At 36.5% G+C, this 134,088-nt stretch overlaps 2 protein-coding genes across 2 annotated transcripts; both read left to right on the plus strand.

Moving 5' to 3' along the window:
- The first annotated feature begins 24,310 nt into the window (after nucleotides 1-24,310).
- Nucleotides 24,311-37,200, plus strand: LOC116410907 (protein FAM135A-like). The gene is made up of 20 exons (XM_031902519.1): nucleotides 24,311-24,404; nucleotides 25,741-25,820; nucleotides 26,553-26,689; nucleotides 26,790-26,860; nucleotides 28,104-28,283; nucleotides 29,108-29,228; nucleotides 29,891-30,044; nucleotides 30,918-30,967; nucleotides 31,271-31,423; nucleotides 32,358-32,431; nucleotides 32,959-33,116; nucleotides 33,559-33,985; nucleotides 34,135-34,214; nucleotides 34,322-34,413; nucleotides 34,962-35,059; nucleotides 35,280-35,431; nucleotides 35,545-35,649; nucleotides 36,134-36,247; nucleotides 36,455-36,781; nucleotides 37,136-37,200. The coding sequence occupies exons 1-19, from the start codon at nucleotides 24,328-24,330 to the stop codon at nucleotides 36,658-36,660; spliced, it is 2,529 nt and encodes an 842-aa protein (XP_031758379.1). The 5' UTR covers nucleotides 24,311-24,327; the 3' UTR covers nucleotides 36,661-36,781; nucleotides 37,136-37,200.
- An 8,706-nt stretch (nucleotides 37,201-45,906) lies between these two features.
- Nucleotides 45,907-108,649, plus strand: prep (prolyl endopeptidase). The gene is given in 15 exon segments (NM_203858.1): nucleotides 45,907-46,099; nucleotides 47,011-47,085; nucleotides 52,282-52,415; nucleotides 52,879-53,009; nucleotides 54,987-55,196; nucleotides 57,044-57,165; nucleotides 61,777-61,879; nucleotides 66,886-67,077; nucleotides 69,942-70,139; nucleotides 78,042-78,145; nucleotides 90,762-90,898; nucleotides 96,256-96,350; nucleotides 103,221-103,352; nucleotides 104,972-105,128; nucleotides 108,086-108,649. Coding segments are annotated over 15 exon segments (2,139 nt in total). The 5' UTR covers nucleotides 45,907-46,045; the 3' UTR covers nucleotides 108,381-108,649.
- The last annotated feature ends 25,439 nt before the right edge of the window (nucleotides 108,650-134,088 follow it).

Here is a 134,088-nt window from a genome sequence, read left to right on the forward strand (position 1 = left end):
TCTTAAATCATCTCTCAGTACAAGAAGTTAATTTTTCCCTTTTACACCATCTGACATAGTTAGCTAGCACTAGTGAGTGGGGAGCTCCTGTCTGAGAACAGAATAAAACTAGAGGGAAACAGAGGGGCAAAGTGAGGCTAAAACCAAGGGATAGGGATGTGGGAAAGTGCTGCAAAGGCAACCCTTTGATCTGCTTTCATTTTATTGTATGATAATATGATTATTGTATCATATTGTATGATGGGCATTATTAAGTCTATACAATGAAGGAGAAGTAAAAAATCACATCCAAAATCAATACTGGCAAAAATTAATTGCATTAAAAGAAATATTTTAAAACTTAATTCACTATATAGTTTATATAGGGAATAATTTACCCCTATTAGTAAATGTTTTTCATAATTCATCTAGGAGTTCCATGACTATATAAAGGGCACAAGGCCAGCCAAAAGTCAGGCATGGTACTCTGAAATTACTTTTTATATCCTCATATTTTACAACAGGAGGTACATTATTCTTTAAAATTCTTAGTCATGTGACACAAATGACATCACTGAGCACCGATTATAACTGATGACATCACTAAGCGTAATTTATAAGGATAAGCCATTACAAGACATTCATGGCTCATTTGTATTATTAGTATAGTTCATGGAACTCCTAGATGACTTTTGGTAACTTCATATTTTACAACATAGGTACATTATTAATTATAAAACACAAATGTCAATGAGTGTGCGACAGAGATTACATCACTAAGCGCTTATAATAATGGCAGGATATTTACACATTTAGAATGTAAGATGTCCAATAGGCAAAAAAAGCTTACTCAGTGAACTTTTTCTACAATGTTAATCTATAGCATTTTCAATAATCCTTTAATGGCACTGTCACCTTCGCCTCCCAAGTCAACAAACAAGGGGATTTATGAGTCTAACTCTGCTGATACCTTAACTAATCTGCTACAAATGAATCCCTCACCTTATGACTCAGAAGATGAAATCTTATCCAAACACATTGGAAAAAGGAAAGATATGCCAGTGTTCAATAGTATTCAGTTTTAAAAAGAAAAAAATGATAATTTCAGTAATTAAAATGATAGGAACAAACTGCTAAGATATGGGTATGCAGCCAATTAATACTAAACCCAGATACAACTTCCAGCATAGTGTATGGTTACAATTTAAGTATGTAAGTTAAATATTAGTATGTTATAGAATGACCCATTCTTAGCACGTTTTCGACTGGTCTTCATTTTTATAGTTTTTGTATTATTTCCCTTCCTTTTCTGCCAGCTCTCCGATTGGTGTCGCTGAACCCAGCAGACAAAAAACGATTGCTCTATGAGGCAACAGTTTAATTTTTATATTTACATTTTATTACTTATCTTTTCATTTGATCCCACCCATATTTATATTCCAGTCTCTTATTTAAACCACTGCAATAGAAAACTGGACATTAGCAACTAAATACCTGCTGAAATTCCACACTGGAGAGCTGCTTATATAAAAGTAATATTACTCAAAAAACAAAAAATATTTAAAAAATTAAAAAATAAAGAAAAGTTGCAAATTGTTTCATTAAAAGTTTTTTTTTTTTAATGCAAAACTACATAAAAAATTAAGATACCGCATATAAACTTCCATTACATATTATGGCGCCACTTTGACAGTAGATACCACTGACACTAATGGTTTATATGCATGAATTACCTTGACACAAAAAAGGCAAACAGCAGTCATGGATTCCAGTTTGTCTTTTTGTGCCATTATTAAGCAAAAGAACAATACTGATTAGGGAAAGATGGACTAAAAGGAGCCAAAGAGCCCATATCAAGACATAAGGCTGATGCCACACCAGGCGTAGGGCTGATTTTTTCGGCAAGCGTTTTTCCGCTTGCCGAAAAAATCAGCCCTACGCCTGGTGTGGCATCAGCCTAAACCAAAAGCCTTCTTAAAAAATAACTTATTCACGTATTCATGGTGTATACATAGCACTGCCATTGTTACACATGGTTCTGCTCGATCACCTGATCCAATGCGGAGCCCATGCATATCATACACACAAACTCTGCAGGCAATTAAGTGAATTATCAGGGTAATGTAATCCTCTGTAATCTCTATTTTCTGGTTCTGAAGGCCCTGTCAGTGGCACAACTACTGGGGGTGCGGGAGTACACCCCCTCAGGGCCCACCGAAGCAGCTGAATAGAGGAAATTTCTGCACACGTGCTGTGAGCAATAAGACAATGTGCATCTGGGGATGGGGGGGGGGTGCTGGTTGCACATCCTGCACCCGGGCCCGGCCAGGTATCGTTACTGGGCCTTTTGACTCTGACACCTGGCTCCTTTGCTTTCATTGCTAAAGCATCCAATTTTGTTGAGGTAAAATGTGTATAAGAATCAATTACTGGTATCTGCCTTTTGGTTTTATCCTACTAACAAATTAAAGAATGCAATGATACAAGAATACAAAGAATGCATGAATGAATCCTTGGGTTTACAAACACTCTTTGCAACTTCAGAATTACTTTACAACATGAAATGAAGGGCTCTTATGATGTCAGCTGCAATTAAGATTAAATACAGCCCCCAATGAGCGTCTTAATTGCATAATATGATGATCTGTCTCCTCCTTGCAGTAAACCTACTTTTGCTCATAACTATTATTATTTATTATGATCTGCTGGTCAACAGGAGGCTGTAGATCATTCGATTGTACTCTTATAAGCCAATTTATTTATTGCTATGTGCTACCAAGGAACATTTTAACATACATTTCTGCTCAGGAACACCCAGAAGCAATAGGCTGACCAAAACCAGTAAGTAAAAGTTATGTCTAGACAAAGAGCAGTTAGTTGCAGAGTATCAGGCAGAACAGAATAAAATAAACACTCTCCCAGTGTGCTTCATCAGTAGCCTCTGCAAGGAAAGTTACAAAGGTCAATGTATTTATTAGACTTAACTGTTCATGTCTTGGAAAAATACATCCCTAGGATGGGAAGCACTGAGTCACAATGTCAGCACCACACAGCAGAAAAAGCATTGAAATGTGTTTAATGTGATTGTAATAGGTGATAGAAAGGGCAGAAAACCACTTATATCAATATATGCAAAGTTTTTAAAAAAAACAATAGTTTTTTTCACTATATTATGTAATTAGTATTATTCATAATGAATAATAAGGCTAGTAATAGGTGATATAAGCTATAGCTGCAGGTTTCATGATAAAATTAGATGCTTCAGACCTAAGGCTCACCAAAAGGCTTTCTTATTGCCCATAAAGGTCAGAAACATTGTCGCCCTTTGATTGTGTTGATGTGTTAATATCCGTGGCCATGACAGTTGCTTAAATAGGTTTTTAGTTCAGTACTAGACAATGGCAGCCCTAACTAAAGTTAGAATAGAATAACATAGGGAGCTTGGCAGGGACAGGACTGTTTGTCAGCTTTTCATTTTTCCAGTGAAACCAACTCTTTACCCTTTGCACGCCTCGCTGTTATTACACTCACTTTCTGTTTGTGATAACTACAAAATTCCCATGGTTGTCTTGACTTGCATAGACCACACACGATGCTCACATCTAGTTCTCTTATGCCTTAATCCATCACTCTACTGTATTGTCACTTGACCTCCATGGTTTCATCAGCTACTGTAATAGTTACTATGAACATAAATATATATATATATAAATAGAACAAAGTTTCAGGATTACTAAATTATCGGGAGATGTGGGTGGGGAGTTACCACATTTCTTTTGCATCTCAGATAACAAATTTGGTTTGAAAAACAATGGAGAAAATGAGCAAGAATGTGCATTACGGCACTTTTTGACTAAATTGCATTTTACCTATGTTAAAGGGAACTGCTCCTATGGTATTTGAAATATGAATATCATTTATATGTGTATAAATATTCCAAAATATAGATTTAAGTGTTTTTCAGAAGTATCTAAGATTGTACAGTTCTTGAGGCAGAGTAAATTTCCTATTTTACTATAATGATTCTCACTTTTGCAGAACAGGAAATTGTGCTTGGGATCCTATTGTATGGCTCCTGTAAAAACCAAAGGTTTTCCCTAAGAGGTCATATGCTCATCACTGAAGAAACAACTTTTCCAATAAGTGAAAATTAGTTTGGAAACAATATTTAATATTATAAGAAAACAAATGCAAACATAATGCCGCCAATTTTTGCCTTCTCCATGTTGCAATAACGCCTGATTCCTGCAGTAAACGTTACATTCTGTTTAAAATTCATACCTGCAATACTTGATATTGGGTGATGGTTTGCTTTCATTTGGAAAGAAAGGGTTTGTTTAGTAAAACAGAAAATGGATATTGCCGACATACTTTCATTAAATTAACAGTTTCCTGGGACATACCCTTAAATTACCTCTGAGTGTCTTAATTAGTTTAGAATTATACAAAGACCCCTTTTTTTTTGCAACAGGCAAAATGAGAAAAGATAAGAAAGAAAGCATAATACTTTGAAACTGAGGGGTTTGGAGAAGACACTGCTGGCCATTGAAGGAGGGCACACAGAGTCCTGACAGAGAGGACATTGAGGTCTTTGTGATGATAACAGGAACAACGCTGTAAAAAAATCTAGAAAGAGAAGTGGTGAGGGACACATGCCAGAAAGGGAATGACGGGTTAGACAAGTGCAGGGAATGGGGAAAGAATGAAGAAGATGAAGGAGTCCTGGAAGTGATTGTTGTTTCAAGAGATGGCACTGATATGCTCAATACAGAGCGTGGCCAATGACCTTTAAAGTTACATGGAGTCATCTTACAGCACCTGTCACTCTTAAAATGTGAAGTAAATGTCCCACTTCTACTTGCAACATAAATCAGCCAAGGAACCCGTGTGTGTGTGTGTGTATGTATACATAAATACATGTATTCAAGTCACTATCATCACTTACCCAATAAAAAATCATGACTCAGACACTCCAATAAGTCTTATATACAAAAGAGATCAAGAATATTTAAGGGCATACCTATGTCTGCAAGTGCAGTGAGCAAAGTGCAATTTTGAATTTTTGCCATGTTTTTTCCAACAACTTTTTTTTCTATCTTCTGCTTAGCCTGCCCTTTTGAAAAATTTAGATTTTTCTCTATCATTACATTCCCGGCCTTTTGCACACATTAGGGTTGATTCACTAAAGTGCGATAACGCTTATACCATGCTTTTTTAAAATTGACACGCAAAAAAAGGCGCGATTTGCTAAAATATTATCACATTCGTTGTCGCATATCGCGTGCATTAAATAGCATGCAACCGAATGCATTACTTTGACCGCATTGCGCTAATTCACAAACACTTAGGGGCTGATTTACTAATCCACGAATCTGAATGGGAAAAATTCCGATTTGAAAACGAACATTTTGCGACTTTTTCGTATTTTTTGCGATTTTTTCGTCGCCGTTACGACTTTTTCGTAGCCGTTACGATTTGCTTGTATATTGTTGCAACTTTTTCGTATTGAGCGCTCGTAAACGGCGGGCAAAACTTTCAGACTTTGCATGATTTTGGAAGCCTCCCATAGGACTCAATGGCACTCTGCAGCTCCAACCTGGCCCAAGGAAAGTCACGATACTGAAGCTTGAATGAATCCGAAACTTTCGTACTCGGCGCGACGCCTACGAAAAAGTCGCGACAATTTCGCGCAAATCGTAATGGCTACGAAAAAGTCGCAACAATTTACGAAAAAGTTGTAACGGCTACGAAAAAGTCGCGACAATTTACGAAAAAATCGCAAAATACCGTTCATTACGAAAAAAACGCATTCGGACGCTTTCGGAGCGTTCGTGGATTAGTAAATGTGCCCCTTAGACACGCTAAATATCGCATTAGTCTGTGCGAAAATTAACTCCTACTTGGGGCAGGCGGTAATTAGAGAAAAGTACCGTTCATGAGCTTTTGGCAACACACTTATTAGTACAAGTATGTGTTGGCCCTAGAGTGATGCAGCCTCCAGTTTGCAGGGAAATGGTCAATTGCAGAACAGTAGTTTTACGAAAGTAATGGCGTGTATGGCTAATATGGCGTGCGTTGCGTCAAATACCGCACGAAAATAGTCTTCGCGACTTAAATAACGCAAACAGCATCGCGTCTAAATTAACGCAAGTATCCTTTTAGTGAATTGCACGTTAAGATGCAAAAATTATACGCGATTAAATTTTTAACGCATGCTATAAATAGCGCTCGTTTTAACGCACCTTAGTGAATCAGCCCTATTTAACTTTACAACAAATGTCACTAACTGGAAAACAAAAATACCAAATTATAAGAGCAATGTTTCAGCTCCACTATTATTACTATTACTGTCACGTGTTGATGACTTGCCTTTCCATAGCAAATTTGTATGACATTTGAAAGCAGCATAGTTTCTTTCACTATAAGTAATTATTATCACACATGAATAAATGATAATAAGAGTAGTAATGAGGTGAAATGAGTCATAGCTACAGGCTTCATGACAAAAATAGATGTTTCAGATCTAAGGCTGACAAAAAGCAGATTAGAAGGAAGTGAAATACACAAATTCATGGAGATGAATAGCATTTTATTGAAATGAATAGGAATATATATTATATATTACAGTATACTGCAGCTGTCTGCCTTCTTTACAGTCACATTTGTTTTATAAAAATTATATATACAGTGTCAAAAATCCGAAAACCTCTAATGTTTTGAAGCAAAGAAGGGAAGGGACATCTGCAATTGACTTCTGCATGATCTCGGCAAGTCTTAGCTGCCGAATTGTCGGATTCAGACTTAGCTGCCGAATTGCCGGATTCAGATTCTTAGCCGTTATATCGCACAGCAAATCTTGATAAAGTTGCAACTTTTTTTTTCTCTGACTTTTAGCTCGAAAAAATCTGAATTGGAAAAAAAATCAGGCCGTTAGTAAATGGCCCCCATAAAATATAACATAGTCAAAAAGTGTTGCAACTTCACAGGAGGTTATGTTGGAGGTTCAAGACATGTCCAGTAGGTATTTTTTGTATAGAAAATTCTTGACAAATTGAGAATAAATTGAAAAGAATCAGGTGTCTTAGAAAATTACAGATAAGGGAAAGACGCATCGCTCACAGAAAAATAGATGAGTCCTTTTAACCTTTTCTTGTGTGTGGGCCATAACATAACCTTTACCATTTTCTCTTTTTGTCCTGTGGACTTCATCTTAATAGAAGGAAATGCAAATGAATAAGTATTTGTTTGTACCAGTAACAGTATTTATCTTAATATTAACCTGTATATATATATATATATATTCTCAAAACACTATCCAGCGCTCACAGGACATAGTGAAAAAATGAAGTAGCTTCATTCAACATCTGAGCCAAAATGATTGCTGGATGGTGTTTTGATTATCTATTCTCAATATTCTGTGCACCCAGACATTTGCTATTTGTGTTGTCTGAAGTGCACCTCATTATTAGTTTTATATATAAATCAAATAATCCAAAATTTTCAAACATACCTGTATTCCCCTTTTCACTGTAATTATAATCAGCACCCTGTACTTGATCCCAGTTAAGACAAAATTATATATTATATACTATATATATATATATATATATATATATATACACTGTATATGAAGAACAGAGTGCAGCACACACAGGGACTTTAAAAAATAACAAAAATCTTTATTAATCCAACGTTTTGAACACTAAGGGGGATATTTATTAAGACACGAATGCTCGGAGCGTTCATTCGAACACAGATTTTTTCGCTTGAGTGACTTTTTCGTACGCCCGCGCAACTTTTTTGTACGTCCGCATGACTTTTTCGTACGCTTGCATGACTTTTTCATACGCTGCCGCAAATAATTCGTAAAGGTTCTGCCGTTGTTTACAACCGTTCGGTACGAAAATTCCGTGACTTTCGGATCGCCAATACGATATTATTGTGACTACTATGATTTTTTCGTAAGCATTATCGTGATATTTGTGATTCAGAAATTATTGTATCCAATCCTAATTTTTCCCATTCGGGATTCAAACTCGTGTTTTAATGAATCGGTCCCTGAAGAAGAACAAGGGGCACATTTACTAATCCACGAATCCGAATCACGAATGGGAAAAAATTGTATTGGAAACGAACATTTCGGAAGATCGCAAATATCACGAAAATGCTTACGAAAAAATCGTATTAGTCACGATAATATCGTATTGGCGATCAGAAAGTCACAAAATTTTCGTACCGAACAATTGTAAACAGCGGTAAAACCTTTCCGATTATTTCGTGCAAACGTCCGAAAAAGTTGTGCGCCGTCCGAAATAGTCGTGTGGACGTCCGAAAAAAATCGGCAAAAATACGCTCGAAGCGTTCGTGCTTTTGTAAATGTGCCCCTAAGTGTTCTAAACGTTGGATTAATAAAGGTTTTTTGTTCTTTTTTAAAGTCCGTGTGTGTGCGGCACTCTGTTTTTCATATACAGTATACAGTATATATATATATAATATATAATTTTGTCTTAGCTGGGATCAAGTAGAGGGCACTGATTATAATTACAGTGAAAAGGGGAATACAGGTATGTTTGAAAATTTTGGATCATTTGATTTGGAGCTTTCTGGATAATGGGTTTCTGGATAACAGATCCCATACCTAAATAATACTAACCACAAACCAAGAATGAGTGGGGAGCTAAAAATTCTGGTACATAGATTTAGCATATATCTGGTATGTATAAATACATATATATGCTTATGGGTTAAATGGTTTTATTTTTATTGTGGCAATTTTACCCTAGCATTCACTATGAGAACAGCTACTAGCATTGATGATCCCCATTTCATGAAACAGTTATACCAAATAAGCCATACAGAACGTTTTGAAATACCACTCCTACCAACCTTTGCCAGGTAGTGACAAAACCATTAATAGCATTCAGAGTCATTACAAATTTATTATACTACAAAAACCTTTTACTGCTCCACTTCATTGCCAATGATTTAAAACATGTGGCCCTTTTTCTTAAGAGCCCTGATTTCCTAAGGATCCCACATGCTCTAGCTTATTTGCAGCAAAGAAAATGTATTCATTCTATTTGTGGTGGCTAATTTAATTTGCTTTGATCATCCTTGTGCACCGGAACAGCTTTCCCAGGTATGCAGAAAGACATGGCCCCGCAGTAACCTCTGGTTTGTGAGAGTAAGACAGCTTAATTAGGCTTGACGATACCGATGACCCTTTCAAGTTCTGTAAATGGAGCTGTTGCATCTTATCACAGGTACATAGCTATTAATATGATGTGCACAACAAAATAGGAGAGAAAGGGTCCTGTTTATTTGATGTGTTTTTCAAGGTAGCTAACTTCTAAACCCTCAGGGTGGAGCCAGGGAACAATGAATGGGCTGAACAATTTAGCCCAGCGAATTTAAATGGAGTAAAGTAAAACAAAAAGGCACATTGATGTGTGGAGAAGAAAGAGGTGCGCAATAATAGAAATCAGTAGTAATGAGATTCCAAACAAACAGTGAAGTATTTTAAAAAATATGTACCTCCACACTAAAAATCCTTCAGTAAAACAATAGAGGAGAAAGTCCTTCTTTGAAACAAGAAGATTCTGACCTTTGATTAAAAATACCTTTGTCACTTGAAATATTTGAAATTTTGGGGTTTTTTTTTTGCAGAATCTAACGGCTATTCAGTTTGAAGCAAGGCCCTGACAGAATGGCTGCATTCACAGATGCCGACTGATAATCTTTAAAGGAAGACAAGTAAAATGCAGGTTGCAAGTACAAGAATAACTAGCATAGTTTCCTAATAGAAAATCAACGCTTTGTTTACAGACCTGCATGTTGTGCTGTGAGGTGCTTCTAGAATGGAATGCCTAGAATAGCACCTTATTCTTTCCGCATGCTGGGGGGGGTGCAGCACATCAGCTATCCTGGAATGCCCCTAGATTGAGAATTTACCATGTGTAAGCTTGGGAACACTCAGAGGCTCAACCAGCTATTGGGCAGAATTGTACTTATGCCTTCTTATGGCAGGCATTGGATACAGGGATCCCTGTGTGAGTCTTCAGCCAAATTTTTTAGTTTGGTGCAAAGTATAGAGTGCAGCTGCACATGCCAGTGATATGGATGCATATGCTCCTATGGGCCCCAGGGGAAAACTGTATGCCCAGGGGCCCTGCAGGTCCCCCCACCAGCCGTGTCCCCCGCACCCCCTAACCCTCCCACAGGGGCCCCCACTGATCCTCCCCCCCCCCCGCTGAGCCTCCCTAACCCCCCCGCAGGGTCCACCACCCGAAATCTTCCCCTGAGGGAGCATAAGTTTAACACATCAGGGAAGGAACGGTCAGCTGAGGTAGTGCCAGCAAGGGGCCCACCGGGTTTTTTCCCAGTGTCCCAGCAGCCCAGTCCGACCCTGTTTATGCCATCAGCATTCTGCTATTTGTGTCAATATGATTGGTGGAAGAGCCCTTATATAAAAAATGCATGTAAAAAAATTATTTATTACATACAAATGGGCCAGATTAAAGTTGATGAGAAAAGTTCATCTCCTCTTTTATTTCCATATTTTTCCATAGAGCCTGAAGTAATTCAATAAGAAAAGCTTATCTTACTGTTTATTACATGAATATTAGGAAGTAAATAAGGAAAAACATTCTCTTTCCCTTAAATTGAATCTCACCCATATGTTTTCACATGATAAACCATAAAATTATGTTTTCTCATAGAACTGAATCTGGCCCAATGCTTGTGACCTGCAAAAGAAGACTCCTGATAGGATTGTTTTGCCATCAATTTGAATTAATGCCAGCTCGGTTGATATACAATACTATCTTATTACAGGGAAAAGGCACATCTGGAAAAAATTTTATATTTCATATTTTTTGTTAAATATGACACTATAGGAAAAGGCATTGCTGTTTTATAGAGCTTTCTAGATTTCCAGGGTTTCCATAAGATCCCATACACAGTATTTAAACATGCACAATATAGTATTCTTAAGTGTTGTTTTTCACAAGGAGGAAATGGCTGCAAATCAAAGCATAACCTGTAATTTTACATACTTCAGTTCTGTGGAGTTATAACTGTGTACTACAAATGTCCTTTCATGTATGGGAAACCTGTATTTTAGCTGCAATTTTCCTTTGATTTGTTGACCTTGTTGATTTGTATGACTTTTATTATTGCTAAATAGTCTACAGGTTTTTTCTTTTTTGACTGTTTAAATACTGTTGATTCTTTTAAATAATGAAGGATTATATCTGAGTTCCAATGATGACACAATTTAATTTAGATAAGCAAAAAGTCACTGTTATATAGATATAGGATCCGTTATCCATAAACTGTTATCGAGACAGCACTGAATTACGGGAATGTCTACCATAGACTCCATTTTAACTAAATAATTCTAAATTTTAAAACATATTTCCTTTTTTTTTGTGTAATAATAAAACAGTACATTGTACTTGATCCTAACTAAGATATAATTAATCCTTATTTGAGGCAAAACAGTCCTATTGGATTTATATAATGTTTAAGTAATTATTAATAGACTTAGATTAGAAAACTAAGATTCCTTACCTGGAAAGCCCCAGGTCCCAAGTATTCTGGATAAATGGTAACATACCTGTATAAGAAGTACAAAGCAGTACAAAGAAGTTAAGCTAGAATGCCACTATAACTTCAAAGTGTCCCAAAGGATTGTGCATAGTACACTGAAATAGCTCCTGTTTGTTGGCACTATTTATATTGCCTCTTTGAATAGGTTATGAGAAAACCAAGGATGTTGTTCCTGCTATGAAGAGGTACAGTTATTTCCCTTTTTGGTTAGCCATGCCTTCCATTATGACATGGCCCATCTCCTGGGCACTAGGCCTCACTCCTGACTAGCACCCTGTAAGGGGAATATAGTAGCAACAAATTTAACCATAAAAGAACAACCTCATGCAGCAGCGCCCCTCATGTTACTAGGGGCAGCAAAAAGCCACTCATGATCATCAAGCTGAATTTCCGGTTATTAAACCTGAAATTTGGCTCCTCTAATGCAGAGAGCGCAATTGAGCTCTCTGCGCTAGCAATGCAGTTTCACCTCGACCCACTCTGGAACAGGAAATGTAAGAGATGGGGGCTGAGGGGGGCAGCATTGCAAGATCCGCCTCACTTGCAAGTAAACCAGAGAATCAGGTCCTTTTGGCCCCACTGTAAGTTAATTACCTTACATACTTTCTTGTTTCCCCCACAGATCCAAATAACAGTGAACCACTTAACTTATTAATATATTACATCTAATTGTCGTGACACTGGACCCCAGACATCAGCAATTCTGACGCCCTAGGACAGGGGTCCCCAACCTTTTTTTTTACCTGTGAGCCACATTCAAATGTAAAAAGAGTTGGTGGGCAACACAAACATTAAAAATGGACAAATAAGGGCTGTGATTGGCTATTTGGTAGGCCCTATGTGCAATGGCAGTCTACAGAAGGGTTTTTTTTTGCCAGTACACCTGGTTTTTATGCAACCAAAACTTGCCTCCAAGCCAGGAATTCAAAATTAAGCAACTGCTTTGAGGCCACTGGGAGCAACATCCAAGGAGTTGGGGGGCAGCATGTTGCTCACGAGCCACTGGTTGGGGATCACTGCCCTAGGAGGTACAGTCTGAAATTCTGAATGTAAGTCTCCATGGTATCACTCTCATGACACTATAAATAAAGCTGCTGTCAATGCAACTATGGTTTCAGTTGGTGCTCTTTAATTAATAGTAATGTAGTCAGAAATTAGTGAACACTGCCCAAAACCAGTGTTCCCTCTAATTCCTTCTTTGGCTATGTGCGCAAAACTCATTTATAGCCATTGACAATATTGTATATGTAGGCTAAAAACACCCACTTTTCATTAGTGTAGAAAATGTTACTTATTAACTATTGACTGCATTGCCCTGTTTGCTCTCACATGCCGTTTCCTCATTTCCTACAACAGACATCTCTAATTCATAAAGTTTTATGACCCACTCTAGAATTATGGGTTCTTGATAAAGTGATGTCCTTGCACATTACACTTTGCCAAAAGTAAACAAAATCTTTGCTTTCTCAAAATTAAAACATGCTGCATGCTCATTTTTTAGGCAATTAAACTGAAGGTCACTTTTGCTTGAGATCAATGAGTAACTACAATGCATACAAGTAAGGGGGAGATATGAATGTCATTTTCACTGAAAAACGTGCGGTGTGTCAAAGACTGACCCAGGTTTTGCAATGAGCTCACACCTATTCAAATTGAGATATGATTGTCCCATGCAAGACAGTGTCATAAATTGACTTAAAGTAACTGAGATGCCCTTGTAAAACACAAATTTAAGAACTAGTAATACTAATAATATTTTATTATTGATCATTTAAAGTAAAAAAAAATACATTACAGAACTAAAGCCTTTTTTTTACTATTTCAGTACGCAACCATTGTAGGATGTATGCTTTTATCTACATAGCTAGTTACTGAAAATATTAAATAGTAAAATAATATGCAACCCTTCCATTTGGTAACATAAGAACTGAGAAAACAGTCAGTGAAAATGTAGCTTTTGATGAAATAATATTGACTTCTACATTTCATATAGAGTTTACTAGTGCGGGTATGCACTCTCTTATGCAGGAACCTAATATGCAGAAAGGTCCACCTTGCAATAGGCCATGTCTTAAATTCCATTTTAATAAAGCAGTGCCTTGTACTTGATGATAATCAAGCTGAAAGCTGCATGATTCCATATTGGTGGCAAAACAATCCAATTGGGTTTAGTATGTAAAGTTATGATGATATAAATTATAAAAAATCTCCAGTGGTGTAACTACCATACACCAGACTCCCCACAGGGGGTTCAGGAGATAAGGAGGCCTGGATTTCAGGGTCTGATGTATGTTAGTTCCCCCTCCACTGCACAGTAAACTGCACCATCTGCTCCACTTTGCTGTGGTCACCTGTTAGCATGAGGGTAGGAATGGAGGACTGAGGCTAACCACTGGGCCCCACCAATGATATTTTGGTGGGAGGCCCACACCACTTCCCTTATGCAGAAAAACCCAAGTCCCTAGCATTACAGATAACAGATCAGGAGAACTAGTGAAGCCACAGCTAGATTTGTATACCTATAGAGCATGTGCTCTAATGTTTAGCTTTTATGTCTATATAGTAAATGGGGGATTCTGAGATCTGACCTAGTTGTGTTGTAATCTCTCTCGCCCACTGTCCTGTACTGCCTTTTTGCACCCTACATGCTTTTCCCATCAGCATTCAAAATCCTGTAGTGTTGCCACACTTTCCAAGCTCTTCCATCTGCTCTCCTCTACCACTAGCCTCTAACTGCTGCCTGCTGTCCTCTCTTACCTGCTTTTCTCACATGCTTCGGTCCTATCTCACCAGCTGTAGTCTTGCCTGCATCTCTCCACTTCTGCTGTATTGTGCCATAAGTCTTCCTGTCTGCATTAAGGGCCATGGCCCATGGGGAAATTAGTCACCCGTGGTAAAATCTCGGCTACTGGGGGCGACTAAGCTCCCTGAAATGCCTTCCCACCAGTAATAAGGTGAATTACTGGTAGGAAGGTATATGCGTTGATTCATTTTCCAAAGTCGAGTGAAGTTTCCTCCAGGGGGAAGCTTTGCACGGCTTTGGAAAATGAAGCAAAGTTAATGTCTTTCCGCTGGCAATCAACTTTATTACCGGTAGGAGGGAAGGCATTTCATGGAATTATTCGCTCGCCGTAGCCGAGATTAACCACAGACGGCTAATCTACCTGTGGCCCGTGGGCCTTAGTTATTCCTCACCTACTTATCTGTCAAGAAAGCTGTTCACTCTTATAAATTCTATTTCAGCCTGCAGTCACTTCTACTTCCACCTCTGTTAGTCAAATGTTGAAGCATTTTAGATTCTAGCAAATGTGAATAATTTGTCAGTTCAACATTTTCTATTTAATAATCATAGTTTGCTGAATTTATTGTCAATTTGTAAAAAACAGATACAGATTGTTAGAGTTCTTATATATATATATATATAAAATTAGAAATACGCATTCCATACAGTATATTTAAATATATTTTGTTTGGACTTCAGTCAGACCATGGGTTTTTCTAAAAATAATTTGTGCAAGGAGTATATACATATGTTACCAACAACATATCAGACGTCCATGTTGGGCCACACACATGCACGTTTTATGTTTCCTGGCTCATAACATGCACATGCATAAGATATAGGATTGTTGGTGCTTCCACCAATCCTGTTTCACATGCATGGGCATAATGTTAGAGCTGTGGCACTCTATGTGAATGCCTATGCTCCAGAGTTGCTGCCCTCTTGGGGAGCATCTTACCATTGAGGGGGGCAGAGCACTAGTTGCTTTTCTTAAAAAAAACTATTAGCTTGTACCTCTGGTGGGTGAAACTATTTTTATGTGATTGAGATAGGATGATGTACTATATGTAATTATTTGCTGCCATCTACTGTAAGAAATTAGAACTACAGATTGCAAACCTATAATTGTATACAAGAGCTAGTGGCGGTGACATTGTCGCCAAGAGCAAGTGCCTCAGGCGGCAATTTACCGGGAGAGCAAATTCACTCCCTTAGTAGCCTCAGTTGTCTTATTTTCATTTTTTTGACTGTTAATTTGTCTTTTATTGCTCAGAGTGCAATTTATATTTACAACAACCTTCCCATGGAGCTTTGAAACTACATGTGAACTATTTTTATTATATTTATTTAGTGCACAAGTACACAAGACTCCATAGACTCATTACTGTGACCCTATAATTTCAAACTATGTACCCTATCAGGGCACCAATCTATAGCAACTTAAAAACAGGTTAATCTTTAGTAGTGGTGAGGTCCAGGAAGAAACAGATTTCAGACCCATGGGGCCCGATTCACTAAAGTCCGAAATAAGGAGTGCTATTTATAGCATGCGTTAAAAATCTTATCACTTCTTATTTTTCGCTCGATTCACTAAAAGGACACTTGTCATAATTAAGAAGCGATGTTCTTGGCGTTATTTATCTTACAATGACATATTTTAATGAAAAAAACTATGCGATAAGAGTTATAGGGGCCGATTCACTAAAGGTCAATAACGCTTATCGCATAGTTTTTTTCATTAAAAAGCATGCGATAATTAAGTACCGATTCATCAAAGTCATTTCACATGTGTTAATCCGCATATCGCATGCACAAAAAAAACGCATTGCGTTAATTAGCGAATAGAAATAGTACTAACGCATGATTCACAAACACATATGAAGCGTTAAACGTGCAAAATATCGCGTTAATCTGTGTGAATATTAACCCTACTTGGGGCAGGCGGTACTTAAAGAAAATTGTGGTTCGTGAGCTTTTGGCAACACAACATGGAGTTTGCAGTCGTATTTTTTCAAGTATATGTTGGCCCTAGAGTGATGCAGCCTCCAGTTTTCAGGGAAATGGTGGTTTTCAGAAAGTAATGGTTGCGTGCGTAATATATTGCGCTCTGCGTAAAATATCGCGCACTGCGTAATATCTTGTGCGCTGCATAATATATTGCTTGAAAATATGTCATCGTAAGATAAATAACGCCAAGAACATCGCTTCTTAATTATGACAAGTGTCCTTTTAGTGAATCGAGTGAAAAATAAGAAGTGATAAGATTTTTAACGCATGCTATAAATAGCACTCCTTATTTCGGACTTTAGTGAATCGGGCCCCCGGTCTCTAGAATTTTGGGAATTATACTAAAGGCCTGAAGGCCCACAGGTTAGGCATGAAGGGGTCATAATTTGGAGTTTTCTGGAGAACGGGTTTCTAGATAACGTATGCCATACCTGTAATTTACACCATTATTTGACACCATGGTGTGTATTCCATTGAAGTCAATGGGAAAAATGTAGGCATCATAAGCAGCAGTATAAAAATGGTGTTAAAAGTGCCTATCAAACTTTGGGATTTTACAATGGGTTTTGTAGTAATAAAACTTTTTTTTTTCTTGATGCACATGCTAGAGTGCTTTTGGGGCATTATGACAAATTCCATGGATGCAACAATATTGAAACCCGCATTCATCCTGAACTGTTTCCATAACATTGAGTCCTACTTCATCAAACCCACCCCCTAAAAAAATGAATAAAGAAGTGTACAGAAGAAGTACATAAAAAAGTTTACAGAAGTGTACATTTTATGTCCTTTTGGAATGGATTTTAGCACTCGAAATTTGCAAACTGCATTTGTGTTTATGTGATTTATTTTCACACATAGTGGTCAGTCTGTGAAATTACAATGGGAATTGTGACTGCAGATATGAGGGCACATTCACTTACCCTGACACAGAGCAAAGTGCAATTTTTGATGCAAACAGATTAAACAAGGAAAGTTATGGTAAAGGGAAAGGTACTGAAAAAGGCAGGGCAGGCAAGTTATATGCAGGAAAGAGAAAATATATATCATGACATAGGGGCACATTTACTAATCTACGAACATCCGAAAAGCGTCCGAATGCGTTTTTTTCATAATGATCGGTATTTTGCGATTTTTTCATAAATTGTCGCAACTTTTTCGTAGCCGTCGCGCCGAGTATGAAAGTTTCGGATTCATTCAAGCTTCAGTATCGTGACTTTCCTTGGGCCAGGTTGGAGCTACAGAGTGCCATTGAGTCCTATGGGAGGCTTCCAAAATCATGCAAAGTCTGAAAGGTTTGCCCGCCGTTTACGAGCGCTCAATACGAAAAAGTTGCGACAATATACGAGCAAATCGTAACGGCTACGTAAAAGTCGCGACAATTCGCACAAGTCGTAACGGCTACGAAAAAGTCGCAACAATTTCCAAAAAAGTCGTAAGGGCGACGAAAAAAATCGCAAAAAATACGAAAAAGTCGCAAAATGTTCGATTCCAATCCGAATTTTTCCCATTCGGATTTGTGGATTAGTAAATGTGCCCCATAGAGTTGCTTTCTTTTGTGACACACTTAAGGAAGAGGGAAAATGAGAAAAATGGCTAGTGTAAAATTGTGCCATAAGCAAGATAAATGCAAATGGAAGAAAAGCTTTTGTGCTGGTTAAACTGCCAACTGCCTAACATGGATCCCTTCCCATTGATGTGTCTCATGCACTTGAAATTATTGCACAGAACTTCAATGTAAAGCAACAAACTCAGTCAGTAACACCTTATAGATTCAAGGTAAATTTTAAAAAAAAGCAGACCGGTACTAAAAAATCAGCTATGATTGTTTATATTAGACAGAATACATGGAAAATAAATAGGTGCAATGGTCCTTCATAAGGAACATTAACTTTATAATACTGGAAACAATACATTTTTATTTACCTTTTCTTGCTAATGCTGAGAGAGGCTGAACCTTATTTACTATAGGCGTTTCGCATGTTTCCCCCACAATTCTGTCATTATTGGGCCTACTGCAAATTGGTGCAGAATTCCTCTAGTGAGTGGTAACCACTGTAAGCATACCTCCCAACATTTGAAAAATGAAAAGAGGGACAAAAAAATACTCCTTTTATATAGATGAAATGGCGGGATCAGACCCAAATGTGCTATACCCTCATACTGTACTACCTAAGGAAAACAATATAGCAACTCCTACATATAAAATACAAATATAGAGAGAAGGCAGTCAGTTATAAGTGAGTTATAACTATGGATCAGCTTTGCCCCCCATACACAGTACCCCCCATACACAGTAGTCCCCCATACACAGTAGCCTCCCATACACAGGTGCCCCCCCATACACAGGTGCCCCCCATACACAGGTGCCCCCCCCATACACAGGTGCCCCCCCCATACACAGTAGCCCCCCCACACAGTGTCCCCCATACACATTAGCCCCCCATACACAGTAGCCCCCATACACAGGTGCCCCCCCATACACAGTAGCCCCCATACACAGGTGTCCCCCCTACAGAGTAGCCCCCATACACAGGTGCCCCCCCATATACAGGTGCCCCCATACACATGTGCCCCCCATAAAGAGTAGCCCCCCCATACACAGGTGCCCCCCCTACAGAGTAGCCCCCAAACACAGTAGCCCCCATACACAGGTGCCCCCCATAAAGAGTAGCCCCCCCATACACAGGTGCCCCCCATACAGAGTAGCCCCCATACAGTGTCCCCCCCAATACACAGATCATGATACATGATCACGATGATGATGCTGCTGCTGCCGCTTCTTCTTCTTCAGCGTCTCCTCTCTATATGCGGCTCCTTGTTCGGCAGAGCCAGGCCCTTTTATAAGGTTGCACCCGTGCGTGTGACGTCAATACGCACGGGCACAACCTTATAAAAGGGCCTGGCTCCGCCCTAACAAGGAGCTGCATATAGAGAGGAGCCACTGAAGAAGAGGAACGCCCGACTACAGCCAGCGCATCCCGCTGTCAGGGATAGTTTCATGAATGTCCCGCATTACGGAAATGCGGGACATTCATGGAACTATCCGGGACAGCGGGATGCGCTACCAAAACCGGGACTGTCCCGCGGAAAGCGGTACAGTTGGGCGGTATGCTGTAAGCGCTACAAAACTCACTGTCCTAAGTGCTTTAGCACCCTTAAGCAGTGTACTTGGGCTAGGAGGAATAAAGTTCAGAAATCTGGCAGAGGGCCTTTACCCTCGCTCAGGCTGAGGCCTTATGAATGCCAGGCTCTGGCAACAGGAGGCGAAGAGGGGTGCCAAGGGTTGAGGTTTGTTAGACTGAAATGCTGTTTGTTCTCTAAGCATTTGCTCAATATAAGCAAACATGTTTGAAATTTGCCTTTCCCATGACCTGTAAAAGTTAGTAAAAAAAAGAAATGCAGGGATATAGCCAATTTTTAATATCAGCTTCATGGTGCCCTATTTGTATTATGAGTTGGCCCTCTTGCTGTTATAGTACAAACTAATGCCACTGTGTCCCACACAATAGTCTTAGCAGTTTAATGTCTTTATAATTACCAGTTTATTATTTCAGGGGGGCGAAGAAGACAAACCACCTATTTATAATATGTTTTTTCTCCAGCTATAATTAAATTACAGTTTTGTGCTTTTTTCTTTTAATTCAAAACTGTAGCCCAAGCACAAAGAAGATTGCGCCAACCCATGGACTGGAACAGGGAGCAGCCTGGTCATCAGACCCTAAAAGAGCCAGTGACATATCACTAGGATGCCAAATGGCCTGTGAATGATTGGCCCCTGCAGTAGCAATGTAAATATATTTACAAATATTCCCTCATTTTTTTCATAGCATTCTCCTAATGTCATTTTTACCATTATATTTTTCAGAACAAGAAGTTGGGCCCCATCAATGCTTCCTGTGCAGCCCATCAAACATAAGGAAATGCTTCTTACTCCTGCGTCCTACCTAACATTAAAAAAATATATAAATCATGTGGATTTTAACTTAAGACATCTTACCTGTGGTCCATTTACAGTATATATATATATATGAAGTGCGGCTCAGTTGGAAGATATATTATTGCACAAGTGAACTCTTGGAGCCTTTTTATGCACCCACAATACTATTTTAAGTTTGAGTGCACCATTTGTTGGTTTTTATATATATATATATATATATATATATATATATATATAGAAGTAAGGAGGAATAAATTGATGTGTCTCATGCACTTGAAATTATTGAACACTTTGAGAAAGGCTGAGGTTCAGCCGAAACGTCAGTTCACCAGTTGAATAAACTAGAAACTTTTTTGAACATAAGTCCTGTGAGAGCGGCTTCCTTTTCATCGATATAGATATATATATATATATATATATATATAAAATACTCCACAGATTCTGCGCACTCCAATGCCAAATGCTTGTCTTTATTTAGGCAATTACATAATTGTTACATCAACGTTTCGGTCCGGGTCTAGGACCTTGTTCCCAATGTTATACCCTCACATAACATTGTGAACAAGGTCCTAGACCCGGACCGAAAAGTTGATGTAACAATTATGTACTGTATATACTCGAGTATAAGCCTAGTTTTTCAGAACCCAAAATGTGCTGAAAAAGTCACCCTCGGCTTATACTCGAGTTGGGTGCCATGGGTCCCTCCAGACTAGCACCCTCTGTCCTTTGTGTTCAAATTAGGCCACCCGCAACCAGCCCTGGCCCGCTCCCAAATTCATCTTCACCTACCATCCTCACCTGCCCCATTCTACACTAGACATTGCACTTTATATTCTATATAAACTATATATAGTTTTCAAGGATTTTAACTCTTTGTGTTTTAGCTGGGTTGCTGATTGAGCTAAGGGGTAGTACTCTTAAGGTATCATTGTTGATACCATGAAGTTTTTGTTTGTTTACTGTTTTTCTTTGATGCCACTGATGCCTTATTTAATGTAGTTTTATTAGTATTTATTTTGACTATTGAAACTTAGCAGTAGCTGCTGCATTTCCCACCCTAGGCTTATACTCGAGTCAATACGTTTTTCCAGTTTTCTTAGGTAAAATTAGGTACCTCGGCTTATATTCGGATTGGCTTATACTCGAGTATATACGGTAATTGCCTAAATAAAGACAAGCATTTGGCATTGGAGTGCGCAGAATCTGTGGAGTATTTTATATGCGAAACGACCATTTGCAGCACCCAAAGAGACTATTAGATAAGAATTAAGGGAGTGCGGACCCATTGCAAATATATATATATATATATATATATATATGCTTAGGCACATGCAGCTACAACCTGGGTGCATTTCAGAATACAAAAATCATAATGCAAGTCATAATACAAAATGTAGAAAAAATACTGATACCAATACTGATACCAAGAATTTTAAAGAAAAAATACTTATTTATTGGATCAAATAAATCCAATAAAGAAGTGTATTTTTTGTTAAAATTCCTGGCATGCATCAGCATTTTTTCCAAATTTATATATACATATATATATATCAATCCAAATGGTGTCCGCACTCCAAGGCTCAATATTCCGCGGGGTGCTAGCCAAAATTATGTGTGTATAGAAAATAATCATCTGTGGCCAGCACACCCTTCAATGTTTTATCAAAAAAATTTTTATTGTAGATATATTGTTAAAACCATATTGTTTTAACAATATATATACAGGTATGGAACCTGTTATCCAGAATGCTCGGGACCTGGGGTTTTCTGGATAAGGGATCTTTCCGTAATTTGGAGCTCTATATCTTAACTCTACTAAAAATCATATAAACATTTAAAAAACCCAATAGGATTGTTTTGCCTCCAATAAGGATTAATTATATCTTAATTGGGATCAAGTACAAGGGACTGTTTTATTATTACAGAGAAAAAGGAAATCATTTTCAAAAATTAGAATTATTTGCTTATAATGTAGTCTATGAGAGATGGCCTTTCCGTAATTCGGAACTTTCTGGATAACGGGTTTCCGGATAAGGGATCCTATACCTGTATATATATATATATATATATATATATATATATATATATATATATATATTTAGTTTTTTTGCCTAAAATACAAACCCTTGTGTATACATTTGGCTTATAAGTTCTTTGACTTTTTTTTTTAAAGGTGATAATGGTGCTGCTGCTTCTCTATGGGGGAGATGCAGAGGATCCTGGACAAAGACTGGGTGAGCCACCAGCGGGGTATCAACTAGGGGTCATGGCAGGCATGCCTGCTGCTAAGCCCCCATCCTTTTGAGAGCAATGATGCTATGATCTTGGACAGGAGGGATGGAAGGATAACTTGAACTGATGTGCATTCCCTGCTGAGGGGGCAGACTTTGACTTGTGGGCAAGTCTTGCACCCCTTTAAGCTGCCCAAAGGACTGCATTAGGGGCAAAACCCAGTCTGTTAAATTCTTACCAAAATGAAAAACACACTAGCCAAGATATGCTGACCTTTATGATCTATTTCAGGATGTGCTTTGCATCTTATGTGACTTTAATTTTCAAAAATGGTTATTACACTTTTTTATATTTGGTTTAAATCTCTATGTGCTTAAATACATCTTTTTTTAAACAAAAATCACTCTTTCAAAATAACCAACTCTGACAGAAATCTTTTCTTTCTGCATGCATGATTTGTGCTAAAGTCAGTTATTTTGTTTGCGCTGACTGGAGTCAGTTTGTATATGCTTGAGCCAGTTATTTTGTTTGTGCTTGAGTCAGATAGAGCTAATACATCTGCTGGGAAAGAGCACCCCCTAAAAGATGTATTAGATCTAACAGTCAATCAAATCTGTATGAAGAGAAAATGAAAAGAGACAGATGCTGAGAGGTTAATAGTTAAGATAACTTGATTAATGTAGAAACAGTGCAGAATTTGAAATTGAAACAACATCATCCAGTGCATTGTGATGTCACACTACCCAACCGACAGAGCTAAGTACCAACAGATGTCATTTCTCCTGTAGCAGTGTAAGCTTACACAGCTCAAGAGACAACAAGCTTTCTGTCAGTGAGGATTTTTTCTAAAGCTGATTGAAAGCATTTTTTTCTTTTTTTTTATCAAAGTAAGTGATGTTTAAGAATATTTAATTTTTTTTAGATCTGATACTCACACGGTTAGAACATTATACAGGTATGGGATTTGTTATCCAGAAACTCAAGAAAGCTCAGAATTACAAAAAGGCCATCTCCCATAGCTTCCATTATAATGAAATAATTCAGATTTTTAAAAAATAAAGACCAATTGAAAAGTTTCTAAGAAATGGCCATTCTATAACATACTAAAAGTTAATTTAGACGCGATGCTGTTTGCATTATTTAAGTCGCAAAGACTATTTTCGTGCGGTATTTGACGGAACGCACACTAATCAACGCATCGCGTACAAATAGTCGCCGCGTGCGAAAAACCGCACGCCATATTAGCCCTACACGGCATTACTTTTGTAAAACTACTTTTATGAAAATGACCATTTCCCTGCAAACTGAAGGCTGCATCACTCTAGGGCCAACACATACTTGAATAAATCACACTGCAAAGTCCATATTTTATTGCCAAAAGCTCATTAACTGTACTTTTCTATAATTACCGCCTGCCTCAAGTAGATGTTATTTTTCGCACAGGCTAATGCGATATTTAGCGCGTTAAGTGTTTGTGAATCATGCGTTAGTATTATTTCTGCGCACTAATTAACGCAAAGGTGGTAGTGTGAAATTTAATGCATGCAATATGCAACAACCCACGCGATAATACTTTAGCGAATTGCACGTTTTTTTTGCGCCAATTTTAACGCAAAAAAGCATGCGATATGCGTTATCGCACTTTAGTGAATCAACCCTAATGTGTAAGTGGTCATAATGCCAATATATTCTATGTCTATTATCTGCGTTTCTTCTGTGTTCAAGATTAATCTCTTTCTTCTATATATTTTTTAGCTATTTTTAATCAAACTTTAAAATGAAGACTGTTCAAGTCACAATTGAATTTTCTATGGAACTGAGCAAATTCTACGCTATTCAGATTTTTGAAAAAGGGTAAGACTTTCACAGAGTTGTTGTTTTTTTTTTAAAGTTAAAATATTATTGCATTATATGGATATTGTGTGTGTGTGTGTGTGTATACATATACCTATAAATACATACATAAAAATATATATATTTATACATACTGTAGCTCTCAGTACCCAATAGATAAAAGATACAAAACTGAAAAAACTTCCACTGCACACTAATGGGTATATTTATCATGCTGTGTAAAAAGTGGAGTAAAACATTACCGGTGATGTTGTTTATATTAGCCAATCAGATGCTTTGCTTTGCTTTGATTTTCTTGCTGAATTGCTGAAATCTAATTGCTGATTGCTGCCCTGGGCAACATCACCAGTATTGCTTCACTCCACTTTTTACACAGCATAATAAATATACCCCTAGATGTTACATAATTGCTCCCTAGTATCACAGTTTAAAACCAAAATGTAAGTACTAGGGCCAAAGACTGAACCCCAAAAAGAAAGTGCTTCTTAGGAAAATGGTAATAATAAAAGGTACCTTTTTATAGTAGTGCAGGGCCAGGACTGCCAACAAGGGGAAACAGTGGGTACTTTGGTAAAAAGCCCTGTGGCAGAAGTGACCCCAAAGATGCAAACGTCCAATTCACAGGAGGGGAGAGGGCAGGGTTGCAGTGGATCAGGGGAATGACCACATGTATATGGAATATTTTTTTCATTGAGGCCCATTCTACTTGATGGCAGGGACTATGGTCCAGGTGGCCCAGGTGACTGGTAGGTTAATAAATGGGGCCCCTGGAGAATTTAGTAATATGGGGCCCCTTGATTATTGATGGTGGCCCCTATACAGGATGCCTGGTAAATAACTCTGTGAGTCATTAACACATCAAGTGTAATCCAAATCCAGGGCACATATATTAAAATACTGTTACGTACACCATTTAATCTATAAAATATAAGAAATCATAGCAAAGTCTTGTAAGTCAACAATTACTAGTAAGTAACCTTAATAGTAGTAAACAATTACTAACCTTAATATATATACTTATGCCTTTTAGCCAGTTTAATAAGTTCAAATTGTCTTTCTATCAAAAGTTAAAATTCACATCAAGATCAAAATCAAATGCAAGAAACAAACACGGCCCTGCACATACATTTTATAATGTTTGTCTAGGACCTATTAGCTGAATGAAACAGTGGGCACTAAAAAGCATGCACATAAGCATACTAGGAAAGTGACTCTTACATGAAATGAAACATTTTATTTAATATTATTTAAAAAAAGATATACATGTAACAACTGAATATGACTATTTGCATATTTTCCCTTTTTGCATTAACCGTCATCTACTATTTTTTGATAGGTATTACATGATTAAAACGTGTATGAAAATCCCTTCGACAATTCCACATACGATTGAATCAAAGCTTCTGGGATCTGCAGGTTTGTAGTTGCACTAATATTGTAGTTACACATACCTATTTAAAGATATAAAGGTATATTCACTTACCCTGATTCAGTGAGCAGAGAATTGCACTTTTAGACGAGATTGCCATAGTTTTTTTTTCCACAATGCACTATTTTTCCCAGAATTCATGCATTATTGTCCATGTTGAATTGGACTGAATTGCACTGCGTCTCGCATGATGCATCTAGTACAAATGCATCTGATTCATCAATATGAATGCAACTGCGTGTTCACTCCAGTGTAAATCTGATGCAGTTGTGCTGAATATTTTTCAAGTCTGTTTGGCACCTTCGGTGTGCAAAATGACACCTGTTCCCAATTCTTTAGTATGTGCGCTGCATCTATTGACGTAAGCCGCAGAGGAGACCTTGGAGTTATCGCCTGCCTGCTCAAGAGGTGACGGTAGCTCCAGAGTTCGCAGAATACCAGGTGTCAATAGATGCAGCAGTTCTTAATTTGGAATAGAAGGCAGCAAGGACTGATTGCTGTTGAGTGCAACTATATCAAAGTGCATTTGGACACAAATACCTTTATTGAAAGTAGTTTTAGATGCAACTCAGGGGAAAGTGCAGATTTTTCACTGCGTCTGCAGATATAAACAAACCCTTTAGATTTTACAGTATAGCAGTACACATCTAGATTATTTGTAAGAAATCAATTTAATTTACAGTTTCTTTCTAAATCTGTAAAATATCTTTTTTTTTTAGGAAAATTTGATACAAAAGTCCTAAGCCCAGATGCTGAAATTGTCAGCGAAATTTTTAAAATAGATCAACCAAAGCAGGAGGTTTCCCTTAAAAATGTGATGATGTTCAAGTTTGAAATGCTGCTAAATGAAAACAAGGTAAGGATTTTTACTGAAATGTTAACTTTAGTTTTGCATCTTCTTTCTTGTACTGTTTACCACAATATATTTCATATTTGTGCTTATGTTTTGATCACAGATTGAAGAGATTCTAAATGAATTGGAGTTTCAAATGTCCATTCGCCTATACTATAAAGAGGACGATTATACGTAAGTACAAAACATCTATAAATTAATGTTAAGGTATATATTAAAATTAAAGAGGTACAGGTATAAGACCCGTTATCCAGAATGCTCAGGACCAAGGGTATTCCAGATAAGGGGTATTTCTGTAGTTTGGATCTCCATACCTTAAGCCTACTAAAAAATTAATAAAACATTGATTAAACCCAATAGGATTGTTTTGCATCCAATAAGGATTAATTATATCTTAGTTGGGATCAATTACAAGGTACTGTTTTATTATTACAGAGAAAAAGGAAATCAGTTTTAAAATTCTGAGTTATTTGATTACAGTTGAGTCTATGGGAGACAGGCTTTCCGTAATTTGGAGCTTTCTGGATAATGGGTTTCCGGATAAGGGATCCCATACCTGTAGTATATTTTTTGAATCATGAAAAATGTATGGTTTTTCTTATTGTAATCTAATTATCTAAATCCCTAATTATATAACATAATATAATAATATAACAAATCCTTACTCCTTATAGATTCAATATCCCTGTCTGCCTATGTTCAAGCTTAAAATATAACCAAAAACCATGACTTGTTAAAACAATAGGCAAATAGTGTTCCTATCCATTAAGCTAATGTTAAATAAGGGAGCATACTGCCCCTTAAAATCCGACTGTCTAGTAATACATTCTAATGCCATTCTCTTTAAAGGAAAAAGAAAGGTAAAGTCACTTGGGGGTGCCAAAATGTTAGGCACCCCCAAGTGACTTTAACCGCCTACCTTTTACCCCAGGCTGGTGCCGCTGTCAGGAGAAAACAGCACCAGCCCGGGGTAGCTGCCGGCGCTTCCTCCTTCCGGCTTCGCTGTGCGCGCATGCGCAGTAGAGTGAAAAGCCGAACTTATAACATTTAAGTCGGCTTTTTCGCTCTACTGTGCATGCCCGGCCACCGGCAGTTTAGGAAGTGGAAGGCGGAAGGAGGAAGCGCTGCGCTCCAGGTGCCCCGGGCTGGTGCTATTTTCTCCTAACAGGGGCACCAGCCCGGGGTACAAGGTAAGCGGTTAAAGTCATTTGGGGGTGCTTAACATTTTGGCACCCCCAAGTGACTTTGCCTTTCCTTCCCCTTTAAGTGCATAGCTGTATTCCTTTTTAAATACTGTATTAGGAACATGAATGTCAATGAATAATACATAAAATGTTATCAGAAATGTTAGCAAGTGACTGCAGGTGTCTGTACTCCATTTAATAAAATTATTTTTCTTTTTGTTTCCCTTTAATAGAGATAAGAAACCAGATGAACGTAAAATGAAACTAAATTGCAGCAGAGAATTAAAGTTACATTTTAACCTCCAGAGAGGCATACATGATCAAAGGAATCTATTATTTCTGGCTTCCCAAATAACCATGGTATCCATTGTGGTTCATGGTACCTTGGTAGCCTTACAACCGCCACATACTAGGTAAGTACATACTGTATATATCATTAATGTGTAAGGATATATATATATATTTTATATTCCATTAATGAAGCTGTTTTAAGTTGACAAAATATTTTGTCTTGAGGATTTGATTTTTTTATTGAATTTATGTTTATAGTTGTTGCACTTAATATACAGTAATCTAAAACAAAACATTTAAGGCTTCATTTTAGTTATGCAATTGACCCTAATCTGCCTTTTTCCAAACCTCATTGGACCTGGTCTGTGCTTTGTGTTGATGTCAGATGCTGTAGGTAATGGCATCACTGAAAAGTTGGTGGGACATGGGTGCTGTTCTCACTGGAAAATGCAGAATATAGGCAGGGAAAACAGGGCAAAGAAAGGCCCTGTCATACTTGCAGGTTTTCAGGCCAACCCCCATACTACTACCTCATTTATCAAAATAGCATGTTACAGAGTATAAGTACAAACCATTTTGCCATTTTTCAAGTCATTCTGGCCACTGTAGGACATTGTTTCCTTGAAATTAGTGTAGGTTATCTCCTCAGAGCAATCATCGCTACACTTTTTTGGGCTTAATAATATAGTCCATTATGATTTACTGAATTTTTGCAACAACAAAAAAACAAAAATATAATTAATTTCACATAACAAATACTTAAAAGCAGAACATTTGCCTTTTTCCCAGTGGAAAAGGTGGTAATACATTGTTTTGATAAGCAAGATTCCTTTTATTAAAACTAATTTAGAAGTGTATAAACTAGTTGCAGCAATTCTACTTGACTTCTTGTTCAAGTGAGCCTTTAGAGATATGTCAAATGTTTGTAATGGTTGCTATTTTACAGCTTTCGAAAGAAGAAAACGTGGCTAACAAGAATTTTTCCATTTATGAGAAAAATGTCTAAAGTCCCAACCCTGCAAAGAGCCGTTTTTGGCCAAACATACAAGCCGGAGTTAGCAGCAGATGTAAGTAATGAAAAAAAAATGTTTTTGCCAGGCATGGATTCGCTGCGAAATTCCAAATTTCACCATTGACAAAACTGCTGCAAAAATTTGGCAAGTGAGGGGAAAAAAAGGCTTGGTCACAACAATCGCAACGCAGTTGCATCAAATAAGTTATGGTCATGGCAAAAATCAAGTCGTGGTCGTAGCAAAAAAAGTTACAGTTGCATAAAAAAGTTGCGTGGTAGCCGCATTTGCAAATATTTCGCCATTTTGCAAATTTTTAAGCAGTTCGCAAAATATTTGTGGCCATGCCAAAATAAAAATCAGGCTTGCATCAAATAAGTCGTGGCAAAAAAGTCACAGTCACATTAAAAAAAAGTTGCGCGGTACCTGCATTTTGCAAATATTTCGCCATTTTGCAATTTTTCAGAAGCTCGCAATTTTTTGGGCAAAGCGAAACTGGACAGATTCGCTCATCACTAGATGTCTGTAAATAAATGTTCATTTATTAACCTACCTTGTGGGTGGCTACATCTGTCAAAGATCAACTTGCTTGTCACCTTCACCAACTGAGTACATCATGTCATGTATGCCTAGCATCAGCTCAGACAGAAGATTTATGAAATTGGACATAGTAAATAACTGAATGTAACTAAGTTTATTGTCTTCATTTCTCTTTTTAGGATGGAAACTTTGTAGTGCAGGAATGCTTCTTACAGCACGCCTACAACTTTCATTCTATGCTCTGCACCTACTTGCTACTGTCATATAAAGGACTGCAAAGTTATTTTTCTGACCTTGTAAAGACTCTACCTGCCTTAGTCAACATCATGCCTGGTAATTTCTTTTTTCTTTTACTATTTGTGCAAAATCATTGAACACAATCAACAGTAGGATTCGTTGTTTTTCCACACTTATTGTACTGTTCCATCTTGTGTTGACAACTGCCAGTAATAATGAGTGGAACGGTTTGCTTTTAACAAATTAAAGGGGCAAAAATAATCTATATTTTTTGCTATTTTTTGAGCTAAACAGGGCTAATAGGCAGGGATGTATTTAGGTCCGGTGCTACCCTAGTCACCAGATCTAAATAAGCCCCTACGTCACACGCACCAGCGTAGCGGAAGTGATGTCACGTGCACCATGCGCGTGATGTCACTTTCAAAGAGTGTCCCAACCCCCTACACCCCCAGCTGGGGCATTTTTTTTTTAAATAACTGGCCCTCGGGTGCTCTATTATAAATACAGCCCTGCTAATAGGGTAAATGATGCTACTCCATGTTTGCTCCTTATGAGAGAGGTAATTAACTTACCAGTATACAAACCAAGTCCCTTCACCCTCCATTGTGACTTGTCGCCATTTGTTAGCAGTTTATTATGCAGTTTATTATGCACTGGGAATCTACCTTGCAAGAACCATGGAGTAGCTTCAGTGTACCTGTTTGCCCAAAAAAACATGGATTTTCCATGATTAAAACAGCAATCAGAAAGCATGTTTAGCACAAGCTCTATTCGCCAAACTCATGTTAAAAAAGTGAGCATTCTGCCCCTTTAGCCTCAAATTACTGAAGAAAAGGCAGGGTAATCCAAGATGAATGTGATAACTGTTTATTTTTGTGGGTACATTTGAAGAATATATGTACAGACTTCTGTGAAAAGTAGGGTTTTGTTTAAAGATTTTTTTAAATTTACATGCTCTTTTTTCCTTAGAACAACTTGATGTTGATGCTCGCTTCACAGAATTACGTGAAAGAATTAAGGTATGTATGCTCCCCTTTTTTCTACCTTTGGCTCAATCAAATACAACAATTTAAGATAATAAAGCACTTCCTAACATGCACTTTGCTCATTTGCAATAGTTCAAATAACATTACACCATTAACAACATGTTTTATCATTGTATCTGTTGTTGACATTTCTGAAAAACTAGCATATTATCATTATTATGATTCTGGTATTTTCCCGTATGTAATGGAATTTGAAGTACTTATGATACTTATAATATGTTGGAATAATGAGATTTTGTCATTATTATAAATTACAATGTTTATTTTCTCCTGCAGGATATTGAAGATCTTTCTGAACTGGCAAACCACATACATGTGGACCTAAGAAAACTTTCTTCTGATCTTTTGCATCTGTGGGGAACTTTTACTGAATGTATATTCAGTGATGATTTCACAGCCATTGTTGCTGAAAAGCACAAAGAATTACAGGTACACACAAAAAAAAAACTTGAGCAAGATCTTATGCCGTGTTATACACAATTCTATAAAAACTGCGATGACACTCTTGTTAAAAGCATTTAACATACTTTCACAATATGTGCTTGGTATAAGAATAATAGCGAGCTATATTTTGATAACAGAAAATATGCAAGCATAGGAAAATTGATATTTAATATTAATTTTACATTGGCCAATAAAAAGATTAATTGTGGCCTTTCCCATAACCATTAAAAACTGTTATTCTATGGCATTTCCCTCCATTACACCCAAAAGATATGATGCCTGTGCCATACAGAACATATTAGCAATAATTCAAAATTAAGGCTGTATTCATAGCATTGTGTGGAATATTTAATGTTTAAAAAGATGTAAAACCGGGGGAAAATAACTGATGTATTTATAAAGCCCTGTTGTAGCACTACAAGGTATAAAGGACAGTTTAGCACCCATTGAAGTGAAAGGGACTAATCCTGGTAGCATTAAAAGTGGTAGAAACAGCTATCCCAGTTTGCTTTGTATTTTCCACACGCATATTGTTTTACACTATCGATTTACACTAGACATTCACAAGGAATCACAGCTTTGCTACACATGATTTTACATGAATTGTTGTGCCCAAATTGGTGATATTTGGCATATTTCTAGGCAATTCTATTGCAGACCTTTTTACATGCATCAGAACTATATAAAGGATAGTAATAAAAACAATAATTATGATTCCCTATAGCTAAAAATAGTTTTTCATACTATGGCATCACCTTGCATAGATTAAACAGGTCTTTGTTAAATTAGATTTGCTTAAATAAACAGAAATGTTTTCTTTGAAGTTGGTGGGTAAAACTGGAAACTTAAGATAAAAAAAATCAGTTTTGCTATATGGCTGAAGACTTTATTTAGTCATTGTTTTGTACTTGCTTTACAGGAACATAGATGGTCTGAGGCTTTCTTTTGTCTTGATCATGATCGAGAAGAAGCCTTAACATATAAGAAAGAGAGGTGAGTATTGTGTTTCTCCATTCAGTATCCATGCCTCATTGTTAAATCTTTTTTGAAGGATTTCCTTAGCTCTCTTAATAACAATAACTCATACCAACCAGAGATTATTATTCATTATTCTACATGGAGTACAATGGTTAAGCTTATTGCTCATGTGTTTTTATGGATTATGCGTTACTCTACATGGGGCAATTTTGTGTTTGTTTGTAGAAGTACAGTAGTTACTAGCTATTCTCTGATGCCAGAGAAACCCTTTCCTTTTGATTTGCAAATCATTAACAATGTTAAAGGATGTAAAAAAGATAGCAGTACAATTTCTAAAAGATTAAAGCTATCAAAATCAATATAGGCATTTCTATTTTTCCAAAAAATGCTGTACTAGGTACAATCTGAATTTAAAGAGCATTATTGTTGCGGTTGTTGTAAATTTAATTTACATTCAAAGCATGAAAGTAACCAATGATTTGATATGTCCTAAGATATCAGTAGACTCTTAATTTCTAAATAAATATCTTTTTATTATGCAGTTCTTCGAAGAAACATCTACAGATATCCAGAGCTATTAAAGATTCTTCTTACTTTAGCTCTATCTCCCCACTTCCAATGGATTGCCCTAAACTTTATGGAGACATTCAAAATATGCCTATTATTTTTGAAGATAGGTATTTAGAACACATCAACGAAGGTATGTAGCAAAAAAACGTTTCTTGATGTTGACATTACTCATTTACAAGCCTGTATTATATATACTGTGATTTGTAGTTGAGGAGACAGACAGATAAATGCAGAAGCAGTGGGGGGAAAGTTAAATAAATAATGAAGTATATAAACAGTTAAGTGTCATGGACATTACTGAGTAATGAGATTGGCAGAATAAATAGGAAATAAAATGTGTATAATAAAAACACTAAGAAAAACATATACATGAGTTTGGGTATGTATGTAGCTGCTCCTCATAGCAACGTAATACTAATTCTAGGTCAAATGGAATTTTCATTTATTTAGCTTGTACCCTAACTACAATTATTTAATTACCATGATTAATATTTTGTAGTTATTTTTATTTAGACTTTATTATGATTTTGGTTTAAATTGCAATTAAATTACAATAACATTTTTTTTCTCAGAAGTTTGTTCAACATCTGACCACGCTGCTGCTCCAGATCTTTCTTCTATAGTGGAGACAGCAAATGCACATGATAATAGCCAAACTGATGTTGTCGAACTGGAATCTGTAACAGATTATACAAATCAGTTGCAGGAAGGCCCACAACCTTCGGAAAGCAGCAAAGAGGAATCAGAAACAACAAGTACAGATGATGAGACCCAAGCTGATAATCCGAAAGTTGAGTCTCTAACAGAAGATATAAATCAGTTGCAGGAAGACTTACAACTTTCAGAAATCAGCAAAGAGGGATCTGAAACAAAAAGCACAGATGATGAGAGCCAAACTGATGATCTGAAAGAAGAATATGAAACACGTGACCAATTATACAGATCTGATAAAGTCCCTGGACCCTGGAATGAACAATCTCCCTCTGCTCCAGCGCAGATGTAAGTACTTTTTCTTAACCCAATATTAACTATAATGTATAGCGTAATTTACAATACAATTATTTTACTTAAAGTTAAGAAGTTCAGCTTTAAAAGAAGTACCCTTTTATACATTGTATAACCTATTTATACTTTGATTTACATTACAGAATTCCTAATGCCACCCAAGAAGCATTTGCAGCTGCAGCTGAAGGAGTACATGTCATTGTATTTGTGCACGGTTTAGGAGGTAAAAATAAATAACACTTTTACATTTCTTTATCTTCTGGAAAGCATAAGTAGACATGCATCTTATGAATTACTTTGTTTCTTAAACTAAGCTTATTGTGCTTCTAGGGTGTACCGAAGATCTTTATTTAATCCGACATTACATTGAATCTGGACTTCCTCGTGAAAGAATAAAGATTTGCATGAGTAGTAGTAACGAGGTATGTATAAAATGAGTATCTCTAAACCAGAACTTCCCAAAATATAGGGCTCTCCCCCTAGTGGGCCTTAAAGTAGTAAGGGAATTCCAAGCCTGATTACACCTTAGAATAATATTTGGAGATGAATGCTTATTAGCTGTTTTAACTATTACTAGGGTGATTGTTACAACCATGTTTTCATATATCTATAAGTTTATATTGAGCAAAGGGGGTGGGTCAAACTAGATACTTGAAAGCAAAAGGTACTATTCAGCTGAAGATCTGAAATCATCTGCTCTAAACTGGCATAATATATTTTAAATCTTTCCATTTAAATTGTCACAGTTTAGAAGATTTAATAGAATAGAACACCTGAATTTCTGAATATAGTGTCTTCTAAGTGATTTCTCTTAGTCGCCCATGATACCTCATTGTTCCTGTGGAATTGCAATAGCCTGCAATCCATCTGTATTTAAATTTATAAAATTGTTCATGCCATAAAGAACTACTTTTTTTTATCAGACAAGTTAAATTATGCATCTTCTATGTAATCTTTACTGTCTTTACAGGGTAACACCCATAAAAATATTGATACCAGTGCTGATTGTCTTCTGAAAGAAATTACACATTTTATCCAATATAACAAACTCACAGTATCCCGGATCAGGTAAGCTTTTTATGAAGTCGTTATTAAGAAATTGCCAAATATATACCACAAATAATTTAAATGAGAAAGGGAGGAAATTCTTCATTGTTACATTGGATTTCTAATGCCACTTGAATAATTAAATAGTAATAGAATAGTAACAAAATATTTAATACATCACTTCAGGCTTTATGATGTCAGCATTGCTTCAATTTTTTCAATTACTTCATCCTCTTTGCAGCTTTGTATGCTATTCTTTGGGAACAATAATCACCCGTGCAGTTCTTGCGAAACCAGGATTCAGTTGTTACCTGAAAAAACTGCATACTTTCCTGTCCTTAGCTGGACCTCATTTGGGGCTTCTCTACAACAAACGTTCTATTGTTAATAAAGGTAAGCTATTGTTGACCGCAAGTCTCTTTAAGTGGTTAATTTTGAAGGTAATGTCTAAAAATGTCTCTATATATTCCATATTTCTAATGAAATATGTATTTTTTCTATATTAGGATTGTGGATTCTACAGCATGCCTCAAACTCCCTATCGCAGCTGGGATTTCGAGATCACCCAGATATTAGACAAACTTTCCTGTACAACCTTAGCAAGAAACCAGGTAAGGAGATCCCCTTCCATTAGTTTGTACTTTCAGTGATGGACAGATTTGCTAGATTAACTTTTACATTTGTCTCACATGTATTACAGAAATATAAAATTCAAGAAATTGTAATTGATTTGTCAATAACAGAATTAACAGAGGATAAATAACCATTAATGTTTCAACTAGTCCTCTCCTTTCCTGCCTTGTAGAAGAGAACAGAGTTACTAAAGTGATAACAGAATACACCAAAAGGCTCATTTATTAATAACCGCCAATGCGCCCCACCCCTTATCCACATTTATGCTGTAATTGCTGACAAAAATGCTGCATTGTGGGTATATTAACATGACATCTTACACACTTTGCACACCTCACTTGTGCTTGTAAATGAGCCCTACAATGTTTTTAGCAGAACATATAGTACATGTATTTGCATTTCAGTGCCAGTTCTCTTTCCGTCTTTCATTCTCTAATCAATCTGTGTATTATTTTACTACAGGTCTGGAGTACTTCAAGCATGTAATTTTAGTGAGCTCCTCACAGGATTACTTTGCTCCTTTTCACTCAGCTCGCATAGAAATGTGCAAAGCCGCTCTTAAAAATACTTATTCAGGTAAGAAACAGAAAATCTAGGTTCTATAAATAATTCTATAAATAATTTTAATTATTATGGCAAGAGCAAAAAGTCCTAAATTAACATTCTTTTAGCCCTAAAGGTTTAATTGCACTTTCTTTAGCACATTCACATTTGTTTTTTAGCAACTACTTTAGCATAAATAAATACGTGTCTATTAATAGTGTGTATTTCTTTTTTCTTTAGGGCAAGTTTATGCTGAGATGATCCAAAACATCCTTACTCCTCTTGTGCAGAATAAGGATTGCAATTTAGTCCGATACAATGTTGTTTTTAATCTACCTAAAACACCATTTACTTTTATCGGACAAACAGCCCATATACACTTTCTTCATTTTCTGCCATTTTTGGAAAGATTTTTTAGGGGAGCTGCCCTAAAATATTTTGAATAGATGAAAGCAACTGACAAGCCTGGCATCTTGTACTGTCAATTGCATATTGCAATGAAAGTGGTATTGTTATTGGGCAAAGTCCTCTGGTTTCTGACTGCGGAATGACTGCCACAGTAGGAAGGTAATGTTGCCAATTTGGACAGATCTCATTTCATTTTTAACCTACCCATAAGCTGTTGATGTTAATGCATTACGGATATAAGCTTTTAGATATATAACATGCTGCCAATACATTTGTAGCCTAAAGGATCCATCTTGTTAGAAAATCTAATTTGCAGATTTTCTAACAAGACAGATAAAACAGCAAAAAAAAAAAAAAATGTGAGGGTGGCAAGGGAGGCAGGTAAGAGAAACAAATATGTCATTATATATATAAAATTATTTTATTTTCAAGTATACTCTGTCAAAAAGGTCATGCAAGCTATATCAAATAAACATCATTAGAGATAATATTATACTTGTTGTTTATCTGCAGATTTTATACTAAGATGGAAGAAACAACAGAGAAAAAAAGAAAATTCTAATGGGCGGGAGGGAGGCGGTTAAGAGAAACAAATATGTCATTATATATAAGTCCTTATATATATAAAGGAATTTTATTTCAAGTATGAGCTGTCGAAGTGGATCATGCACATATCAAATGCATGCCATTAGAGATAATATTATACTTGTAGTTTATTATACTTATTGTTTATTTGCAGATTTTCTGACATGATGGAAGAAACAACAGAGAAAAAAAGAAAACTTGGGAGGGTGGGAAGGGAGGCAGGTAAGAGTAACAAATATGTCATCATATATACAAAAGAATTTTATTTTTAAGTATAAGCTGTCAGTGGATTATGCACATTATATTACATGTACAGTACACCATTAGAGATATTATACTTGTAGACATTTTGACTGCAGTTATAACATTCTATATAGATTTTGATTAGTATTCATAGCTCAAATAACAAAAATGCGTCCCCTTGGCTTCTTGCAGGCTCCTGCAGAGAAAGATAATACAGTTAGGTCCATAAATATTTTGACAGAGACAACTTTTTTCTAATTTTGTTTCTGTCCATTACCACAATGAATTTTAAATGAAACAACTCAGATGCAGTTGAAGTTCAGACTTTCAGCTTTAATTCAGTGGGGTGAACAAAACGATTGCATAAATATGTGACACAACTAAAGCATTTTTTTAACACAATCTCTTAATTTCAGAGGCTCAAAAGTAATTGGACAAATTAAATAACTGGAAATAAAATGTTCATTTCTAATACTTGGTTGAAACCCCTTTGCTGGCAATAACAGTCTAAAGTCTTCAACTCATGGACATCACCAGATGCTGGGTTTCCTCCTTTTTAATGCTCTGCCAGGCCTCTACTGCAGCTGCTTTTAGTTGTTTGTGGGCCTTTCTGTCCAAAGTTTAGTCTTCAATAAGTGAAATGCTCAATTGTACCAAAACAAGTTGTCTACGGAGCATGCAAAGAGCCCAATTAACAGCATCCTTTAATAGCTCAAGTTTTGGCACCACGTAACTGTGTCAAGACCCACACAAGTGAATATTGATTAAACAGGATGACCAAATGATGTTGCATAGATTAGTAACCTTAAAACGTCCCTACACCTGTTGTGCAGAATAAAGATTGCAATTTAGTCTGAAAGAGCACAAAATACTCAACCACTGTCAGTACCAAAAGTGTGAAATTCTTCTGGCAGTGAAAGGGTTAAACATCAGAGTTGTTTTTTGTGTTCTGTTTTATCACTATATAACATTGTATGCAATATATTAATATTGAAATATTTTTTTTTTTATCTTTAGTCATGTCACCTTGGATCTGATCCAGAATTGCCTGTAATGAAGAGTTGTCAAAGAGTGTTTCTTCCAGTCTCCAGTATGACGAAGTGGCTCTATCAATTATTGCCAATTGGAGTTTGTATCCAGGTGCATATCCCCCAGCCCTTCAATTTTAGGGGGGTTATAATGCACATTTCTTAAATAACAGCAGGCCAGCACAAACCCAGACCATCACAACAAAATGATGTGGTTGAAAGTTTTAAATAAAGAAAAATAATCTTTAAAACAAAGTTTAACGTATTGGTGCCTTAAATACACGAATGGTATGGCTGGAATGGTAAAAAAAAAACGCCTCACAGTATTTAAATCGAAAAACACCAAACACAGACCACTTTTAAATAGCCAATCAAGAAGAGTTTACAGAATACTCAGTATATCTCTGACTGTACTGAATAGTTCTTTAAAATAAAGAATAAATTAACCACATTTTGTTACAAAGCATCAAGACTATTTCAATAATTGTAGAAAAGAAAGTACTGTTGTGCAAATAATATAGATTGTCAATAGTTTTACTCATACAATTCCCATGGGGTTTTGAGTTCCCAGACATCAGATCCACTTAACTTCTTTTCTCTTGAGGATACTACCTCCTCTTTGATGTTGGATAATCCTCTTAATAATAACTACTGAAAAGTGGTCAGATCTGCCTGTACAATCTTCATTTTTTTTAACTTCAGTGGTCTCACAATTAGGGGCTGATTTACTAACCCACAAATCCGAATGGGAAAAATTCTTTTTTTGTATTTTTTGCGATTTTTTCGTCGCCGTTACGACTTTTCGGAAATTGACGCGACTTTTTTCGTAACCATTACGACTTGTCGCGACTTTTTCGTATTGAGCACTCGTAAACTGCGGCCAAAACTTTTAGACTTAGCATGATTTTGGAAGCCTCCCATAGGACTCAATGGCACTCTGCAGCTCCAACCTGGCCCAAGAAAAGTCACGATACTGAAGCTTGAATGAATCCGAAACTTTTGTACTCGGCGCAAAGGCTACGAAAAAGTCGCGGCAATTCACACAAGTCGTACCGCTACGAAAAAGTCGCGACATTTTGCAAAACAGTCGTAACGGCTACGGAAAAGTCGCGACGATTTACGAAAAAATGGCAAAATACCGATCATTACGGAAAAACTGCATTCGGACGCCTTTGGACCGTTCGTGGATTAGTAAATCAGCCCCTTAGTGTTTAATAGTGTCTTGTTTAACTTTGTGTTACCAGCAGTAGTGGAACTAAAAGTTTGAGTCTTTTGTACATATTTGCCTGTTATGCATCTAGAGGAACCACTCCTTTTCAATATCCACTGGCTATTTTAGTTGGTTGGTCATGGGGGTTGTTCGTGAGGTGTTGATAAAGTCATCTCTGTAGGACCGAAATGTTGACTTGCACCAGTAAATTTTTGCACTTAGTTCAAGTCCCATGAGTGCTCCATCATGTTTCCTAAGCTGATATTTATTCATATGGTAGCACTTGGGCTCCGATTTATGATTTTATTTTTGGTGAGATCACTGTCTGTCTTATTTTTAGTATAATAATATTTTAGTATATAAAATATGTATAATTTTTAATAATATGTTCTATCTGATGAAAGTGAGAGCTATAGGTTAAAACACACTTAGGACCTCATACTTACCTTTATGCTTATGAAAAACATCCTCAATCTAAATATTGGATAATGGCAACAGAATGACAAGATTTCTTACTGACTAATAATACAAAACAGTTTCTTTCCTTTTAGAAAGGTGACATGTTTATGCTATATCTCTTCTTTAAATCTTTTTTTAATCTGTCCCTTAGCTGTCACAATTTCATCACATAATTGTTACGGTCTGAACATATACACTGTAGCCTTAAGACTTGGCTGTATGGTATGCTCTTGACAAGGATGAACTTAGTATGTAGAACAGTATTTCCTGCACATTTTTTCTTTATAATCTGGTAGTCACCACACAATAAAATAGTGTAGTATTAAGTGAATAGATTGTGTTTTCATGAAAAGGAGTTGTGCGTGAGTACAAGGGATATAGAATTTACTATTGTGAGAACGAATTTGTGAGGGATGCATGAATATTGGGAAGGGAGAACTACTAAAGCCCACTTATAGGTTAAATATAATTAAATTCATTAAATACAGGCAGGAGATGATCACTGTCTTTAAAATACCTAGGCTGCCTTAAAGCCAGAGGTTGTAAATATATACCCTCAACCCTCTTGACTACTTTTCAGTAGGCAGTATGGAAAAGATTATTCAACATTAAAGAGGAGGTAATATTCTCACTGCTCACAGATTGCTATAACAAAGTTGTAAATGAGAGGTCTCCAATACATTATCAAATAATACATGTACAATAACTTGTATTAATTACTATAGCATAAATCCTATAAACTTTATAGCTAATATTCTCAGTTTACAAAATTAATTAATTTAATTATTTTACTGATAATCTATGTACAATGAGTAGCTTCTTATCTCTGGTGCTGCAGTCAGGAAAAAATTACATAAGGTGATAAAGTAAAATGCCCTGCATTTGCCCATGACCTTTGTTATGTAAACAGTGTTTTTTATGGCTATGATCTGTAAAATTATGAAGCTACACTACAAAGTAGTGGAATATTATTGGTTATCACTTTTCAGTAAGGTGAGTGCCACCTGCTACTTTTGGGTAATTCAGATCTCTGCAAACACATTTCTAATAAACATTTGGAAGGTCTGACTGGAGAAGATCTTCACTAAGGGGCACATTTACTAACCCACGAACGGGTCGAAATGAGTCCGATTGCGTTTTTTTCGTAATGATCAGTATTTTGCGATTTTTTCGGCGTCTTTACGAATTTTTCGTTACCAATACGATTTTTGCGTAAAAACGCGAGTTTTTCGTAGCCATTCCGAAAGTTGTGTAAAATCTGGCGATTTTTCGTAGCGTTAAAACTTGCGCAAAAAGTTGCGCTTTTTTCGTAGCGTTAAAACTTACGCGAAACTTTGCACCTTTTAAGTTTTAACACTACGAAAAAGGCGCAACTTTTCGCGTAAGTTTTAACGCTACGGAAAAATCGGGCGATTTTACGCAACTTTCGTAATGGCTACGAAAAACTCGCGTTTTTACGCAAAAATCGTATTGGTAACGAAAAATTCGTAAAGACGCCGAAAAAATCGCAAAAAAAAATACGAAAAAGTCGCAAAATGTTCGTTTTCAAGTCGGAACTTTTCCAATTCGGGTCGGATTCGTGGGTTAGTAAATCAGCCCCTTAGTCTCTAAGCAGGCCTCTAGTAATAGCATTGTAGACACCGCAAGCACCAGGATGGGCAGTATTGTGCATATGCAGAAATATTACAGTTAGACATTACTCTATAAGTAAATAGTGGAATAATGTAGAAAAGAAATGGTAGTGAATAAAAACAATGGCATTAATGAAAAAGTGAGTAAAAATGTGCTTTTTTGGGTTTTAATGAATAGATCCATTACAGAGAATGTGATTTGCCAAATGGCAGATTTTTGTTTTTTGTACTCCATTTGTACAACTAGATTGTTTTGTCAGAGACCTCTGATGCTTTATCAAAACTCTGGTTTTGGATCTAATAAGCAGTTTACTGATTAAAACTTTCATGTTAAATGGAACCAAAACAAAATTTTGACATCTACTCTAAAATGAACCAAAATCCAACCAAAATTAAATGGACTAAAAAGGATGCATAATAAGTGAAGATGGAATAAATCTACTGCAAAATCAATGCATTACATATTATGTATATTTTATGTATAAAAAATGAAACAAGTGGATTACTGCTTTTATAAAAATGATTAGGAACCAGAAATACTCAATCACTGTGTTAGCTAAAGTACTAATGATAGCACGACACAATGCCCAATGCCTTGTGCCTGCAGGGAAAATAGGCACATAACCAGTTGAAAGTGTTATAGTATAGTTAAATTATATAGAGTGCTGTCAAGCTCTGTGCATACCAGGCACAAATAGCTTTATTTTTTTTAAAAAAAAAGGTTAGAGCAGGAATGTAGCAGTAGTGACAATGGCATAGGGAGCTACCTAAGGAGTTCCTGACATACACTTCCATTAAATAATTACTAATTTCCCAAAGTTTTGTAGTTGGTGGGGCCCTAAAAAGATTTGATTAGGTTATTATCCCATTGCATCATCATAAAAGAACGCTGTGAACAATGTAATGTGGTTGTAACCCACAAGACTGGAATGACAGAAAGTAGTTGAGCAGAGAGCAAAGCTGACAGAGTGGGTTCATGGTTATACTCTATAACACTGTGAATGGTGACACATGGTGGAATATTAATGATTATCATGTTGCACTGAGAGCACTTGAGTCATGGAAGATCTGATTGGAGAGGAACTCAGTTACTAAGCAGGCCTCTAGTAATATATATGTATGTAATGAGATATAATAATGGATTGTAAAATATAAGGAATTCCATGACCATATAAAGGCATGAGGCCAAACACCAAGTGCTTATATAAAGGTTAAGGAACTTTGAGGTGGCTTCTAATATCTTCATATTTTACAACAGAGGTACTTTATTATAAATGAGTTATGTAACAGAAATTACAATTCTAACTGATGACATCATATGTTTATAAGGATATAATTTACAGGATGGCTCATATGTATCCAACATTTCAAACCCACTTGATAAAGGTCCCAAGTTGGTATTTAATAAAGGAAGAGTATTTTTGCTTATGTGCAATAATGTTAGGAATAAAGTATTGTATAAAGGTCCTAAACATGCTTCACAAATTAACTAACACAAATCATTGTGCAGAATAAAAACAATAAATGTTATTAATCCAAAATATGTTTTAATGTAATCATACAAAGAACCAGAGGGCACATCTCTGTTGCAAAAAGTTACAAATATATTTCCAAATATAGTACTGTATTTAAATTACACTGTGGCCCTGATTACATGTTTTAAAAAAATATATACTGATATCAGTAAAATGCACTTGTCAATCTGCCAGTGCTCCTAATAGAAGTTCCTAATTGAACCCACATGGTGTAATGACTAGCAGACCTCACTGCTCAACCTATAATGATACAGGTATATTTCTTAAATGGGTGGTTTGCTGTCAAATTAAATTTTAGTATAATAGAGACACTGATGTACTGAGGCAACTTTGTTCAGCAGGTCTACAGTTTGCAATTTTAGCAGCTATCTGGTTGCTAGGGTCACATCACCCTAGCAACCAGGTGGTCATTTGAATTAGAAACTAGAGTTTAAAGGAACAGTAACACCAAAAAATTAAAGTGTATAAAAATAATTAATATATTATGTACTATTGCCCTGCACTGGTAAAAGTTGTGTGTTTGCTTCTTAAACACTACTACAGTTTATATAAATACCCTGCTGTGTAGCCATGGGGGCAGCCATTTAAATTGAAAAAAGGAGAAAAGGCACAGGTTACTAAGCAGATAACAGATAAGTAGCATAGATTCCCATTGTATTCTACACAGTTATCTGTTATCTTCTTATGTAACCTGTGCCTTTTCTCCTTTTTTCAATTTAAATGGCTGCCCCCATGGCTACACAACTGCTATTTCTATTAACTACAGTAGTCTTTCTGAAGCAAACACACAACTTTTACCAGTGCAGGGCAACAATACATTATATATTAATTATTTTTATACACTTTCATTTTTTGGTGTTACTGTTCCTTTAAATATTACAGGACCTGAATAGAAATATCAGTAAGTAGGCAGTGTCATTATATGGCTACTAAAGCAAATAAAGTGCTGCCTTGTATAAAAAAGGGATGAAAACATAATTTTGCCTTTTTATAGGTCCCTGGTAAGGCCTCACCTTGAGTATGCAGTGCAGTTTTGGGCTCCAGTCCTTAAGAAGGATATTAATGAGCTGGAGAGAGTGCAGAGATGTGAAACTAAACTGGTAAAGGGGATGGAAGATTTAAACTATGAGGTTAGAGTCACGGTTGGGGTTTTCTCTGGAAAAAAGGAACTTGCAAGGGGACATGATTACTCTGTACAAGTACAGGTATGGGACCTGTTATCCAGAATGCTCGGGACCTGGGGTTTTCTGGATAATGGATCTTTCAGTAATTTGGATCTCCATAACTTAAATTTGCTAAAAATCATTTAAATATTAAATAAACCCAATAGAATTGTTTTACCTTCAATAAGGATGAATTATATCTTAGCTGGAATCAAGTACAAGGCACTGTTTTATTATTACAGACAAAAAGGGAATCTGAATTATTTGTTTATAATGGAGTCGATGGGAGATGGCCTTTCTGTAATTCGGACCTTTCTGGATAACGGGTTTGCAGATAAGGGATCCCATACCTGTACATTAGAGCGGGTTATAGGCAGATAAGGGGTGTTCTTTTTTCCCATAAAAATAACCAAGCTCACCAAGAAGGGCTTGGATGAGTTCTTGAACAAGCTTTGTATCCAAGGCTATTGTGATACTAAAATCTACAGTTAGTAATGATGTTGGTTTATATAGTTTATGTATGTGAGTGTATAGATAGGTCAGTATAGGTTTGTGTGTGCTGGGTTTACTTGAAAGGGTTGAACTTAATGGACATTTTTCAACCCTATGTATCTAAACCAAAAGTTTTTTTGCTGCCAAAGTCAGTGTCCCCCATTTGCAAGCTGAAAAGAGCTTGAAAGGCATGGCATATAATTTAAAGACAATAAAAAATAAAAAGACCTTAAAGTTGCCCATAATAGGACATGCTATAACATACCTGAAGGTAAGTTAAAGGTGAACTACCCCTTTAACACAAGAGTTACTCCATGGTATGCTTTATTTAACATTAGAAAACGCTCTATATAAATAGGAAGGGCAGGTCCCCTCTCATGTTTTGCTTTGGCCCTCAACATTAAAAACCAAAATGCTGCATGTAACATAATATTCAGGATCAAATATTAGGGATCTTTTTACAATCATGTGGCCAAAACAGAGTTTGGAATGATCATGATGAGAAGTTAGCCTAGAAGATAAATGATCAGCTTTTTACGTGGGATCTCATGCTGTAGACCCTGGTTGGATTCCCTGGGACAATTTTGTTATGGTTATGACCCTAGAAACCAAAAGAGACAAACATGTTTCCGAACACAAGTCAGAGCTAAAAGAATCAAGGCCGACACTAAGCTAACAAATAGAAATGTGAGCAGCCACAAACTAATCTGCAAGGCACAGACAACCATGTCAGCAAGTGTGCGGCTCCTGTCTGTGCGACTTTCAGCTCCATGTGCTTTACTACAACGGCGCCTTTTTCTCCGAACTTGATCCGAGCGCAGTTGTTGGTGCCCAGCAGGCGGCGCTGCGTATTGTTAGCCTGACACTGAACTTGGGCAGTACATCTCTCTTTATTAGAGGAGGATGCTGGGCGCTCTCGGATTTTCTTACAATTTCATCCGGCAACCATTTAGTCACCTGTATCTGAGCGCTAAGCGAGTGTCGCCCCTGCTTGTCACTGTCTCTGCAAGACTCTTCCGTCAGGCCGGTGTTTCCCCTCGGTCCCTGTGTTGTGCCAGTCCCAGCACCCCTGGCACCATGCCGCAACAGCAGAAGATACAGTACCCAGCAGCCGCCCGTGATGACTGTGCAGTGAGTGCAGCAGCTCAGCCGTGCATATTATTACATAGCCCAGCTCCTTTTGTCTTATTCACTGGCTCACATATAACCTTTCATATTATAACATGATTGATCCCGATGTGGAGCAGAGCTGGATTTTGCCTTTAATATATTTTTAGTGACTTCATCTTTCTGCGGTTCTTTAAACTACAACTCCCAGAATTCCGCCGGAAGTAGCTTTTTCCCATCTGTTGTATATTTAATTGGGTGATATGAATTTTACAGCATGTTAAGCGTAATGATTTCCACAGTTGTGTACAGTATACATATAATGTACAGGTATGGGACCTGTTATCCAAAGTGCTCGGGACCTGGGGTTTTCCAGATAAGGGGTCTTTTCTTAATTTGGAAGGAAGCAGTAATTTAAACCCAGTAGGATTGTTTTGACTCCAATAAGGGTTAATTATATCTTAGTTGGGATCAACTACAACGTACTGTTTTATTATTACAGGGAAAAAGGAAATCATTTTTAAAAATGTGAATTATTTGATTAAAATGTAGTCTATGGGAGATGGCCTTTCCGTAATTTGGAACTTTCTGGATAAGGGGTCTGATACCTGTACATATATTGGTGTCTATATATATATATATATATATATATATATATATATATATATATATATATTATATGTGTGTATATTATTTATGTGTGTGTGTGTGTGTATTTTTAAATACTACTGCAAAATCACAGTTTATATTATGAGTCCCAGAGATAAGTGCTGTACTGTATAATGCTAATGCAGACAGCATACAGTTTATATTGCAGTGCACATTTTACATACTAAGATGTAAGAAATGCACAGCGAAAATGATATACATTGTAACAGACTGCATGTTTAATTACTGGAGATTGTTTACAAAAGTTATTAATATTTGATTTGTAGGTTGATAACTATCACGGTGTTAAGATGTGTGATCCTTACAGATGGCTAGAAGACCCAGACAGTGAGCAGACAAAGGTAATAATTCATGCTACTTTTTATGGTAGAAAATTTAACAAAATGTAAACATAAGGGTTGATTTATCAAAGGTCCAAATGAAAAAATTAGTCTGATATCCACTAAAAAATTGGTGTCTCCCATGTATGGATATTTTTAACAAAAGTTATTGGAAGCTAAAAGCCATTCAAACAAATTTGCATTAGGGGGTTTGTATACCTCCAAAAACAAAACTTTGTCGTATGAGAGGGCACACGCGCTTTTACCAAGCTGCATCTTCTTTTTGACTGGTATTTCTCAATTGTGCATGCTCTGGGAACCCTTCTTTCTGACCTCAGCTTTTTTTTTTTTTTTTTTTTATGCACACGTGGCTAACACATGATTTTAATGACTGAGCATGCATTGTCTAGGAACACTTCGATATGCACATGCATCTTTGCCCAAGCAGGAATCAAAGAGGGAGACAGAAAGGGACACCCTCTATACCTTCTTTTTCCTAACTGCTGCAGACAGAATATTTATGACTGAACTTCCAGACTTGGTTAATGCATTTGATAAGACTCTTCGTATATTCTATTTATATGGTTGCTGTTTCCGTGTCCTTTAATGTTTGTTTAAATGGAAACTTCTGTCATTCAACTTGACAGGGAATCACTCAATCTGAATGCCATTCAGGGTGATGGCACAAGGGGAGCTTTGGAACCTGCAAACAAAATGTCCTAAAATACCACTTCCTTGCAGCACATGGGAAATCATTTAAATTACATTAAAGAAAAAGTAAATGTAATTTATACACAGTTAAAGAGAACCAAAGTGCATGGTGAAAAACTTTCAACTTCCCTGTTTATGTGACAAAAAGTTGTGTGATTTTAAGGATTTGGATTTGGTCCGGCCAGAGGCATGGATTCGGCTGAATCCTGCTGCAATAGGCCAAATCTTGGCTGAATCCTGAATTCGGAGCATCCCTAATTTTGGGGCATTTAGTCATCTGAAGTTCAACACTTAATTACTCCTTGGAACTTTTATAATTTATATAACACCAAAGATTCCTGCCGCACTTTACAGAGTTACTGTTTATGGATTGTTAATACAGCAATATTATCCTATATGTTATTAACTATTGGGGCCCTTTACAAAGGTTGGTTTTTTAAGGGTTGCTTGAACCAAATTAATTCCGGGCACCACTAGTCTATGGAAAGCTTGTGCAATGCAAGAAAAAAATTCTCCGGTGTTTTCATGCTTAAAGTAGAACTAAACCCTAAAAATTAATGTGGCTAGAAATGCCATATTTTATATTATAAACTGACTGCACTGGCTTAAAGTTTCAGCATCTCTATAGTAGTAATGATATAGGTTGTTACAGGAGCTCCCCATCTTGGATTCTGTCCGCCCCCCCCCCCCCCCCCCCCCCCCCCCTTGGAACTGTCTGGGACAGTGCACATGCTCAGTGTGCTCTGAACAGCTGTTGAGAAGCTGAGCTTAGGGTTTGTTGCATATTATCAAGCAGATATGATGAGGGTTGTCTGTCATATAAGCTGATGCTACAGGGTTGATTTTTCAATTCTGATGCAAATGCCCTAGTTTTAGATCTGTCATGTAATGTGAATCTGAATGAATTGCTAATCTGCTTTTTACGGGTACATTTATACTCTATTTATGCAGTATATTTTGAGTCGGTCCCTAAGCTCAGTAAGTAGGGAAGCAGCAGAAAAGAAGATAGGAACTGGGGCATTTTTGGAGGCACAGATCTTTCCTGCTAAAGGGCTGCGGTCATCTTGGGCTGGTACAGAAACCCAAAATATAATGTACAAAATTTCTGCCCTACTTCTTTAGTTAAGCTTTAGTTCTCCTAAAGGAGAACCATTCTGAGGTGTGTGGTTCTAAACAGAGAAGAATTTTCAAAATGTTGCTAAATCTGCCCTTTATAATATATTATATACAGTGGGTATAAAAAGTCTACACACCCCTGATAAAATGTCAGGTTCCTGTGCCATACAAAATGAGACAAAAATAAATCATTTCAGAGCTTTTTCCACCTTTTATGTGACCTATAAAATGTACCACTCAATTGAAAAACAAACTGAAATCTTTTGGGTGGAGGGAAAATAAACCAAAAAAACTAAAATAATGTGGTTGCATAAGTGTGCACACCCTCTTCTAACTGGGGATGTAGCTGTGTTCAGAATTAAGCAAAAAATCATGTTAAATAGGTGTCAGCATACACCTGGCATCATTTAAACTGCCTCTGATTAACCCCAAATAAAGTTCAACTGCTCAACTGACATTTTTTTAGTCGCATCCCACAGCCAAAGCCTTGGTCCACAGAGAGCTTCCAAAGCATCAGAGGGATCTCATTGTTAAAATATATCAGCCAGGAGAAGGGTACAAAAGAGTTTCCAAGGCATTAGATATACCATGGAACACAGTGAAGACAGTCATCATCAAGGGGAGAAATATGGTACAACCAAGAACTGGACGTCCCTCCAAAATTGATGAAAAGACGAGAAGAAAACTGGTCAGGGAGGCTACCAAGAGGCCTACAGCAACATTAAAAGGAGCTGCAAGAATATCTGGCAAGTACTGGCTGTGTGGTACATGTGACAACAATCTCCCGTATTCTTCATATGTCTGGGCTATGGGGTAGAGTGGCAATACGAAAGCCTTTTCTTACAAAGAAAAACATCCAAGCCAGGCTACATTTTGCAAGAACACATCTGAAGTCTCTCAAAAGCATGTGGGAAAGGTGTTATGGTCTGATGAAACCAAGGTTGACTTTTTGGCCATAATTCCAAAAAATATGTTTGGCGCAAAAACAATACTGCATATAACCAGAAGGACACCATACCCACAGTGAAGCATGGTGGTGGCAGCATCATGCTTTTTGGGGCTGTTTTTCTTCAGCTGGAACTGGGGCCTTAGTTAAGATAGAGGGAATTATGAACAGTTCCAAATACCAGTCAATATTGGCACAAAACCTTCAGGCTTCTGCTAGAAAGCTAAACATGAGGAGGAACTTCATCTTTCAGCATGACAACGACCCAAAGCATACATCCAAATCAACAAAGGAATGGCTTCACTGGAAGAAGATTAAAATTTTGGAATGGCCCAGCCAGAGCCCAGACCTGAATCCGATTGAAAATCTGTGGGGTGATCTGAAGAGGGCTGTGCACAGGAGATGCCCTCGCAATCTGACAGATTTGAAGTGTTTCTGCAAAGAAGAGTGGGCAAAGCCAAAATGTGCCATGCTGATAGACTCATACCCAAAAAGACGGAGTGCTGTAATAAAATCAAAAGGTGCTTCAACAAAGTATTAGTTTAAGGGGTGTGCACACTTATGCAACCACATTATTTTAGTTTTTTTGGTTTTCTTCCCTCCACCTAAAAGATTTCAGTTTGTTTTTCAATTGAATGGTACAGTTTATAGGTCACATTAAAGGTGGAAAAGGTTCTGAAATGATTTATCTTTGTCTCATTTTTGTACAGCACAGGAAGCTGACATTTTATCAGGGGTGTGTAGACTTTTTATATCCACTGTATACTATATAACTATAGTATTATTGTAATATAATTTGGTATACTATATATACATAGACTTTATTATAAGCAAATAATTCTAATAAAAACAATTTTCTTTTTCTCTATTAAAATAGTACCCTGTACTGGATCCTGACTAAAATAAAATTAATCCTTATTGGAGGCAAAACAGTCCTATTTGGTTTCATTAATTTTTAAATGTTTTTTCAGTAGACTTTTCAGAAGACTTAAGGTATAGAGATCCAAATTACAGAAATACTCTTTAATGGAAAACCCCAGGTCCCAAGCATTGTGGATAAGAGGTCCCATACCTGTGTTGTTGCCCTGCCAGAATAGCCTGGAAGTGTGACTCAAAGTAAAAATAATTACAGCCAACTTAAAGGAGAAGTTCGCCTTAACTTTATATATGTTATACGCAGCTTACGATTATTATTTATGGTTTTGGAACTATTAATGGTTCTGTTTATTTTCATCTTGCCACTGTAAATGCTAGAAAAGTAAAAAACACATTGTGAAATACCAGTTTATTGTTACTCTTATTTTTTGCTGATTATCTTCCTGCTGTTCATATTAAACCTGACTGCTTTCTGGTTATTAGAGTAATAAAGACTTAGATACCACATAGCACAAAATTTTAAATCACTTAAACACAAAAGTCGACCAGTTGCAGATAAATAAATAGTCTAATAATATTTGATGCTATTTGCATCATACTCTAAGTTAAATTAAAGGTGATCTATACCTTGAATATGTTTTTATTTAAGCTTATATACATGATATCTGTAGACATTTAGTTTTACTGCTAGCTTTGCTATGAGTGATATATCTTAATAGATTGTGGAGTTAATTAACCTGGCAAAAAAGGTTCCTTCACAAATAGCTATTATGTGAATGAATTATGGTAAAATTGTTAGGCTCCCATACTTTTACAAGGATTTATTTTAAGCACATCATTCTAATTTTTTAAATGTTTATTTTTCTTTATAATAATAAAACCGCACCTTGTACTTGATTCTAACTAAGCTTCATGAATCCATGTTGGTGGCAAAGTAGTCCTATTGGGTTTTATTAATGTTTGTGTTTTTTGCAGCCTTAAGGTATGGAGATCCAAATTACAATAAAAAGATTCCTTATCTGGGGAAAACCCCATGTTCCAAGCATTCCAGAAAATACACCCTTTACCTGTATTTGCCTTTCAGTTATATTCTTTAGTCATATGTTGATGATACAAGTGTTAATCACCATCAGTTTTTCTTTTTACCCGCAACTTTCTATTTAGGCAAAGAACTGTGTGATGGCTTTGTTTTCTTTAAATGAGCAATGTGAACTGTGGGCTTTCAGCTCTTCATGTGTAACTGTGCTGTGCATGGACATTTTAGCTGTTTCATATTCTGCCAATTCCTATGTTATTTAATGGAAATGGTTTACCATTTTAAGTCCGATGCAAAGTGCATTGTAAAGCAAAATGTTTTTGTTTTTTTTTTTACTTATCTCTTGTAAACTTTATAAATTAATGGAGGTGGATGAAAGTTTGGTGTGGATATGACAGTGTGGCTATGTATGTACAGGATTTTTTGTTACATTCTGTTTATAGTTATTCTTTGCGTGAAGTCTGGGTTTTAGAGTTTCAGTGGCATCAATACTCTATGCTAAATAATCGGATCAAATTCTTTCAATTTTTAGGCATTTGTTGAAGCCCAGAACAAACTTACAATGCCATTTCTTGAGAAGTGCCCAGTTAGACGTCTCTTTAAGGACCGTATGACAGAACTCTATGACTACCCAAAGTATAGCTGTAACTTCAAGAAAGGAAATAGGTAATCATTTTTATACTGTTTTTTGTTTTTATTTAAATATTTTTATTGATTTTTCTGCTATATATACTGTTTTTATGGATTTATTTAAGCCCCCTGTTCTGCTGATATGGCTGACTACTTTGAGACTAATTAAAAATAAAAAAAGTAACAGTACTTGACTGTCTTCAACTTGCCTTTTTGTAGCTTGATTTCATCATATAAAAATTGTATTAAATATACTTTTTGATAGTGGTAGGTATGTTAGAGGTTTCTGTGTTGTGTTGGGGCTCTTTTTTGCAGATTTTGGTGTGGAAGCCAGAGTACCCCTTTGATTTGGTTAACGCTTCACTTTGTGGTTTTTACTTCCAATGAACCACATATTTACAAAGTGGACACCCTGGCTGCAAAATAGTTTATATCTGTCCAAATCAATAAAAAATTGTGAGGTTTATTGATGGTTTTACTTTCTTGTCTTATCCGGCAGATATTTCTATTTCTACAATTCTGGCTTACAGAACCAACGTGTATTATATGTACAAGACTCTTTAAAAGATGAACCTAAAGTGTTTCTTGATCCCAATACATTTTCTGAAGATGGAACAGTTGCACTGCAAGGTAAGTTGTACAACCAAAAGCATATTGTATTTTTTACACTTTTAACCAACAGTTATATAGATATTCTTATCAAACGACTCTGATTCATTTTTTAAAGCACCATTAATAAATAATAAACACACACTCCAATGCTAAATCTAAAATGTTATACATCACCAGTACTAAAAAGTAGATGTTTGAGGTATGTTTGGCAAAGACTGTTGTCATTTGGGGTGTACTTACTATGGAAAATGTATATTTAGTTTTGTTATAGTATTAATATTGTTTAGTTCTTCAAAGGAAACGTAATGTGAAAAATCACTGGGCAAATGTTAGGCGCCGCTCAGTGATTGTAATCACTTACCTGATACCCCGGGCTGGTGCTCCTGTTAGCAGAAAATCGTACCAGCCTTGGGTACATGCAGGCAAGTGATCTTCCTTTCCTCTTATTTCACTTTGGTCCCAGGGCCCACACATGCGCAATATAGTTAAAAAGACAACTTTTTTTGTTTGGCTTCTCGCTCTACTACATGTGCACAGCTTGTGGGAAGAAAGAAGAGTAAAGAGTATCGCTCACCTGTGTGTACCTTGAGCCGGTGTGTGTTTTTGCTAACAGTAGCACCGGTGATTCGATCTTTCCTTCTCCTTTAAAGAAACAATTCAGTGTAAAAATGGGTAAATATTTATCAAATTTTATTTTTACACTGAAATGTTGCTTTAAAGGAACCTGAAATTTGTAGCTGTCCAGCTACTTGAGATCTTCACAGTGCAAGTCCATGTATACAAAAAAAGTCGACACATCCCTGCCAAATGGCAGATTTTTGTTTAATAAAACAAAAAAGGAAAAATCATACAAAAACCTGTTGCATTACTGTGCACACCCTTCAATAATCAAGGATATGGCTGCATTCAGAATCAACCAATCGCATTCAGTCTCATCTCAAATAGTAGTTAGTATGCACTTTACATCAAAGTGGCTCTGATTGAGCTCAGATAAAGTTTGGGCATTCCTGTAGGATTATTATTATTGTCTATGAAGATTCTCATTCATCCAGGTCATGATATACAGTATCTAGTAGAACTAAGTCTAAAACAACTGGACTTTTCTGAGTTTTTCTTGAAAACGTTTCACCACTCATGCGTGTGTGGCTTCTTCAGTTCAAATGACTGGTAGGGAATTCCCCGGTATTTAAACTCTTGATGGTAGTAGAGTCACAGACATCCAATCACAATGGTTCCATTGAACTTGTTCAGTTAGGTGTTAGCTGAAACTGACAGGTGTAAGAAGGTATGATCCAGTCACAATGGTACCAAGATTCTCATTGATGAAGGTGTTAATCCTTCAAAGTACATGACTGGAAGTGTGAACTGTTGTGAAACTGCCGGGGTAAGGATGTCAACGCGCCATTGTATGTTGGTGACAAGCGGTGTCTCAGGCCCCCTTATTATTGTGTTCTTTCCTAAATAAAGCACACAAAGCCGACTAAACTGGAAAAAAGGTATGCTCAGTCTCCCACAACCTTCTGGAAAAATGTACTATGGACTGATGAGACTAATTTTATTATTTGGCCATAACGGCAAAAGGTATGTTTGGCTCAAAAGTAACGCAGCACATCATCACAGGAACTCCATATCCACAGTAAAGCATGATGGGTGCTGCTTTTCATCAGCTGAAACTGGTGGTCAAACATAAAGTAGCTTCAGTTTAGCTTTAAAAAGAGCATAGTTTAGGTTTTTGTGATTAAAACAGCAGGAATGATTCTTTTTTGGAAACCATAGGAAACTCTTAACCTAGGGCAGGTGCTGTCAGTGACAGGCAGGGTCTGTTCACCTAAATGTGCCAAGCTTCTGATATAAACATGCTTCAACATCTGCAGGTTTATACATTATGAATACATTCTTGTTATAGTAAATATATAATCCTGCCAGCTGTGCATTTTAGTTAGGTGTTGTGCTTTGTCTTTGATTGATTGGTCTTTTTTGTTTGTTTGATTCTAGGCTATGCTTTCAGTGAAGATGGAGAATATTTTGCCTATGGTTTAAGTGCAAGTGGGTCAGACTGGGTCACTATTAAGTTCATGAAAGTTGCCAACCAAGAAGAGCTGCCGGATGTACTGGAACGGGTGAAATTCAGCTGCATGTCCTGGACCCATGATGGTGTAGGAATATTTTATAACTGCTATCCACAACAAAAGGGAAAGAGTGATGGTAAATTAGATTTTTCATATACAAAGCAAAATATTTACATAGACTTTTAAAGATATTTGTGGTACAGATTTATCACCTTTTCACAAGTACTAACAAAACAGTAACATTTTACAAAATACTAATAGGATGTTGTTATGGATTTACTACCACCATTCAATATGGCTGAATTGTATTTTAACAGTAACCCTGGAAAGAGTGTCCAGAAAAGGTTAGTTGATCAATATCGCTATTGATCAAGTCCACTGGGAAAGGAATGCTATTACTGCTCACAAATTTCTGTAGCATATTAAAACAGTTTTTTTTATGCAACTGTTCAAACTGGCCTTTCCATACCACTATGTTAGCCCCTGAAAACTATATACTTTACAAAGAACTGTTTTTTAAAATGGGTAAATATGTCTTTGTGCTCAAAACCAACAAACAGCAAATCTGTACATAAAAAATGTAGTGAGAGCATGACCCTATAATCTTAAGAGATATTTGATTAAAATTAATAATTTTTAGTCACTTTTTAAATTGCTTTTGACCAAAGTAAACATAAGAAAACCATGTATTAATTTAGACATTGCTGTGTTGTACAGATTGCAGTGATAGGTATATTAGGGGTTTCTGTTTTGCATTGGGCTCTTTCACAATTGTTGGTTTGGTTTGTCCATTACCCCCTTCCCAGAGCTACTACAGCTACTGAAGGAAGTCTTTATTTCTTGTGTACTACAGTAGAACCCCCATTTTAAGTTTTTCTGGGGACCAGAAAAAAATGGTGTAAAACCAGGGAAATTTTATTATACATTGTAAACAGTTGGGACAACAGAAAAACGTGTAAAATTAAAATAAGGGTATGTAAAATTGAGGTTTCACTATATTGAGAATGTTTGAATGATGAAAAACCTCTATAAATACTATTGTTTCTTAGAAATACAGTGCACCATAGTCTGCTAGAAGTACCCAATGTCCAGTGATGCAGTGGTAAAATGCTCTCAGGTAGGATTCAGAGCAAAATCTCAAGCCCAAGACAATTCCACTTACAAAAAAAAAAAATGTTTACAGAATTGATAATATACCAGTGAAAAGAGATTGTACTCAGGGACCAATAGGGGCTGATTTACTAACCCACGAATCCGACCCGAATTGGAAAAGTTCCGACTTGAAAACGAACATTTTGCGATTTTTTCGTATGTTTTGCGATTTTTTCGGATTCTTTACGAATTTTTCGTTACCAATACGATTTTTGCGTAAAAACGCGAGTTTTTCGTATCCATTACGAAAGTTGCGTAAAAAGTTGCGCATTTTTCGTAGCGTTAAAACTTACGCGAAAAGTTGCGCATTTTTCGTAGTGTTAAAACTTAAAAGGTGCAAAGTTTCGCGTAAGTTTTAACGCTACGAAAAATGCGCAACTTTTCGCGTAAGTTTTAACGCTACGAAAAATGCGCAACTTATTACGCAACTTTCGTAATGGATACGAAAAACTCGCGTTTTTACGCAAAAATCGTATTGGTAACGAAAAATTCGTAAAGAATCCGAAAAAATCGCAAAACATACGAAAAAATCGCAAAATACCGATCATTACGAAAAAAACGCAATCGGACTCATTTCGACCCGTTCGTGGGTAAGTAAATCAGCCCCATAGTCTCACAATTCTTGGGCAAAGACCAGTGTATTAAAAGGCTTGTTTAAATTTACAGTACTATGCATTCCAAGAAACGGATTTAATTACAATTGTGACGAGAGGGAGATGAGCAATGCTTGCAGAGGCAGGAAAAGAGAAACAATAGCCTTATAAATGCATAGATATTTGGTATGGCTAAAAATAACATTTCATCTTTATTTTTTCTTTTCTGTGTATGAAGGAACGGAAACATCTACCAATCTGAACCAGAAACTTTTTTACCATGTCTTGGGAACATCACAGTCTGATGATGTTTTATGTGCTGAATTTCCAAAGGAGCCCAAGTGGATGGGTGGGGCAGAGGTAGGTATCAGATACTTAATTTAAGATTAGAAAAACCTTTGAAAGTTCTTATTTAAGTAGTAAGATTAATAATCCTTGACCACATGGCAGAAAAATTTGTATAGGCCCACACCTGTCACTTTTGTTTCAGTGCCTCACAACAGTGTCTGAACCTGCTGTCTCTTTTGCAACTCCATTAACGTTTTCCTCTAATAATGCCAATTGCTTATTGGTATGGGAAATTTTGTATGGTTAAAAGGGATAAGGTTTAGTGAATATTATTTGCTTCTGATGGAAAATACCAATACTAAAATAATCCATTTTGTAAGTACATGAAAGTTTTGCAAGTTATTAGTATTAGATCTTTTGCCATTAATATGTTATTGAATTTAATAGCAATATCATTATGCATTATACATTTCCTTGAGCCCAATATTGGAAATTTACAGCTTTCTGGAAGAACATTTTTCAGCTTTTGTGATATAGATATGCTGTTCCATTAAGTTTATTATTGCTCCTAATATCTAACATCTATGTGCAGTGCTTTCAGTTAATCAGCAGAGGGCACTAAAAGACGTGATTTCTGAAAATCCTTAAACACAAATAAAGATAAATCAATGACGCTATGAACTTCCTATTTCCTTGGTTTTTTTTTTGGTTTTTTTTTTTACATACATCTGCTTTCCCCCTCTGTGGGCATTCCATCACCCATTTTGCATTCTTTTGCCAGCCATTGTGGTTTCCTATTTAAGCCCCCTGCTTTTACAAACTGTAAATTGCCTCTACTCATTGTCACTACTCATTACATGCAATCGCCCCATTTCTCTCAAATTACAGTGTGCCTTCCTCATGCACCTTTCCATCCTCACTATAATTTCCAGTGCAATTTTTTCTTACATCTAATATAAATTACACAAAGTCTTCCAAAAACCAGTGTGCCTTGAGATACAGATCTCATGAAACAAAAAGTTCAGATCACCTGGGTGCAGAATTCAGCAAAAATGTACAGGAAAAGAACTCTGAAGCCGCACTCACAGGTCTTATGAAAATAATAAATGATTTATTGCCAGAAGAGTGAACTAACGTTTCGGCTGTTACACCAGCCTTTGTCAAAGTTTGACAAAGGCTGGTGTAACAGCCAAAACATTAGTTCTGGCAATAAATAATTTATTATTTTCATAAGACCTGTGAGTGTGTGTGTGTGTGTGTGTGTGTGTGTATATATATATATATATATATATATTATAATATAGTATGCGGAAATAAATCACTGACTTGATTGACGCTATAGCTGTGAGTGCTTTATACTGTTGAGTTTGATATATATATGTATATGTGTATATATATATGTATATATAATGTGTATGTATGTAATGCAGAACATAGGGTGGAGAGCACACCACATAACTCGTAGCAATACCTGGGTGCCAGAGCTGAGAAAGTCATATAGGTATGGACAGTGTCAGCACTCACAGGATTTCATAAACGTTTGGATCTCCATAACTTAAGTCTGCTAAAAATAATTTAAATATTGAATAAATCCAATAGGCTTTTTTTGCCTCAAATAAGGATTAATTATATCTTAGTTGGGATCAAGTACAAGTTACTGTTTTATTATTACAGAGAAAAAGGAAATCATTTTTAAAAATTAGAATTATTTGCTAATAATGAAGTCTGGGAGATGGCCTTAATTCAGAACTTTCTGGATAACGGGTTTCCAAATAAGGGATCCCAAATGTATGTATGTGTGTGTATAAAATAAATAAATATATATATATATATATAATATTGTTTTGGTTTATTTTTATGTGCTTGATAAACTGTTACCTCAGCTGTTGTGAGCTCCCAGTAGATCTTACAAGGAGATGTGGAAAATGTTCAAGGTCATGTTGCTCCTTTAATGTTTGTCCTTGTTGTGAAGCGTTACCCTAGATTCAAAACCAAGATATTATTTAAGACATAGTAGTATTTCAGTTGTGTGAATCAGTTTAGAACCTTTTACAATATTACATTAAAACAGAGCATTGCTTTGGTTCAGTTACAAGCAGATCATTTATCATTTAAAGTTCCCCAGTAATGATGATAATGTACAGTGTTTAATATGGTCAAATTACACAAAAAGTCTCCCAACTAATTCTAATTTTTAAAAATTAGCATTAGTTGGGCGATTTTTCCCTGTAATAAATCGTTTCTGTAATAAATCAATACCTTGTACTTGAGCCTAAGCTGTGGGAATCCATATAGGGGAAAAACAATTCAGTTGGGTTTATTTAATGTTTAAATGATTTTTAGCAGCATTACGATATAGTAATTCAAATGACGGAAAGTTTAATTGGAAGACTCCAAGCATTCTGAATACTACCCCCAAGATTAATGGCTGATCAGTGATTTCAGCTCTCACAATCACCATAGATTAAAACAATAGTCAAAAAGTATGTCCAACATAAATATTAAACCAAGGGGTTTTAATGCCCCTGGGGGAATTTGCCTTTAATGAATATTGAAAAGTTTGAAATTAGATTTAGAATTAAATAACATTTTATTTTTATGTTTGTATCCTTTCTAAAATGTGCAAATGCTGTGTTAATTTGCAAACTCTTTACCTAGGCACAAACATTTTCCTGGCATGGATATTCTGTCAGAAACTGAGGAAGGCAAAAAGTTGGCATAAATATTTGCAGTGGTGTACATGCATTTAAGCACTCTGTTGCTGATTATACAAAAATCACTCCCTCATTCACTGCAAGAAAATAATGTTTATGGGAATAGAACTGATTATTACTTGGTACTTATTTACACTATGCATGATAAATTATCTCTCTGAACTCAAAAAGACTTGGCCAACAGGAATGCTCTTTTCTTGTGTGCGTGTTCCCACTCTTACTTTTGGTATCTGTAGGCCCACTATCTCTGTTAACCAACCACCTCCTGCTATTTTTCTTTGAATTTGTGAAGCAGCACCCTTATGGATTTGGCCTCTGTTTGTGCAAGTGCCCACTTCTGCATACTCATCTTACATGTTTTTAGACAGTAGATTCACACCTCTTTAGGTAATCATTCTAAAATACACAGAAGATTCTGTAGGACAGTGTTGTTGACAGAAAATATCCTGCAAGTCAGATGTACTCATGTGCATCAGGATATAGCGGGACTAATCTTATGTGTAAACTACATGGAACATTTGTCATCCTGAGCAACACGGCTGTCCGATGCAAACGGTGCATGCTGTGTCTGCATCCAACAAGATACAATCTGATGGTGTCTGAAAGGCTCTTTTTGAAATACGTTGGCAGTTGGATGTAGATGCTGTAACAAAAGTGGGGATCGGATTTTGTAGAATCCTATAAAAATGTTGTTGTATGACAATATTTTGTAGGTCAGATGGTCATGAAGTTTAGCCTTAATTATCATTGAACACTATGAATAAAAATAAATGTAATACATGTATATGCACAAATGTTAAGGATCTTGCTACTTACTATAACTGTTTTATAAATCAGCAATACAACCTTTTTTCACTGAAACTCTAAATTAATCTCTAAACTTTTTTTTTTTTGTTTTACATTAGCTGTTTTGTCAGCATAAAGGGACTTACCACTGCCTATGGTGCTGTTTTTTTTTTTGCAGCCAGTTAAAAAGTTTGATCTCTGGCAAACTGTTGTTGAGTGGCACTACAGGTACCGACTGCAATAACATGCAAGTAGATCTGCATCCCCTACTTGCTTTGCAGAAATGAAGTCATGATGACCAGGCAAATGTCTCTTCATGACATTACTTTAAACTTTTTTTTGTATTAAATACATATTTCAGCTCAACAACTTTTCTTAAATTTGTATGATGTTTCAGACACTAAATAAATCATTTTTATAATATTCTCCTAAGATTCTAAGATCTTGCACAGAGGACCCTAAACTATTTTTTATTGTTTGTGTGATGGGCTATACCCTAAGGGATTTTATGCCTGCAGAAAGGGTAGGGGAGTCACCTTTAGGTTACACTCCCAGAGGGATGGCCAAATGCAAGTGAAGTTAACTGTGTATCAGTAGAATGAGTGTAATGCTAAACAAACAGGCTGTTGCATTGTTTTGTACTCTCCTGTGCTTGAGGTCACATATGCACATAATGCACTAGTAATGAGCCCCACTGCCTGTAGAGTGAATGGAAAGGCAAGGAAAGAAGGGCAGGGAAACTAGGCCCTGAATACTGTTACAGTAATTAAGGGCAACTAGATATATTATTATTAAGTGATAATGACTCAAAAAAAATACTTTTCAAAAAATTAATATACATAAAAAGTTACCTATAGATTGTTTTGATCATTTTTCACTGACAAATTTGCTTTTGTAAATAATTACATGAAGTTATTACATGATAGCTTATAACGGACTCCTGCTGCACAAATATGGCAGCCCCTTCATAGAGGAACATTGGGGATCAGATAGGTAATGTAAAAGCATTGGGCAAATATGTTTAAGGCAATATTATAAAGTGCATGTCAAGACAATGTTATGAAATATTTAAACAATGGTTTAGTTTATTTCAGGTGTCATTATCTCTTTAGTGTATCTTTCTGATACCCAACAAGAACCCTTTTGTAGACATCTGACGTTGCTTTATTCTTTATGATTTTAGGTTACAGATGATGGGCAGTATGTGTTGCTATCTATTAGAGAAGGCTGTGATCCAGTAAACCGATTGTGGTATTGTAAACTAGACAAGAATACTGGCATTACTGGTAAGTTGCACACGTATAAAACTTGTGTTCACTTTTTCATTTGGTGCAAATGCCTATTTGAAGCAAATTATGTATATTCAGCAGAGGGAAAGAGACTTTTATAGGGCACACCTGAATGCTCTCAACTTATTCTCCCCATTGGCAGACAGAGCAATAGTACTAAAATGTAACTTAATTCATTTCAATAAAAACATCTGCTTTAAAAACACACACACACCCATCAAATGAATTAAAAACAAAAGAAAATCCCTCAACTCGGGAATGCTTTTGCACGTTCATGCATGCTGGAAGCATGGATTCTCAGCCCCCCAGGTGCATCAACCAATAATTAAAACTATCTATCGGGTCCTAAAGCTTCCTGCTACCAAGTTGTGCTTTCACAAAGTAGTTCTAACATGTACTGTGCATATTTCGTTTTGGCCATACAATCAAATCCCTGACCCAAAGCACCCTTCCAATTAACATATGTTTCACATAACAACTTTCTTGGGATATATTGCTGCCTCTGTATGATTCACAACACCCACGGTTGAAAAAAATAAACTGAGAATTTTTCTTTTATCTAAGAGAAAAGTTTGCTAGTTTTTCAAAATAGATGCTTAAAACTTCCATTGCCTTCTATCTAGTTTCGATAAATCAATGTGTTTACCTCATTTAAGAGGAGGTTTTAGTTTTTGCAGATGTTGCCAGTTTCAAACAATTAAGATGAGCAAGTTAATGCTTAAGAGAGAGAGTATTACTTGCTTTAAGAGCTCATCATCTTTTTATTGAGAAGGCCATAAACTATGAGGACATAACATATAGTGGGCAGGATATTACATCTGCATACTTGATTCTGCTGAATTAAATTATTGTTGACCTGCTGTCCCCTTAACAGCCCTAGCAAAATGAGGTGGTACAGATGTGTCCTCTTATGTAGTCATAATTTCATCAAATATAGAGGTGGCAACAACATTTTTGAAAGAATAAATGAAGTTGACTCAAAAACAATCCTATTGACCATACATTATCAGAGGTGTTTTACTATATCCTGTTATATATTTTTAATATTATTGTGTGTGTTTGGTACATTTTAGTAAATAAGTGAAGTTCAGTCTCTAAAGAATGCATTAGCTGTGTGGCCTGTGCACTTGAAGATCACTGGGTAAAATATTGCAGAGTACACTTTCGTGTAAATCTTCAGGAAAATCCTATGTGACTTCTGAAATGGCAGACATTTTCCTGCACAGTGGGAAAACATCTATCAAGGACATATATGAAAGGATATTAGTTTTCTTGTAGGAAGCAGGGATGCCTCTCACGTTGTGTTGTTCTAGACATAGTCTTATTATTTAAACTCAAGCTACATGACATCCTTAATATAAAGCGCTATAAAACTTGCGCTTGCTGATTTGCAATTAAAGTTTTTTTCTCCATACCATTTATTTTTTGCCAAACCTTGAAAAGAAATTAAAATTCCATTAAAGTATAAAATTGGATGTTGTCCCTACTGATGCTTTAGCTTATAAATTATTTACTTTCCTCTGTGTGTCGAGTGTTTTATTTTTGAATCCCAGTTTTAAATATTCTTTTATTTCTCTTTCACAAAAAAACAGTAGAAAGCATGAAAATCTCAACAACATTATAAAATAAATTATTAATGCAGAATCCATTACAAACTTATATTCATTAATATTATGGTGCGTTTTAAAACTTGTGGTATTCTGTTCATGTGCATGGGGAAAAACAGCTTTTTTTTTTTTTTGTTTATTTTGATGAACAGCAAGGGCAGTTTAGAGAGGTTATAAGTTGTATAGTGAGCAGAATTGCACAACTGCAAATGGGAGTGTAAGTGGAATACCGACTTACACATTTTATTCAATTTCTCGCCCCAACCCATTCTTTCCAGAAATGGTTTCACCTTTCAGCCTTTGCTACCTACCTCTAGTTTGGGCCCTGGCATATAACATTAAGACACATTTACATTTGCAGTGTTTCTTTCCCACAATGCAGCTGTCTGACTAGTGTGAGTGACATCTATGCCTGATTCTATAGGAGCAAGTGTACTGCGTCTATTGATGCTGGGTGCTACGGGAACCCCAAAGTTACCACCTGGTAAGCGTGGCGGTAGCTCCAGGGTGCCATGCGTTAATAGGTGCAGCAGCACCCAATTCAGAACAGAAGGCCTGAGTGGCACTGAACAAAACTATTTGGAAGTGCAAGGAGCGCATTCTGACACAAGTACCTTTAGTAAAGCTTGTATTATCTTTCCATCTAGTAGTTGAAATTTGTTGAGGCTGTTCTCTAAATGATTTTGTGAACATATAAATTCAGATGAGAGACTTGTAGCCAGAAAAAAGTTTTTAAACTGTACCTAGCTTATCATAGTAACTGTAATATTTTCATTTATTCATCATCAATCAAAGAAAATATAAACTGTTTGTGCCCCAGATATTTCATCTCATTGCTTAATACTCTGGTTCATCAATACTGTTATTGCTTTACACATGACAAACATCTAGTCAGTGCTTACGTTTCATGCTAAATAAAAAGATAGCTTACTTGGAGAAATTCAATAAATTCAAACAGTATACTTCAAAGCAAAGTCCCTTCGTCTTTTTTGATGTTTGAAATTTTGAAAGGTCAGTGGAAGGCATTCAGATGTTAAATGTTACATGAAAATTTTAAACTATCCATCATCTCAGAATACTTCAATGCAATATGTGGATAACATTGGCCTTGGATATACTTGTGTCTTCTCTATGCCTCTAGCTATATAAAGGGATTGTCAGTTTCTTTAAAAATAATTTTCCGACCAAAGAGCTGGTAGATGTGTTTAGCAGGGTCTTTAAATTAAAAAATGAGATTCTTTAATTAGGTTGCAAATATTGCTATGGTTAGGTTTTCATCATATAGGTCATAATTATTTTATAGTTTTCCTGAGCATCCCTCTAAAATTCAAAGTTTACAAGACATATTCTTAAACAATTCTTCATAATATTAGTAATTTATGATCATTGAAATTTATAGTTTTTTAGTTAGATATCTAGTTCTGTAGCAAATCATAGCCCTACAGATCTGAACGCGCTCTCCAATGTTCTGAACGTTGCATGCAACTAAACATCTGTGCACATGCCCCACCTCTTCATGGTCATTTGTATACCAGTGATTTGATTGGCTAAATTGTGTCTAATGTAAACAGCCAATTGGATCAAGGACATGCAAATGAACATGAAGGGAAAGGTTTGTGCCCAACAATGCAGGATTTGGCTGCAGCCTTTACAGCATTTTACATAATCCACATCAGGCAGGATCGCCTTCTCAGCCATGGTATATTGGTAGTCCCATGCAGAGTGGGGAGAGTGGGCATCTTCAGATTTTCAGAAATGCTATGTAATAAGGTATCTGACTCAAAAAGTGGTGACAGTAGATTGCAAATATGTTGTATATGGGAAAATAAAGTCTTTAGCTGCCATTTTGGACCACATATAGTTCTTCTTTTGCTTAAGCAGAAGCACTCAGTATGGGTTATTCAAATATCTATTTTAGAAAAAAAAAAGACAGCTTGTTTAAAAAAAAAAATATTCTAAAACTGGGTCTGTTTAGCAGCAAAAGTTTTCTCTAGGAAATGACCATCACGCACATGAATATTCTGATCTATTGCATGCAGGCACTTGGGCCAGTGAGGTTTATCATAGTGGGGAGAAGTGTAGTGCCCTTTTCTCAATTAAATCCTTTCTCATCTTAGAGCAAAATTGTACAGTACTTTAATTGGCTATAAAATGTCAGCCATCTTAAATTCGGCACTTTCCCAATGTGAACATAATTTTCATCCTCCGGTATTTGAGCTGATTGAAATGGTAATTTCATAGCAAACCTTCAGTGTATTAATAGTTTCTATTACCTTTGCAGTTTCCAAATGTGCTTAAAGCTTGCATACGCTAAAGCAGTTTTATTAAGCTTCGGTTTTGCAGATGCATGAGAGTTTAAAATTATTAGACTCTCCTCCAGCTTAGAAAAATAAAACGCCAAGCAAAATATGATGGCTGAGTTTTTTTTTGGTTTTTTTTTTGCAAGTACCAATGAAATTGTATTTTTGTTATATTTATTGGTTTTACTTAACTTTCTATTTTTTAGAAGTTCTTTTTTAAAGGAATATGTTGTACAGCTATTTTATGAATAAGTTTAAATTCCTTCTTTTTTTATTGTTATATATTTATTATAACTTTTTGGATGCTTACAAGGTGGCACAATGTTCTGGAATCAAATTACGGTATGGGATCCCTTATCCGGAAACCCATTATCCAAAACGTTCCAAATTACGGAAAGGCCATCTCCCATAGACTCCATTATAAGCAGATAATTATAATTTTTAAAATGATTCTCTTTTTCTCTGTAATAATAAAACAGTACCTTGTTCTTGATCCCAACTAAGATAATAATTAATTAATCCTTATTGGAGGCAACAAGCCTATTGGGTTTATTCAATATTTGAATGATTTTTAGCAGACTTAAAAATGTTTTGTTTCCCACAATGCAGTCACTCTTTGCCCAAGTCTCAGGTCTGTTGCTTACTGAGGTAGGTTTTCCCCTGGAATTGCCCTGTATCTGTTTGTTTTCATCATCTTGTCCAGTTTTGTATTGCCTGCAGATGAAAACATCACTAAAGCATGATGTTACCACCCAAATGTGTCCCCAATGTAACACAACATTGTTATTGTATGGCTGTAGGAGAAGTTAAGAACAGTAGAACCTGTGGAAAAAGTATGCACCAGTATGTTATAAAAAGGACTTATATGAAGTGCTTCCCGCTATTCATTGCACTGCCAAACTTAAGCTTAACCTTTATGCTGTTACTAAAGAGCTGTGCACTAGGGAGCCATGCTGAAAGATCTGCTCTCCAAGGTGCTGAAAATTAACACAACTCATGTATTCTGTTGGCCATCAGTGAAAGCTCTGCTATAGTTAATGGAGGAATGTAGCTTCCGGCTATAATAATTTTATTATTTTTCCCTTTTTCTCTACAGGAATTCTCCCTTGGGTAAAACTGATAGATAATTTTGATGCAGAATATGAATATATCACTAATGAAGGAACTGTTTTCACTTTCAAGACTAATCGTAATGCTCCAAATTACAAATTAATTAACATAGACTTCAACAATCCTGAAGAGTCCAATTGGAAAGTACTTGTTCCAGAGCATGAAAAAGATGTGTTGGGTTGGTATACAATTAAATACTTCATCAGTGGATGCCGCAAAATTGATTATTGACGAGATGCATATATTTTGCTATATTTCATTATTGTGGTGTTTATTCACTTTTCCTCTGCTTTCAGGTTGTTCAATTTGTTTTATAGGCACTGAAAATATTTTGTATATAGTGTTTCTTCTGTAGTGCATTCTTTAAAGAAACAACTTAAGGTAGCCATAAATGACAAGATCCCCATGAGCAGATCTTTGCATAATTCAAGTAGTTCCTTTGGCCCTCTGGCTAATGGCTGGTTTATATTAAAGATCTATGTAAACTCATCCGGGGGTGTCTATGTATAGCTGAAGGTTATCAGCCTATAAGTGATATTTAAGGCTAAATAAAGAAATAATGTTCATAGCCCTGGGGTACCTCACACACTAAGTTTACCAGGGAAGAGAGTTTTTTTTAGCAAAAGCAACAGTGAAAGAGAGAGGTAAATATGTTTTTTCCTCCAGACTACCAAGCTGCAGTGGTTTGCTAAAGTTAGCTGTTCTTTTTTTTTTTTTTTAACAAATTTCTGAATCATCTCAAAGCTTGCATTTTACAGCACCCACATATGATTATGTCCAATGAACTATGGAATCAAAGATTAAAATCCCAATTCCAGTGCTCTCGTTTTGCAAAGTGGAACTTAAAATGGCCAAAATTGCTATGAATTGCTATGAATGCTAAAGATCACTAAGAACACTTCCAGTTGCCTGTCACCCCAGGGCCCTTTGTTCCCCTATCTGCTCATTGCTTAGGGAAAGGTGGGTGGTGATGTAGGAGCAGAATTGCGGCTTTAAAAGCTGCCCTTTCACTGCCACAGTCATAGGTGCCAGAAATTATACAAAATAGTAGAAAATAAAGACTTTCCACAAATCTGGAAATTAAATAATTAAAGCAACGTGTTGGGTTTTTTTAAACACGGATTTTCTTGAAGAGTAACATAGAGAAAATAAATAATGCAAAAAAATAATTTGATGTCAGAATGATGTACATACTAGTTTTAGCTTGTGTTGCTTTAGATCACTCTTTCTGTTTATTGTATAATACAAAACGCTTCAAATTCACATAATTGCCCATTTCTTCTCAAGGTTAATCAAGGGACTAATCATTTGTATTCTTATGGTGGTGGATCAGCCTTTCTAAAGCAATCAGAAGCAGTTGGGGTTAATTAATTCTGCAGGGACTGGCTAAATTTAGAGATCCTTGAAAGTGAAGTTCATAAGCAAATACCCATGCAGGGTTGAAGCAAGATGTTTATTAAAGGGGAAAGAGTACTTTTTGGATCACACAGTCTTATTATATATATTAATATTTTATAATATTTTAGACAGTTCTGTTTATTTTGGATTTATTTATATATCTTTGCAGAGATAATATATCCCTCTTTATGACATGAAATTAGTGAAAATCTACTAAAAGTTAGACTCCCCATAATTAATGCTTTTTTCTTTTTTTTGAGCAAAGTAATACATTTATCTATAAAAGCATTCAAATTCATAACTTTCCTTTTGGTGCAGAGTTTTAATTGGCCAAAAGCTTTATTCATTTTGCCCCCTGCAGACTTGACTTTGGATCAGAGCTGTCAAAATGTCTTTTTTTTTTTTGTCCTACATTTTTACTCTTACAGTATTCAGTAGGAGAGAATTATCTTCAGCTATGTACTAATATTAATGGCTCACATTTTTTACAGTATAAACACTTCAAATTCTTATCCAGGGAAGCTGTTACATAAGTGGTACCATTTCCACCTTGCTTTGTTAAAGGGAAAGCTGGGTTTTTATTTTTATAAAAACATAAATGAGCACCATTATGCAGATATACAGATATTACAAGACTACCAAATATATTGCAGCATGCTGCAGCTTTGGTGTAATAATCCAAGCTGGAATGCATGAAATTATATATTGCAAACTCCTGCAACAACAATCTTTATAACAGTCTGTGCAACTGGATAATGATTGGGAGTAATGATAGTAAATATCATTTGATGTTCAAGGTCTTCAACAACAGAATATATTAATGCAGTTGTTTTAATGTTCTAAATAGAAGTAGTTTATTTAACACCTGCATTATTTGCTCTATATCCACTTGACTTTCTTGTTCCTTTTGAATAAGGAAAGTACTGAATCCTTAATTTGGGCATTTGATTTAATATCAAATGTCAACTTAAATTTGCCTATTTACAATTCACAAATCATAAACTCAGAAACAATTCTTTCTTTTCAACAACAAGTGCAATAGTTAGATGAGCTCTGAGGTAATTTGTTTGACCGAATTGTCAAAATAGTAATGTATCCTGGCTAAAAAAAACATCGTTTTGGTCTTTCACTTTTATGCTTTTCTCTGTATTTAAAAAAAAAAAAAAATGTTTTTCTTCTGAAAACCTTGGTGGTACTGTTATCAGAATTGCCATTACAGTTTAGTTTTGCAGAATGTCTGACACCCAGCTTCTAATTTTACAGTTTTTTGGAATTCACAATTAAGAGTATACAGGCATGGCCATTTTGTGGAAACTATTATGAAAATAAGTTTGGCGTCATCCCAAAATCTAATGTATGTTTCAGATTTGCCGAAGTTGCCTTGAGAGGAAACTTTGGCGACTTTGGCAAATTGCGCCGCCGCGTATGCCATTCCCCCGGCGATTTATATTCTAGCCAGTGGGATGGCATTTCGGGGAGATTTGTAGCGCGGCGACTAATCTCCCCGTGTGTCACAGACCTAATAGTGCTTACTTGTCTTTTAGTTATATTATGTTCAGTAAAAGAATGATAAAATAGGTAATAAATGTATGGCACATATCCTTGTGCACATCCTTGAAATAAACAAATTCTTGTTCTTTGCAGAATGGGTTTCATGTGTTCATAAAAAATACCTGGTATTATGCTGCCTCCATGATGTGAAGAATGTTTTGCAGCTTCATGATCTCGCCTCTGGATCTCATTTAAAGACTTTCCCTCTGGATGTTGGTAGTGTTGTCGGATATAGTGGGCAGAAGAAGGATTCTGAAATATTTTATCAGTTCACTTCATTTTTATCACCAGGTAGGTGATCTTACAAATGTTGCCAGTTAAAGGTTTTTTGGGAACCTACCACTAAAGTGTAAACATACAAATATATTCTTTTCTTTTTTCCTTGCCAGCTTTACAGTTTTGGGAAGCCTATGCCATGGGCAGCAAATGCAAATACCATCCTACAACTAGGTTTCTAGTGGTGAATAAATACACAAAAATGGTGTTATGGGAGCACACCAAGGCTAAGTAAAATGGTCCCCTGTTTTACTATTAGTTTAGTATCTGTGCAAGTGCATATAGTCAGGACGCAGTGGGGACCAGGTAAATTATCTTGGGGGGCCAGATCCAGCCCGTGGGCCGTAGTTTGAGGATTCCTGGCATATATCTTCAAAAGCAGATTTTTTTAGTTACAAATAACTAATAAAAAAGAGAACCAGGGAATGTGCAATGTTCAGTCACCTCGCTTTTGTAGTTTTTAGTAGTATCTGGTTACAGGACAGTATTTCACATTGTTATCTTTGAAAAGACTAACATTCAAGCATTTTTGTTGTATTTAGGCTTACTGCATATCTTTTTAATCGGGTGTATAAACTAAAACAAGGCACGTATAAGGACTCTTTTAGCAAATGACTAATATGCGTAGATTAATATAGTGCAATTTACATTGATTTATTATAATCAAGGCTCTTAAATTAACTTAACAAATGAGTTGCAATCGCAGTTGATGCATATTGAATCTAATAAATTAATAAAGTAGATGGCAATAGAGTAAACAGGTACAAAGTTTGATACAGTTCTAGTAACTAATAGCAACTAGTCAGTTAGTATTTACTTATGTATTGAAAGGTTGGTTGCTAGGGGGCACTGGGACTGGGAAAATATTTTGGGTTTTTATTATATTAGCCACTATTATAACTATATCTCTCTGATTTTGTGAAGTGCAGATTGTGTACCCTGAGGTCTGTTATTCTGATGGCTTTTTCCCTCTGCAGTGTTATATCTTGTAAATCTTATCATACAAAATAATAAGTCCATTTCAACCGAGTCATATTTTTTTCCTAGAAGCTGCATATTAAATTTTGTTTTGAAAACATTTTAAGATGAACCAAGCTATAAAATTTGCTGAGGACTCAGTATTCAGAACACATCGTACCATAGTAAAGTTTATTCACTATGCTTTATTGTTTTATGTATGTTTTACTCACTACAAACAATCTCTACCCAGGTGCACGGTAAAAAACATAAAATCCAAAAAAAAAAAAAACAGCAACACCGGGATTTTTAGTGAAAAACCAAATGTGTATTTAGTAGGAACATACAGCCAATGTTACATTATCATTATGATCTTAGATGATACCATTTAGCCCAAGAGTGAATTGGTCTGATTGTAATAATTTGTCCCCCTCACAATAAATCTTGTCTGTTAGTGGGGTGGGTTTATTGCATGAGACACCTATGAAGGTATCTGTGGTTGTTTCCACAATTGGTATTGTTTGAATTTTAATACTATTTACATTAATTGATTTATGAAAATATGATGGTGTCGATTCATGTTGGGTAATCATGTTTTATGTTTATTATGACCTCTGATGTATGAGCAAAGTTTTTTGGCTCGATCTATAAAGCACATAGAATTTATGTGAATTTTTACTTTTTATATTGATCAATTTTAATGCTACATTGTATATTTAGTATCTTGGACACAATTTTTCAGAAGTCAATCTGTGGCGTAGTTCACTTTGGTGGGTGGGCCTTTAAGCGATGTGATTCACTTCCTGTTTTACATCCTGGCGGCAGTCCCAGGTGGATCAAAATGCTTTGATGTTAATCTGACAAAGCAATAAATATTTTGTATATTTCAGGTTAAATGCCGTGAGTGCTTTGCGTTCATTCGCTACACAAACACTAAACAAGGCAAAATATCCCTGAGCATTTAAGATCAACAAATGCCCCATGCTTAGAAGATGTCCTCCATATGCAAAACATATCCATAGTAATCCAACTGGCCCATCCGCTGCATGTAGTAAAGGCAGCGCCGGATTACCTATCCAACCGGCTAGGGGCATCTAAAAGTGTTTAAAAGCTTGGCAGATGGCATGCTTGGAATTAATGCCTTTGTTCACAGAAGATTGTGGTCAACATTTACTGACTTGACAGGCTTTTACATGACAAAGGTGCCATCCTCTTGCTTAAGCAACTGATTTTCCTGTAACTTGCACTTCTAAGTGACTATTTCCACATGCTCAAGAAGTTTATAAGATTGCAGTAAAAGCAGATTTAGTAACAGTCTTTTATATTGCCTGTGCTATGCCTTAAAAATAGAATCCTCCAAATAACAGAATGTAGGACATGATCTCTGCTTATTTTGGGGGTGAAAATGTTGAACTTTCACACAAACTTTTAAACGTTTAATTTAATAAATACTAGGCCCCAGGTAGCATATTAGACTATGTCACTGACCAGTTGCAATAAAACAAATATGGACATAAAGTAAATTGGTCAGTGAAGGGAAAGTTGTCAGGCAAATTACTCCATTCATGGGCGGAAGCGGGAAGAGATCTAATAGAATATCCTGTCATGATCTGAACTCACAACGTTTGGAGAATGGAATAATTTTGGGTCCACAATGGAATCATTTTTGGCCCAGTACTGCCCCAAAATGATTAAATCTGTCAGATATGTGAAGGCAACCAGTTCTACAACTTTGATGGCATTAAAGTGGAGCCTTCAGTCCTCATGAATACTAGCTCCTAAAAGTATTTGCACTTCATGATATTACTATCTGTTTAACTTTTACAGTCTTCTTTAATTATTAACATGTTATAGTCTGACAAGTTATTTTACACAAAAAACTCACACTAATTAAGTTGTGTAGTTTACTGCAAAAATCAAGCAACATGTAACAAAATAATAAATATTTGCAAAGAGGACACTGAAAACGATGTACAGAATGTAATGTAATGATCTGAAGGCAGATGTGGATCTACAGAATTCTTTGTAGGACTTGACTACATCACCTGGTATTTATTGGATAATTAGCCCCAATATAAAGAAAACAAGAACAGCTCTGATGTACAAGCTTATAGAATTATTATATTGTTTTACAAGGATCATGTAAAATTAAGAAATGTTTGATGTTTCATTATGTTTTAGCCATAGGTTATAAAATGAAATACCCTACCTCCCTTGCTGGTATGTTTTGTTTATGTTTATGTTGTAATTCATCCTCTCCAGCCATCGGGTGCACACCGGCCATCCGTCACGGGAGCACGCACGTCACGTCGCACGTGGTGTGGGGAGGTTTGGGATGTGTGTGACGGATGGCTGGAGAGGATGAATTGCTGGTTGGATAGATAATTTGCTACTTGCCTCGAGTATAAGCCGAGGGTTCTTTTTTTAGCACATTTTGAGTGCTGGAAAACTCTGCTTATACTCGAGTATATACGGTAATCAAAAAGTGGGACATGCAACATATATTACCACTTTATATCTGGGACCAGCAATTGTTCCTCCATGGTAAACTGGTCCCCTCTTGTGGGCCCGCTTAACTTGCTCGCTCAATATCATAATAGGTGCAATAAGTTTAGCATTCCTTAAGGTTATTTCACACGTGTCATATGTGGAAAAACATATTTAAATTCAGATCTGGGATATTTTGCCTGGTAGTTTATACAGTATATGTATAAAGTTATAGTGTGTAAACTGAACCTTTTGATTCTACTCTGCTGTAAGCTTGTTTTGCTTATATATTTTGTGAGTTGAAATAGCACATTTGGATCTTCAACTGTTCTTTATCTTCAGTTTTCAACCTCCCTAGCAGGCTCGACAAAAGTTTAGGCATCCTTATTCCCAATGTATTGATTGGTCTGTAACTTTAAGTGAGTAAGAAAAGCCATTCCCAGAAATGGTGATGAGAAGCTTGGAATATGTCAGGTCCTGAATTCAGCTGCTGATACTAAGCAGCTGCTCTTTGAGAACATCAACAAGATGCCGTCAGATCACAGGCACTTACACGTAACTCTGCTCGTCTTTGCATCTCAGAAATCAACCTGAGTAGGTGGTTAAGGAATAGAAAAGGAAAGCCGTTTGTTATTCTTCCGCCATGGGCTGCAAATGTAGTGCTTTTAAATAGGAATATGTTATATATATTTTTTCTTTTGGCTAGTAACACATTTTATATTAAATGTAAAGATACAGTTTATGTACATTGCCTTGCAAATATATTCAGATGCTTGATTATTTCTTGCTTGATTAGCCACATGGAAGAAATATCCAAATAGATATAGGCACATACAAGGTGCCTATCTCTGTTTTTGAATGTTTGAAGTTCTGAAACCTAAAGTATTTTTGTAATGTGTTTAGATATAGCTTGTTGTAGATCAGTGTAATACCTTGCATTATGTCATCTTCAGGGCATAATAACTATTTACATAACCAAACATAAAATACCTAAAAGAATACCTCTTTGTATTGTGCCAGGTATAAGAGGGTTAATGGGTTCAGCATTTATGCCTTTTAGCTTGCAGAGATATAGTTTAAAAGGGGTTTTAGTGCAACAGTTATGGCTTCTACCTTCCCATGTGAGTGGAAAAAACTTTTGTGTGCTTTAGGTACCCTTGTTTCCAGAGAAAATACCGAAGCAATTTAAAAAAAATGTTCCAAAAGCATAAAAGTTTAAGGGGCTTATCAATGATCTTTGCAAGGACATATGAAGAATGATTACCAACCAGCTCCTATACATTCATAATCCTATCCCCTCACAAGCACCTTTTTATGAGAGAAAACCAACCTTGACAGTCTAACCACATAGTTTTTCTTCCATCCCTTTTACCAGTTTAGTTGCACCTTTCTGCACTCTCTCCAGCTCATTAATATCCTTCTTAAGGACTGGAGCTCAAAATTGCACTGCAACCTGGGAATATGAGACAGACATGCAGAGAATCAGCAATGGAGGGTTAAAGGAAAAGGGAATAATTTATATATTGCTTTTTTTCCCTTGAGACTTAAAATGTTTTGTAATAACAAAGGCAGCCATTGTTGGCGCACTAAGTATGGTTGGACACCAGAAGATTATGTGACTTATTCTGGGCCCCAGAGATTTACCACTGGGAATTGAATCATAGGTTACAGCATGAGATCCATCATTAAAAATTGATCACTTAACCATTAAGTGCTTCTGCTCATGCTCAAATTCATTAAATTCATAATTTTCAATGGGTCACACATTTTGAAAATAAAAAAAACTCAATAGACTAAATGGCCCCCGCTGACTTCCATATTAACTAGGCAGCTTTTTAAATGCCAAAGTTTTACATTCACGGTTTTAACTAAGAAAGATATCAACTAAAATGTGACAGGTTTTCTGAAAAATTTTAAGACCGCAGGTTCCTGAAACTACTGGAGCGTTTGTAGCAGTGTCATTTATGAAGGTCCCACCCTAGTGGCAAAATGCATAAAATGTAAATACTTTTAATTTATTTGTTTTAAAATAATTTCAGGAATCCAGTTCTCCAACTCTAAAACATATGGAGATAATTAGTGAAAAAACTAAAATATGTATTCCATTAACCAGTTACTGCATTTTGACACCTTTGCCTGCTGTCTGTGGTTGGCAGAATATGACCCTTGGGGGCAGATTTATCAAAACCCGAGTTCGAATCCCGAATGGGAAAAATTCGGATTGGAAACGAAAATTTCTGAAGATCGCAAATATCCCGAAAATGCTTACGAAAAAATCGTATTAGTCACGGAAAAATCGTATTAGTCACGGAAAAATCGTATTAGTCACGGAAAAATGGTATTAGTCACGGAAAAATCGTATTGGCGATCCGAAAGTCACGTAATTTTCGTACCAAGCCATTGCAAACAGCGGGTGCACGACTTTTCGCACGACTTTTTCGTGCGCCCGCGCGAAAACGCTGCGGCCGCTCGAAAAAATCGGGCGCGAATCCGCTCGGCGCGTTCGGACCCGTTCGGGTCTTAATAAATCTCCCCCCTTGTCCATAGTGGTACTAGCCTGGCTGATTATGGTTACTATAGACTTCAGTAAATGTATTTTACAGCAACTTTAGTTAGTGGGTCCATACTAGTGTGAATGCAGAGTGTAACAGGCTGGCTTTGAGAACATATATTTACCCAGAGGCAGTCTCCCTCCCCAAAAGCTACTCTACCAGCCTCAGAACCATGCAGCTTACTGCAATTTACTTACTCTACTCTTACTACACTGTGTCTATGTCCATATTTCTTTAAAATCTGCTCTTTTGAAGTTTGAAGTATGGCCATTTTATAGCTGCTTAAACAGCCATGCACCGCCAGAGTAGAAAACCACTAAAAAGTGTCATTCCCATGACCCTAGACTTTCACTGTAAGATACAAATATTGTTTGTCGTTGCTTTGTGCATCTTATAGAAATCCCTTTCTTTCAAGGAGTGCTTTAATTTCGCAAAGAGCTTAACGATTATATGTTTCAAGTGAAATTCTTTGTAAAGAGACAAAAAGAAGAGTGAGTGTCCACAGGGAGAATGCATTCAATACTCCTAGTGATCTTTATGAATTAAATCTTTGTGCTTTGTTTGTGTTTCTTGCAATATAATCAGTGGTAGTTCTCAAGCCATTTACCTGAAATGCAAATGATTTTATTTTCTTAGAGGTTTTCAAGTGATGTTAACATGAAAAATAAGTTTCCTTTTGCTTTAAACATTGTACATTGTATTATGCCATGTATGTTATTGTATGCGCTAGACAATGGATTTGGAATACATCACAAAGAAAAGCTGCAGCTATCATTGTAATTCTTTTGTATACCTAACCTTTTGTAGAAGACACTTTTATCATACTGATCATATGATGTGTAGGGAAGGACATAAAATATTTTTGCCTTTTTCTACTATACATTAATTTCTTCATTTTAAAAGTGTATGTTGCTGTCCCTCTAGCACATGGTCAGGTTGTAGCTGCTACATATATATCAATGCACCATATCTTCAATGCTGGTAAAAAAAAAAAAAAAACTCCAGGAGGCCATAGTCTCAGTACTTAAAATTGTTTACGATGCTTGCTGGATGTGCCATTGATCCTTAAAGAGGAACTTTACCCAAACACAAAATAAGCTTTTTGAAAAGTAAACATTATTTCAAGCAACTTTGCAATATACATCAATTAAAAAATATGCAGCCTTTTCGTGATTTTTTTAATGTAATAATATGACTTTTAACAGTTACCTAATTCTGCCCCCTGTTCTCCTGCCGTTCTGGCTGATTTCTTTGAGACTCAAAAAATGTAACCGTAGTCGACTGTCCTTGGCCTGCCTTCAGTCTGCATCCTCCAAATCCCACTATTCCCTGCACATGTAGGAAAGGAAAATCACAGTGCTGTTGTTGGTTATGTAGTTCCTGCACGCTGTCTGTAAGCTGTGGAGCAGTTGTAACAATTTGTAACATCAGTGTTTTAGTCACTCCTCCCTTGCCAGGATTTCAAATGATGCAAAAACAGAAGAACGAACGGTTGTGCGTTTGGATTTCAAGATATAAAATGATATTTATTAATACTTTTAGAAGGAACAGATTTCAGATAGGTATATTGGGGGTTTCTGTGTTATGTGGGGCTCCACTTTAAAGGGGGATGTTAAGCATTATTGTTTAGTGTGATATAGATTTGGCCATTCTCAGCATTGGATATGGTCTTCATTTTTATTTTGTTAATTGTTTATGATTTTATCTTTGAGTGGATTCATTTTAATTCATATTTATATTGACTTTCTTTCAATAGAGGCATCTTATATTAATTTTCCATTCTTCCTTGTTGCTAGAAAAAGGAAATGCCTATGGAATTGAATTTTTACACTGGAGAGCTGTAGAACAAAGAAAGTTTCATTGCTGTGGTTTTTAAATTATTAAGTAATGTCCAACACTAATGAAGCTGTGTCCTTTTTAGGCATTATTTTTCATTGTGACCTGACCAAAGAAGAACTAAAACCAACCGTTTTCCGTGAAGTATCTGTGAAAGGATTTGACCCTTCTGACTATCAGACCGTGCAGGTATATTTTATGACATATCCATTTATTTCAGAATTAAATGTGTTGTGTTTATTAAAACTATATATATTTTAAACTGTATAGTTAGTTAGTTGGTTGTAATCTGAAGTCGGTAAACTACGGCGCTCCACAAGCTCTGTGGCTGATTAATTTGCATTAGCCATAGATGGATATACAGGCAGCTCCCTGCATATTTTACTTCACTTTGCTTCGACAAGCCGTTCTCTCAAGACCTGTCATTCTTGTGCTACACAATGTGATGACAATTGTTATGTAATGACACCTGTCAACTCTGGAGAAGACTGAGAGTTAATAGATCAGTGAACATGTGTTGGAAAAGAATGACCTCTGGCTTGGCAGATAATCCTCTGGCATGCTTTATGAGGTAGAATAGAAAATAGCTGCCCTGTCTAAATCATCTTTTTAAGGTCTTATCTGCAGCAAGCATCTCCATTTTTTAAAATCAATATTATGCTTTACAGTATTTTGTGTTCAAATATACAGCTGTCTGAATGGCAAAGTGTATTTTGGTTTTTTTAATATTAATTTTTATAAAATCTCTTTGACTTCATCCACAAATATTACAGGAGCCCATTATCCAGAAAGGCCATCTCCTATAGACTTTATTTTAATCAGATAGTTCTAATTTTTAAAATGTATTCCCCTTTTCTCTGTGATAATAAAATAATACCCTGTGCTTGATCCCAACTAAGATATAATTAATCCTTATTAAAGGCAAAAAATCCTACTGGGCTTATTTAATATTTAAATTATTTTTTAGCAGCCATAAGGGAAGTACCCCTTATCTGAATAACCCCGGGTCCCGAGCATTCCAGATACCAGGTCTCATACCTGTGTGTGTGTGTGTGTGTATATGTGTATATATATATATATATATATATATGTATATATATATATATATCTATATATCTATATATATCTATCTATATATCTATATATATCTATCTTGTATAAAATTTTTAAGGTAATTAAGGCACAATTTGCACAACTCTTATTGCTATTACTGTTCAGTAACATGCTGTGTGGCTCATTTATAAACACTGAGAAAATTTAAACCTGGGCAGTAATCCATACATCAGTGACTGGCTTTTTCTCCGCCAACTACAGGTTGAACGATGAAAGAAAATATGATTTGTTGTCATGGGTTGCTGCCCACATGCAAATTTGCCCACTATTGATAAATGATCCTGACTGTGTCTTCTCTTGAATATGTTAATCATGGGGGTGTGGTCATGACCTTTGCCTTTGAAACTATAGGCCATTATTGGGTACTTATAGAGTAAAATGTTACAAACAACCACCCAGTCAATTTCAACAATATCGCCTTACTCTGTGGGCATGATTGACATGCTGTGATGAAGAAGGCGGCACGGGCAGTTTTCACTGGCCCTGAAATCAATCTGTTGTGACTAAAGAGTTCCTCTCACTGTTTCTTTTTCTAGAACATGAAAGGGGTATTGACAAATGAAATGATGAGGTATTAAAAATAAGAACATTCTAGAATGGCAGAATATCAAGATATATTGCTCTTAGGCGAGCCAACTGATAAGTCTGTAGGACTGTTTCTGGTCACCTTAAGTAAATTCTGTGATCTCAAACCAATGTAAATCGATTAATAGTAGAGGTCTAAAGGTGGCCTTACACAGGCCGGTTCTAGCTGCCGATATCAGTCCCTTAGAACGATTCCGCGGCTTATAGGCCCATGTATGGGCACTAACAACAGGCCTGTTGTACTTAGCTATACTGGGTTGCTACATTATTTTCTCTCAAAAGTGCCTCCTTCATTAATTAGCTGCTTGATAGTTTTTTGCCGCATTGAAAAAAACGCAATGTTTTTTTCCTTTTCCTCCCTGAGAGAGAGCACATTTCTATTGCAATTGAAGCCAATTGTGTGATTGGGGGTAGTTGCTTTGGCACGTGGGTCACATGGGATGCTTGTATAGGGTCATTTCTGCGCATGCTCCAGTTCTTTGAAGGATTCTGCGGCACCAAAAATGATGTGATTAAGGTTATTGAAGGGCATTTTATTCTATGTGTTCTATGTAGGCCTTTCAGATGAGAAAACAAGTTGATTAAGCTTTACTTGTTCTTTAAGGAAGCTTGTTGTACTTGAGAATTACTAAGCTAGCATAAATCCATGCGAACTGCAAATATTCCTATTGGGTTTAGATCTTATACATCTTATGTAGTACAGCGTATACCCAGTTTTGTTTTATAGAAGAAAATGTTATTATACTTAATTTTTTATTTCATTCCAACTATTGTTTTTACCCCAGAACCAGTCTTTGTTAAAGCCTTTGTTAGCCCAAATGCTGGCAATTTGTATAAAAAAAAATCTCTCATCAGTGTTAGTCTGTATATGTAGTAAGCATATACTATGATGATACAGATATTCTCTTTTTTATTTCATCTTTTTCTGCAAGGATATTGGAATGTATCTCTTAAAGATTGTTCTTCTTAATGGATGCTTAGGTCGTTGCAGGGATGAATATACATTATTTACACCACTTTGCATAGATCGCTCTTTGAATGAAGCCACTGCAAGCTTGTTTTTGATTGTTTAAGAACATCTGTTCTGAGAGGATATGCTTTCCTAGCTCTTCTAGAGAATGTGTTTTTCAAAAGCTTTTGTTCTGGATTTTAAAAAGTGCAATGGCCTTTGTTTGAAGAGAATTCTCTGTACAGTTGTTTTCATGCTGCTCAGATACTTTAAAATCAAATAATGAAAAACGTACCCCTACAAAGCGTGCTTTTGTCATACTCCAGCAGAGATAAGGTGTTCATTTGTGGTTCCTTAGGACAAAAGTATTTTTTATGTGAACATTTCTGCCACTTTTATTTTATTGATCTGTTTGTGGGTTTTTGATGTTTGAAAAAAATCCTTATTTGTTGTTAATCTTACAAAAAAAAAACATTTAGAAGTACAACTGAATAGATCTAACCATGAAATAATGCTGCTCCATTAGTCATACGAACACTAAGCTAGACATTCTCTACCATTTTATTATCTGTGTTTCATGTAAGTACTTTCCCTCAGTAGTGCAGTGCTACTGAATTAGTCTTTAGAAATCATACCAGCTGTGTGTATTAAAGGAGACATATTGTGTGAAAAACAATAATGCGCCAGTGCATTATACTCCTCTAAATATAGAAGGAATGCGCTTGAAGTTTTTTGTTTCAGACTGATAGTGAAATTCCCCCAAAACCCTGCTAGTCCCACCCATCTGTGCCACTTCCTTCTGCTTCCTTTTCCAGACTGTGTAGGGGGGCCGGCGGCACTGAGCACACTGCACTACAGCATAATAACCAATCATCAGCTAGGCTGACCTGATAGGGAATTGAATCCTATCTTTGCTTGTGTGAATGTGTGCTTCTGGCAGGGACCATTAGGACATGCCTCCCCTCTTTTGAAACACGGACAGAGACCAGAGAGCATCTATAGGGAGCTCAAATAAAGGGGCCGTTTTTACATATAGTATTAATTTCTAGCACCGTGTATTATTCCTAATTGTCTACAATTTTTTTTTTTTTTATCCTATATGTCGTCTTTAAGTAGAAGAGTTAGCACTGATATTTGCACATCAATATTGGTATATAACATGCAAAGCACCAGACCTAAATACACCACTGCCTCTGCGTGTATACACAGTATTATGCTGTTTGCATATGTACTGTATTCGATTTCTGTGTAGTGGAAGCTTTGAGTTTATACAAATAAAATAACATAATGAATTGCCTTATACCTGAAATCCTTAAAATAACTCCTATATTTTCTGGTTAAGACCCCAATGGTTAAAGCTAATGGCATAGAAGGTAATTTGGAGAGGTTTGTCATTTTGTGGCTCCATGAGCTCAATTGAGGTGCACAAACATCTTAGCATCCAAGAGCAACATTTTTCTAACTGAACTGGCCAAGTTACAATTTGTACAGAATAACCAATACTACATCAGCAAAGATCAGCAACTGTGAAGGTGCTTCCCAGCTAAAAGGAAGAAAATCATTTTGCCAAATTTGGACATCCATTACCCACCCTCTGCAGTATGGCGATTGATATATGTATCCCTCCCCCTAGAAGGGGTGGTGACCATAATAAACAATTATTGCAATGTGAATCATGGTGGCTTCACCAATTACAGAATGGCACCAAGGGGACTAAATGAAAAGCTTCCTATACATGTACTCTTGTTTTGGTTTTATGTTTAATTTTGCTTTTATAATCCTTTTTGCATTAGTAAGGGTAATGATATTGCAGAGTTATTGGGCAACCTTATGGGCATTCATGATGGGGTTCTTTAGCTTGACAGAAACCTGGAGCCTCAGTTTTGTATCTGAGCATGGCAGAGTCCGATGCCAAGGTTGTTGGGCTACAGAGGGCTTACCTGAGCGTGTACCCACCCCATATACCTCATAATGGCCACGTGGTTTCTTTTAACATACATATGGTGTGGTCGTGGTAGCATATATGGCAAGTTATGGGGACACAGTTGTCCTTAAAATCAGGTGGCAATATGTATATACAGGCACCTAATGGGGACACAGTTCTCCTTAACTTTAGTTGGTAATATTAATATACAGGTACCCATTTGGCACAATGGGTTTGTGAAATAGAGAATTACCCAATAGTTTAAGCCGACATGGAACGCATATAGAGGACACACGTTTCCATGGTAACTTGGTACACAAAGGAACAGTAACACCAAAATATAAAAGTTTTTTTAAAGTAATGAAAATACAATGTACTTTTGCTTGCACTGGTAAAACTGGTGTGTTTGCTTCAGTAATACTACTATATTTAGGTATTCGATAAAACAAGCTGCTGTGTAGCCATGGGGCAGTCTTTGAGTCTGAAAAAAAGGAGAAAAGGCACTGGCAGATAGAATCCCATTGTATTCTACAAAACTTTTTTCTGTTATCTACTATGTAACCTGTGCCTTTTCTCCAGCTTGAATGGCTGCCCCCATGGCTACACATCAGCTTGTTTAAATAAACTGTAGTAGCCTTTCTGAAGCAAACACTCCACTTTAACCAGTGCAGGGCAACAGTACAATATAGTTTCATTACGTTAAAACACTTAAATTTTTTGTTGTTACTGTTACTTTAATCCCGAGTGACTGTTGTGATACAGAACGTGTTCTCTTGATTAACGTCTAGTTAAGTAACTTGGTTTGCCCTACTCTGCCATAATAATTACTCTGCACAATGCTAGGAGGTAGCTTCTTTACACAGGCACCTTTGGCTGTTGGCTGACATCTTTAACGTAACACGTTTTGTAGGATATAGCATGGACTGGTTATTTACCTTCACATTTTTTTTTTTTTTAGTATGATAACGTCATTATGATGTGTTTTGGCGACAAAACATGCTGTTTACAATGGGGTTATTTAGGTTGGGTGTATAGCGTGTTGGTTATCTTGATATAGGTCCATGGGGGGACTGAAATGTTGCTCCACCAACACTTGGATTTTTTTTTTTTTCATTAAAATCCCATGAGTGCTTTTTGTACAGCTACTGTTTTTAAAAAGTAGTATGGGCTTATATAATATATCCTACTGCTATTTAAACCTTCTGAGCACTTTATAAGATGTCTCATTAAAGGCATTGCTGCATGAAATTGCTTGGTGATAAATGATATTGAGGAAATTCCATCTGCTATGATAACTGGGTTTTCTTATGAGCTACAAATAAACTACCAGGGTAACAGAGAATTACTTGCTGTCTGGCATGTTTTCTTATCCCATGGGCATTATGTGGAACTGTTAGTTCATAAAGGCAAATGTTAAAATACCCTGTTACAGAAGCTAGATGTTTACTTTCTTAACAGTAGCTGCAGAAAAACTAGAGGATTATTAATTAAGCAGTTTACAATGTAGAAGATTGGCATATTGTGAGGCCACAGAGGGTGCTCAAAACAACAAAGTGTTTCTACATTTTCAGAGTTTAATTTACTTTATTTTATTCCAACATACATAAACTTGCTACTGGTAGAATTGGAAGTGTTTCTATTTTTTTTTTTTTTTTTACCCATTCTCACCCAACAATTGCCTTGTATTCCATTCATTTCAGTCCCAGATTGACTTTCCCCTTGCTATATTCCATTCTGTTTTACCCATATATTGGTAGAACTGGACTTCTGTGGAAGTATGAATATTAAGAGTGTCTTTGGAATGGGACAAGGGCACAACAAAATTTTTACTTTCAGTTAGTCTGCTAAAATATATAGATGTTTATTTATGATATATGTGTTGTATAAATGTGTAAAAATAAGTAGCAAAAACATTTTCCCCAGATATTTTTAGAGTCTCACATATAGAATGCCAACTGAGTTGACAAATTGTTGAACTTCAGATTTTTTTTTTTTTTATGCTTGAGAGACCAAAGTCAAAGTGCACAAAAGGCACATTTCAACTGAAAAGTAATTTATTGGCTGGAAAAACCAATATCTTTTGATGAAGAATTGTATGGGATTTTTAAGGCTTTGTACATGCTTCAAAAGATGTTGTATCTCACTGGAAAGAACTTCACAAGCTGTAATTGATTAACTGTTTATTTTAATTCCAATTTCCCTTAGATGAAAAATGGCATTTTACCTGAGTATTGCCAAGGGATGATGATGGAAAGAACTGTTGCCTCAAATAGATATGTGTTTAAATAGAATGTATTATTTTTTAATTATATATCATGTTGGATAATGTATGTCAATATTGTAAGTGGTACAATACAGTATTGAAAGTTGTCTAAACTGCTTTGTAAACATCCTACATATTGTAAGATGTAAGTTGTGTGGCTGTAAAGTCTCCCTATCAAATACACTTTTTTTTTTTTTTTTTTTTTAAGTCTAAGTTCCAATCTGCATGTGTAATTTGCCCAGTGGCAAACTGTCTATCGCACACTGTGTTCTGCTTCCCTAAAATGTGCTCTGCATATGGCAAATACAGAAGAAATACTTTCTTTACAATCGGTTCATAATGGGTGAAATCTTTGAAAAAATGAAGCTTGATCTATTTTGGTCTCTGTGGTACAAGTACTAGTAATGTATTTATCCTTCTGGCAAGCCACCATCCGCACAAAGTAGAATAGGGGGTTATTTACTATCAGTAGGCCAGGGTACAAGTTACCATATCTCTTGCAGTTACACAAACACAGGTTTTTGTGCTCCAGGATAGAGAGCAAAGTTGTCAGCACTGTATTTAGGGGCAGGGGGGCATTAACCTTTAGGACAGGGCTGCTTCACCAACTGCCCCCACCAGCACTGTACTGTGCTTACTGTGTAAGACCCCATCTAGGGTCATAGTAAATGAGCCCTGATATCCCCTAACTCACTCATCAATAATACTATTGGGCAGATTTATCAAAATGTGAGTTTAGAGCTTCATACAAAAAAACTCACCCACATTCTATTTATTCCTTTGGAATTTTTAGAAGTGTATTTATCAAAGGTTGAAAGTTAGAACTCACCATTTGATAAATATGCTTCTAAAAATCCCTTAGGAATAAATAGAACGTGGGTGAGTTTTTTGTATTAAGCTCTAAACTCACATTTTGATAAATCTGCCCAATAGTATTATTGATGAGTGAGTTAGGGGATATCAGGGCTCATTTACTATGGCCCTAGTAAATGAGCCCCTATGTCTATGTTTCTGCTCTCTTTGGGGCATTGCCCTAAAACCATTGTATATCGCATTAGGCAAAGTCTGTAAACTTCTCATATACTCTTTACTGTGTGTTCTCAATGTGCTTTTAACACTAGGGTCACTCTGGGCAACATTATCTCACTGATTATTCTCAGAGAGTTGTTACTGTCAGTTACTACAAGTGTGAAGGCTCCCACCTTGCAGGCGAGGGATAAGACACTTTGCTGCTAATTAGGTAGAGGTTTGACATTATGAGCCTACAATTAGCAACTGACATCATGGAGGTTTGTCATTCAGCCTTCAGTGTTCTGTATGGGAAATGTTGAAGCCTTTTCAGGACAGCATTGTTTTAATTTCCTAAGAATAAACCCCAAATTCTTAATATTAAGTTTGGTGAAATACTTCACAAGAAAAATGTTGACAATTTCTGGGGAAAAAAAATAAAGCATTTTTGACATTTGAATTATTACAATGATACAACTTCTAATATTCTGATTTGATCTTCACTGGATAAGTGCACATGGATCAAAGGAAATGATCATTTCTCTAAAAGAGTTTAATAACACTATTATATCCCTATACCGGTGTATCTCTTCTGACAAATGCATTGTGCTGTTAGTGATATTTTGGTAATCTGCCTAGTATTTATTCTTCATAGAAATAGTTTTTGTTCATTTCTAGATATTCCTGGTGTAGAAGGAAGTAGTGTTAATACATCTCTTGTAAGGTGCTAACAGGATCTGTGTGCGGTGTAATTGATTTGTCATGGCTGGTGTGATTTAGTCAGCTAAAATATGTTAACTTGACACCTAGTGCCACATGTAACGCAGAAATCTCTGCAGTCTATTATTCATTTTAGTATCATCACCGTACCATTATTTTGCATTTCAAATGCATAGCAGAAACTTTGTATTTGTTTTGCTGGTGTAACACCAAGAAATGAAAGTGTTTAAAAGTAATTTAAAATATAATGTACTGTTGCCCTGCACTGGTAAAACTGGTGTTTTGCTACAAAAACACTGCCATGGTTTATATAAACTACAATAGTCTGTCTGAGGCAAACACAACAATTGTGCCAGTGCATTGTACAACAGTTAATTTTATACACTTTTGTTGTTACTGTTCCACTTTAGAATAATTGTACAAAGTATTTGTTTAATATTTTCTTTAACTTATTATATGTTGTGAATATGTAACGGTTTATTTACTGCAGCCCGGATCCATCATTTTAATAATTGTTTGATATATTTTTTTATGAGCATACAGCTAGTTTTGGCTTGGCTAAGCTACCTTTCTCTCTTTGTGGCATTTAAATACAAAATTTTACTTTTTTTTTTTTTTTTTTGCCTTGTGGAAATTTGGATGTTATCAGTTTTGCTTCCTCCTTCAAAGGTTCTGGGAAGGTACTTAAAGTCATTGCATATACAGTTTAAATATTTTCAAGTAGCAACGTAAAACTACCTAGTTAAAAGACAAAGGCTTTTTTTAAACTTTTCAGAAGATTCTCATAGGGTGGCTATGCCTGTCTGTTGTGAAGGTGCTGCTGGCTGTCCCTATGTACTCTAAAAGCTGCTGATCACAGAAGGAGAAGCAAAGCCAGCAACCAAGCCAGAACAGTAAACCTGCTTTCTGAGCAAACTTGTAGACAAACTGAGGATAACAAAGGAATCAGTGATTATTTTTACCAACCCCCTCATCAATCTGTCTCTTTATGCAGGAGTCAGTCAGATTTTGATTAATATTTAGGTCTAACAGCAGATGCATTAGAGCTAACTGTTGCATGAAATGAGGCTTATATTACATTTTAATTTTTGCAATAGTTTCCCTATTGCAATGTATATGTTTGTGTGTCACTGTTACAAATTGCTTTCCTACTGGAGCACTCTTTCCTTGTTCTTAATGCTGCATGTATGTATTCAAAAACCTTGACATATAAAGCAGTTAGGTTAAGTGAAAAAAATAGCTTGTAAATTCTTTTTAGTCTTTCTAGCAAGCAGATATTTGTCAATGAACATGTTTTTAAAGGTGCATCAATTATAATCCCTTGTGCTTTCAGTCAAGTTAATGCCTGCATAGAACCCTTTCTGAAGCTGATGTAATCAGAGCACCAGAAATGAATAAACAATCCCTTCTAATTTCAACAATTTCAATGTTCATTTGCTGCATTTCCTGGTTTCTTTTCATTGCTATAGGATCACTATGGTGAATGAGTCTTCATTCTGTTGTTCAGTGTCCTCTGGGGGCTGTGTTTGGATGTTTTCTATACAGCTGATACCTTGTGTAGTTTTTGCAATAACCATATCATGAGTAAAAATAGAATAGCAAGTGCTATGACCCCTTTGCACGGATTTGCCCCCGCCTTCTTATTGTACGTAACAATAGAGCCTTATCCTGCAGGAAAACGTAATTTCCGGTATGACCCTTAGGTGTACAGCTTCCTGCAGATTAATGCACATTTGTATTGCCTCCTTGGGAAAACACAGTACCGAACAATTAGTATTGTTAGTATTACTGCTAAGTTACTGCAGTTACTGCCATGTTTTAGTAGTAAGAAAGAAGTTCTCTTTCTTCTTATCAGATCTTCCCATGAGCCTCTCAAATGCGGCTCGCTGTACTAGAAACATTTTTAGGCCTTTTGTTACCTTAGGGAGCAGGCCTGATGCGGTCACCCTCACCCCCCATAACAATAGTTCCACCCCTGGTAAAGTGCTGTCTCAGGTAAGCTTCTCAACTCATCTTTGGGCATAATCTGTATTAGTCTTAACTCTGTATGGCTTTGGAGGATATTGAAATAACCAGGCTTTAAACTCTTTAAAGTGTTCTAAATTTCTTGCAAGAAGACAGTGGTGTGGGATAGGGTCTAATGAATTGAGAAAATGAGTGAGCCATATGAGCTGATTGTCTATCTAGATATGCTTTGCTTCATCTCTATGCTCGTTACCATTATTGTCTTGTACAAGTTCTGTTAGGAATTTAATTTCTTTGCCAAATGAGCAGGTTTGCCTTTGAGCAGTAAGGGCTCTGGCACACGGGGAGATTAGTCGCCCGTGAAAAAACTCCCTGTTCGTGGGCCTCGAGAGGAAACTTGCGCAATTTCAGTGAAATCACGCTGCCGCGTATACCATCCCACCGGCGATTTACATTTTCGCCGGTGGGATGGCATTTCGGGGAGATTAGTTGCCCGAGACACGGGAGATTTGTCGCGGGCGACTAATCTCCCCGTGTGCCAGAGCCCTAAGACAGACAAGGTCAACCACAGGCCGAACCAGAGGTGTGTGTTTTATCAGTATTTCCACCATATCCATTACCCTTCTTATGCTTGATAAGAAAAATAAACAGGTGTTGTTCATTGGAACTGTGGCCTCTGCCATTTTCACTGGGAATATTGTGATATAAATTCATGTTGTCACCATATTTGAAGTTCATTTTCCACTGAATTGCTTTAAAAGCAATCAAATTCTATATTTTTGCGGCAGTTAGAGGTAATGTTTGCATAATCTGCAAAATATAACCTGATACCTCACATGGCTGCAAAATAACATGAATAAGAAACTATATTCTGTAACCTGCAACAGTATTTTTGCTTCACTTTTTAACTTAAAATGCCTAAAGCCAAAGGCTTCAAAATGGACATTGAATTGCCCTTGTGTGCAAGGACAAAGCTAATAAGGTTTTTTCTTAGTGTGATCTTGAACAAGAGCAAAGCATCTCTGGAGGTTTGGGGGATTTTTTTTTTAGAATAATAAGTAGTGTGTGTATTGCAGGATTTAACCTCACCTGAGGCTTTAGTATGGCATGAAATATTCAAGGACTAGTGCAACACTTGCAACCGGCAGCATATTGGGTGCTGTATATGGAGAACCTGTAGTTTTGATTGTTAATAAAAGATGATGTTCACTGTGGTATCTCTTGTGTATAATCCCATTATAAGGTGTCAGAAGAGGGGGTGTAGCATAGCCTAGCAGTCCATGGTGGGGTATGATGTTACGGGAAATTGCTAACTGAGCAGCTCCATAAATTATACCAAACTAGTGTCAAGGTATGCATACCTGTACCTGTCACCCATAAAAAAAAAAAAATACAGGGCAGCTGGCTAGTGCTATTGTAGTAGAGCCCTAAATAGACTGAACTATGTAAGCTCTTTTGGGCAGGACCTTCTATCAGTTTTTAGTTGCTTTGAAATCTGTATGTTCAGTGTGTACACCCTTTTATCTGTACAGTGCTGCAGAATATGCTGGTGCTTTATAAATAAATTTGAATTAAAAATGATTGTCAGAGGATAATACTTTATGGTTGGTTATCTGGATACCTGTCCTCTAGAAACTTCTGAATTACAGGAAGGCAGTTTACCATAGATTCCATTTTAATCAAATATATAAAACATTTTTCTTATTGGAGGCTAAACTATCCTATTTTTTTGTAGACTTAAGGTATGGAGATCCAAATTACAGAAAGACCCCCATATCCGCAAAACACCTGGTCCCAAGCATTCTAGATAACAGGTCCCATACCTGTACTACATTATGGCACCTGGTCTCCTATAGCTGTAATACAAAAGAACTGATTGAAAACTGCTACCTCTGGTCTTGCTAACTCTCTTCAGATTCTGTGCATTAGAGAGGGCTTTTTAGTCACTTTTCAACTAGGTTTCATTGGTATTCAACGTAGAAAAATAATTCTTAATAAAATTACTCAACCAGGCTTGGAATCAAAGGAAAGGCTCTGCTAATAGCAAGTTCATTCGTGTTTCTTTCATCTACTGCCTACAAAAGATCAGAGCCAGTAAAGTGTTTGTATGATCACATTTTAAGCACCAAGGCATGTTTTTATACCTAATTGTATTAAAGATAAAAAAAAAAGTAGTTTCTGTTCAAATTTATATTAGTGCGGATTTTTTTTTTCATTCTCTGCTACATTTAATGGACGATTTCACATTCTCAGTCAAATAATCCTTGTCTGCTTTTAGGTTTTTTACCCTAGCAAAGATGGCACCATGATACCAATGTTCATAGTCCATAAAAAAGGAATCACCTTGGACAAATCTCATCCTGCTTTTCTATATGGCTATGGTGGCTTCAACATATCCATCACACCAAGCTACAGGTATGGGCAACATCCATGTTACTTTCTAAAACATCACTCATTCAGCAGAAATAAATGTGTGTTCTGAGTGTGTCATAAAGAACATCATATAAAGCAAGGAACTCACAGGGCTTAAAAGTATGGTACTCAGGTAAGACTGTGGTACCAGCTGCTGTCAGAATTATTTTTATGCTTTTTCATGTGATTGTGTGAGCCTGTGTGGTTGTGAGGGGACAGCCCCAAGAAAATGTTAGAAATATTTGAAATAAATAAAAACTTAATGATATGTATGAATGGCTCTTGGTTATTTCTTTTTTGGTATTACTGTAACTAAGGTTTGGTCCAAAAGATGCTGGATATTCTTCTATGTTAACTGTGGGATTTCTAATGGTGACATTTGTTTGCCGATTAAAATAGGATCATCAATCAGGAAAACATTAGCCCAGGAGCCTCAGGAGACTATCTCTAATGATTTAAAAGAAAGCATTATAGCTTTACTGCCGACAAAACCTGTACCACAGAGAAAACTAACTTAATAATCAAAGTGATAGAACAGAACACCAACAAGTCGGTTTTCTTTTTTGTTTTTTTTTTACCATGTAATATATAGGCCACTAATTTCTTGCAAAAACACTGAGAAATTATCTGCCTGTTTCTACATGATTGAATGCAAAGAGAATATGTCATATGTGCATAAGCTATAAAGGGGTAGGCAGAAGAGGCATGTGCAACAGTAGGGGGGATTCTGGGCACTTACCCCCTCTCTCTGAGTCTGGGGCACTGCTGTCTTTCTCAGAGGGATTCAACTTTGTCAGGGGGGGTTGGTGTTGTGTAGGTGGAGGTCGAGCTGAGGTGTCATTCTTGAAAGGGAAGCAGGGGCTAGTCTTGGGCACCATCACCTGTGGGCCCAGCACTGATTAAGGGACTGCAGTGTTGCTTCACAGTGCCTGTGGTTGGTTTAACAGTGGGAGGTACAGCGATATGAAAGGCAATGAACTATAGACCTATAAGAAATATAAGAAACTGTTGTGAAAAATACAGAATTCTGTTACAACTTAATTATGACTGTTCCTTGGGCCAAACTATCAGATAAGTCATGTATTGCCTACCTCAAGTTGGCGGCCTCACCAAATGAGCAGAACTTTCACTGTATAAACTGCTTAATATAGAGGGGCAGCACCATGTTTGGCCAATTTTTTAGCAAGCAGAAGCGTTGGTAAGCAATTATAATTATTTGGGCTGGCTAACAAATTGCCATTTCATAGTGTTTAATCCTTTCCTTCTTATTTAAGGCACTAACAATAATAGTTCTTTAAAATCATATTCATTTAAATAAGGCTGGCATATGCCTCTGACATTTAAAAATACAGGGTTTCTATATTGAAACCATATAAGAATAAACAGAATAAGAATTACATCTAATTGAAGATTGCCAAGTGTCAAGAGACTAGAACAACATCTATATCATGTAGAGTTTACAGCTTTCCCAAGCTGTTCAGGAATCTTATTGTAAAATGCCAATTAAACTTCATTTTGTGGGTGGGCTGAAAGCAAATCTCCTGACCTGAGGGGCAACTCATCTTTTCCTGGTTGAAATTTTCACATCGGGCTTGCCATGTTCTTCATTTTCCAGGGTGCCACAGCCATGTGACCATGTGAACTTCAGCCACACTTTACTGCTGAGTTGCTAGTTGGAGTGATATCACCCCCCTCCCAGCAGCTGATCAGCAGAACAATAGGAAAGTAGCAAGATAGCAGCTCTCAAGTTACATGGGAGTAGGAGAAACAATAGGTTACCTGAAAGCAGTTCTAATGTGTAGCGCTGGCTCCTTCTGAAAGCTCAAACTCAGGCACAATGCACTGAGATGGCTGCCTACACACCAATATTACAGCTAAAAAAAATACATTTGTTGGTTCAAGAATAAAATTGTTAATGGTAAAGTGAATTATTTGCTATGTAACAGTGTAATTTAGAATTAAAAAGTATACAGTAAAAATCTTCACAGTATCCCTTTAACCACAGATATAAACAGGGGTGCTAAAATCCACCAGTACAGTTATCCATAGTAACCAGTCAGGTTTTTAATTTAATTTTCTATCTTTAAGTGTTTAAAGCTAATAACTGATTTGTTGGTGTTGGCAACTGCAGTGGAGTTAAGCTCCTGATCTTTTTGTCTTATTTGGTCCCATAAAAAAATATGTAATAGCTTGCATCCAGGTTGAAGTGAGTCTAGTGGTCTATAAATTAAAATAATTGTAAAAAATGCTAGTATGTGACATTTTAAGAGTAATTCCACAAAACTGATATAATGGCATGTAACCCATAATACAGCAATAATGAGAAAGTTGACCCTGCAACTGCTAAGGGAGCATTGGGATGTAGAGGGCCCAGTTGGGGTCTGACTAGGTGGCAATTTCAATAGAGTATATTGAAGGGAATATATATATATATAAGTCCACACGACAGCACCACACTCCGAAAGTTGCTACAATGTAGCTGCACCTGTGCACGGAATACCAAATAGAAGGTGAAAAAGGTCCCAAAAGGGACCGAGACGTCGGTTGTACATGCAATTATAATACACTAATATTTGTTTGAACCACAAGACCCTTGGTGCTGGTTGTGTTTGATTTGGTATATATATATATATATATAATATATATAATGCAGTTTGCTAGTGAATGCATAAATGTGAGATTTGGGGGGAATATAATAAACAGATTGTATGAGAGAAACATTGTTAGATACACTGATGTACTGTATATAATGCTGTATTAAAATGACTTTATTATACGCTAGCATTGATTTTTCTATATTATCAAGTCAATTGCACTTGTAAATCAGATGAGGGCATTAAATCTTAATAGACGTTAAAAAAAAAAGTTTATAGTCTATTTGAAAATATTGTTAGGGCATAATGAATTTTGAACACAATAGTGCTTACCCAGAAGTTTCTAAGAAGAATAGGTAATGTATTTTCAACCATAGCAATGTAAATCAAGACTGCATTAACAAATATGTAGTTTAACAGATAGTATTGGCTAATATATGACCAGGCCAGTCAGTATAATGAGCAAGCAACGAAGCCTAGTTTTACTTCTGAAAGATAAAATCAAATACATATATAATATATGCTACTTGGTTTTATGAAGCCATCATGGTTAGGGTGGGAAGGGTAAAAAGGAGCTGCAGTGCTCATCAAAGTGTAAGACTTATTAGAGATGTGTGCAGAGATATGCTAATTACTTTATTTCCCTTTGGCCATCTATGTATCCAGAATTGCTAGTTTAATAGCGCAGATACAGCCTTATACAAAGCCATGTTTCCAAGTTTGCAGTTTGAATATGTGGATCTGAATTATAAGACTGCGCTATTAAACTGACGTGCATGGCCACAGGGACATAAACAAGTAACTTAAAGGTATACTGTCATGGGTTAATAGAAGCTTCTCCAGCAGAATCCTTCATTGAACAATTGGAAGGTAGCAAGATAACAGCTCCCTAACACCTGTATTGCTAAATGTGGTGGATATCAGAACAGCACTCAATAGTATAAAATCCAAGTCCGGCTCATGACTTCTTCAGTTACATTGAGCAGAAGTAACAATAGCTTGTTTGAATACAGTAGCTGTTTGAAAGCATTTCTAATGTGTAGTGCTGGCTCTTTCTGAAAGCTCAGAGTGAATTATTTGCTATATAAACAGTGTCATTTAGAATTAAGTATCCCATAAAAATCATAACAGTATCCCTTTAAATGTTTCTGCTTATAAATCCTGTTTTAAGAGCGCTTTGACTGCATAGGGTCCTGGGTTCCATTTTGGCCAGGGCATCTGGAAGTAGTTTGTATGTTCTCCCTGAGTTGTGTGAGTTTCCTCCACATTTTAGATGTCACCACAAATTTGATGTTTGGAAATGTGTGAAATGACTGTTTGGTAATATTGCTATGTTTTGATATTAAGCTGAATTAAAGAAACGGTATCGCCAAAAAATGAAAATTTATTGAAGTAATTAAATTATAATGTACTGGTAAAAGTTATGTGTTTGCTTTAGAAAGACTACTATAGTTTATTAGTTTATAAAAATACCCTGCTGTGTGGCCATGGGGGCAGCTATTCAAAAGGAGAAAAGGCACAGGTTACATAGCAGATAAAAGATAAAAAAAATCACTGTATTCTACAGCATGGATCTATTATCTGCTATGGAACCTGTGCCTTTTCTTTTTACAGCTTGAATGGCTGCCCCCGTGGCTACACAACAGATTATTTATGTAAAACTATAGTAGTGTTCATGAAGCAAACACATTGTTTTTACCAGTTTTGGGCAACAGTACATTATCTTTTAATTACTTTATAACACTTTTTTTTTTTTTTTTTGCATTTATCTAAAGCTTCTAATTACTGCTCTTCCAGTAATATTTGTGCTATGTCGTCAAACTCACAACAATTTTACTTAATTATTAAGACCGAGAACTGCGAAGTACAAAAAGGAAAAAGAATAATGAAGGAAAAGCCCACCTAAAAATTAGAGAGACAGTCATTGTTTTCCATTTTTCTACACCCAAATTACCAGAAACCAACAATTATTTAAAGAAGCTGAAACTGGAATAAGGGGTTTTATGTTTTTTATTGGAAATAGCAGATTGGACATTTTCTAGTGCTTTGTTTTCTAAGTGTTTTATTGCTTTGTAGGAGGGGAAAAGCACTAGAAATTACCTCCCTATTCAAAATTAGTAGGAATTGCTAGCAAACAGGTCCTTTGTAGTGACAGCCACATACTGCAACTATAATGTAAATATGCAACCATATCACTTGCCTATATAGAAGAGTGATGCAAAATGAACCCTGTGAAAGCTCATCTAAAGAACATAAAGGTGACCCAGTTGCAATGTGGGAAAAGATTTTTCAGTCAGTTGACAAAAGTAGACTTTTTTTTGCTCAGAGATCAAAGAAATATGTGTGTGTTATAAATATAACGCTGCTCAAACCTCCAAAAAATATGGGATGGAGATCCATTATCCAGAAATTCATTATTCGCAAAGCTCCAAATTATGGAAAGACCATCTCCAGCAGAGTCTATTTTAAGCAAATAATTCAGATTTTTAAAAATGATTCCCTTTGTTTCTGTAATAATACAACATCATGAATCCATACTAATGGAAAATAACCATATTGGGTTTAATTTTCAGATGTTTTTAGTAGACTTAATATATAGTTATCCAAATTGCTAAATACTAAATTCCCACCACCACTTTTATTTCTTAATAGGTGATGTTGCTTTCCCAAAATCTAGATGGTTTTATAGCATATCCATGTTCCAGTGTTGTACATATTCATATTTTTTCTAGAAATCAGTTATGAGCTATTCTTTTTTTGTTTCAGTGTGTCGAGGTTAATTTTCGTGAGGCATCTTGGTGGCATTCTAGCAGTTGCTAACATTCGAGGTGGTGGTGAATACGGGGAGACTTGGCACAAAGGTAAGCCATTTGTATTGTAGTTGCCATTTGATGTCCAGATGTGAGTACTTGGTTCTTAGATGTTTTACTTATTATAACGTAATTGTTTCCCATCAGTAATACACATTACTTATAGTTGAGGGCAGACATTAACATACAGCTCAGAATACAGGATACTGTATATACTCGAGTATAAGCCTAGTTTTTCAGCACCCAAAATGGGCTGAAAAAGTCACCCTCGGCTTATACTCGGGTCCCTCTAGACTAGCACCCTCTCTCCTTTGTGTGCAAATTAGGCCACCTGCAACCAGACCCTCCAGTGCCCTGGCCTAGGCTCCCACTAGCAATACTTATTTGCCCTTACATCTCCTCCGGGACCGGGTCTGCTGCCAGTTTGCCAATGTGCAATGAGCATGGGGTAGTACTCATATTGTTTTTGTTGACCCTCTTCTCCGCTTACAGAGCTAGTTTACTGTTTTTCTTTGAAATAAATATTGAAAAACATATACCCCACTGATGCCTCAATTAATGTAATTTTATAGGTATTTATTTTGATTATTAAAACGTAGCAGTAGCGGCTGCATTTCCCACCCTAGGCTTGACGCGAGTCAATACGTTTTTCCAGTTTTGTTAGGTAAAATTAGATACCTCGGCTTATATTCGGATCGCCTTATACTCGAGTATATATAGTAATCTAAAAAAAGATAGTCAATATTCTCATTGCAGATAGAACCATATTTTTTTTTGTATCTCGCATCTTTTACATTTTTGAAGCAACCTTTTGAACTTCTAAATGGAGCAAAAAAAAAAGTCTTACTCTCCCTAATTCATCAGTACTGTATACAGGAGGCGTGGGAGGTAGGCAGAAGCTGGGACAACCCCAGGAACTCCCATAGCTAAAAGCCATTCATAACACAGTATCACTTTAAGTACAGGGTCCCTAGCACTTTGCTTGTCCCCGATTATGACACTTAAAAACTACTCTTCAAAATATTAATGTACATAAAAAGGTACCTATAGGTCATGTTGATAGTTTTTCGCTGATAGGGCTGCTTTTGTAAGTAATTGTTACTTGAAGTTCCTAAACCTGACTGTTTTGCCAACCTGACTGTCCCTTCTCAGCCTGTCAGTTATAGCTTCTAATGCTAACAGACTCCTGCTGCACAAATATGGCAGCCCCCTTATAGAGCAACATGGGGGATCTGATAAGTAATGTAAAAGCATCAGGCAAATACTTTTTTGGCAAAATTATTAATAGCATGCAAAGCCAATGTTATGAAAGATGTAACAAAAGCTTAATTTCTGGTGACAGTATTTCTTTAATGCCTACTTATGATGTCAGGTGATCCCTTACATCTTTTGGAGCTGCACTCTGCACATTAATTCATTGGGTGGATAGGGGAAAAGGCCTGAAAAAATGGTAGAGAGCTATTATATGTGAAGGATATAGATTTTAAAAAGGGCAGATTTTGGAGAGTGCTCCTGTAACCAAATTTAATAAGGCATATCATTAAAGGTATGTTCATTTATACATAGGGATCTTTTGTATAGTTTCTTTAAAATGAGTCAGAGGGTTTATTGTAGCTATTATGTAGTAATTATTGTAGTTATTAAGTTGTAATTAGTGCTGCAATATTGGCTTAATCCCCTTAAGTGGACCTAGGATTACCGTGAGATGGGACAATTATAGATTGTATGTAGATTGCCACAGCAGTGCAAATATATTTACTAATTACTTAACAAGTCCAGTTGCTTTAGATTTATTTAGACTAGATATACCATGACCTGGATAAATGAAAATCTTCAGTTATATCCCCCTACACCTACCTTAATCCACACCCATGTCATCCAAGTGGCTTTTTCATTTCAACTGAGTTGGAGGGAAGTCTCTGGATCTTGAGGACTGTATTGCCTTAAGGGTTTAAAATGCCAATCACTGTATTATCCTGAAGGGGCAATGCATAATAATGGGGAATTCTCTCCCACTCATTTTCAGCAATACCCAGAAATGCCAGTTGCTTTATACTTCTCTCTCCTAGATACTGTAGATCATTACCTGGATGAATGAAAACCATCATAGACTGATTGACCCTTGACTATTCATTTGATATACTATGTGGATGATTTGGTTATTGATAAGCTTCAAAAGAGTATAGAACCCTTGTTCATTTTTAGCATTGTATTCCTTGAGTACATTGTAGCTATTATAACATTTTGTCAACACATTTAATCTTTCTAACAAAGTCTCAAGACCAGCTTTTCTGTAAAAAAGGAACAATATTTCTGTGCTTTTTAATGAGCAGTTTGGCATTTTCCGGTGAATACCACCACTGATGAAAGGAGAAGAGGCTGGATCAAGGCATTTCAACCTTATAATTAAAAAAAAAATGTGGAAATGACAGACATTGACATTTTTGCTAAGATGATTCTTCCTCAATAGCTTCTATACAACAAAGTTAGAGGCAAAAAAAAAATCTGCTTATGTATTTAACCATTGCAAGGCTATGCACATTTTAAACCAGGTGCCTTTTCTACATCTGCATATCCTTTATATAAACTAAATACTTTGAGGAAATAATTTGTTCTTGAAATTTATTTCTAACACATTGCTACAGTACTGATGCATTAACACATTTGCTGCAGTTACTGTATGTGAATCACATAGCACTAAAATCCTGAAAACACAGAATATACAGCGCTTAAAAGTAAGTTACTTCACACAGGTGAGTGACTATAGGTCCAAAGAGTACATTCAAATCTGCTGATGTGTTTCTAACCCAACAACAACCACTTTTGCTACTTCACCATTACCCTGGTATATAATGATCCTTGTTCTGAATTCTCTGAACTCTATATGTGTAATAAAAGCCTTGGGTAGCACCTTCTCCTGTGACAATGCTTTATCAGTTTATAACATTCACCGTTTAATCCATGTCCATTATGAAAATATACTAAGCAATTATTTGTATCTAAGCCCCATGTTAAACATCAAGCTGTTAACAAAAACCCTTAAAGAATGCACCTCTGTTAAAGAAGGACAGCATACAGTCCAATAAACAATGGTTCCAACAGTAGACCTAATTTTTAATTTTGGTTTTGTCATTTGTTTTACAAAATAGTGATACATCAAGTAAACAGTGAATACATTATACATGTACTTACCCCCACCTTGGTCCTTTGTGGTTGGTGTAGGCCAGGGGTCCCCAACCTTACTTCCTCGTGAGCCACAGTCAAATGTAAAAAGACTTGTAGAGCAACACAAGCATCATAAAAGTTCATGGAGGTGCCACTATGCACACTATCAGCTTACAGGAGGCTTTATTTGGTAGTAAACAACCAAAACTTACCACCAAGTCAGGAATTCAAAAATAAGCATCTGCTTTGGGGGCACTGAGAGCAACATCCAAGGGGTTGGTTAGCAACATGTTGCTCACGAGCCACTGGTGTAGGGGTAGATTCCCTGCATGCTTGCAGTTAAACCCCTTGTACAATAATGCAGAGATAATTATCCTTCATTAGGCACATATGGTATTGAAAAGAGTGGGGTCACTAAAGAAGTGTTGCTAAAAATGTTTAAAGTAACCATAATATGGATTTTCTGCAGGGAATGTAGCCGGAAAAGAATAACGCCATTCCCCTTATCTTTAACCTTATTCCGAAATTCTTATGTGTTTTTTGGTATTGACCAAGAGTTAGGTATTGGATTGGTAGACTGGTGGGCAAAGTAAGAGTTATGTCATGCAGGGTGCTTTGTCACTCTTAGGGGCTGATTTACTAACCCACGAATCCGACCCGAATTGGAAAAGTTCCGACTTGAAAACGAACATTTTGCGATTTTTTCGTATGTTTTGCGATTTTTTCGGATTCTTTACGAATTTTTCGTTACCAATACGATTTTTTTCGTATCCATTACGAAAGTTGCGTAAAAAGTTGCGCATTTTTCGTAGCGTTAAAACTTACGCGAAAAGTTTCGCTTTTTCGTAGCGTTAAAACTTACGCGAAAAGTTTCGCTTTTTCGTAGCGTTAAAACTTAACGCTACGAAGAATGCGCAACTTTTCGCGTAAGTTTTAACGCTACGAAAAATGCGCAACTTTTTACGCAACTTTCGTAATGGATACGAAAACTCGCGTTTTTACGCAAAAATCGTATTGGTAACGAAAAATTCGTAAAGAATCCGAAAAAATCGCAAAACATACGAAAAAATCGCAAAATACCGATCATTACGAAAAAAACGCAATCGGACTCCATTCGACCCGTTCGTGGGTAAGTAAATCAGCCCCTTAGAATATCTCCTCTCCAAACAAAGCTCCTGAAAATACCTTTGCACGGTGATTAATATTAATCACCATGGGTAAAACATATCAATTGTTTAATAGCGTGAGATTGCCTTCACATGATTAAAATGTATTACCAGCGGCAATTTACATTAACCCTCATTCAAAAATTATTCTTGATTGCACACAGTGGAGATTTCTTGCCAGTATTATTCTCACCAGAAAAAAAAACACAGGTAGTATTTTCTGTTCAGACATCTGATTGGGTGTTGTGGATTACTAGATTTGGTACAAATCTTGAAACTTTTATTACTTTATTACAGTGGTACCCAAACTGAGGGGCTGTTCCATATTTGGGGGGCTTAGAGCAGCATGGTGGCTGAGGGGACTCGCTTAAAGGAAAACTAAAGTTGAAATTACTAGGGGTGCCAAAACATTACAAACATTTATTTAGAAGATCTTCATCACTATCCTCTTTGGCTGCTTCCGTTATCTTTTTATTCTAGTCCAGGCAGGTGCTTGCACTGTAGAGCAAAAGTCGAACATAAGACACCCAACAGAAGAGCAAAGGAAAATAGCACCAACGAGCTTCTACAGAATTACCCTAGACCAGATCAGTATTCTGCTACCAGGAGCACTGGCCTGGGGTATCAGTTAATTTGATTTTAACTCTCACCTAGGTGCACACAAGCCCAGCTTAAATGTTAAGGCAAGATTTTGGGGTGAAGATATCTTTTGAACTATGGCTGAGCGGCTGATCCACCAATGTGTTTGCATGTCTATAACCTTGTCATTACTGGGTCAACCATTGCTCTGGGGTGCCTGTGATGTCTGAACCAGAAATTTTATATTTTTATATTTATAGAGGGGAATACTTGTGATCATAAAACTTCACGTGACTATTTCATAAATTGACAAACCATCTTTATTATTTTCTTACAACTGTTACTATTATATATATATATATATATATATATAGATAGATAGATAGATAGATATAGATATATATATATATCTATATAATATTCCAAGGATTGTGCGCACTCCAATTCCAAATGTTAAACTTTATTCACAGATAATCGCATATCAGTTACATCAACGTTTCGGTCATGGTCTAAGACCTTGTTCACGATGTTATACCCTTAATATAAATTACATACAATAAAACTTTATATACAAGATTAATCCCACCCACTGGTCACGTGTCAGCCAACCGACACGTGACCAGTGGGTGGGATTAATCTTGTATATAAAGTTTTATTGTATGTAATTTATATTAAGGGTATAACATCGTGAACAAGGTCTTAGACCATGACCGAAACGTTGATGTAACTGATATGCGATTATCTGTGAATAAAGTTTAACATTTGGAATTGGAGTGCGCACAATCCTTGGAATATTGTATACATGGAACAACCGTTTTGCAGCACCCAGAGAAACTATGTGAAATATGAGTGATATGGGAGTGCGGACCATTCGTAAATAATATATATCTATATATATATATCTATATTTTATTGGAGAGTTCTTCAATATCATTTTTTTCTTTTGGTTGCATGCTACAAGTCACAGCATATTTCGCCTGCTCTAACTGGCATGTGGAAGCACAGTAATAAACCATTCACATGTCTAAAACTATAAGGAAAAATTAAAACCCTATATTTTTTAGAAATATAATTGTTTTGCATCTATTACACTATTGCCGGGTTGATATAATAGCGGTGGTTCCGCTATAAGCAATATCAGGCACCAAGAGTTTACAACCCACTGCCAGTATTTAATGCCTGTTTATTGTAATTTAGTATTTTGTTAACTGCCCTGTTATTACTACATATCTTTTGCTAGCAGACAGCAGTACTTTTTTCAAGTTTTAGAAACCTGTATTGGCCAAAGAGGTCTTTTTAGATACATTTTTGCAATAAATTGATTAGGTCTTCACATTATGTTAAGCCGTTTATTAACATTTTTACATCATTACTTGAATGTTTTCGAATTTCCATTCAGGTTCATATGCAAAATAATTGTGATTTTGCATCCAGAATGACTGTTTCTATCATTTTACATTCTTGCATCACCGGCTTTCTTGATTGCACATCTGTTCTTCTGACTCTGATTTTACTATTTTAGGAAATAAGTGATTCATATTTTTAACTGCCTTTTATTTCTAAAAAATGAAGATGATTTTTATAGTTTTTATATTGAGCTGAGGATTTATAGATCACTCCTATTTTAGGCAATCCAGTAGCATAAAAAGGTTTACCCTTAGGTCAGACAGGTTAGGGTTGAAATTTGTCTGGTCGCTGTGGGTCAGACTGGGGAATTACCTTTTTTACTTGCTCCCGAAGTTTCCCTGTTTTGGAACCTAGGGTGCGCGCAGAAGTAGTGTACAGAGCAGAAAGAAGCGGGTAGGGGTTGGGTGCAGATCCTATCATAGCATCACTGTGGGTTAAGTTTTCCTGACCCGCACATCACTATCATCCAGTAAGCAAAATAATGAGAGGCTGCATTGTTGTAAACAAAACAACTTTTGGGTGCTATTTTTTATCTTTTAATCTTACACCTAGTTATGGAGCAGAACATTGAAAATTACTGTCACTTTTTCTCCCCCCTTTAAAGCTGGAATCTTGGGAAACAAACAGAACTGTTTTGATGACTTTCAATGTGCTGCTGAATATTTAGTCAAGGAAGGCTACTCATCAGCTGAGAAGATCACAATCAATGGAGGTTCTAATGGTGGCCTGTTAGTAGGTAGGTGTTTATGGGTTTTTTTTATGTATTTGTTTTTGGGGCAAAATATAAAAATGTACTTTTATATAAAGAATGTATAGCTTTTTATGATACTTTTTTTTTTTTGTTTCTGCAAGGACATTTAAATTGAAAACACCATTGCATTATACAGATCTTATTTGCTATGAAACCTTTCCATTTTTCCATGGAAATCTGCTCCCATGGCTACACAGCAGCTTATTTATATAACCTATAGTAGTCTTTCTGAGGCAAACAGAAAACTTTTACCAGCGCAAGACAACAGTACATATGGTTACATTTTTTCATTTTAAAACTTATTTTTCACTTTACTTTTCCTTTAAAGGAGACATATAGGGGCATATTTATTATAGTGTTTAAGCAACATCACCAGTGATGTGCAGGGGAGCTGGAAGGACTCGGCACTTATGGAAAATGCTTTGTTCAGAGTTATGTGGAAATACATATAGTCCTATAGTAGGATTATTTTTTAACTCAGCATTTTGTTGATATTGATGTTATGTGCCACATTTTTTTCACTTGACCTGGCATAATCTTACTGAAATAACTAGAGCAGCAAAATGATTAGTTGAGTACACATAGTAAATGATTAGTCAGGACTGACCATTGTTAAGGAGACAAGTGGCAAATATAAATTGTCAGGAAAACTCATAACCTATTAGGGCAATGACACACACAGCTACTTTTAACTGGCTAGTCGTCACAAAACGATGACAGAATTGATAATTGTCTCTACTTGTGTTTTATCACCGATCGACATGGTGTTTTCTGGCATTTTGTTGCTGCAACAAGTAGTGGCTACCCTAGCAGATGGTGTAGGCTATAACTATACTTTTGGTGCACCATGTCACTTTATATAGATCATTACACCTTTTTTCCATTGAAATGAATGCTGGGGTATGTTTTGCTCTGGTGCACAGTGTGGACTGTATGAGAGCTGTGTTACATCAAAAGTCTGTACTGAGTTCACAATTCTACCCCAACCCAGTGTGCATACGGATATTATATTGTCAGGTGCCTCATTCTTCTTTTAGCAAAGCAGTACAGACTGCAGTGATTTTATTGGTTACGCAGACTAAACTATGCTTCCCACAATTCCCTTTCCAAAGACAGCAGATACATGGGGACAGTGTTAAGGAGATTGAGAAATTCATTCTTTATAGAGTAAAGGTGGATATACATGGTGCAATCTACTCATTTGGCCTGGTTGCCATATGAGCAGATTGTCTCCCACCTACAGTGGGTGATGCGGCGATCAGCTAAACGATCGAATTAAGACCACGGGTGTATAGGCCATCAGACAGTGTCAATTAGCTGATGTAGTCCCTGATCAGATGGGAAATTCTAACCTGCCCGGTCAAAATCTGGGCAATTTTAGGCCCATATGTCGGTTGGGGGTGCTCATACACGGACAAACAAGCTGCTGAATCAGTCTGAAGGACCTGAATGGCCACCTTAAGAGTCTAAGAGTACAATATATAGACTGTTTCAAAGAGCCTAATAGCATAACAAAATGTTTGCAGGTCAGCACTTTAATATATCTTTACACATTATTATCTATGCTTTTTTTTTTTTTTTTTTTTTTAACTACTCTCTTAAAGCGGCCTGTGCCAATCAGCGTCCTGAACTTTTTGGATGTGCCATTGCTCAGGTTGGTGTAATGGACATGTTGAAATTTCACAAATTTACAATTGGCCACGCATGGACAACAGACTATGGCTGCTCAGACAACAAAGAGCACTTTGAATGGCTTATCAAGTAAGTTGTTATTTGTTCATGTTCCAAGTGAGTGCTCTAGTTACTAAATGAACAATACAGATACGGAATAACTGTACTCATGCATCAGATAACTTTAACATTCTTTAGCTCATCCTCGAGTATTGTGCCGCTTGTTTAACAACAATCTACCTCAAACAGGTCTAAAATGCATCTTTTGTATTTTACCTGGGCTTTTTTGTATTTGCTTTTTTATTTTGTCTTGGCAAACCATTTAAATAGCTTAGGTTTATAAGCCTTTATCTTTCTCACGCTTTAGTTTCACTTGCAGATATTTTGCATATAAAATCTTTTTTATACATTTTGAAAAATATCTTATTACCAGCTGAAATAAATGTACTCTCATGCTGCAATACAACAAGGAGGCTTTCAGTGGAGTACTGAGAAGTATTAAACCTTAGCTCTTTTTCAACACATGTGAAGAACACATGTCCATGTATCCTTCTGCAGGAGTCTCATTCAGAACATTATATACATCCTAAAGTGCACATAGTAAACTATTTTGTCCTCAGAAATGTGATTTTGGCTGTTTATTCTGTTTTAAATGCACATTTTGATTTTTTTACAAGAAATCTCTCTGTTGCTGGTGTTTTTTCACCTTTTTTACCAAGCCCTTGTTAAGTGTTAAATGGTACCAAAAAGCATTTGTAGTTGTTTTCCGTAGTCCGTAGCAGTTTGGATAGTTCCTTCCTGTGACAAACAATCAGGGGGGTAACTCTTAGTAGCAATAAGGCTACTTGCTAGCTCTATAACATAAATACAAGCTGTGTGGTACATTGTACATTTTATACGCAAATACAATCAAATTTTCAATTACAGAAGTAATTAGTTATATGTGTAATTAAATAGTGTTGCACCTCATTATCTTATAGTGGTCAACTAACCTCCTACAGTCCTGTGTTATAGCCCTTGCTTGTTTTGACACAGTGAGCAGATGGCTTTCATTTGTAAAGACATTAAGGACATGTTTATGAGTTTACATCTTAATGTGTTCGCATATCTGTTAATGCTTTATTTTCAAACATTTTCTGGGTGTGATCAGGGAGATTCCAATAACATTCATAGTATTTTGACTCATTTGTACCTTCTAATGAGTCACAAAATGACTTTTTCTACAAACCATTCCATTCATTCATTCATTTATAATAGTTTGCAAAAGACTAGAAACCATATTTTTGAATTTGCTACTCACTTCCTTTCATTGCTTGATCAGTGATCACATGATTAATTTTGTGTCTGCCTAGGGGACATAATTACATAGTAAGTCTTTGCTTAAGAAGATTAAAGTGGTGTTATCAGTTCGTTTTTGTAACACGATTGAGCCATTTCCAATTCCCAATTCCCTTCCTGCTCTATAAATAGCTCCCCGTGCAATAGAGGACAAAATGGCAGTGTTACATTATTCCATTGAGTGTGTTTGATAACAAAGCCTGTCACTTTATTACATCCTTCTGTTTTCTATACAAAACTCGCAAGCAAGACACTGGAGTTTTTAGAATGCACATGCCATATTCCTAACTTGTGTTACCAGACTTGCTTTATATTGATTCTATTAGTGATCCCTTCAAAGTTTAAAGAACCTGGAAGTGTAAGGAATTATTGATTTTGGCTCTCATTATCATGGTATGAAATATCACCAGTGCAGCAACAAGTTGTGCAACAAATCAGGGAGTCAACCTGCAGGGCATTATTTATATAAAGGTTTTTACAGTGTAAAAGTTAGGTGTGAAATAAATAGCTTATTTATAAAGCTGTTATTGTTAAATTAACCCCCTGTGTCTCTATCACTGAATACAAAGAGCCAATCTAATAATACATCTCTAAATTGTTTAGATGCATTGCTGCAAAAATCTTGGAATCCCACCCCTCAATAAAAAAACAATACCGGCATAAATATACATCTTACAGTCCTCACCCACAATGCATCTGTATCCCACACAATCAGCCTGTTGGTCTGTATGACTCTTCACAAACAAAACTCAAAGGGCACAATGACCCTTATTGTGATAAAATGTCAGTCAGCAGTGCTGTCTTCTGTGTTTTTACAGTATGCTCTGTAATATGTAATTCAGTCATGATTTTTCCCCAGACTAAAATATAAGTCCAACCTGGGCAAACTTAGTGCCTTACATTACACAACACCAAAAGATGATAGGAGGAAAGCCAGTGAAATACAAAAGCAGTAATACAAGCATTCATAAAATAGCAACCCAATGAGTTTAGTGCCCTATGATGGTACCACCCCACCCCATAGGGGCTTAACTTCTAAGTGAGTCATTTCATTTTATTGATTTTGTAAATAAGTGTTTTGTGCTGATCCATTGGCATCACTTCCTATCTAATTTTTTTTTTCTCATGTTTTTTAATTACACATCAGTTGGCAGTCAGTCTAAAGATGAACTAAAGTCTTAATCACTCAGAGGGGGGGGGGGGGGGGGAGGGGTGCCAAATGTTAGGCACCCCCCAGTGATTGTAATAGCTTACTTTATACCCTGGGTTGGTGCTGTTGTTAGCAGAAAACTGCACTGACCCGGAGTACTTCTGCAGGAATTTCTGTAGCACTATCTTTCTTCCCCTTCTCTCTTCTTTTTGTGGGGCATTTGCGTGCTTGAGTGAAAAGGCTGGCTTTTCATTTCTAAGTTCGGCTTTTGCTCTGCTTGCGCTCCTGCCTATACAAGAATGAAGAGAAGACGGAAGAATCCTCAGAAGATGGCGACGAGGATATTTTGCAGAAATACCCTGTCCTGGTGCAGTTTGTTAGCGAACGGAAGCACCAACCTGGGGTGTCAAGTAAGCGATTTTAATCACTGGGGGGTACATTAAATTTTAGGCACCTCCCCCAGTGATTTCATTTTAGTTCTTCTTGAAAAAAGTGGAGTGTTGTCATTTTATAAATGCTGCATGGAAGACTGATTTATTTATTTATTTATTTATTGCAGATATTCTCCACTTCATAACATCAAGGTGCCAGAGAAAGACGGCATTCAGTACCCATCCATGCTGCTACTCACAGCAGACCATGATGACAGAGTTGTGCCCTTGCACTCCCTAAAATTTATAGCTTCCCTTCAGCACATCGCAGGACAAAGTCCGAACCAAACGAATCCACTGCTCATTCATGTGGACACTAAGGCAGGCCATGGGGCAGGGAAACCAACTGCAAAAGTCATTGAAGAAGTATCAGATATGTTTGCTTTTATTGCACAGTGCCTAAATCTCCAATGGATAGAATGATACCTTAAGGGTCCTAGGCTGAAACAAGGGCTTGTTTGTCAAGTTGTGTGTAGTAACATATCCTTCTGCAGGATTCACAGCTGAATTACATTAGCTTTTCTTACAGATTACCTAATTGTCATTTTCTGATAATTTTCTGGAAAAGCAAATGGGAGGGGTATATCTGATTTACTGTTTACACCTGCTACCTGTAAGGATTAAATGTTCATATACTGATATCAATTTGGAAAATATTTATGGGTCATATCAAATAAACAGATGTGATTTTCCTCTTTTTATTATGTCTTTACTAGCCGTGATTTGGGATCTTGTTTGTGTCTTTGTAGGAGGCTGCAGACTCTCAATGCAGTCTAAAAAGTTTTCCTTAAAGTCTAAGGGCTCTGGCACACGGGGAGATTAGTCGCCTTGAGAGGAAACTTCCGCGATTTCACTGAAATCGCGCCGCCGCGTATGCCATCCCACCGGCGATTTACATTTTCGCCGGTGGGATGGCATTTCGGGGAGATTAGTTGCCCGCTAACAGGGAGATTTGTCGCGGGCAACTAATCTCCCTGTGTGCCAGAGCCCTAAAGGCAGCCATACAAAGGTCTCTTGATTGCAGGAAGTCACATCTCCTGTACGATTGGCTTTTTTTCTTTCCTACAGACAGGTAGATTGAATTAGAAAGTGACATAGGCTTTAATTTGTAATGCGAGACATACCTAAATACTATGAAATATGCTTACAGATTTTATATTATCCAGCTCTGATAAAGCAAACAGAATTCTCTAATAAATATGTGCTGTTTTCTATTAAATACCAAATTGTTTGCAGTATGATCCGATAAACTGCCAGTAATGAGAGGGAAATGTTCAAACTGGTAACCTCACTTAAAGCTTAAGTTCTAATACCACTTCTACCACATCTTACTAATATAGCAGTATGTGTATGGGATCTGTAATTCAGAAACCCGTTAGGATCGCTTGCCTGTATTAACTCTTGGCTGGTGCAGTTTTCTCCTAACAGGAGCACCAGCTGGGGGTTTTAGGTAAGGGATTACAATCACTGGGGGGTGTATAGCATTTGGTACCCCCCAGTAATTTAGCCCTTTCTTTCTCCTTTAAGGTATGGTGATCCAAATTATGAAAAGATCCATTATCTGGAAAACTCCAGGTCCCAAGCATTCTGGATAGCAGGTCCCATACCTGTATAAAAGTAATAGTGCACGTCCATATTAACCAACCAATTTATTCATTTAAAAACTATAACCGTTTCTATTACCTTTATGTGCTGTCAGCTCACTGTCATTAAGCAAAAATGGCTCTTCTTTCTACTTCTTAGTTTTAGAAGTGGTAGTACCCTAGTTATGTGTAGCAACAGGTGCTAGAACTGCTTTCAAACAGTATGTTTTACAATATTGCATTCCCATCCAGTGTCATTTCAGTAAACTAAAGCCATTAACTAAGATATGTATTAGGATACTATTTGCTATATAAATGTTCAATTTCATTCACAATTTAAATAAGTGGGAATCTGGCTTAGCAACAAAAGCTTAATGGTGCTTTCTAATGTTCATTAGAATTATTGGATATCAACAGAGTTATGAGATTTTGTTGTTTTATCTGCTTAGAGCAGTAGCATTATATAGTATTTATTACACAAGCTACTTACCCTTGCTTGCAGACAGCACTCTGAGCTAATGAGCTTTATTTGACATGAAAACTCCAGACAATAGAAACAGCACATCTTTCAGTATGTCTAAAAAGCATTTCAGAGACTGATTTATGGTTATTCAATTTTATAGGCCCTTTTACACTCGTCAGCTCTTCCTTTATTTTTTTTACTAACTTCCAGTAAGGTCTGAATAAGGGACCACCATTTATATTGTATATCATCATAAGGATAAGTTTTAAATACAGACGGTACTTTGGGATATCCCATTTAATATTTTCAGTGATGTAGAGAAAACATATTAATAAACCACCATGGTGATTGTGTAAATATGCAACTTATCTCTACTATTTATTGTTAGTGACTATTGTAATGTCACTTTATTTGGCCATACACCTTACTATTATGTATTTGGATAACACTGACATATTCCAAAGTGCTTTACATAGATATGGACATATGGGGCCCGATTCACTTAAGTCCGAAATAAGGAGTGCTATTTATAGCATGCGTTAAAAATCTTATCACTTCTTATTTTTCACTCAATTCACTAAAAGAACACTTGTCATAATTAAGAAGCGATGTTCTTGGCGTTATTTATCTTACGATGACATATTTTCAAGCAATATATTACGCAGTGCACAAGATATTACGCAGCGCGTGATATTGTACGCAGAGCGCAATATATTACACACGTAACCATTACTTTCTGAAAACTGGAGGATGCATCACTCTAGGGCCAACACATACTTGAAAAAATACAACTGCAAACTCCATGTTGTGTTGCCAATAGCTCACGAACCGCAATTTTCTTTAAGTACCGCCTGCCCCAAGTAGGGTTAATATTCACACAGATTAACACAATATTTTGCACGTTTAACGCTTCATATGTGTTTGTGAATCATGCGTTAGTACTATTTCTATTCGCTAATTAACGCAATGCGTTTTTTTTGTGCATGCGATATGCGGATTAACACATGTGAAATGACTTTGATGAATCGGTACTTAATTATCGCATGCTTTTTAATGAAAAAAACTATGCGATAAGCGTTATTGACCTTTAGTGAATCGGCCCCTATAACTCTTATCGCATAGTTTTTTTCATTAAAATATGTCATCGTAAGATAAATAACGCCAAGAACATCGCTTCTTAATTATCACAAGTGTCCTTTTAGTGAATCGAGCGAAAAATAAGAAGTGATAAGATTTTTAACGCATGCTATAAATAGCACTCCTTATTTCGGACTTTAGTGAATCGGGCCCATGGAGTCTTAGGTTCCTATTCTATTCACATACAACACACAGTAGGGTCAGTTTTATCCCTGAACAATCACTTTCATTCCAACTCAAAAAATAATCAAGGACCATCACAAGGGGAGTTGGTTTTGCCAATATGATCCAATAAGGACTGGCTGCCCCATGGGTGGGCATCGAAGAACAAGACAGAAATATATTGCAGTAATTGAGGGATCACTGTGTCTGCTTTCACTGTCTCTATGGGATTACAGATACTAGATTAAAGATTTGTTAAAGATTTTGTTATTTATCTATACCTTTCTTGTTACTATAAAGCACAAGAAACTGGTTGCTGTTGCTTCTCCATATGCTACAAAGCTTCAGGTCATCTGTTTGCATTAGCAGTGAACTAACACACAATACAAACCACATCAAAATGGCCATTTTATAGGAAATAGTCACAGGATGTCATCTGTTATGTCCAGACAAAATTCTATACAGTGGTTTATTAAGCTTTCTAAGGTGTGAATAACAGCTTCTGATCGCTCAAACATTCTGCTTGAGAGAAGTGGTCACTTGCATGTAATTCTCATTTCATGTGAACTGGGGGTAATTAAAAACTGGGGCTATGTAATAAAAGGCCCAGGCTAAACTATAGCAGGTAGAATTTACTGGTCACCTGTGTAAAACCAAATATCTTATTGGTTGGGGTTCCGCCTCCTGGTAAAAATTAGTGCAAATTTATTACGTGCCCCTGGAGTTGTAAAATACTTGGGCAATAAAATTCTTAAATAACCTGTTTGCCATGACTTGCATGCAGTAACTTGATGCCCTCTTAACCTTAAAGTCACTTCGATTAACAGTGCATTAAGAATGCATTAATATTAAAGAGACAGTATGCTTCCTTGTTCAATGAATAGGGTTTGTGCTGAACATACTTTTTTTCCCTATTGTATCATGAAAAATGTCTTGAGCCAAACAGGGAAACTAAAGCTACTCCATGTTTGGTCCTTGTGAGGAAGATAATTAGATTACCAGTAAGCAAGCAGGAGTCCATAAAAGGAAAGGATTATCTGTGCACTTGGAATTGAATTATCTCACAAGGCGATGCATGTAATTAATTAGCTTCAATTTCTTAATTTGGCCTATTTAGCTTGAGATTAAATCAACAGGCAGAAAAGTATGTTCATTGAACTAATGGCGATCAAGGAGGTATACTACCCTATATACTGTACTACAGGTATGGGATCTGTTATCTAGAACCAGTTATGCAGAACGCTCAGAATTCTGGGAAGTCCATCTCCCAAAGACTCCATTTTAATCAAATCAATTTTTTAAAAATGATTTCCTTTTTCTCTGTAAAAATCAAACAGTACCTTGTATTTGATCCCAGCTAAGATCCTTATTGGAGGTAAAACAATCCTATTTGATGTTTTAATGATTTTCTTTGTAGACTTAATATATGGAGAACCAAATTACAGAAAGATCCCTTATCTGGAAAACCCCCAAGCCTGAACATTCTGGATAACTGGTCCCATACCTGTACTTTAAATGGCATGCTTTGTTTTATCTTTGTGTTTGCAATAACATGGTATTTGCAGTATAATTCAGCTATTGGGTCTTCCTTCTTCATATTATAATTGCAGTTTAGTTTCTTTTGGAGGGCCCAGTTGGAGACCCCTGGGTTGGTATATGGCCTTAAAGACTTTACAAGCAAATGGCATCTGGGAATTGGCAATTTGAACAAACTTTTTGCAGACTAGGTACCTGCGTTTCTACACCAGACCCAGGATTCAGTTTGGGATTTGGTGATTCTGAATTGAAACAAAGGTCACACAAATGAGTACTGACTGCTATAACAACTGTAACTAAACATGACAAGAAAGCAGTACCACATTGGTGAATTCTCTGATTTCTAGTGACACTGAGATGTTACAATTATTAAAGTGGTCAGTGCTCATTTTTGTTACTTTTGCTGTATTCCAGAATCACCAAATCCCAAACTTAATTCCCACTTGTGTGTTTTTTTCATGAAAAAAACAGGCCCTGAATATTCTGTCACAACTTTTTTCCCTTAGCTAGGGCTGGAGGAAGAAAAATGCAATTGGGGAATAAAGTTGCGTGTGTTTTATTTATTTTTTTTCCTCCTTGACCAGAAATATTAATAACTTTATGTGGTCAAGGAAAAAAAGGACGGGGAAAACAAAGTCCCCCAGGACCTGATAAGGGTATTGAATTGTCCAGAGTCCTCATTAATAACAGCCCTGGTTTGTAAGAATGGACCCTTTCTTCCAGTATTTCACTTGTTATTGTGTAATGTATAGTGCAATGCTCTTCTGTTATTTACACTCACTACCGTGTTTCCCCGAAAATAAGACACTGTCTTATATTTTTTTAAGCTCCAAAATATGCACTAGGTCTTATTTTCAGGGGATGTCTTATTTTTCCATGAAGAAGAATACAGTACACATTTATTCCATTGTTTGGGCGAGATTTATCGCCCAGCCCTAGGTGGGTGTCTTATTTTCGGGGGGTGCCTTATTTTCCGAGGGGGGTGAAAAATCAGGGGGGTGCCTTACTTTCGGAGGATGTCCTATTTTCGGGGAAACAGGGTACTTACAGAATCTATGTGAGCTTAGTTTGCAGGTCACTTTTGGTTGACAACTTTCCAACCCCCCAACCAGGCGCCCATACCACCACATATACAAGGGTGGCCTACATTACTACAGTTTCTCCAGCATTCAGCAGATCCTGTGATGCCTCGATTAAGATTCCAACCATATACAACCTTTGTACTGATTCAAATTGGTTAAACTTTTGTAGTGCTTAAAGGAACTAAAAAAGCATTTTTCTGTGTTGTTGTGTGTTGCTTTAAAGAAGAGAAAAAAAAAAAAAGACGCTAAAGCCGACCGTGATAAGACAAGCAAGACTGAAAGAAATATATTTTTTGTGTTTAAGGAAAAATAAACTAAAAAATGTTTTCCCTTGCTCTCCAGTCAATCAGTCTACAAGATCCTCCCATATATTTTTGACTTTGTCTTTGTTGTTTGTTCATGTTTTATTCTATGATAATATGTTTTGACTGGGAAAGGAGCATGTGCAGCTTACAGGAATATTAAAAAGCCTCAATCCCATTCAAGCTTTAACTGGAGGGCTCCCATGGGACCAGCCATATGCCACCCTTTACACTCTGCAAATGCATTCCACTAAAGTTTTATTCTTTGCTTATAAAGGCAAAAGTGTTTGTTTTTAAATGGTCTGTAAAATGTTAACTAGTAACAGAATGCTGGACTTTTAAAGCAGTCTGCATTGCCTATTACATTGCATGTGTAGTGACTGCTATTGACTGAGTTGTTAAGGTGGCCATACACGATCACATCCACTTGTTTGGTGGGGTCCCCGATTATGCCCACCTACTGTATGGTTAGTGATATCAGGCTAATTCGATTGTTTGGCCCTAGGGCCAATTTTCGGCCAGATATCACTCAGGTAGGCCTGTGAGGGTGCCCATAAACAGGCAGATAAGCTGCAGAATCAGTTTGAAGGACTCAAAAAAAAAAAAAATGTTTTTAGCAGAATCTATATGCTGCTACTTTTCTTTGTATGGAGTATGGCTTGGAGTTCCAAGACCTGTATAAAGTTCAAGCAATGTATTTGCATAACCAGTCCTCCCCTTTTATGTCACCAACTGTGCCCCTCCCCTAACAATATGAGCAAATATTTTTTTTGAAGAGGCAGAAACCCTAGGTATTATTCCCTATAAATAGATAGCATGAAACCATACAGGCACATGTATAATATTGTGATTCAGAAGAAACTGAAAGAATTACTGTACCACTAAACAACCCTGCTCAAAGCTTTCTCACTAGAGGTTATAGGAGTGAGGCCTACAGGTCTGTTCCCAGGCCGAGGAAAGGATTTTTAAATAATGGCCATGTATCTGCACCAAGCTCTTAGAAATACCCTAGAAAACAATGAGTCACTGAAGATTAATGATAAAGCATCTGGGTGACCATGAATGAAGTTCCCTTCGGTCCCTGAGAGCCTTCTAGTCTTGGCTTCTCTTCATTTCAAATGTTTTCTCTCTGTCTCTCTATTGAACTTGTTCTTCATTCAGCCCATAGGACATTAGTTATTGTCTTAGAAGTGATTTGTTTTAATTCATCATTTTCAACATGAAGCGCAGCACAGATAACCGCGAGAGGCAGAAATGTCACAAACATCTCTCTAACAGCACATCAGTATTACCTGTAATAGCCCAGGCATTGCATTATTGTTGGACGATTATTCATATACTAAGGGGCACATTTAAAAAAGCACAAATGCTCGAGCGTTCATGCGAACGATCCGATCGTATTTTTGCCGATTTTTTCGGGCGTCCACACGACTTTTTCCGACGTTTGCACGAAAAAATCGGAAAGGTTTTACCGCTGTTTACAATTGTTTGGTACGAAAATTTCGTGACTTTCGGATCGCCAATACGATATTATCGTGACTAGTACGATTTTTTCGTAAGCATTTTCGTGATATTTGCGATCTTCCGAAATTTTCGTTTCCAATACGATTTTTTCCCATTCGTGATTCGGATTCGTGGATTAGTAAATGTGCCCCTAAGTATTGCTCACTTAACTGAGATTAACTGATGTTATTCTGCTGCTTCATGTTTTATGACATTTATCTATGCAAATTTGCCTCATAGGTTATCTTATTTATCTGATGTAATAGGCCTCCTAATTGTGATTGGTATAGGCTATTTATATGCGGGAATTAAAGAAAAACTATACCCCTGAGCAATGTCCTATTTTATGCCATTACTATGTACTAAGGGTCACCCCCACTGAAATCATATGATTCATTGTGAACAGAAACAAACCAAGGGAACACATACATGTTAGGTTTACATATTAGCCAATTAATGGACAGAGCTCTGCCTTTTACTCACACATTACTTCCTGTTACAGTAAGAGCTGCATTATTTCCTGTCAGGTGATCTCTAAGGGAGCACACAGCCCATCACAAAATTGTGGCTCAAGGGAAAAGATTTCAGAGGGCAATATTTACTTATATATATATATATATATATATATATATATATATATATATATATATATATTGCAGTTAGGTAAGATTCTTCAATAGGTCATTTAATATGATATAAACTGTTGGTTAGGTATTCATTTTGGGGGTATAGTTTTCCTTTAAGAACTTGGATCCTTTTATGAGTAAACAGAAAGTTACATTAAAGTGACACTGACACTAAAAAACTACTCTTCAAAATGTGAATGTACAATAAATGTTGCCTATAGGTCATGGTGATAATTTTCCACTGATAGGGCTGCTTTTGTAAGTAGTAGTCAGGTGACTTTTGCTAACCTGTCACTTCTCAGACTGTCCGTTATAGTTTCTAATGCTAACAGACTCCTGCTGCACAATATGGCAGCTTCCTTACAGAGGAACATGGGGCATTAGATATGTAATGTAAAAGTCAAATACTTTTATGGCAAAATTATACACATGAAATGCGTTAGGATGTATTTATGAATAAAGCTGTTTAACCTTCACCGCTGCCCTGGTGTCCGATTGAGTGCATGCCCCACGGTGCTTTGATTTGGTGTTTCTCCCTGTGCTGGGGCATTGCATCCAGACCACCAATAAGGAGCGGTGAGTGACCTGACTCTTAGGTTTTCTGAGTTGTATGGCTAATTGAACGGAGTAAACATTTCTAGTGAAAGGCTTGGGGAATGGGCGCCCAAGCCCTCTATTTAATCTGGTGAGCTTGTCTCCGTATTTATAAATTGTTTAAAATTGTAACTGGTAGCCAACAATAATAATAAGGCTGTTTTAACCTAAGATAGTTTGGGAGCCTCCTTTTGGTATAGTATTGTGTAAAATTATAAATAGCATGCAAAAAATGTTTTGATAATTGTAAAAAAAAAAGTTTACATTTCTGGTGTCCGTATCTCTTTAAATGGCTAGTTACAACTATTGATGGCCCCACAACATCCTGCTACATCTTATGAAAGATGCCTGCAGTTTTCAATTTTTTTGCCCCCTCTCCTCAGTTGTTTTTAACTGTGATGACTTTACACAGTCACATCTACAATAACACAGCAAGTGGGCAAGGGGAGGCAGGTATGCATCCCCCCTCACCCCCAGCCCTAAACACTTTATTCAGATGCGCAAGTTAAGGAGCACCAGTGGAGCCCTGTACTTACCTCCTGCCCTATGGTATTCTGCTTTCTCCCCCCACCCCATAGTACTTCCATTTGGAATTCTGTTACTATCTTTGTCCCTCAATGTCTGTTACCCAGCCACAGACACTGGATTGTATAAAAGCTTTGTATTCTACTTGCACTATAAACCTTATGTTTTAATAGAATGTTGTCAATTTATTTCCTCATGTCATTTTAAATAGAAGTGATAATATATACATATTTGGAAAACTAGGGGATGTTATTGTGATCTCTTTCAGTATACTCCGACAATGTTTTCCATGTCTCATTTTGCATTCATGTTATTTTCCATGCTCCTGATTTCTTGTTAGAGTAAATTAAGAAATGTCTTTTCTACAAAGATTACATTATTGCTTTCACAAGGGAAACAACGAACATCCCAGACAACAGATTAATTAATTGTTTCAAGCAAGTGAGTTATCGTTTTGGTCCATTCACACTGAATCCTCAATCTACATAATTTTTCCTTATACTTTTCATTTTTTTATACCATGACAGGGAGGATTTAAAGTTAGTATCTTGATACTTGGCCGCCTACTAGCAGGAATATAGGGGTATTTCAGCTTCATAATGTCAGCCTAACAAAGGTTCTAAATGTTGTAATACAAGGTTCCATATTGGAGCCTCCTGTTATAAATGATGTAGAAGGTGAGCATCTACCAACAACACAGAACTTTTTAGAACAGAAGCCATGCAGGATATGTCATCCATGCAAGATGATTTATCAGGACCCAGTATACTAAGAGACCCACAAGCACCTCACACAACACAAAGCTTGTCCAAACATTTGACAGGGAGGTAACAAAGTGAAGAGTACACCAAAGATGTAAATATATACTCAACACTGTGGGCATCCTTACACAATGAAACTAACAATGTGAGATTCAAACTGCCTTTGAGGTCTAATGCAAAATTATGCATTTAGCTATTAATATTGTGATTGCCACTTAATACCTTAATGGAATTAAGTCAGGTTAGTTTGGAAACACACAGTCCTCTGAAGAAGTGTCAATATGGGGCAGACAGAAAACAAAGTAAATACAGGCACAGGTCTGGGAAGGCATCAATTAAAAAGGTCTCAAAAACAGGCTGAGGGTCAGGGCAGGTGGATGACAAACAGGCCAAGGTCAAAACCAGGGAGTAAGAACTCAGGACGCTAGATGGCGCAAGCTACCTCTTGGGTACCACTGATCTAGAGGAACAGCCAATATGCATGAGGTCCCTGGTTCTAAACCAGAGTTGGAGAAATCATATTTGTAAAATAGTATTTTTAAGATGGAGAAAAGATACCTAAGGCAGGAGATTTCAGGGATTTAAGGGGGAAATCTTCAATGCACGGATAGGATAGCAGTAAGTCAGTAAGATAAACTATTTGGGAACAAACTGGAAGGACTAGAGTAGGAACAGTATCAAGGCAAGGCAGGGTGTGAGCAAGGAAGAGCTAGAGCTCGGGGGAAGCCACAGTACTGAAACCAAAACTACCTTAATGGTTAAGCAGGAGGTTCCCAGCTCCCGCCAAAGCCGAAGAGGAGGATACTGTATGATCAAATTGTGTCAATATATAAGGGAATCATACAGTAAAATCTTGAGGAAGCCTAATGATCCTTCTTCCAGAGTCTAAACAAAAATTCAAAGAGCCCATGAGTATTCAAAGACTGCACCTGAGTATTTTAGGGAACGTAATGAACTTAGAAATGTAAGCTGAGGTCGGTAGTGAAATATACTTACAAAATACCTTTTGAAGAATGGCTGATTTATTAGGCCTTTACACATGTAAATATTTCCCCTTAATTCTCACAGAATATCCTGAAAAACATACCCTGCGGAGTAAGGTTTGAAAATTCTGCCTAGAGTCCCAATTATTATATTATCGAGGTAGCTAGAAGCAGTCAGCACATGCTACAGAGAGATAGCATTGGTATATATCACTGCTCATTCAGGATGACAACTATGCTCTGTAGATATACAGTATATTAATCCAGGTGCTGCATAAAATATATGAGGTAGGAACAAGCTCAACACCATGCCTTGGGTGGCCATATGTAACATTAAATATGTCACATTAAAGTAGAAGGAAAGGTAAAAACTAAGTAAGTGTTATCAGAAAGGTCTCCTCTATCAAAAGAAACATGGGATTTCTTGTCGTCTTTTGTGTATACATGTAAATAATCAACAAATTTAACAGTGAAACAACTAACCGTTTATTGGCTCAAATTGTTAACAAGAAATTCAAAAAGCAAATCATTCTATACCAGGTCATAAACAGGTGCTTCCCAGTGCCTCATGGTCCCCACACTCCACCCTCCTTACGCGTTTCGCACCATTGGGTGCTTCATCAGTTCTTCTTCATGTACTTTGGTATCTGACTTACTCTCTCAGAAAAATCCTTCGTTCCAGGGGCCAGAGTCTGTGCAGCTCTCTCCCTTCTCCTGTCCCCCCTCCCAGCAGAATGTGTGTTACCAAAGACTAGAGCTGCAGCAGGAAGCTACGGAGACCAAGCTAAAACGACAGCTGCTATCGGAGCTTCTAGGGCTGTTTACTTAGGTATGGTAAAGCTTTCTGCAGAATATATATAGCATTCTAGCTTGCACTAATGTGGCTAATCTATTGGCAGTAAAATGCCAAAATGACTTTCCTTCTTAAAATATGTCACGACACCTTAAAAATATATTCTACCAAGTGCACTCAAATCAGTATCATAACTGCCCTCCATAAAAGTGAATGGTGATCTTTTTATTGCCTGCTATAAAGCCTAATCCTTCAACTTTTAAGGTGGCCATACACAGTAAGATCCCCTCATTTGGCTCTAGGGCCAAACAATCAAATTAAAACAGCGGTTATATGGGCCCTGTGACCAAGGACTGAATCAACGAGCTAAGCCGGTGTGGTCCTCAATCCAACAGGAAAATCTGGCCAATTTTAGGCCCATATACGGGCACATAAGCTCCCAAATCAGTCTGAAGGAACCGATTTGGCAGCTAAAATCAGGCGGCGTATGGTCACCTTTAGTGGAAGAAACTGTAAAATCACATTGACAGCCTCTGTCTTACGTTTCAACACCAACCTGCATTTGTTTGAGTCCCCTAACAAATTGCTCTTTTTCAGTTTGATAACATTTACTTAATGTCAGCTTTATCATCTTTCTCCCGTACATTAAGCCCAATGTTTGCAAGCTGCATTACAGATTAGATTCAGAAAACTCTTCAACAGATGCTTTATTTGAAGTACATAATATGCCACAGATCAAAAGTTTAATTACAAAAAAGGCATCTGATTGTAAACACAGAAGAATAATTGTCCCCTTGTATGATGATTGCGTAAATCCAGTGCCAGACCTGTTCACTAAATAATCCTTTTCAAAATCATTTCTCCATTCTCGTTCCATTTCATTGTATTGGTCAGAGGGGCTGCCAAGATAGCTCTTTATTTACAGATTGTTCTTCCAGTGATGTTATCTGATGGGGGAGTCAGAGGATGAGAGAAAAGGAAAGGCACATTCATTTAGAGACATAATGGAACTGCTCGTGAGCTATAACACAATAATAGCAGGTATGGTTTCTTTTCTTAGAAAAAGAACTTGTCACATTGCCATGACCTCATGACATGATTCTATATTAAGGTACTAGGTACACCTATCCTTAACACAACTAAATAAACAAAGCCTGTAATGAAAATGTATTCTGTCTGTTATTTTAATAAAAACAAATTAAATGGAGAATGCTTTGTTTCAGTGAAATGAAGAACCATGGCAATTTGAGGTTAGGTTTGGTAATGAGTTCTACTTAATGTTCTATAGTATTTAGGATGTGTCTTTTGAGTGAGTACTTCCCTGCTCTCTTTTTCACTTGGATATCCCTAGAGCTATATCAGTAGATCTTGCATTTTATCTCCTTCCCATTATGCCATTTTCTCTTTTCCTAGAAAGTTATTTCCCCCTATACTGTATCTCACCACCCATATGATAATCTGTCCTTTTCCTGCCCGCTCTCCCCATGTGCCAATGTATGTGTTTGCCCTCCTCCCTGTTCCCCACTTCAATTGAGTATTTTCCTGCTTCTTTTTCATCCATTCCCCATTACCTAAAGATGTGCTGTAATGTATTTGGCAGCGTCACTGGAGTTTAAATTTAGACATTCTTTTGTTCTTGTCAGTTTGAGAGAATACTCCTGTCCTTAACTAAGAAGTGGGCAGGAATGTCATATGTAAGTAAAATACAACAAGGTGGTCCAAAAATAAACAGATCACTTATTCTCTTTCCCCTGCCATCTACTTGCATTGTAGTACATTAGAAGCCAACATGGAGTTGAACATTTGAACATAGAACAGCACAAGGACACAGGCTGAGTGCTTCTATTAAGGTCATGATGCTCCGAGGTCACCGCTAATAGCCCTTTCAACTTAGTAAGGGTAGTAAGGGTTATATGCTTTATAATCTACACTAAAGTAATGCAATGTTAGTGTATGTTTCATCTGCACTGGAAGAAGATAGTCATCATCCTTTTTTCCAAAACTCTGCTTACCAAGAAGTGGTTGATAATGGTGAGCGTCCGTTCAAATTTAGTTGTTTCTGTTTGTGTGGGGGAAATGAAGTAATAAGGTGTGAGTTTGTGCTTCTACTGCAATTTTTTTCTTGGCACTTTGCAACATCCAAAGTAAAGCATTGTGATTCCCACAATACATACCATTGTTGTCGTTGCATTTTTCAGCTTAGCTATGGAGTGCTCTAAAGCTGTGTAGCTCACTTTAAGTAATAAACATGGCAGAACAAACCTTTTATAAGAATGAAAGTTGGGTGTACAGGAAAATGCCCCAACTGTAGATTGTTAGTGAATTTTGCTCTCCCCTGTTGTAAAATATAAGAATAGTAGAAGCCACCTAGGAGTTTCATGACCATGAAAAAGCACAAAAATTAAGAATGATTGCTTTAACACATTTCATCCTCATATTTTACAACAAGTGGGTACATTCCATTCTAATATACACAAGTTTCAATAAGTCATGACAAATTACGTTACTAAGCAGTGATTATATAATGAATATTTTACAACAAAGGGTACTTTACTTATTTTAAAACACAAGTCTCAGCACTATTTACAACAGCTAGACTGCAAACAGAAGACTATTTGAAATGGCAACTGCTGTCAAATGGAGAAAGCTTCTAGGGCTCTTTACTCAGGTATGGCAATACTTTCTGCAGAATAAATATAGTGTTCTAGGTGTCACTTACTTATGTGGCGAATCTATTGTCAGTAAAATGCCCAAATGACTTTCCTTCTTCTTTAAAAACAATTATTTGTTTAAATAGACTGTATGAGAGATGGCCTTTCCATAATTTGAAGCATTCTGGCAATCGAGTTTCTGGATAAGAGATCCCATTGCTATAGTACAGAAGAAATATTTACTTTCTATAAGGCTACATGTTACAGGTTTTTACAGAAATGTATTGGTATAATACAGTAGAAAAATATTTAAAAAACATTCCTTATGATAATCTTATGTACTAAATTGCAGTTGCATACCTCCGATTCCCCTATTACTTACAGTACCTGTGACAGCCAACAATGCCTTTTCAGGCATGAGTGTAGCAGCAGTGAGGACCATGACTTTCTTCACTGGATATAGCCAATGATAATAGCAACCCACATCTATCATTTTGTGGGAATATTAGCTTTTATAATGGTAGGAGTATAATACTGGAGTTCGTAAACTCGAAAATTCAAGTTTTTTTTTTACTCAAACAAGTTTTCTCTATTAATAAATAAGCACGCATTTTAATTTTTTTAACTGCAAGTTTATTTAAATTCAAAAAACACTATCGAATTTACAAACTCAAAAACTGACAAATAAGACCAATGGTATTCTGCCATGACTGGATTACCTACCTACCTAGCTAGGAGCCAAGGAAACCTTGTTCACAATGAGGATCTGGACCTACTTATAATAATGTCTTACAATAAGAAGACAGAAAAAGCTCTTACAATAAGAATAGTGATGTGTAGATAAAATATAAGCAGTGATATATATCAGAGTTTATTGTAGTGCTGAGTAAGCTTCATGTCACAGACAGAATATGAGGGAGGCTGCTAGATACAGTATCTGTAATGAAATCAGTGATGCAGGCATAAGATTATAAACTTAACAGCAGAGTTTTAATATAGAATACATTTAACTAAACCTATCTTAACAAGCAAAGTATTTACTGTTATAGATTTTACAGGATTCTTTTATTGAAAGTTTCCATAGAAAGGTTTCAAAGAAAGCTTTGATCATTTATTGCTCTTTAACTTTACTACTGTATAATTCATTTCAGTTTAAACAAATGCATTCCTATCTTATTAGGTGAACTGTATCAGCAATATCACTTTATTTCAGAGAGCACTGGAGTATGGCAAGTTATGCAAATCCTTGGCACGTTCTTGTTAACTGTATATAATTTCATGCATGAATGCACTAAGCAGCAATTCTACCGTAAATATTATAATTAATTATTTGTAAACAGGCAAGCTATGCATGAAGATCTTTTCTAACGGCACCATGTTTCTTTATAATAATGTATCCCAGTGGCTAATATTAACTCCAATGGCCAAAAACATATTAATGCAGAATGAAAGTCTAAGCAGGAAAGGCTGAGACAGGGGTGAGCTGCTTTACAGCAGGGCCAGGCCAAGTAGCTGGGGCACCCAAGGCACCTGCAGATGAATCTATGGGGTGCAGTGGACATGGGAGCGGTTTATAAGGCTATGAATGCAAAAGTATAATTTTTTATGGTTCTATGTATGGCCCTTCTATTGATATTGTTAAACATTTTTTGGAATTGCACTTCCTTTACCCAAAATGGTTAGGTCCTAGGCAGGTGCTACAGCTGCCTACCCTAGTTCTAGCCCTGCTTTACAGTAAGCAAGAAACTTATTCACTACAGGAAACTGTGTTTCCTAATAGAACCCTGCTAAATCATGCCCAGGATTTAACCTGTATTACAGGGCTCGACTGTGACACTGGGGCTACAAAAGTCAGAGCCCTACAATTGGAAAATATGAATGTGGGTCTTAGTTATAAATGATGAAAACTGGTGAATTATTTACCTTTCATTTGAGGCATATTAAGAGTTTTAAAAATTCACTTGAGTTTAAATTTTAAACTCTAAACAAACATTACAATCCAAAACAAAGACAAGGATCATTGCCCTGAGGAAAGAAAGAAACAATAAGGACTGTTAATATTATGTATATCATTAGTGTAGTGAAAGACTGAGCGCACCAAAACACCTGGCTGGATGACAATATCAAATATTTCTGCTTAATATATTAATGTAAGAAAATATCTTATGTCAATGCTGTGCCAAGGATCTGGAGAACAGACATTCTCTGTGTACAAGGTGGCTAGTCAGAAGACACAACACTGTATGAGCTAACAGGGATATTATATACAGGTATGGGACCAGTTATCTAGAATGCTTGGGACCTGGGGTTTTCTGGATAAGGGTTCTTTTAGTAATTTGGATCTCCTACCTTAAGTCTACTAAAACATTATTTAAACAGTAATTAAACCCAACAGAATTGTTTTGCCTCCAATAAGGATTAATTATATCTTAGTTGGAATCAAGTACAAGGTACAGTTTTATTATTACAGAGAAAAAGCAAGCCATTTTTAAAAATGTGAATTATTTGATTATAATGGAGTCTATGGGAGATTGCTTTTCTGTAATTCAGAACTTTCTGGATAATGGGTTTCCGGATAAGGGGTCTGATACCTGTACATATATTTTTATATTGGTACATGATATAGTGTAATGCATCCCTACATCCTCAGGAGAATAAGGACGCAATTGTGAGGGATTGGTTTATAAAATGTGTCTTTGTCCATTTAGGCACCAAAATGATATATTACATTCCTGTTTTACTACATGATACCTTATGAGTAGTAACCTTATCTGCACAGGGTATCTGTTCTCCTGTGTAATGTTAGAAAAAAAACTGCAGTTAAGGTGAACTGTGGATGTCAAGATCTAGAATACCAAGAACACTTTCAAAACTGCTTGCATACAGGTGAGAAAGACAAAGGCAAAGGCAAACCCTCATATGACTGCAAAGGACCCACAGGAAGGTTTTTCTGGCACAGGAGTGGTGTTGTACTGGTCCACAGGACAGTATTGATCTACATGGAAGAGTCATCAGGAGGAAGCCTTACCTGCAACATCATCACAAACATCAGTGTCTGAGGAATGCAAAACAACATCTAGACAAACCATAGGCCTTTTGGAAACAAGTCCAAAAACTATTTCACCACAATCACCAACACCTTGCCAACTGTAAAACATGGGGTTGTATCCCTTATGCTTAAGGGTTGTGTGACAGCCGGAAACATTGTATGTGTAAAGGAAAGTATGGATACCACTAAATATCAGCAAATTCTGGATACCACTGTAAAACAGTCAAGAAGCTGAAGCTGAGTAAGTAATGGCTCCTACAGCAAGACAATGATCCTATACTGAAGGTTTTGCAATGGCCCTCACAGTCCCCTGACTTAAACATCATTAAAAAGCTGTGAGTACATCTTAAATATACTAGATGGCCCAAGAAAATCTTAGAATTAGAAGTGATCTGCAAGGAAGAACAAAAATTTCTACAAGAACTGAAAGTCTTGGATACAAAAGGTGTTTACGAGGTGTGACCTGTGCCATAGGAGGCATTACTACTGTGTTTAAAAGTTGGTGAAATAAAATGTAACTGGACATTAACATTTGTAGATATGTTGTTTTTAATACACTGATTCCCTCAGTAGTTGTAACATACCTATAAAGTTAACTAAATTTAACTATAATGTATAATACATTTTCCCTGATTTTACATTTCCCCAGATTTTATCTGGTCCCCTGAAAAATGTAAACTAGGGATTCTAATGTATTTGCATTGAATATGTATTGAATATGCAAATACATTTTGTTGAACAGGCAGTAACAGTCTGAAGGGACATGCATTTTGCTGTGCTGGCTGGTTGTGAAAGCACAGGATCATGCATTGTAGAATCTGTTGTGACAGTGTGGTTAGGAAACAGAGCATTCTTTCCTAAAAATGTAAGAGAAAGTGTATATTTGAGGTGTATGATGTGGACTGCAGGGGGATCGCTCAGTGTGAAGGAGTCACTCAGAGTGAGGGATCACTCAGAAAGGTGTCCACTCTCAGAGAAGGGCACAGAGCAGGAAGGCTGCATGACTGTGTGAGGAACTTCCAGAGGAGCTTGGGGTGCTGCCTGCCACTGCAAGGAGCAGAGAGAGCTCTGACCAGGTATATGAGTGCCAGAATGACAAGGCTTAGTGAGAAGCCAAAGTGTGCCAGAAGCTGGTATCCCAGGAGGGGAGAGACAGCAGGGCTGACTGAGTAGCCCGAGTGTTCATGAGTGTGAGAGTCACCTTGGATGTGTGAAGGTCATTGGGGACAGTGAAAAGCCCCAGGAATAGGTTTCAGAGTGCGGAATTTACCTTGGAAGGTGAGAGCCCTCAGAGAAGGGACAAGTCAGGAATAAATTTATTAACTGTTTGCTGTGGACTGTGATGTTTATGTTGGGGGAGTTTGCCCCAAATAAACCTGTGTTTTTTCCTCAAGAAGTGGAGTCCGTTTCTATGCTCCTGATCCTCTGCTTACCTGCCTACCATAGCTAATTTCCCCCAAAAATTACAAGTACATGCAGTCAGCATGTCACACTGTTTATACATAAATATTAGCATAATGAACTAAGATTAGTTTAGTTTAGAAATTATATTTTTACAGTTACCCTCATAAAGACTCATCCACTAATGATACAGTGTTGCACGTTCTAATAATTACCACTGGCATTGTCTTTAGGGCACAGTTAATAATGCTTGCTGAGTTTTCTTTTCCTCCCACCAATCCAGCGTAAAATAATCCATTAAGGCAACGGGCAATATATTCTGCAGTGTTCATGAGCAAGTGACACAGACTAAGTTTTTGCACAGGTATGTGAGAGAAGAAACAGGTTAATTGTAGCTATATGTTAGAGACCACATCATATTAATGAAAGGGAACAAGGTTAGATATAAAAAAGAAACTGCTGAGCTGGAGCAAGTTTTAATCACAGAGAAATTAATTACCCAGAAATGAACTGGTGTAATGAAACTGTCAGATATCAGAGAACATCCTTTTTTTCTGCATGATGATTTCTTGTGTCAAGTACAAAAGCTCACTTATGGTTTTGGTGATCTTGAACAACATATGGCTTATTTCAAATTATAGTGTAAGAAAAACATGATGAACAGTGGCAGTAATATGTGGTCTAATTTGATAATAGAGAGGCCAAATCAAAGAAATTGCTACATTTCAGGAAAGATAATTTAACCATTCTAATAACAGTGTTTCCCATAACAGACTGACATGATACCATCTTAGGTAAAATACAAAGAAAAAGTCACAATTTATTAAAAAATACACATTAAAGTGTCAAAAGTCTGTCAAGGAGATAAAATTACTGGGTTAACATTAAGGTGTAAAACACACTTTCAGCTTATTTAATTTAAAATATTTGAGTGATACAAGTCTAAGGTTGTTTTCCTCATTAAAAGGATAAACTATTGTCTGGGTCCTTGCATTGCAGTAGTACAGAAGGTTTACTGCACACAATATTTCCATGATTGACACAAATGTTCACCAATATCAGTGACAACAGCAATTGGCCAGATGGAATACATCCTTGGATACTATGTAGGAGTGGCTTTGCTGTGTCTTCTCAGATTCTCTTTTATATAATATGGTGCCAGGAGAGCAGATGTAATTACAGCGCTCAGAAAGCAGAAATTGCATCAGCTACGAAGTTATACACATTTAGGTTTTTCTTTTACAGCAGGAAAGATATCTGAGGAATTGCTGAGAGATCATATTACACTATATGTTTTTACGAATTATCAGAAACAGCAGCAAAGTTTTATGAATGAACTAGAAAGTTGGACAAGTATGTTGCTGCAGTACAGGTCAGCTTACATTCTGCAAAGGTGATCCCTTTAAGGTGATCCCTGTGGTGCCTAATAACATGGGCAATTATTTGAAAGTTACAAGTAAAACTTAAGATAGTCATACCCGTACAGATAAAAGATGCCAACTTGGTTCCTCCAGACTTGTTGATGTAGCTGGCCATCTTAAATACATCATACTGTAAGATATGGAGGCAACTCTCATTTGGGAAGGTCAAATCTTAATGTACTTTAATGTACTGAGTGCAAAGGATATTCATTTTTCACTTTAAAATTTTGCAGGTGAGCATAACTTTCCATTTTGACACAGTGCCATATAAATAATTATTGCACAACCTCCTGTATTTTTGGAATAAGAACTCATTAAAGGAATGTGTGCAATGAGTGAAGTTAACAGTAGCCTTTTCTTAAACTGAACTAAGGTTATAAGTAAAGTATATTACCAGAGGGTTTTGTATTGGATGCCCTTTTACTTATGACTTATGAAGGGGCATTAAATGCAATGTCCCACTTTCTTGAAGGCAAGATACATGAGGTATTACTTTTGGAAGGAGATTCTGGAATATGGTAACACATAAGATTTAATGCAGATAAATTCAAAGATTATGCATTTGGGCTTAAAACATACATGCTACTTCTTTTAAAGGGGCATAAACATTTCTTAAAACAAATAAGCAACCCCGGTCTTTCTAAAGAATTCTATAGTAAAAATCTGCCCTACATCAATCATCTCAGTGTTATCTAACACAGTGAGATTACCTTGCTGTTATTTGTTTGCTAGCATTACACTGTAATCAATCATCAGTTGGGTCACTAATGCAGAGCTAGAAATATATATATATTTTCTTTAGTAATGATCACAAGGATAAAATCAGGTGGCTTAGTACACATCTTGCAATAAATTTGTTGCTGGACCTGAAAAGCTGGGGAAAAGATTTATGAGATTTATGAGAAGCCCAGCCATGATGTTGCTAAAATATAGCTCCCAACATGCTATTACTCTTAATAGGTTATTTGAGTAACATTTCGGTGAACCAATGTTATGGAATGTTTATTTCTCCTTAACTTTTTTCAACAATACCTATGTTGGGAGTATATGATTAGGGTCGTACTGGGCCACCAGGAAAAAACCTGGTGGATCCCGCTTGCCCTCACCAGATCCCTGCTGAGCACTCCTCCGAGCCGCCGGTCTCCCCCCCCCCCAAACGAGCTAAAGGAAAGTTTAAATTACAAGCACTCGGGGGAAGGGGTTAATTTACCCTAACAACTTGACAGCAGCTTTGAAATAAGCCAGAATGGAAAATGAATAGTAGAAGGTCTGAAACTAAGCAAGAAAAAAAAACAAGAATATCAATAAAACAGAAGCTTTTTTTTGGTTCCCAAGATGAGTAACCTTTGATATGCAGATAGCATTTTTAGTGATGGAAAGATGAAAATAGAAAAAATAGGAAGGCTAATTATTAAAAATAATACAAAATAAATAATGAAGACGAACTAAAACATTTTTTGGACAGGTCGCTCTATAACATATTAAAAGTTAATGCAGAGACATTGAGCCCACATGGCTCCCCAGGGTTTAGGACCATCCTCCCTTCTTTCCCTTTGTCCCCTTTCCCCTGCTCATAAAATAACACACATTCCCTGCAATGTAGCAGTTGGTTTTTTAGTTTAGAAAATGGATATCGATATGTTTTTGATATGTCTCTTGATATGTTCCCATTGCCCCTTAAACACAGGGCTTATCTAAATGCAGTCTGGCTAAGTGAATAAGTCACATGTTCCACATTGTACTGCACCCATAATCTGGCTAAAGCACATTTCACTTGCTTATACAGGTCCTGTGTTTCACAAACATCAATGGTGTAGTGGATGCATAGAAAAAAAGCACCTTGATCATATTTTAAAATGTTAGAAATTGCCAAGTGCTCTCCTGTACAAAATTCACCTACCAACACTCCTAAATGTTACATGTATATTGTTGTGTGTAATCATCAAAAGCAGGGAGCAGAATGTAAAACAAGGGTTTTTCTTATAGTATTGCTTTGCTATAAGGATAAATACGTAGACATTAGTAAAACTGCTGATATATTAATGAATTCCCTGAAGGCTTATGATTCAATAGGAAAAGGAATCATCATGAGCCATTGCTTATAGAAGAAGAAACTTTTGTAAGGGAAAAGAAAAATAAAGCTAATTACTTTTGTACCCTTACTACAAAATAAAACAAAGTCACCCACAGTCTCAATTGGGCATTTACTTAGCAGAAGATCTAGTATGAATGAGTGTTCCATGTGATGTAATGTCATGGTGCTAGTGTGCAAGACATTTTGCCCAAACAGTAAATGCAAATAAAAGTAACAACATTATAAAAAAAGTATTTAACTGTATCACTCACAGTAACTTTCTGGTGGTTCGTTGTCCATGCCAGGAGATAGATGTAATAATTGAAGCTAAAGTGATAAGCGCAAATTGGATTAGCTAGTATAATGGTTGTGAGAAAGTAGAATATGACAGTATGGTCTCCTGGGATACAATTTCTGTTATCAGGATCGATATTGATATTCTTATTGCTACGCTGTTTGCTATGTTATGTTAAACTCTTCATATATAGTACATATATATAATACTTACGTTTATGCAGGAAGGCTATTTACTTAGAAGGAAGTAATACAACTTTTGCCATTCTGGCAGTACGTAGGTGCAGGGACAGCTGTTTGTGTAATGGACACACCATAACTTACTACAGAGTACTTCTAAAACATACAGGAAGTGTTCATGTGCTGTGCAGTTTGTAGGGGATATTAACTAAGACCCAGGGCAAAAGTGCAAGACCACAAAAGAATGCAAGTGTATGCCCCATAGAGCTCATTTAGAGCACCTCTGCCACAGGTTCTTCTGTGCTCTGCTAATGAACATGAACTGAATGATGTGCAAGTTAAAGGAAGTGGAGAAAGGACGCCTATCACCCCCCCCCCCCCAATAAATGCAGTACTGCAGAAATTGGGCAGAGCTGCAGCATTTAAAATAAAGTGTAAGGCAATGTGCAAAAAATTATAAATTGTGCTGTTTTTGTACTTTGCACACTGCATTCCACTTGGTAAATTACCTCTTACATTTTAGTAAGTAAGTGAATTATGTAAAAACCCTGTAAAGTTCTGTAGACTAGTGCTGTATAAAAATAAGGGACAATACCAATTTAACAACAAAACAAACTTACAATATTCCAGAGTGTGTGAGTCAGAAAGCAGCTCTAAACTGTAGGTTTTGTGGCATAGCTGCTATCCAAGGTGCTGAAGTCTCTGAGCCAAACCTCTCTTTTTCCCACTAGAATGTGTGGATGGATTGTAGCATGAAAGCCTTGCAGACATACTGTTAATTAAACAGCAGAATCAAAATGATGTTTCAACTGTAATCCTCTTAAACAGGATTAAAGATGCAAAACAGCTAATATGAAAACAATCCTGAGCCCTTTGGTATAAATTTTTGGAATTCATTTTTGTTCATTTGCATTTTATATTCTGTTCTCTAAACTGATATTAACAACTATTCCACCATATCCATCACTTTGGATTCTATATACAGGTCCTCCACCCAAAAGTTGTTTTTTGCACAATATAAGAAAATATCATTCTAAGTAGCTTTTTAATATGAAATATTTGTCATTATTTGTAACCATAACTGCTGTTGAAATCAGTGTCTGTTGCTTACAATTGCCTCCTCTCCATTTCTTTCCCTGACTACTCATACTTGAAACATCATATTTAGCTCTCCTCCAGCCATGACTCCAATTCCCACAATGCTTTGCATGTTCTGTGATTGACATATCTCAGAAGAAAGGCAATAACCAGAGTTTTGGCTGAAGTAAAGCAAACCGAGAAGGCAAAATGACAAAGTGAATAAAATTCAAATCCAAATTAAAATGTTGATAAATCACCCCCTTAAAATAACTGAAATGTATTATTAATATATACTGGGAAATTGATTATAATGTATTTAGTTTTATTATGCAATGAAAAAGTTTTTTAAATGAGATCCTGTAGTATTTCCAACTGTACCACTTACTGTACTACTTACTATAAATACAAAAGTCAACAAATTGCTGCGGCATATAAAGCATGCACATATAAAGGCATTACTAACATAGCTTCAAAGGCAGTTTAGCTAAAATGAATATAGATGTTATACGTTTTGACACCATTTATTAAAGGGACTTGAGCCCATACATGCTTCTTTCATTTCCTAATGATTGCACTATGCCATCTTGGCTGTTGCGCTTTATCTGCTGAATTATGGATAAGTGACCCTATTAATGCTGTAGAACCCTGAAGCTACCACAATGCTAAACTTAATTTGAAAATTAGGCTGTGATCTTTTTCAATATGATCAGTCTTTTTCAATTAATACTATGTCTTATATTGTAGATACCTGAATATCTGATTTATTGCCTGAGCAGTATTTTTATGGCAATTAAAAGGAGGTCTGAAAACTAGTCAGCTAAAAATATATGGCATTTAGTACACAAACCACAGAAAACTAATTTAATCTCCAGGTGTCTAAGGGGCCAAAAATAGACTGCAAGCCCTATGCCCTTACTGTGTCTGCACTGACAGTCACATGGAAGTTTTTCTTGAAACAAACAGCTCATGAATCAAGCACTACAGTAATGCATATGTAAAACCAGGGGAGTTGATCTGAATAACTAATGTAGGAATCAGTAGAGGAACAGATGAACAGTTTGGAGGGAAGGCACAAAACAAAAGCTAAGTCTGGATGTATGTGCAAAGTAGTGGAGCAGAAAGATACAGAGAATGGAATGACAAAAGACAGAAAGTGAGTGAATCATGAAAATATGAATGAAATAGAATAAAGGAGGAGAGTAAAGCTTGCCAAACACAAGGTGAAAGAGGCACCTGAGTAATTTTCACCATCACCTTAATTCCCTAGAGATCTCATTATTAAGTCAGAAGGCAGAGCAACAGGAACACAGCAATTTTGACATCCAACAGGAACACAGCAATATTGACATCCATCCAACAGGAACACAGCAATCTTGACACCACCAAAATCTTGATATTAAGTCAAAAGGCAGAGCAACAGGAACGCAGCAATCTTGATATCCACCCATGGAGCCCAATCTCTCACTGTAATTTCTTCTGCCTACTTGGTGACCTATCAGCGCAATTGAATGGCCACTGTTTGACCAGCCAGGGGTGAAGAAAAAGCATATAAAGGTTTCAGCAGCTGAAATAAGACTGTACATTATTACAGTGTTGCTATGCGTAACCCCTATCATGAGCCCCAACTGCAAATGTAGCCAAGCTACGGTAGTTTTATATTTGCTAAAGAGTTCCTCCAAGATGATATTGTCTTTCCTTGTTTATAGCAGAAAAAAGTTATCCCAATAAATAGGTGCATGAAGCTAGCTAACCTGCTGCCTCACAGGTACTCATGCCCTTTTTATACCAGGAATGTTCTGCCCTTTTTAAAGTGGCAACTACAACTCACAGCTGCTGCTATGCAGGAGATACAGGAATATTATATATTTGAAATTGTTATACTATAGTTGGGGGCATTGACCTTAATAATATATTACTCCTCAATGTAAACA

Source organism: Xenopus tropicalis, chromosome 5 (genome assembly GCF_000004195.4).
Source record: "Xenopus tropicalis strain Nigerian chromosome 5, UCB_Xtro_10.0, whole genome shotgun sequence".
NCBI classification, from domain to species: Eukaryota; Metazoa; Chordata; class Amphibia; order Anura; family Pipidae; genus Xenopus; species Xenopus tropicalis.

Coding starts and splice junctions, on each gene's coding strand:
- LOC116410907 (XM_031902519.1), top strand. CDS start 24,328: ATGAAGACTGTTCAAGTCACAATTGAATTTTCTATGGAACTGAGCAAA. Junction 32,432..32,958: donor TTAACATATAAGAAAGAGAG/GTGAGTATTGTG, acceptor TTTATTATGCAG/TTCTTCGAAGAAACATCTAC. Junction 34,215..34,321: donor ATTTGTGCACGGTTTAGGAG/GTAAAAATAAAT, acceptor TTGTGCTTCTAG/GGTGTACCGAAGATCTTTAT.